Source organism: Haemaphysalis longicornis, unplaced genomic scaffold (genome assembly GCF_048455015.1).
Source record: "Haemaphysalis longicornis isolate Haplotype H1 unplaced genomic scaffold, Haemaphysalis longicornis Haplotype H1 scaffold_2, whole genome shotgun sequence".
Taxonomy (NCBI): Eukaryota; Metazoa; Arthropoda; class Arachnida; order Ixodida; family Ixodidae; genus Haemaphysalis; species Haemaphysalis longicornis.
The window spans coordinates 167,535,850-167,657,745 of NW_027526295.1; the positions used below are offsets into that span (position 1 = coordinate 167,535,850).

General features: G+C 47.7%; 3 protein-coding genes and 1 long non-coding RNA gene across 7 annotated transcripts; 2 read left to right on the plus strand and 2 right to left on the minus strand.

Annotated features, from left to right (window-relative positions):
• The first annotated feature begins 5,255 nt into the window (after nucleotides 1-5,255).
• Nucleotides 5,256-14,637, plus strand: LOC144168405 (neprilysin-2-like). The gene is made up of 2 exons (XM_077697400.1): nucleotides 5,256-5,302; nucleotides 12,768-14,637. The coding sequence occupies exons 1-2, from the start codon at nucleotides 5,256-5,258 to the stop codon at nucleotides 14,635-14,637; spliced, it is 1,917 nt and encodes a 638-aa protein (XP_077553526.1).
• A 13,499-nt stretch (nucleotides 14,638-28,136) lies between these two features.
• LOC144169448 (uncharacterized) lies at nucleotides 28,137-31,741 on the plus strand. The gene is made up of 2 exons (XR_013322447.1): nucleotides 28,137-28,480; nucleotides 31,645-31,741. It is a non-coding gene; the product is annotated as an uncharacterized LOC144169448 (long non-coding RNA).
• A 26,796-nt stretch (nucleotides 31,742-58,537) lies between these two features.
• Imp (IGF-II mRNA-binding protein) lies at nucleotides 58,538-88,727 on the minus strand. 3 transcript variants are annotated; one of them, XM_077698622.1, is made up of 14 exons: nucleotides 88,650-88,727; nucleotides 86,216-86,279; nucleotides 84,371-84,477; nucleotides 79,386-79,455; nucleotides 77,462-77,659; nucleotides 77,289-77,375; nucleotides 75,065-75,107; nucleotides 74,389-74,483; nucleotides 72,752-72,868; nucleotides 71,291-71,774; nucleotides 70,407-70,490; nucleotides 65,587-65,715; nucleotides 64,854-64,967; nucleotides 58,538-64,345 (listed from the first exon to the last, which is right to left on the minus strand). In XM_077698622.1, the coding sequence occupies exons 2-14, from the start codon at nucleotides 86,266-86,268 to the stop codon at nucleotides 64,121-64,123; spliced, it is 1,806 nt and encodes a 601-aa protein (XP_077554748.1). In that variant the 5' UTR covers nucleotides 86,269-86,279; nucleotides 88,650-88,727; the 3' UTR covers nucleotides 58,538-64,120. The 3 variants fall into 3 exon arrangements, with proteins under 3 accessions (XP_077554748.1, XP_077554747.1, XP_077554746.1); XM_077698621.1 differs by having other exon boundaries at nucleotides 84,371-84,474; nucleotides 88,380-88,724; XM_077698620.1 differs by having other exon boundaries at nucleotides 88,380-88,724.
• A 2,642-nt stretch (nucleotides 88,728-91,369) lies between these two features.
• Nucleotides 91,370-119,164, minus strand: LOC144169450 (ATP-binding cassette sub-family F member 2). 2 transcript variants are annotated; one of them, XM_077698623.1, is made up of 14 exons: nucleotides 119,005-119,164; nucleotides 118,067-118,252; nucleotides 110,689-110,904; nucleotides 109,035-109,223; nucleotides 108,232-108,372; nucleotides 103,640-103,766; nucleotides 101,412-101,514; nucleotides 101,219-101,314; nucleotides 99,638-99,757; nucleotides 96,969-97,058; nucleotides 96,249-96,359; nucleotides 94,305-94,367; nucleotides 93,563-93,691; nucleotides 91,370-91,800 (listed from the first exon to the last, which is right to left on the minus strand). In XM_077698623.1, exons 2-14 carry the CDS (start codon nucleotides 118,245-118,247, stop codon nucleotides 91,474-91,476), a joined length of 1,893 nt encoding a protein of 630 aa, XP_077554749.1. In that variant the 5' UTR covers nucleotides 118,248-118,252; nucleotides 119,005-119,164; the 3' UTR covers nucleotides 91,370-91,473. The 2 variants fall into 2 exon arrangements, with proteins under 2 accessions (XP_077554749.1, XP_077554750.1); XM_077698624.1 differs by having other exon boundaries at nucleotides 118,067-118,249; nucleotides 119,005-119,156.
• Nucleotides 119,165-121,896: the final 2,732 nt, after the last annotated feature.

Here is a 121,896-nt window from a genome sequence, read left to right on the forward strand (position 1 = left end):
TGTAGTACTACAATAGCACGTCTGCTGGAATTTGTTGCAATGGGCAACAATATGAGGCGATTGGCGCTAGAGAATGCTTTGAAGCAAAGACGAAGATCAGCATCTAAATGTGGCCTGGTGTAGGATCTCCGCAAGGTGACTGCGTATACTAAATTATCACCGTCTTTCACGTGATTGAGCACAGCTTATAGTTCATTAGCGCAGTGACACCTGGACGAGTAGGGTTTTCATACTACGGAGCAAGCACGCTGCACCCTGAATCAGCTCATTTTCCAGCCGAACCTCGAAAGCGAAGATTGCTCTTTCTTTATTTCGCTCCAAAAATAAAAGCTAAAACTCTCCCGTCGGGGTGGACACGTGCAAAGTTATCAGTCTAAATCGTTGGCGAGATAGTATTCTGGCTTAGGGGCAATTTTACGTGAAACCTTGAAGGCTCGAAAAGAAACATAAAAACAGTTTTGCATGCGGCGAGACACATTTCGGGAACTTTGAATTTCTTTGGATTTGGAAGGTCCTGGCTAATCCACAGATTCATCATATTCCATCCCAGTATCGACATCCGGGGTCGCTGCCACAAAGCTCAACCCTACCGAGGCATCGTCAATGGTCTCGGAGCTGCTTGTTGACGACCATTCGGAGTCGTTGAGGTTTTGGAACGTCTTTGGCAGCGAATCCTCGATGTTGCGTCGCGCACGTGAGGCTGGGGTGGTGCCAATCTTGCGACGGTTTCGGGACGGGTGGACGGTGCTCGAAGTGGCGGGGTCTCCAGTAGTGGTCCCGCCGAACTGGCTGTACTTGTACAGGATGAAGAGGACGAGAACAGTGACGACGAAGATCACCGCCACGAATCCGCAGACGGTCCACAGCACCCACGAACGGTTGGTCTGTGGGTTTTCTTCGTCCATCTGGCTGTCCGACAGGAAGGCTAGGCCAGGTGCTGGCTTTTGCTCTCCAGCTGCGTTGAGGGCAGGGTCTTGCGAGGTCTTCTGCTGCGGAAAAATGGGGATCATTTCGGCATTCATTTCGCCTGCACCGCTAGTCGTGGAGGTAGGTATCGCGATGCCGGCGAAATCGCGATGATGATGACGGTGATGATGATGTTAATGATTTTTTGTGTGAAAATGAATACGTTTGCTTTTTTCTGGTGTTTATTTTAGAGCGCAATGAGTGCATTTGGCCCGCGTTTGCGGATGCAAGATCTGGCTGAGCCTATTGTGAGGTATGCGGCGGCTATCCGTATAATAAACATGCACGCTACTGGCGATCTGTCCGGGTCACCTCGTGTTCCAAATTTCGTGTCCCTAACCCTGCTCTCCTCACATTTCATTTTTGAGGTCCAGCAGGGCTCTCCCCGCAACTAATTTACATACCACCCTGTGGTCCCGGCTGCGTGTTTCCGGACGCTTCGCTGCACAGGGCAGCGTGTGATGTCACTGCGCGCGCTAGTCTTTTGAGCCCCTGTTAAAACGAGCCCACCGTTCGGGCTCTGCGGCCTCGATGTACAGTACTGAGCACACGCGCGGACAGCGTTGGTTCGGGCCTCATCAGGTGTATTTCTTATTTTTTTTAATTACTTAATTTTTTTTCTAAACTCAAATCTACACCTTGCTGTTGTTAATAATGGTGATTTGGTATGTTTTAAGTCGCTTTAGGTTTGGGGCGCAGCCAATAACGATGTTAAATTATCGTTCTCCATCGCGCGAACAGGCATGTCACGTGGGTTCTTTGTGCAGCGAAGCGTTTGGAAATACGCGTCCCGGCTGGCTGCCCACACCCTCCAAGCCCGCCACCATTGGAGGACAGTGAATATCTCTCCACTCCGAAGACGCGCAATAACGTCCCGGCTCGTACCTGTGTCACTAAAATAAAGTTTAATACCTCTCTTTAGCGTCCCATATTTTCAGTTTACGATCCATTTGAGCGAAAATTGATGCGCAACAGAGCAAGGAGGGCAGACGGGTATGCGCCATAGCTTGACGCTTGGCTTAGCGTTATGCTCCGAGGCAGGCCTAACATTGCCAACCGCTACGCGAAGCTCGACGTACAATGAAGTAGACGTTGCGGGACAGAACTCTTTCGACTATGGCGCATTTCTCGCGGTATGAATAGTTGTGCGAATACCCGCCTCCTCATACTGGACGTCAAGTGGAAGACACCCTTATCCACACATTTTTTTCGCACGCTGTGGATGATCCTTCCACTCTCCTGGCTATTCCTGTCATCGGCATCGACCACTCACTCCAAGAACAATTGATTCCCCTTTTACGATTGCGGGATTACAGATCGCCGTTTCGCAGGGAAGACCAAAGTCGGCCCAGGTCCATGATCTTATCAAGTGGCAGGACCTCCGCAATCTCCCCCCTCAAGGCCTAGATGTTCTACTGCAATTGGTTAACAAGCTATATGACTCTGGTGAGGTCCCTGTTTCTCTTCGGGTCACGATCATCCACCCTATTCCCAAACCCGGCAAGGATTCTGGAATTCCGCGGCGCGTCTGCCCTATTTCACTAACTCTCGTCATTTGTAAGCTTATTGAACGACTTATCAATAACAGGCTTGTTTATCATCTCATACGTACAGGCTGCTTTCATCGTGCACTCAAAGGCTTTCGTTATTAACAGGACGTCCCGCAAGGAATTGCCTGATTATGTCCTCGCACTAGATATTCATAAAGACTTTGACAACGTTAGTCAACCAGGCATTCTACAAGAACTCGCGCTTGCCTTTCCGAGTCAGAAGGCTCAAGCCTGGATTAGGAACTTCCTCCAGCACCGCCTGATTCGTCTCAACCCCCAAACACATCTTCCTACCACTTACTATCTTGATAGGGGTGTCCCTCAGGAATCAATCTTTGGGCCTCTACTTTTCAATCTGGCGATGAACCACTTAGCTCGTACTCTGGAGCAAGGCACTGCCGCCAGGTTTGCTTTCTACGCAGACTATGTTGTAGTATGGACCGAGGCCAGCGATTTCCCTTCCAAAGAGCCCATGCAGTCTGAACTGCAAGCTGCGATCTTCAGCCTGGAGAACAGCTTGTCCCGCTTCCAACTCCAGTTATCTCCGGCCAAAACGGAACTGCTCAGCGTCGACGGTAAACATGCGTCGAATAAGGACGAGATCATCTGTCTTTAAGTAGGAGACACTCTAATAGAATCTCATAATGGCACTATTCGTCTGCTGGGTCTTCTCATTGGCAGTTGCAATATCCCGAAACAATGGATAGCCCACCTTAGGAAAACCTGGCATCCTACTTCACACCTGCTCTCCCGGTTCTCCAATAAATGTGGTACGGCACACCAACACGCTTGTACCATGCTCGCTTGTGCAGTGGCACATGGACGACTAAGCTAGGGCTTCCCGGTGTATGATCTACGTCCATCCCATGTTAATGCCCTTCACAAGATAAATCGCCATCTTCTCCGTACGATAAGTGGCCTTCTAACTTCGCCCGAGCCATCCGTACAAAGTTGGGCGTGACGTAAGTCAAATGACGCATACCCACTTAAAAAGATTGTCCTACAGGAATTCGTTTTAGTCGCGAAAACTAATCAGTAAGACTAATCAGGTAAGAAATGGTTTAGTCTGTAAGTTCAAGACAGAGAAAAAATGAAGAAAACTCACACTAACGCGCAAGACTTGAAGGTAGCCAAGCTGTGCGCAACCTTCACAACTATCACGAATTTTTAAGTCCACGACTTCAGCCGATTTGCTATTTCTTCGCTGCCGCAACGACCTGTGCTCCTCACCTTGGACATCACCTTGGAGGGGCGTACGCTATGACCTGTCTTTCTCGTCCCGAGCAAATGTTGCCACGATTACAGCGAACGCTGGATTTCTTTTTTTTCGGGGGGGGGGGGGGCGAATTTTGGCAATTCTCCCCAAGTGCGTATGCTTGGCTTGACAAACGTGCGCCCGGGAGGCCGGGAGATCGCCGCGAGGCACACACACACACACGAGCGCTCGGCATTTTCTCGGGTGTTTTAACTGCCAGGCGGCGCCGCAATCTTGGCCAATATCCCTAAGTGGGTTTGCTTGGCTTGACAAACGTGCGCAGGGGACACTGGGCGGTCGTCGCGAGGCACGAACACACTAGCGCTAGGCATTTTCTTGGTTTTGTTAGCTACCGCACGGTCACCGCTAGGTCCACGTTCACGTGCTCACGCTCGGCAATTTCTTGGTATTTTTGAGTGCGAACATAAAAAATTACGATTTCCTAAACAGTTGCGCTGTTAAAACAGGAGTGGGAAAACAAAATAAAAGTCAACCTGATCCGAATCGTTCTAGCACGGGTGCCGTCTCTGCACCCGAAAGATAAAAGCTCTGGAAGTGGCAATGGCAGTCCTAGGCATCGCAGGCGAGACTCCGGCAGCCTTCTCCGATGATAGTTGTTGTTCCTGGCTTAGCGGTGCATGTCCATGCGGGAGACTGGCAAGAAATCAGGCAATTTGAGGTGTTATGGCGTCCGAGCTCATTTAAACAGATAAACAAAAGCAAAATACACAGAAAGAAGAGCAACGTACCCAAGAAGAAAAGCAAAATATTGGAAAAGAAAAGATAACCATAGAAAAACAAAGCAAGACACAAATAAACAGGGGATAAACACAAGGAACTCGCAACTATAACACAAAGGAAGCGCTGGCGAGTCACTGTTCCGCACTTCCGACAGCTTTTACGTTGAGTGTAACTGCATCCATCTTTTTGGTCGATCCCTGCTTTAAGTGCGAGCAAACTGACTTTCAGGGCTTGGTTTGGTTCAAGGAAGAATAAAATAATTCTGCACCAGGCGTTCGCGTATTTGAAGCGTACGTTTATCAGAAAACAAGCCATCATTGGCCTTCGAACAAAAGTTGAGAAAGCTACGAAACGCGGGATTCTTCAGTCAAAAGAAAAATATATTCAGGCATTAGCGTTCTTTGATTCAGCTTAATTTGAGAGGGCACACTTAAAACGTTGTCCTGTGGCGGCCTGCACACTGCACAACACTGTGCGTATATAGCCAACCACTTGCTTGGGCCAGGCGGTGGGCTTCCTCACCGACTCAGCGTTTCAGGTACGAGCCTATTTGTCATATATGAGCATATTAAACTCCAACCAAGCAAGGTGTGGGTTTCACGCGCATACACCTAGGCTTCTGTTTCATGCGCTTACAGACTTGCACCAGGGAATGGTAAATCCACACATGCTTGCGTGTCGATCATTTATGGCAAAGAGGAGGGAGAGTGAGTGCCCGCGACGTAGGTGAAGAAGAAGGCAACATGTCCGGAGACACCACCACCCGAACACCGTCTTCTTCCCAGCTAACGTCAGTCTACACGACATCTTCGGTGATTACGCCCCGGAGCAGGTCTTTACAATTTCGACTTTGCATCATCGGCTGCGCCTTAATATCGGTTTCAACAGCTATCATTTTATCACTCGTCATCCACTGGTTCTTAATCCACGGCACTCGCTGGTTTGCCTTGGGTCCCGGCAAGCGTTCCGGAACCAGAAGTGGCGCTGCCGCCTCGAAGCCTGAGCCTGGTCGTCCAGGTGCCCCAGACGGCTGCGTAGGCCGCGGCTGTCAAGAGCTGGCCAGGTACGCCTCTTGCTGCCACTATGAGTCCCCTCAAATACCTTTTTCAGCGAAGCAGCTATTGATGCGTAGCATTCTTTGCCTAGTACACCCCCTCCCCCCCAACCAGGACCGTGTAACGCCCTGCATTGCCTCTGAAATGCAGACATCGCGGAAGCTGCACCTGCAATCGTTATATAATAGCGTAAATAATTGGTCCAACACAATTTTGAAAAACAATAAAATAAGAAAGTGATTTAAAAAAACACGGAATAGGGCGAACAAGATTTCCACAATAGTGCAGATTTCGCAGAAGTTGCACCTATCGCTGTAATAGCGTAAATAGATATGATTGGTTGATGAAAATGAGGGATTAGAAAGACGGAAAATGGTGTAGCGCCCTCCATTTCCACAATAATGCAGATTTCGCTGAAGTTCAACCTGTAACCGTGATAATAGCGTAAATGGAGGTAATTTGTCGAACAGAATTTAGAGAAACTTTTAAAATAAATGTGGTTGATCCTTCTCTCATGGGAATCGGTAAAACACGAAAGTGAAATGTGCCTTCACAGGAGCACTTGAATGTTTCTTGTGCATCGATAGCAACTTGCACATCGCTATTTATATTTCGTCGGTATGGCAACGTTAGACGCATCAGCATTAGAGACTGGATTACACGCTTCGGAGCATTGCGTAAATCCGATTGAAACCCCAGGCGCTCGCAATCCGTGCGAACGAAACCGAACGGGTTGTCAGCGAATCGTTTGGTGGTCACAGTACGCTACACCGAAAAGAGCATGATTTGCGGGTCGGCGGCAGTCTTGTGGGTGTGCTTGGCGAGCGACATCCTGCTGGCGGTTCGATTAGGCAAAGGTGCGACCACATTGGTCCTGCTCCGTGGCGTGTACGCCATACGCTTGCGTTGCGACGAGCTCAGCTTGTGGAACGCGGCGGAGGCGTTCCACAAGCTGAGCGGCGTTCCACATAGGCGGCGGACGGGTAAACACAGCAGCTCCCGCTGCTACACGCTGCCCTATCAAGGCGCCAACTGTCGACGTAGCACCATGATGCACTAATTCGCTTCACCTCTCCTAGACGGCAGCACCATCTGAACGGACAAGTTAGAGGGAAGGACATCAGGAGCGCTCGTACAGCTACCCGGGAATGACTTCATGGCTCAGTCGGTAGGGCGTTTCACACGTCCCGTTCCGGCCAGAGTGATTGTGGGCTCGGAACCTAGCACCGCCGCACCAATGGAACTTTTTCGGGGGATGTCATTTCCGTGACGGATATCACGTTGGTGAGGTTTGTGTACCCCGAAATAAAACACTTTCGTTTTAAAAGAAAAATATTAACAATACAGAACATGGCGAACCGTGTAACGCCCATAATTTACAAAAAATGCAGATTCGGCGCAAGTAACACCTGTAATTGTTATAATAGCGTAAGTGGAGATAATTAGTCGGACAGGATTAAAAAGAACAAAAGATTCGCTGTAAAAAACACTCAAGACAAGCGGCGTAAGAATACTACGCATTGGTAAACAATTATTCGAACTTCCGCAGATTTGTAGGGCTAGGGTGCTGTGCATTTTCGTTCCGAGTCTGCATAAAACACCTTGCGGCAAAGCCAACTTTATCCACGTTCCTCTGAACCGTTAGGCGTTCCGTTCCGTAGAGCGAGGTCTTTGTTCGTTTGTTCGTTCGTTTGTTTGTTCATTCGTTTGTTTGTTTGTTTGTTTGTTTGTTTGTTTGTTTGTTTGTTTGTTTGCTTGCTTGCTTGTTTGTTTGTTTGTTTGTTTGTTTGTTTGTTTGTTTGTTTGTTTGTTTGTTTGTTTGTTTGTTTGTTTGTTTGTTTGTTTGTTTGTTTGTTTGTTTGTTTGTTTGTAGGCGGCGGCCTGAACAGCTTTTTTAACACTACCGGAAGAGCACGTGACAGAAAAGCAGAAAGACGCCGTTCTCCATTCCGAATTCCCTTCTTTTGTTTCGTCCTAATGGGGAGGCCGCTGTAGTCCAGACTCCCGGACGGTGGGTACATAGGAAAATTTCAAAGCGCGCGGGACGTGTAGAGAGTCTGCCTTAAAGGAGCCATGAAGAGAAAACACAAGTTTGGTTCATTCAAAAGATTGTCTCGTTAGAATCATACTGACACCACTTTTAACGTAAACTTCGCTCAAATAAGCTACATAATTAGGAAAAACGGGAATGGTCATGCGACCCACCAGCTCATTTCCCGCAACAGAACCTGTGATGTCACATGGGCTAAGCTCTGCGATTGGCGGAGGCTAGCAGAAGCAGACGCAAATTAGGTAGAGCTTACAAACTAGACGAACGAGCGATTTGCGCTAAAATTTAGGGCACATTCTTTACAAAGCAATAGGAATGATGGGACAAACAGTGGAAGTTACGAAAGCACATGTAAACATAGAAGTACTGATGCGTTCTGCTGTTCGTACTGCGCACAGCATGCTTTGGTTTAGCTGCACAGCACTATGGGGCTTGGGGTTGTCTTAGACGACACTGGCCGATTGACGCAAGCAACGGTGTCTTACGTGACCCCATTTGTCGAGCGAGCACTGTTTCAGGGAACGAATATTTTCTCCCAGAACAAAAACAAGCCAGGTTTAAATGCGGGCAAAAACAAACCAAACGCTTGCCACGGTATGGTGGCGCCATCTAGGTTACGGAACGTAAAGAAACGCGGGAACAAACCAACACCGCTACAGGGTGGAGACAACCTTTGAACGGTCCCGTGCCGCCGCAATTGGGCCAACGGGCTCAACGCGTTATTCTTTTCGTTTCCCACGAGACCTAGCAACGCGAAACAGACAATATGATTCAAACTTCTTCAGTAAACCGCGTTGCGGCGATAATTTTAGCGCGGTTTTGACACAATGACTTGCTTCGGCGGCGAGCGAGCAACCGAACATGGCGGCGCCAGCGTTACGTGTCTACCCTGTACGGCGGATGCGTGAATGAAGGTATTCTAGGCTGCAGAGCGGTCGGTTCCCGTGATGTCACTTGGGACCACGAAAACGCACGATTGAGCGGGAAAATCAAAATTTTAACCTAAATTGTTTAATTTCTCAGTGAATAAAGCACCGTTTGTATCCGGACAAGCGCTGGGGGCACTATAAAACACGAAATCTTTCGAATAAAACCAACTTGCATTTTCTCTTCATGGCTCCTTTAAGGTTGCCGTGCTCCGATTCTCCCCCACTAACGAACACGTCCACCCTCTGTTTCCCCACCATCCACCCAGATTGAATGTCTTCGAGAACGGCTAGTGGCAGCACGGTTTCAGTTAAGGCGTCGTGCCCTTGTTTAAGATTATGTGCGCCCTCAGCTTCAGAATGCCTCCTAATTATTGAATAAACTCTGTTTGGAACAAAGTGTGTGTCCACGTCTACACGCCATCACCTTCCAAATAATCCACTTGCACCGCAATGTAGGGATCCCGGCGGTCCTGCCACTGCTTGAATGTGTCTTCGGAGAATTCCTGGCGACGCGCGCCAAGAACCTGCGTTTGGCGCTTTTTCTCCGCCGTCGTGTAACAGGGTGAAGTACACAGGAGCAAAATCTGAAGTAGGGTGTCTGCGTAAGTGAAATTATGCTGTTTCGGGAGGCGAACTCATCTGGGAGGAAAGCTCGGTGACAAAGAGCACTTTCACCGTGAACAACAATCTTTTTTGAGAACCACAGATCCACTCACTTTTGCCTCATGCCCTTCTTAGGACAGCTTAAAACCAGGCGATTGAACTCGCTATTGGCGGTCTGGCCCCGTGAGACGAATTCCTGATGGACAATGCCAAGATTGTGGAAAATGGCAATAAGCCTGCACTTCGTCTAGCACTGGACGTGCCTCGCCCATTTCACTCGCTGAGATCGTGGGGTGTTCCACTGTCAAGACTTGCTTTGCCTATGGATAGTACCCCCAAACCCAAGTTTTATCACCAGTACTGATTCTTGGCATGAAGGACGGTTCACCACCAGCACGCTGACGAAGCGCTTGGCACACTTAGGCGTGGTGTTCCATCAACGTCCTTCTGCTCCTGGGCCTGCAGCCGAGGGCCGAACCTCGCGGCAACGCGGCCCATGTTCAAGTCACACATTGAGGGTAGCCTGGATTGTTCCGCATGTCACGTCTACCGTTGCAGCAATGTTGCGTACTGTTCGCCGACGAACCTCACACAAAATTGGTGAACGGCTTCCGCCTTTTTGGGGGGTTGAGCTTGTTGAAGGTCTTCCTGGGGCGGTATTCCCGTGTTTTGTCCCTTTTGTGTCCCTTTCAAAAGTGTCCCTTTTGAGCGAGCCCTGATTGGCTAAAAGCAAACACCCGGATGTGACGCCATGCAAGCACGACGGAGCTATGAGCCGTGGCTACTCGGAGCAGACGATTTGGAGCAGACGATTTTTCGTCGCAGTTCGCTCGCGGAACAATAAACACATAAAAGATACTCTGATACGGTTTCACTTCTTTAAAATGAGTTTGCAAGAACAGTTACGCTATTTGAACAAAAGGCCCACTGCTTAACCGGAAGTACGTCACGATGAAAGGGACGCAAAAGGGACGTTTTCGAAAGGGACAGTTACGAGAATACCGCCCCTGATCTCATCTTCCGGTTATGCTATGCCGATCTAAAGCCGTTCGGGCCACTCGAAACCCTTGCACGACTTATCATCATAAACTCGCTGAGTCATGCCATGAGTCTATGTGGCAGATTTGCCCAGTTTAACGCCCAGTTTCAGGCTCTCTCTTTGTTCTGTCTAGCTGTTCACTCGCCGCGGTGGCCCAGTGGCTAAGGCGTTGCGCTGGTGAGCACGAGGTCGCAGGTTCGATTCCCGGCCGCGGCCGCCGCTTTCTGACGGAGGCGAAAAGCAAGAACGCCCGTGTGTACGAGATTTCGGCGCATGTTAAAGATACCCAGGTGGTCAAAATTAATCCGGAGCCCGCCACTACGGCGCGCCTCATCGCCTCCGTTGCGTCGGCGCGTTAAACCCCACAATCAAAAATTACTCCCACCTCCCCTCGCGGGAAACCCTGTGTAGATGCGACGCATAGGGGGTTCCGTTGTTGTTTCCGTTAGGTTGATTCTCCCATCGCGTGAAACGTACCGTGAACCCCCCGCCGCGGCTATGACGCAACACAATCCACTTTAATCCAAGCCAAGCCAAGCCAAGCCAAGCCAATCGAATCCAATCCAATGCCCCTCGCGAGAGAGTGTTCGCTATCGGAGAGGAGAGGGTGTGAGCGGCGGAGAGCGCAACTCGCACGGCGAGGAGAATGGGGGAGGGGTGTGGACGGACAACAACGCCGTATGGAGGGACAAGGCGAGTGAATGAGATGCCGTCGCATCTAAAAAATCATATCTGTATTGCTGTTCATGATGAAATCGCAGACGTGGCAACACACGTGGTCAGAATAGCAACAGTGGCGCATCTCTTGATATACGCACGACGATGTCTATTGAAACGCTCATTTGTAAAGGTCGGCGCTCCCCGCGCTGCGTGTGCAGCTTTAATTTTATTTCATTTCATTTATTTACCCTCAAGTGGCCCGGGGGAATTACATAAGGGGGCTTCGACAAGGTGTGAATAGCGTACAATAACACACTGAACTCCTGTTGGCTTGTATCAAGATTTGTCTAGAAACTTAATGATACAACCTCGTATACTAGTTATTCCATTCTAACGACAAGGGGTCGCTTCTCCACTCTGGAGAGTAACTATTGGAGTCCTTCTCGCCCTCTGCTGTACTTTACTTTCCCGAATCGCACAGAAGATTGGGGCCGTCTTTAGCAGGCAAAGGGTAGGTTGCATAGAAAGTTATCAGACAGCAAAATGAGCGGAAGCACACTGTAAAACTTATCGCCGTATTCACGATACCATTTTAGATCAATGTCCATGGTGAGACAGAGACACGACGTCAGCACACATACGCTCAACATCGAGAATCCGGCACGGAGGTCCCTTCGTGCACATGCCAAGTTACAGGATCATATTTTACCGTCAATTTTTCTTACGCATGACTCGCGATACTTTTGTTTCTGACACTTATGAGGGCTGCTTGCAGGCTTCGCTGCGAAAATGCCGCTGAAATTTTTCGCTTGAAAGCTAGGTATGCGCCGCATGCTGCGGTAAAAACAAGGTGCTCCTTCTCAAGATACGTGTTTACTTGTGCGATGAACTAGATGCATAAGGAAGATGTGTAAACCTGAAGCTGGTCATCAGTTTTCTCGGAATTTTTTCCAGGCGGTACACCGTAACGGAATGTGGATCCGTTCGAAGAGAATAGGTTGGCAGACTTCAGGAGCGTTTCGTAGGAGCCAAGCACTCTCCCAATGTGTGGTTACAGAGGGACAGGTTTTTTTATCAGTTTGCTGCTGGGGATGACTATGCACGCATCGGTTTCCCTATCACCGTATTGATTAGAAGTTTGTGATCCTGTTACATAAAACGACACCATGAGCATGGGCCGTGCATATGTTTCGTTATTTATCTGCACAAAGCAGGCCACCAGAGGTGGCGGCGGGGCGGCGCTGAAGAGTGCATTTATTGTTTACACTTGTAGCTTAAAGGAACTCTGCAACACTTTCGATAAACACTTTCACACTTACCTTCGTGTCTGGAAGAATTGTGGGAGCTACACTTTTCCCCAGCACGGCGTGATTTTCTCGTCGCAGCAGATACGCCTTCAGTTCCTGCTTTGCCTCTGTGGCGATTTTTTTTTTAAGTGGCTACAGAACGTGCCTATTCCTACAACTGAAAGGAAGCCGACCAATAGCCGCTACGCTGCTCTAATGAAATCATTCGAGCACTAGAAGAACGCCAAGGCCATGAAAAAAAGAAAAATCTTTTGAGCAAGTTTTTAAGTTATCTCATGGGCATAGAGCAGCGATTTTTGGCTGAGGTAGTTTGCGACCCCCTATTCTAAGCAATGGATTTTTTTGTTGAGTACGTCCCGAAAGAATTTACGATTTCGAAAAAAGTTGAAAAAAAAAGAGTCGCGGGGTCTTTTTAAAGCGTGTAGTTAGGTTTTGTTTTACTGGCTAATATTTGTTTGGCCTCAAAAGCTATACAAAAGAGTGCTTCTGCTTTAGCAGGTTGGTCAAATAATTTCATTTTATGTTAAAAATATGTTCAACAGAGGTTATAAATTATTCTTGTTTAATAACCCCATGTCAGAGCTATACAGACCCTGATTCCTTGCCTTTCAGGTACGTTTCGGAATCTCTCCAAGACACGGACCCTTGCGACAATTTCTACGAGTACGTCTGTGGCAACTGGAGCTCCAAGTACCGTCTCCAGGGTGAAGCCGTGTATTCCGAGGCGGTCATGAGCACTCGCGAGCTAGAAACAGAGCTAACGTCCTTGTTCGCTATCGGGACGGAAGACATAAGCAGCCAGGCCATGTTCGACCTATACAACGCCTGCCTAAAAATGTCTTTCTTCGGAGGAGAACCACCGGGTCTTCGAGAGCTCCTCAAATCCGTCGGTCTTGCCGGATTTCCTTATACTTCGAGCGACGGCAGGGCGTCTGCGGCTGCTGGTAGGCTTCTCCGCGTCACAGGCGTCGCCCCTCTCTTGCAGGTGGGCCTCACGGACAAGGGAATCCAGTTCATCGTTCCGCGCACGCTGTTCCCAGACTTCACGCACTTGTCCAACGCACACCGAGGATGGTACAGTGATGCGGTGCGGCGAGTGGCCAGGATGCCGATACCGGAGTTGTTCGAATTCGAACAGGAATTAGTTGCGCTGCTGAGCTCGCCGCCCGAGCCATACGTCACGGTGGCACTTGCAGACCTCGCTTCGACTGCCGAGTGGAACTGGGGCGAGTTTCTGACGAACGCGGCATCCGGGGTTCACGAAGTCACGCCGGCAACCAGAGTGCGGTTGCAGCCCAACATATCTGGAGAGGCCCTGGTGAGCCTGTTGTCTTCCACGAAGCCCTCGGTGCTGCTCAATTACTTGGCCTTCCGATTGGTCTTGGCCTACGCGCCGCTGCTTCCCAGCAAGCGCTTCAAAAAGCTCAGCGACGTCATGGTCTCCTACAAGGCCGGCTGGGAAGACGGATGGAGCGAGCGCCGCGCACACACTTGCACCAAGATGGCCGCACGCGCCGAACCCGAACTCGCTGCTTTTCTGCTGGTGTCGCATTTGAAGCACGAAGACTTGGAAGCTGTTCTAAGGGGTATGGCCGCGCATGCCAAGCGAAGTATTCTCGACTTCCTCGGCGAGATGTCCTGGGTGACGTCGTCCTTCTTGAGCAAGGTGGAAGACCGCTTCAAGATGCTGGAACCGGTTCTGTTTATGCCGGCCGAATGGAAAAGGGTAGCTTTTCGCATGCAGCAGTGCCGCTCCTTCGGCTGCGCATCCGGAAAGTTGTCGGCAGCGGGCCTCTTTCACGAAATGGCAGCGCAACGCCAGCGGCGGCGAATGGAGTCGAGCATAGGGACGTTTCCGGTGGTTCCTGAGGACGCGTTTGAGACCGAGATCCGCGTAGTCGACGAAAACACTCTGTTCGTACCGCTGGGCGTCGTGCGCAACGTGTACAGCCGAGAAGCATTCTGGGAGTATCACCTGTCACGCATCCTCCTCCAGCTAAGCGCTGTCCTCGTTGACGTCTTCCGGGACGTGGCTTCCGACCTCCGTCAGAAGTACACAGATCTGTACGGTCGCTTCGCCGCCGCGGAGAAGTGCCTGCGCGAGGCTCGGGCAACCATGAACGAGGCAACGCTGCTGCCTTTCTCCTCGAACGGCACATCGCGCGAGGACTTGCGCGATCACCTCGCGGTGGCAGCGGCACACCGCATGTACCGGCAGCTGTCCGGCAAAGAAGATCCTCTGTCAGTGTCGGGGCTTCCTGGGCTTCCGTTTAGCCGCGAACAGCTCTTCTTCGTGCACCTGGCGCTGAGCCGCTGCGAGAAATACGACGCCGCCTACGAAGACCAGGTGCTGCGCCACGGGCGCCGGGCACATGCTGCCTACCGCATCAACGGGCCACTGCGCCAGACAGTAGGCTTCGCCAGGGCCTTCCAGTGTCAAAGAGGCTCCTACATGAACCCGCCCTTAAGGTGCGTCTTCTGAACTGCCAGTGACTCTGGGCGCCCACAGATCACGTAACTGGCACCTCTCGTGTTACTCCCCTTTCTCCCTCTGCTACTGGAAGCGGAAGGCAAAAGCAATATTTTGATGACAATGGAAGAGGGCTCCAACAAGTGCAAGCATTGTAAAACACTGTTGTGTTGCAATGACTATTGCATTCCAATTTGTAATTTTCATGCCTGTTTTTAAAGCAAGGCCTCACTCGTGTTGCCCTCGGGTTGGCATTCCGCTTTTTGAATCTATTAACCTTTTTAACCTTTTTGATCTATTAACCTTTTAACCTTTTTAATCTATTTGGTTGCATTCCCGCAACACAGTTGGTCATCAGTTATACCTTTAATCTTCAGAAAGAAATCTATGCAGCAATTAATGGTTCCGTTAATGTTTTACGTCGTAAGTTCACGTGCACTTCCTAGAATCAATAAACGCAAGCCTGACACTCGCGTCCTTGAACGAAAATAACTGACAATCGTAACTAGGCTTCCACTTGAAAACTGCTTCATACCGCCCGTTCTTGAAGGCACGAGCCGCCGTTCAATCTACAACAGTAACACGTACACCTGAAGTGCACTAAGCATTGAGCAGCGCCTAAAAAAGGGTAATACGAAGCTGAGTTCATCGTTCCTGTGAAGCCTGGAGATGAGAAACCCCGAACTCGTCAAAATTGACCATAACTCACCCAGGTTGCGATCTTCCGCGGGTAGGTTCCAAACTTCCTATAAAAGTTGTTCCAAAACAGAAGTATATCCCTCTTCTATGTTCTTCTTCCACTTCTAACTTCTATCGCTCCTCCTCCGCCTCCTCTCTCTCTCTCTCTCTCTCTCTCTCTCTCTCTCTCTCTCTCTCTCTCTCTCTCTCTCTCTCTCTCTCTCTCTCTCTCTCTCTCTCTCTCTCTGTCTGTCTCTCTCTCTCTCTCTCTCTCTCTCTCTATCTATCTATCTATCTATCTATCTATCTATCTATCTATCTATCTATCGCTCTATCTACCTATCTATCTATCTATCTATCGATCTATCTATCTTTCTCTTGCAGTATTTCTTCTAGTTTTATTATCCATCCCCCATACCATAAGCCGGTCGTATACCTATAACACTCCCAACCCTGCATCTTATCAAGGAACACTTTGTGAAGACGCCACTGAAAGTTGCCAAGCGCTGCTCTCCATTTGCACCCCTTGTCACACTGTCTGATTTCCCGTTGCCGCTGCCACAATGTAGCTCACAGCTCTGATTTCCGCGATTGCATTTGTTAGAAATTATTTCCGCTACAGGGGCGTTTGCAAAGGACGAACGCTCCCAAATGTGTAATTATCTCCATTGCGACGTCCGTCAAGTCGATTCCGGATCCATTTTGCTTCCTCCGATTGCTTTAGCCAATTCTAGTTCTTGAGTCAAAAATTCGTCCGTCAAGTTGATTACAGATCCATTTTGTTTAAGCCAATTGACGGGCATGTTTAAAGCTGGAGAAAAAGGTCTGATGAGAGAGAATGGAGGTGCAACTATGACAGTCGGCAGACAGCTCGCCATGGGTCAGCCGGCGCGAGCCAATGACACATTCTTAACGCGATAGCATGGCTAGGCTCTTTGAGCAATTTTAACACGAAAGTGTTTTATTCCGGGATACGCCAAGATTTCACTGACGTCATATCCGTCACGGAAATGACGCCAGTACAACGAAGCAAGCGGCCTGTAAATGGTGCACCCCTGCACACAGAGTCTTCTTGCGGAGAAGCAACCTGTAGTTTATAAAGGGTACGTTATACTTAGGGTTGTTCATTTTCGGGTTTCATATTTAAAATATGTTAAAAGATTCACTGACGTCATATCCTTCACGGAAATGACGCCAGTACACCTTTGCCGAAGCGACCCGCCAGCAGGACGACGCTCGCCAAGCACACCCACAAGACATCCGCTGGCCCGCAAATCATGCTCAGCTGCAGCTTTCGCTGCACATTTCGTTTTCGTAGTTTACCCATTCCTATGACAGAGGAATCACCCACAGTTTTTTCGTAAACTCTGGCCGCACGGCGTCCGCGGAAACGCCGGCGGCAACAAGAAGCGAGTGACCGAATGCAGTTGGAATCCATCGCAGCGACTACGGGAGCATGGAGAGGAGGAAGCTTGCTCGTGGCTCGCTGAGGATGATAGTACGACGGGAAATAAAAAAATCACGCCATATCCACGGAATGAATGATGATAAGTGGGGCGAAGCTCGAGAGGGGGATATCATCGGTAACCGTAACTCTCCCGTGAAAGTTCGCCCATTACATCATTAAGAAAGACGTAAGACTGTGTGCGTACATTGTACAAATCAACTTTTATTTTGTTCTTGTTCGTTTGTTGTTTCGTTTCTTCGTTTGTTCTTTTCATTTCGTCGTTGTCATGACTGGATTGCGAGGTCCCTTCATAACGACGGCTTTATGATCTGTGAAATGAAGCGAGAGAGGTTCTTGTACTGGCTGCAATGGGAAGTTTGCAAACACTAAGTCTATACACGTTCCTCGGATCGTGGTAGGGTTCATATGGATACATCTGAGTGCGTATTTGAAGAAAGAACTTTTATTTAGGGCGAACGTGTGCCCGAACAAGACGAGAGGAAAAGAGCAAAGGTCCTTGCGTCTCGTTCGATCTCCGAGAACGACTGCCTGCGTTCGTGGCGTGATCTCTTGCGTGATCTCCCCCTCGCAGTGCACGTGCGCTCGCGCCTCCGTTGGCGAACACAGACAAGCTCGCGCTCCCGGTGCCGAGTTTGCGCTGGCGGTTGCAGCCGGTTCTTGCGCGTGCAACGCGGCCCACTTTGCGACATCTCCGAAAGCATGCGGCGGTCACGTACCACGAGACACAAGGGATGGACAGACCCATGGCTTTAGGAGCTTCGCCCCTAAAAATTAGCAGTGGCTTAGCTCGGCTATGCCATGGTATACGTAGCGTGAGCTAAGGTGCAGCTGGTTATTCTTAGTTTTACTGGTTGTCTAGGATTAGCTGATTATGCTTACTGCTGCTAAAACTATTTCCAATCCAATTCAATTCAATCCAATCCAATCCAGTCCAGTCCGGTCCAATCCAGTCCAGTCGAGTCACTGCTCCTCGCGCATGCGCAGCACGGCTCTCAAGGAGCCACGCGAAAGGGCTATAAAGCGATTCCTTCGCAGCGTCAGACTTAGCTACTGCGCAACGGAGGCGCACAGCTAGGCACACGCCGGCGCCAGTGCGTCTGCCGCGGCTAGACGTCACTCCTCTGGAATGCGCATACCGGCGAATGTGCAGACCCAATTCTCTACACACCCGTACTCCAATTGGATTGGATTTCAATCCATCACAATTCAATTCAATCCAAGTCAAGCCAATCCAATCCAAGCCAATCCAATCCAAGCCAATCCGATGTGATCCAATCCGATCCGATCCAAACCAATCCAATGCTCCTCGCGCTTGCGCAGAACGGCCCTTCACGGTCCACGCGAAACTGCTCAACCTCGGCCAGTGTAGCTTAGGCTACAAAAAGAGAATACATGATTTCAGCATGCGCCCGTGCAGTGGGGTTCGTTCTCCCCAGTCGACGCTCGCGCCGACGAGTCGTTGTTTCCTTTGCTGCAGTGTGCAATACCGTTGCTGCTAGTCTCGCTGTCTGCTGTACTTTGGAGCTCAGAGAGCGTAAATGCTGAATGCAAAGCTCCATTCCGAAACGCTCCATCGATGACATAAGATGCAACCCTAGCATTTTACCACACGGCAGTCGGACGGGAAAGCAATTCGTGACAGGTAAGTAGTGACCAACACCAAAGAGGAGCTAAAATCATATACGGCCAAAAAGAACAAGATCATGGCCCGTCCTATCACTCTAGGGGAGTTTCGAGATACTATTAAATACCTCCAGACCTTATCTGCTCCGGGTCCAAACAGCAAATGAGATGCTGCGCAACCTGGAAGATAACTCTTTTGAGACCCTGACCAGGTACACAAACGTTTGCTTGGAACGAGGCCAAATCCAGAGGCAGTTGAAAACAGCGGAGGTGGACATGATCCAAAAACACCGCAAGAAATTGTAAATATAGAACCCAAAGACTTACATCACTTGCATAATGCGTATAACGTAAACGAACGCGTGATACTCGACAGGCTCAAAAGACACGCAGAAGAAAAAGGACCTTCCTCAAACAATGATAGGTTTTCGCCATTATGTGGACGTCATGTTGTAGACTTCAGCACAATATCATCGACAGGAAGAACTTTTCTCCGTTAGACACCAGAGCGATGATGGGTCTGTACTAAGGAAATCGACAACGTAAAGAACGTGGCGACCATAGAGCACATAGGCAACCTAGGAATTGGCCGCAAGACGTACGAATACCTCAAAAACGTCCTCGCGGATCGAACAGCGCTACTCTCGCCGTAAGGGAGGGCTGGGGAGCAGAGCGACTCGTCAGGGCTCGGTCCTCTCGCCCTTCTTCAGCATGGCCATGGTCATTCAAGAAATCGTAAACAACATAAAGGGGACGACATACACGCAGCTGAGTGGGTATGTTGTAGGCCTTTATTCAGCCTTAACGTAGTCAAAGATTTGACGAGAGTTTGTCTCGTCAAGTATTACTAGAAGAAACAGTAAAGCAGTCACTGACAAAGTGAAAATGTAAAAGATGTTTCGGAAAACAGGGGGGGAGGGGTTGCTGTCAGAACACCCTCCGAAATGAAATTTATGCATGCATTAAAATGGCATATATTGTTTTTTTATTATTATTTTCCCAGTAACGTATAACACACCCTCCCCTCCCCCCTCCCCCTTAAAATGTATTTATGGCTAAGCCACTGCTGCTCGGGTAACCAGTACACGTTAATGTAACACGTTGAGTCATACGACGTGTCTGGCAACTCCAAACTCATTGCAAGTCGAGTTGCGTGTACCGCGGGGCTAGAAAATCGTCAAAGTCCCAGGCCACAACGCATTCACTACGTCCGCCTTTAGTGAACGGGAGCCATGAAAGCGATGTTCCGTGTGAGCTCGTCTTTCTGATTGACCGTCGTAGTCTCTGGAAGGCTATGATAAACAGTTATGCTGAGGCTACGCGCTCGGGCACCAGTGGAGGGAGATAGAGAGAACAAAAACTTTTTTTTTATTGAACAATTGGAGAACAGTTGGTGCAAGTGCTCAGTGTATATGATCATTCAAGAGATACAACTAAACGGAGTGCTTCGATCGCAGCCTGTGAACGCCTGACTTTGTAGGCGACATGTTGACTTTTGTTGTAGCTTCGGTTTTGTTGGCTGCGTTTGTTTTGTGGTCGCTTTCGTTCAATATTCGGTTATGTTTGCTTCCCCCTTGCTGGGGTAATTTGAGTGGAATTTTCCTCCGTGTACTAAAAAATCGGGGATAGGAGCTCGACTCACATTATGGAACTCCTGAGTTCGATTCTCGTCCGGTCGCTAATTATCCCAATTTTCTTTTAAACTACTTACCTTACGTTTATTCTCTTAACGCTATCGGAGAACGGCTTCACTGCTGCAGGTGCCATACGGTGCGTTTTCTGCTGAATGAGCCATTTTTAAAGCGTAGGTTTCTCCGCCTCACTCACTGCCGCTCGATGGAAACAAGGTCCGGCCTGCCGAATCGCGCGTCGGCAAATGGGGGAGTGCGTGACTGCGGAGTTTCCTGTTGCGACCGCTACTGTCGGCTGGGGCGCCCCACATCGGGGACCTCTAAGGCCCCTAAAATAGGGACGACTAGGGGCCTTAGTGACGGCGCACCCGGCTCCCGCTTCGTAGCGCCTTCGGAGTTTCCGGGATCATCGCGCATGAAAGCGGCTTCAACTAACGTCCTGTCTCGCGTATATGGAAAGTAATACTACTATTATCAGTGACCGGAAAGATGACTCGCAATCTCTAAAAACGTGATCTCATGAAATGCCGCCAGTAAATGGTAATCGTGGTTTAAGACGGCTTCGATGACGCCGCCGCTTCAGCAGACGTTCAGCGACCACACGGTGTTTGGGAAAACGGCTGTGCAGCCTGTTGCAATGCGAATTTGGTTGAAAAATTATTTTACGTGTATAATCTGAAATGAAACTACGACTGCTGGAATTTATTACGCTAAATTATTCGAAGCTATCTTTAAGCGCAATTTAAAAACAGGCGCATTTTTTTAAGCTTGACCAGCGTAGTGTGGCACTTGAGTTGTCTAGGGGCTCAAGCTGTCTCGCCGGGCAGGTTAATATGGCGATATTGTGGCTCAACAATTTTATTTACAAAAAAAAAAACGCTGCCTTGTGGCCCGACCTTCCCGACGGAATGGAAAACCAGAGCGGGGTGGAAAACCAGACATTGTCTTGTTTAAAGTGACGACCAGAAGCTTGCGTGGTTAGACGTTGCAATTGAAAATATATATGAAACACAAAAACCAGGGCTCGGACGGAGTGTCCAACCAAAAAGACCCATGAAACAATCGTCATGACAATAAAGACGTCGGTCACATACATTCTCGGTAAAGTCAGTCGAGTGTAAAACTACCACATACTATTTCATTTGCTCACATATACAATTACCTGCCCCCCCCCCTCCCCCAACGCATACACACACAAATGAAATACCGAATTTAAAGAATTTAGCCCGCCGCGGTGGGTCAGTGGCTATGGCGTTGTGCTGCTGAGCCCAAAGACTTCGGGTTCGATTGCCGGCCGCAGCGGCCGCTTTTATGATAGAAGCTAAAAGCGAAAACGTCTGTGTTCGAGATTTCAGCGCACTTTAAAGATGCCCAGGGGGTCGCAATAAAACCGGAGCCGTCCCCTACGGCGCGCCTCATCGCCTTTGTAGCTTCAACGCATTAAACGTCACAATCAATCGAAATACAGGAGGTGGTGTTCCCCCTGGACATTTATTTATGATTTTTTAAATTAATGAGACTTCTCAACCGAGATACGACGGAGTTAGCCTTCAGCGGATTTCGGCATTTAATGGCCGAAACGAGCCTGTTGACCACAGAGTAGCAGTATTCAAAGCGCCAAATTTATCCGTGGCCGTAAAAACACTGAATTGAAGTTAATTAAGCGTGCAGCGCCTTCTTGAAACCTGGTGGTATGACTGACCACGTGTTCTCCAGGGGTACTGAGCTGTCGCTGAACGTCTCTAAATACGACTCTGGTCTGTCGACACCCTCGCGACTGCTTCGCTTTTCGTTGACTCCTATTAGCCAGGTCAATATCTGAACCAATTACTGTGACCGGCGATGATGAATAGCAGGAAGAATATTCGGTTAGAAAACGTACTTTTCTATCGACAATTGGCGGTGATGTGCACGAAATTCAAGATGCGGTTGAAAGCAAATATACATATACCATGACGGGGAGTGTCAGTTTCTGTGTCCTTCACAAAGGCAGGCTTTAGCTAGCCACATGCGCTAGCTGTCGGGCTGTGCAAACGAGTACGCACATCTGTGAAGAAATCTCTAGAATCCACAGCAGTGAGAGAAAATTTGCAGGATTTTTTTTTTTGTGACGCCGTGTTTTAACGTTTTGCAGACTACCAACTTAAGTAGAGTGCCAGAAGCAGGAACCCACACGACGCAGCCTTAAAATATGTAAGGTGTTCCTAAGAAAACTCCTGAGGTCACTGCTTGAAACTCGCCTGTTGGTGCCTTTAAAACGCCTTTCCGACCATCTCTCCGGTTAAGTGAAGTTTTTCCTCCACTTTTTCCTCCTCTGCTGCCTCCTCCTATGCTACCCCACGAAGTTCTACTGGTTGTACGATCCACTCATGAACCCTCTGGCAAATGGCTTTATAACTGCGCTACACGGAAACTTTCATTTGACGGTTGACTACTTTTTACAAGTGCGCTCAGTATAAACACAATGAATGCGCCACACGATAAACAATCCGTCCGAATGCCTCCGGAAATGGCTTTAAAGAGGTATTACTGTATAGAAAAATATACCAAGCATGAGGTCCTTTTAAATGTTGCCAAATTTTTACGCGTTAATAATTTGCAGCAATTTAACGCTAATAAAATGTCTTGCTTCTTAATTTTTGGTAATCAACCGGAGAAATCACAAAAAAAAAATCCCAGGGCCTATTAGCGATTGTTTTAAAAACGCGAATAAAGGAAGAAGGGGGGAAATGGGGCCATAGTTTTAAAACGCGCTGTAAAAAGTGGGCGGTATGTCACAGAATCCAACATTTCCTCTTTTTTTTTTTTTACATCTCGCAAGTAACAAAGAGGCTGTATTCCTCCCTGTTCGCTTTTTGATGGTCACGCAGTGTGTGAAATATCAACAGTCAAATGGTTCAACCCTATTGTAATCTAAAAAACACCATGACACGCCAAACATCACATGCGAAATCCTTGAAAAATGCTGAAGAAATGAGCCGCCTAGAGCGGGACGTTTTCAATACGCCGCATGCTGCTAAGTCGCGCAGCGAGGAAAAGAAATGAAGCACGCTGACCGCCAGCACTTAAAAGCTGACCCCGTGACTACTTTGGAAATGTCAATCATTTTGCAACGCTCACGAGCCACCGCATAATTTTAAAAAAAAATACGATGTAATCAATTACGGCCGTTTGTCTACGCGGGTACACTTTAAGAAAAAAGGGTGTGGTAGTCTCTCCCTTAAGGGTGAAACATGAATGTATCATATATTGCTCCCTAGGAGGTAGAAATATTCTCCCTTTAAGAGGGAGGGCCGCGTTTCTACCCCTAGAAGTGGAGGAAGATTTCCCCCTTTCGTGAGCTAATGGAGGAGCGCTCCTCCACTGGCAGCGTCACCCGAGCAAGGCGAGAAAGGCCTAGCGAGCTGATCGGTTTGAGGATCGAGGAAGTACAAATAAGTAGGTTACTGTGGTTGTGTGCGCTTAAAATGCGCTAAAATAACCAAGAAATTACCTGCCGAGCACCAGAACTGCGGTTAGCAAGCCATGACGCCAATCGTATATGCGCGAATTCTTGCATTCGTCTCGCTGCGCACCCCGTAAGCAGTAAAATATCTCAAAGAAGAAAAAACGTTTCACGAAACAGTACGGCAGGTATGTTTAGGTGATAACACACATTGCCTCGCCTTCGCTCTTTTAGCGTAGAGCGCACCGCTGGTCTGGCAAACATTCAGCCATGATGTTACGGAATGGGGGCCGTTTGTTGTTGGTAACTGATGCGTCAATATGCTGCGGTCCGTGCTCGTTGACGAAAAAAGGGGCAGTTTGCTGTCATCGCTGACCTCTTTTACCCTTGGGCGTCAGTATAAAACGTCCACAAATGCAGTGGTAACGTTGAAAAGGGCGCAGGTGAGTCACCCACAGCAAGCATGCAGTGGTGCCCACAGAATGGGCTTCAAACACACGGCTGGCGAGCCGTGCGTTAGCGTGGCGGGCACATGGTAATAATAAAAAGAAAGACAGCGAGAAAACAAGCAAGCAGCACACCGCATGGGAGGTGTTGCTAATAGTCGTCGTTTGCGCCCGATCGGCGAAAGCCACAGTGCAACGATGAACGGTTTTGTTTTCGGCGTCGGCGCCGACAGCAGTTTGCAGACAACCGGGGAGAACATCTCCTCCCCCGTTTCGGTGTTTCGTGGAGGCCGTACAGAGGGCGCTACGTGTAACGAGCTAAAGGGAGAATCTCGCTGGTCAGGGGGAGAAAACCCTCGATTTCCTCCCTTTTTCTACCCTTTTTTCTTAGAGTGTAGCAGCGCTTCGACGCAGCTTTCGCGGCCGGCCACCGCCCTCCCTTTGTATCAGGCGTCGGTTGTTACCAACCGACTTGCCTTATTTTACTTCTTTGCCCTGCCCTTCACTAAACCAGAGTCCTTCAATGTTTTACTGGGTTAGCCTCCCTCCCCCCCCGGTTTCAAACTCCAATCGCTCCCCCCCCCCCTCCCTGTCCTTGCGCACCTGTTTACCCCACTTCCCCCTCCTGTTATAAATTCTAATTCGCTATATTACTCTTCCTACGTCCCACTCTCTCCCTCACTTTTCTTACGCTACCACTCCAGCCGCCTCTTCGTCACCTCTATGGACCTGAAGTTGAGGCTCCCCCTCACACCAAATCCCAAAGCCTCCGTCGTCGTCGTTTCCCCATCGTCCCGCCGCGGTCTTATCTCTGCGCAGTTTATGACAATATGCTCTACGGTCTCCCGATCCCTGCCGCAGGATACACAAGTTTCGCCGTGTTGCCTGTAGTTAGCCGTGTATTCCCGTGTTCTCAGGCACCCCGCCCGTGCTTCAACACTGCCTCGCATGTTGCCATACAAACCTTCCTTCTTGATTTCTAGTTTCTCTGTTCTATAAGCCTCCAGGGTTTTTTCCCCCTTCCATTCTCTGTACCTAATTCGTAGTCTCTACTGCTTTTACCTGCTTTTTAACTGTTGTGTATACCCCACCTTCCCCTACCGAATTTTCATACCGCTTGGTCAGCTGTCTGGTCCTCCGTCTCCACCGCGGGTACATGCTCCTCATATACAGGCACCTAAACACTCTCGCAGCCCATTTTTCTTCCTTCATGTCCCGTTGTCTCTGCTCAAATTTTATCTTGCTCTGCGCCTCCCTTGACTCGAAGGACCACCAGCCCATATCCCCCTGTACCGTTTCATTCGTAGTTTTGCTATAGGCCCCTACGGCCAGCCAGCCTACCGCCCTCTGATTCACCTTTAAGCCCGCTTGGGTCTCTGACTTCAAGCATATAACCGCATCTCCGAAAGTCAATCCTGGTACCATGACCCCCTTCCAGACTCCCCTTACCACCTCATATTTGTTGTAGCCCCACAGTGCTCTATGTTTCACTATAGCCGCGTTCCGTCTTCATTTTGCTTTAAAGGGACCCAGAAGATCCTCCTGTAAAAGTTACAAAAGGCTTGTACCCTTACAAAAATGGATTTTGAGTTTCAATTCTTTTCCTGTTGAGTTTTAATTGAATCAACAGAAACTTAATTCAAACTCAATTGGATATTGAGATGTGTCAGTAGAAACTCAAAAGGATTTGTATTGAGAAAACGCAATACAAAAGCAATTGACACCAGTCTATTGAAACTCTTTGGAGAACCAATTGACAAAACTCATCAGGCTGAAACATACACTTTGAAGGGCTATTTTTTTCAGCGCTGCCCACTGTGTCTGCTGAATTAAGACTACTAGGTTACTTTTATGTTTTTTTATTATACATTGACATTTCTATTGAGTGCAGTCAATAAAAAGTCAACAAGGTTTCAATGGACAAAACTCAACGGAATATCAAATGACTTCGTTTAATTGAAACTCAATAGAGTTTCTACTGACAAAAGTCAAGTAAAATTGAGAGTCGAGCTAGTTGGTGCTACGTTGTTTAAATATATACCAGTGTCCTTCTTTTTTGTCCATGTTTTATGGTTCGAGCTTAATTTTCAAAGCTGATAAAACTCCTTAGGCCAGTAGCCTTTACCAGCAGCATCTTCGATTGATTGATTGATTGTAGGGTTTAACGCGCCGACGCAACGCAGACGATGAGGCGCGCCGTAGTGGAGGGCTCCGGAATAATTTTGACCACCTGGGGATCTTTAACGTGCGCCGAAATCTCGCACACACGGGCGTTTTTGCTTTTCGCCTCCACCAGAAAAGCGGCCGCCGCGGCCGGGAATAGAACCCGCGACCTCGTGCTCAGCAGCGCAACGCCTGGCAGCATCTTCGCCCAAATAATAATTATACCTGCTAAGTGGGGAAATCAATTATATTGGACAATTTTTGACTGCATTTCCTCAAATACTGCCGCAACATGCTTTGCACAAAACAATGGAAATAAACATTGACAAAACTCTAGTGACTCATCTCTTCTGGCACGTGACTCCCGCGGAATCGTTTCCTTGCTATAGCAGCGCATTTTCTTCTTTATACCTTAGCACGCATTGACATAATGAGTGAGCAATCTCCACTACTGCTGCTAAGCTTCCGCTTTAGCGGCAGTGGACATATTCGAAGTCAGTCTTCCGGGAAAGTTGGAGCGGAATCATGAAGCATGCATATCTCGCCGGGAAAAAACGGAAAGGCGGGGGGAGGGGGTGGGGGGAGGCTACACATCTCGGGTCCCAGTTCTGGGGACAAAAAAAAGTCGTCACTCCCCCTACCTCTTTTCACACATACAATGCTGTGATACCTTGTGTTCCGGGAAGGTAGGTGGGGAGGAGGTACATTTAAAACGCGATTCAATCTGCTACATCTACAAAAGGCATATGTGACATTGCATCCTAGTGCGATGATTCAGTGTTTTTCTGTGGAGGCACGATACTAACAGCGCTGTTTTGCAGAAATGAATACTTATCTCACAAACCCAAACGCACAAGAATATTCCAGTGACGAAATTGTGCCTATAAATACTCAGAAAAAAAAAACAGCAAAACTTTGGTGTAAATCTCTAAACTTCGAAAAAAGAACAATTAAATTTTTGTACACAGTGAACTTTTAAAACAAGCGAACGCAGGCTTGGCCTCATCGTCGTTCACTCGTGAACTTCATTACTCCAGTTATCACTCGCGCACCCCGCCGTGGTCTGAGCCCAAGGACGCGAGTTCTATTCCCCGTCATACATAACTTTCCTTGAGGATACCGTGAACTGTCTATGATAACAACAGTAAAACAGCAATGTGGAATGCAGAGAATTCCACAAGGAGCAAACGCGCATCTACGCTCTATTAAAACAGGTGAAAACAGCTCTTTCACTGCAAAAGAACTCCGTACGCCAGTCCAAGGCGCCGCCGCTCACACGAACTGAACGAACGAACAAACGAAGAAAACAATGAAGAAAGACAAACTGAAGCGCTGATTAACAACTCATCTTTACTGCACAGGGTCACAAAAAGAAAGAACGAGCCTGACACTGCTTCACGCCACTACAAAAAAAAAAAAAAGAGAGAAACCGAACAAATTAGTGGGCTGGCGTGCCGCTTGTTACACTCCGAACCGCTCTCTCGCTAACGATGTCAACACGTCCGCGGACTACGTTTCTCAAACACAAGCGCCTCGCAAATATCCTGCGCCCGCAAGCAGATCAAGAACTTTGAAGCTGTTTTCAAGGACTGGACTTTCCATAATTCTTCCGTCCTCTCTCCTGCTGCAGTTCGCCGAAGCGGGCGCCCGGACACAAAAGACGTGCCATCCACCTCCACACCCGGCGATAACCAGTTCTTTTGGTTCCTCTGGCACCCTCCCACGCTAAGCTGAAGTGACCGCGCTGTCACGAATGTCTAGTACGCGGTGTTGCCACTGCCGCCAGTGGCGCTGACAGCCAACATTGCGACCTCGGCGGAGTTCGGTTATCTGCAATATAATATTATTACTGCTGCTAGAGGGGTTGGTAATAATTCTATAAAAGATTATTGTAAATATTAACATAGGACTCACAAGCCGCCGTAGGTTTTTTTGATATCTCGTGTCAATGTTTTCACGCTCAGTTTTCACAAGAATGCGTAGCTGTGGCATAGCCATCGCAAACCGACTTCAAACCAAGCCAATGTCGCTTGGTCGCAATCCCGGATGTGGGGGTCCGGCGTGGTGCGGTCGTGCGGTCGTTCTCGCTGTTCTGTGCAAATTTATAGCTTTCCTCGTGTTGTTGGCGATTTATGTGCCGTGTGCGAATCTTTTCAACCAGCATCGAAGGTCAGACATTGCAGTGCAGCTGGCGATACATCGAATTTATTGAAGGAAAAGCCATCGTATGCGCTCTTCTACCGCCGGTGAACATCCTTTGTGTGTCGTGTTGTGTTTGTGCGCTGTGATCGTACGGTGAAGAAGCTTGCGAAGTGAGGTGTTACCATCCCTGTTAGCCACGCTTTGGAATCCGTCAATTTCACCACGCTGGGAGCCCCGCTGGGAGCGACGTTGTTATAAGGTAAGTTCATTCTTTCCGAGCGCTCCCGTGCAGTGCGCGTCAGGCTTGTCAAGGGCAAGCGAGCACGCGGCTTCGGAGCATGCTGGCGACATCTGCTGATAGCTGCTGGGTTAGAGATAGCTTGCCATTGCGCGTGCGTGGATCTCGGACAGGCCCTGGCCGGTCGTCGTTCAGCTTTGGCCTCTAAAATTTGGAGACACCACCACCCGCAACGGGTGCTTCTTTTCTTCGTGCCAGCCGTGAGCGGTGACGCCGGAGATCAGTGCGTAATTTGACGCGGTGCATTATCACCCCAGGGACTTACGTAATCGCACAACAGGTTCGACCGAAATCCCTGCAGTGAATTCTTGTTGCGTGCTTTCCGTTTGGTGCGCTTGAGATGCAGAAGATTGGCGCTCGTTGCTTTATGCGATTACGTAACTGCCTGCGATAAACGCGTCAAACGGCGCGTCTATCTGGCCTGTCACCGCTCATGGCTGGCACTGGGGAAGACCAGTGCCCCTCGTGGGTGGTGGCGTCTGCAAATAACAGTGGCCCATGCGAAATGACGACCGGCCCGACCCTGTCCGAGATCCGCGCACGCGCAATGGCAAGCTATCTCTAACCCAGCAGTTATCAGCAGATGTCGCCAGCACGCTCCGGAGCCGTGCGCTCGCTTGCCCTAGACAAGCCTGACGCACACTGTACATTCCATCATGACAAATGTTGTGCAGACCTTCCTGAATGGCGATACTCACGACTTGGTTATTTGTCGGTATATGAACAGTCAGTGTTTTTATTCCCGCTGTCTCCAGATCGACCTAAAGGGTATGATTTCACTTCAGCCTTGCAAAAATACTGTACGTAAGTGTAACAAATTGAAGGGGGAGGCTATTGTACCGGCACACAACATTTTGACATCAATCAGTGTTTTATTGTCTTCCGTGCTGCTGTATTGCTTTCGCGTGTTCTATATTTGTATGTATCTTAAGCTAAAGATCTAACAAAACCTTTGAAGGCAATTGACGAATGAATAAAATCCCAGATGCAGTGCCGCTACAGAACGGAGCAGCAGCCATGAATTACCTAGTACGAAGTGTCATAAAAAAAGAAAGAACACCATGATGAAGATAAATAAAATGTTTGACGAACGAAGTTAACGAAAATGAAAAAAAAAATGAAAGAGGTTGAATCGAACAAGTGCCTGGCGGATCAATAACAAACGCACGAATACTGTGCCATGCAAGCACACCTGACAGCGCTAGGCTGAGAGGCAGATCTACCAGTCACAAACAGGATAGTGTGTTCAACCAGTTAGGAGACATGGCGGTAAAATATACTTGCAAGCTAAAGTGCTGGCAGCCAGCAATATATTTGCGTATTAATTTGAACAATTGCTTGGAGAAAGAGCGTTCCCTGAGTGCAGAGCAGTGACAAATGTGGCCTAAACCGTACTTCATCCCAGCTAAAAAAATAATGCCCAAGAATATAACAAATTAATTGATTGCTTTTGGAAAATAGAGACTATGTATCCGCAGAAGGTAGGGTTTAAACCCAAAACATCTTTACACAAGTCTGATGTGTTACCTCGGCACCCTAAAGGCAAGCAGACACTTTGGCTTTAAAACCAATGCAGAAAAAAACCCGCTGCGTTAGTAGTAGTTGGAAACAGACTGCACACTGTTGTCATATATTAGTCTTTTACCACTAAGTGCCAATTCTCTCCATGTATCTTTCCGTGAATTTCTCATTTGCCAATTTTTGTCACAGGTGCTAGGCAGCTTGCGCTAGAACATGCACAGGCGTCAAACTTTCAAACTGATGAATACCAGTTTTGACTTAAGCACTTGCTCGACTTGCTAGCGTAAATTGAAATTTGCCATTGCTTCTAATCACAACCTGCTGACTGCCTTTCTCGGAGCAGTTTTGAATAAGTTGGGCTGAATGTGGTGTGAGTAATAGCAAAATCACTGAATAACATTTTGGCTGAATGTGGCATCAGACGTGCCACTGACTGATGCTACACCGGCATCGCGCGAGGGCTTAGTCAATCTGTTTTGACAGATGTTTTGCCTCTAGGAATTACCCAAATGATTGGTCGGCATGGTATCACTATACTGTTTTAGTGCTGCTAGTGTATAGAAAATCTCGCCAAGCAAAGGGATACAAGCTTTTAAATTATTTCTCATTTACAGAAACTGATGTTTTTCCCCTCACCAAACAAAACTGTTTTGTGTTCTCCTTGTGTGTAAACTGGCATTAGACGGCCTTGTTATACTGGTATACCCCTCTGGCATTGTTATGATGAAGGCAAAAATGTGGATATACCCATGTCTCATATGATCCCTTTAAGCTGCTGCTTAGTGCTACTTGTTTGGTAAACGTACTGCAAGGCACACACCATACTTCAGCGTTACAAGAGTGTAAAAGACTGCGAAATTCAAGTTATGTATTTTTCCTGTCACGTTCTTTTTGCCACGTTTTTTTTCCATCACGGTTCATGTATTTTTTTCCACTAGTCGGTAAGCACAAAGTATTACGTGCTCATCCATTCATAAAGCCATTTGCGATGATTGCCTGATGTAGTAACTTTAGATTACAGTACCATCTGATCCTAGTTTTTTTTAATCAAGGCTTGTTTTGTAAACAAGTTCATGCAAGTTGACAATTTTCTAATTTTGTTTTACAAGATTTCAAGCATTAAAATTTCAAAAAACAAAATCCACAGGTTCACAGGTATGCTTTTGCACAGGTTTGGGGTTTCTCCTGTCAGGTAGTGGCTCTACCAGTCTTTATAGGCCTATTTGGATTTCTTTTGGGCCTGAAAGATGTGGAAGACACGATTACGGACCCATGCGGGTGATTTTTTGGCTCCCTGCTGCCTTGAAACATAGTTGTTCCTGTAGATTTCAGGCGCCTTAATGCGGAAGGCATTCAACTAAAGGCATTCCACTCCCTACCAATTGTAGAATTAATTGATGCGGCTAGCTTGGCTTACGGCATTAAAATCTGAGGAAAGCTTATACATTTGTTGAACTGCTATCTCCCTGCTTTCCAAACATACAAGCCAGGTAACTTTTAAAATAGCCAGGTACTTAAACCAGCATGCTTAATGAGAAGGGATGCAATCATCATTTCGTACTTGACTGGTGCAAACAAACAAGTCTGTTTCTTGTATTTTGCAGGCTACACAGTCAAGTAGGCAAGTGGACCCTGCGAGGCTCCAGCCCTCCCGTGATGCTTTCGTGAGCAATAAAGCAAGCTTTGCCATGCAACACCTCACTATTTCGCCTGCTCATTGGACACCTTGATGACAGTTTTTAGAATGTTTTTGCAATGTTGAAGCAGACTTAGTATATATTTAGTACAGTTAACTGAACTTTACTATGCAATTGTTGAAATAACTTGACAAAAAACTAACAGGAAATCAAACGGGCTGTCTTGAATATGCTCAGTAGGTTTTCATTTGACATTTCTCAACAGGAACTCAACAGGAGAATGAATAGAGAGTCAACACAGACTCAACTGGAACTCAACAGACTTTTCTCAATAGACTTTCAATTGACACGTCACAACAGGAACTCAACAGGAAAAGTGTATTGAGACTCAACAGAAAGTCAATTGAAAATCAACAGAAATGTTGACTATAGTCAATAGACTTTCAATTGAAACTCAGCGTTGAGTTTCAATTGAAACGCGGCGGCCAATTTTCAACGAGAACTCAATACAAAATTTCTATTCAAAGTCAATTGACTGTCAACACAATGTACTGAGTAAAGTCAATTGACTTTCAATTCAATCTCAATAACCATTTTTGTAAGGGTATTGTCGCGTAGCACCAATATAGCGACGCAATGCCGTTGGAATTATTGATCTACATCCAGTATTAGCTGCGCCAGAAGCAGTTAAATGCACCTCTCTCCACTTGCCGATCGACTCATCCTCCCTCTCTGCTTCCTTCAAAGCAGCTGGAAACACTGGGAATAGCCATGTGACATCGCGACGCCCGACTTCCGTTCTGCGCTAGCTACATTCCTGCGCCTAGGCACGCGTCAATCGCTGCGGACCCGCCTTTGGCTTTGCCTCGGGATCGCGCAGGAAGGAGGAAGAGCAGCCGAAAGCCAATCGCAGTGACGTCGCCGGTGGCCGACCTCGCCGGCCATTGGGCGAATCAGGGGGCGTCTTCGCCGTTGCGTCAGCCGCGATCGCCGTCGCGTCAGCCGCGGTCGCCGTTGCGTCAGCCGCGGTCGGCTCGCTGCGGCGTCGCGCTCATCGAGAAAGGCGATCTTCAAAAATTGTTTACAAATTATCCGTACAACGTATGGGGCTCCCACTTGCCTCAAAAATCCCCCGTTATGTGTTCTACCACCTGAATGCATTTGATTGCCACCTTCACAAAGCTTTTCGGGGTCCCTTTAAGGTGGGCCTCTTTCACCGATGATCAGCCACAGGGCCGGTGCTGTGGCGGAAAAGGAAACTAGCGCCGTCACCGACGGAGAGCCGCATTCGGCTGGCCTGACCTTGTTTACATCGAGCGGCCGTGCCTGACTGATGGAGACCGTGCGCGAAAACGCACTGCAGAAAAGCCAACTTTCTCTGCCGATGATGATGAACGTGGGTAAAGTGAAAGATAGTTCAAGCGCGAAGCTTTCCATTTTCTTCAAAGGCCAAAGATAAAGTCCGAAATCCAGATTGTTACACCCAAAACACACAGCAAGAAAGCCAATTTACACAACGGGGTTTCACAAAGGCCCATCAAGAGCCGTGGAAAAGTCAACATTTATCACTGGCCAATCCCCCCGAGTGGGTATGTGCCAAACACGTCAATGGCATAATCATAACCAAAGTTATAACTTAGACGGCAACGAACGAATCCCTCACGAGATTGGAGTTTGTTTCGTTTCGGCTGGCGGTGGAAGAAAGCTTCGTGTTTCAACCATCTTTGTCGCTGGACGAAGAGGCTTTTAATTTTCGCTTTCGCATTGACAGAAAGCATTGCCATTTCTGGCTCAACGGATGGTTGCGCTCGAGTAGTAAGCCATTTCGTCGGCAACAATGGTCAATCCTCAACATGAGGGAACGGTTAACACAGCTTGCGACTGAGGAAGCACGCTGCCCATTTTCATTTTAAAAACTCATCGTGAGCAATCCTCCTAAGTGGGCATGCGACAATTTTCTGGGCCACCACCATACCATTACGACACCCCTATCCCTGCCTCCACGCCTAGCGATGCGGGCACATACGTCTGCCGAAACGAATCGTTCTTTGCCAAAACAGAAGGCCGCGACAGGCCCTGACCAGCATGGAGCCGGTACGAGAAAAGGTTCATGTGGCCTGGCCTTCCTGTCGGACTCCCAGTTAGCGCGCCACCAGTCACCTGCAAAAACCCGCTCAGGGGTTATGTGCACTGCTTGCTGCTTCATCGGACTGTTCTTCACCGTCGGCGCCTCCCTCGTCTTGGTCCTCTTCTTGATCACCCAGTCACAAGTGAACACGTCTGAAGGCACAGCCATTGTGCCAGAACGCCATCTGCCCCCAAGCAGCTACATGGCCCGTACGAGCGAAGCCTCAGATCGGGGACATAACCACGAGGAGACTCTGCCAACAACGTTCCAGAACTACGATGCCTTTGAATGGTCAACAAACTACACGGGGACCCGTGACGGTAACTCAGAAGGGCAAAGCTTTACGAAGGCGACTAAGGATGTCGACACCGAGCAGAGGGAAACCGTGCTCCTGGAGCGGCGGGAACTTGCGGAATCCTCAAAAGTTCTGGATTCACAAAATGCCTCTCGTCGCACGTAACAGTGCGTTATTTAATTTTATGAAGCTCCAGTATGGCACGTGTAAATGTCCCTAGGCCAAGACTATCGTGCATACGATCTTGAATAAACGCCTCGTATATACGTGCCCGCGGGAAATTGCGTAGATTCTCCTTCTTCGACCATAATTAGCGAGACGACATCTCCATTTGGCTAACTTGTGGCGGCCGCAGGGGTTGCACAAAGAGTAGCAATGTACAGTTCCTAAAACAAGCTACAACATGTTCGCTCGGTAGTGAAACAATGTGATTCGTCGAAGCCTCATTATGTTATTTAAAAGTACGCTGAACCGCAACTTCAAACCAATAGCAATTTTGTATCCCTCGCCCGTTATGTTGCTAATAATATTGCTCCGCGGCGGTCATCTTGCCGACGGTATTTATCACTCTAACGCTCTCGTCGACCGGCTTTGCCTTGTGTGTGTGTGTGCATACATACATACATACATACATACATACATACATACATACATACATACATACATACATACATACATACATACATACATACATACATACAGGTTGTATACAGCTACAAAAGAGCACACGCAAGTCTTGCAGTGTGTCTGAAAATGGGTCACCATTTGAATAAAATCGTGCTCTTTGGTTCTGGGCTACGTCAGGGTTGTGTCAATTTTCAGCCACCAGGAGCTTCCGCGCAGACCGAGGCGGAGCGCCAGAGCATTTTGCTTCGCTTCAAGTGTCCTGTGTCGCCGCTCTGGCCATTCAGTTACTAACTGCAACATACTCCCGCAAACGTGCTTTATGTAATGCACGTATGCGAGAATTTAATGAAGAGGCAAATAATAATAATAATAATATAATAATAATAATAATATTTATTAGTCAAACAAAAGTCATGTACATAATCAGGCCTACCTAAGCCGCAACGGGCTTGTCTGGCAGAGCCTGGCAGCCGACAAGCGTTAAAAAAAGTATATATATATAACAGCACAGAGTACCAACCAAGAACAGATAACCATGCGGAATTCACATCTCTGGAAAGCTCTAACGCATGCGCCGTAAAACCTTTTTCAGTTTATATTTCGAAGCATGCGCAAAAAAAGTCAGATGGCAAAGTGTTAAATATAGCTGGCACATAATAACGACGTGTTATTTTCCCGTACCTTCTGGAACAACGAGGAATTGCGTAACGTTGCTTCGGTCTCAGGGACCGAGCAGGAGTGTAACAAGTTTTGAATGTGTTAGTCCAAAAATATTTTAAAATCACAGTTTCGTTTAGGAGCGAGGTAAAATCCGGCAACATCCAGGTTTTGAATACATTGTCATCTTTCTCAATACACAAGTCATATGCAATGGTACGCAGCAAAAAGCGAAAAATGGAATTGACTCGCTCTATCCAACGTAAAGCACAGTGACCATATACTATAATACCGTACCTAAGCCCACTGTAACAAAGGGAATGTACAATAACTTGTCGCAGCGGAAATGGAATAAATGTTCTTAATTTGTACAACAAAGATGATACAGCACGAATTTTTTTACACACATAAGCTAAGTGGGAATTCTAAGAAAGGTCGCTATCGAAATACAGACCTAAATACTTCACAGTGTTTCAATACTTCACAGGCAAAGCTTTCCAGATGGAAGAGGGGGCGAGAGGGGGGAAGTTTAAATGAAGGTATCACTTGAGATCTCGTTGAAAACCAGTGATCAGCTACTCAAGTTGGGCAGGTGTATATTGGGGTTTAATATTAACCTCTTTTTTTGGTACGAGGCCTATAAAGCGGGCGCAAAGGAACTGGATGCTATGACAATAAAGTTTTTCCTGTCACCAGTTGGCTGGAACGCTTTTGCGCCCTTAAAGCTGCGTGCATCCTCACCCATCAGCGGCCATTAAATCAAGGCTAGGTCAGCTGTATGCCCCCCAGGTAACCGATAATTGCGTCACAAGCGCCAATTTGTCCCCTGGTGCTTGGTAGGCCAAACTGTCAAAACAAAAAAACAACAGCAAAATCACTGATGCTGATATGGCAACGCTTTCGTTGATGCGCGAGGAGGAAACGCTGTGCGCTTATCGTCTGCGATGGGCTGAACGAGCGCGACTGTCTTTGCGTGCCGCAAGCGTGAATAAACACCGCTTGCATTTTTTTCTTTTTAGATCGTGTTGCTGCTGCACATCTTGTTTTCCAAAGCTTTCAGTTGCTAATTTGCTTGGACTCTCAGCCCGTGCACACAACATTCGTTTGGAAATCTTCCTTAGTTCAATACGCTTTCACCGCCGCTTTCACTGCGGGTATACACTGGGATCAGACGGACGGGGTGGCAGAAGAAGAGATAAGAGCGAAAGCACCGCCCCTCGGCGCAACGGATGAAGCAACTACACATAATAGCATCATTTCACTTTATTGCTGCGTATGCTTGAAAGATAAAGCCACGTGTGTAAACGTTGCTGAATTTTCGCTTGGCTACCAGAGTCATGGCGGCACTTTATTTTCAATTCCGAAACTAGCCGAAGTGTCCGACCCCTGATTAAATGCTTTCGAGCTCAGCGTTGCGAGGTCACTGATCACTACCTGAATTTATCGACCTGATGGCTGATGTTATGCTCCTGCAGTCGCTATGCCCAAGCGTTGACAGACTTCACCAACGTGCATGTTATATTTGGACAACTCTCTCTTTTGCTGTCATTGTAATGTGTTCTGAGACTCGCGAGTCTCGTTCCTTTCGAGCACCCCGAAGGACCTGCTGGACGTCCCAGTGTTGATGCTCGTAGGTGTAGCTCCTTGCGGCTTCTGCAAGCCGCGACGGGATGGTTCTTGACGACGCTTGTACGGGGTTCATGACGCAGTCCCACAAGATGTGCTTCTGGTCTGCAGTCTCCCTGCTGCAGAGCTGGCACTTGTCGGTCGGGTACGCCTCCGGATACATTTGGTGCATCAGAGCCGGGGTGGATATAGGACCCGGTATGAAGCGTTCTTAGTAGCACTGCCTCCGCCCTGCTCAACCGCGGGTCCGGAGGTGGGAAGGTCCTACGAGCCAGACGAGAGACTTTGGTGATTTCGCCATAATCCGTCATTCGGTCAGTAGCACCCAACCACGTTGGACGGTCAGTTGCGGGGGCATGGTTGGTTAGTGCTCGCGCCTCCGCGTGTGCCGTCTCGTTGTGGTTTGCGTTCTTACTCGACGCTTCCTTGCCCGCATTCGCCCGGATCCACTTGACTCGAAAAGTTCTTGGGCATTCTAGACGTGCATTGCGCAGCACCTACTAAGCTTCTTTCCGAATGCGTCCCTTGGTGTAGTTCCGAAGCGCCGTTCTTGAGTCGCTGATCAACGACTGGCAGCCTGCAGCCTGCGTCGGTAATGACGAGGGCGAAGGCCACCTCCTCTGCGCGTTCTGCCTCGATGCACTTGACGCTTGCCGCCATAACAGTGTCTCCGGTGGCTGTCTCTATGACAACGGCAGTGAAGGCTTCATATTGATATTCCGCCGCATCCACATAGCGAGGGTGCTTATCCTGGGCGTGTAAGCCGACGAGGGCTTTAGCCCTTGCCGCCCTCCTACCCTTGTTGTAGTCGGGGCTCATGTTTTTCGGTAGAAGATCTACCCTGATCCGGCGACGTATCTCTTCCTGGATGGGGAGTTTTTTTGTCACCTCTGCTGTGGCGTACATATCCTACGCCCTCTAAGATCTTTCTTCCAGTCTTCGTTGTAGATAGACGTTCGAGCTGGGCCGTACGTTGTGCTTTCACTATCTCCTCGAGCGTATTATGGACTCCTAACTTGAGGAAGAGCGGTGTGCTTGTGGATTCAAACAGGCCTAGCGCGAACTTTAGGCCCTCCTAATGATGGCGTTGATCTTATTACACTTGTGCTGTAACCACTTGTGGTATGCCGCGACATACGTGATGTGGCTGATCACAAAGGAGTGAACTAGTCTGATCAGACTGTCCTTGTTGCATTAATGCCATTAGCATTCCGGCCGTGTTTGAAAAAAACCTTCGCTACAAATTTGCAATTAACAACGCAACTTAGCCCAAATCAGTGTAATGTTGCAACATCTAAGCGTATAACCAAAGAAATGGATATATAAAGAACTTCGCAAATTCCTTTAATTCTTTGAGGGAATTGCAATTGCATATATTGTACTGTGGACAATCTTTGATAAAAGAATGAGGCAATAAGGGTAGCCCGTCGGCAAAACGGACGCATAAAGGACAAGCAAGACATGCTTTTTGAAGACGTGGTGTAATAATTGCAGTGCACATTCTGACACGTATTTCTGGGTGTCTTTGAGAGCCCCATTGTTTCAATCTGCGTGCTGTTGTTTTATTTTTTTAGCACGCAATTTGTTTATTTTAACGCGAAACCTCTGTCCAATCAAGCCTGAATAGTTAAAGATTTTAAAAACAGCGAACCAGTTGCCGCTACCTGTGTGAAAAAAAAAAAAAAAGAAACGGCGCCAGCGAACTCGTTGCATTACCGAGATGTGTTAAAAAAATAAATGTAGAAAGAAAGAAAACGCACGCCTTCCCTCTAGCCTGGCCCTTCGGAAGAAGTTCGGGGAAGCATCGTCACCACTGAAGGCGTGTCGCGGCGCGACAGCACTCGCGGGACGGGGAGACCACAATACGAAGAATCGAGAGGGGTGCGGAGGGGTCGCGAAACAACTTCTCGTGATCGGCCGGTTCCCTCCTTACCCTTCCCGTCAGTGCGCCTCTCATCCAGCGGCCGTGCCCTTCCTTTGTTCCCTCCTCTTTGTTCATTCCTGCTTTTCGTCTTTCGGTCAAAATTTGGCGGTGGCAGCGTGGCCGAGTGGCTCGTTCACATTTAACATCCGCGCTTTGCCTAGCTGAAGTTACGGGTAACTTTTTCTAAAAACGTGCATATGATGCCTCCGCGAAGTATCAGCAGCAACATTTGAAGCTTCGGAAGCTGTGGTAAAAGCAAGATCAGTGGTCCGGATTTCAAGCATCTCGAAGTGAGGACTCCTCTAGCCACGACTAACCGTGGTGCTTGGGATTATTGGCACACTGATGCGAGTGAATACGACGAATTTCGCAGGCAGTGTGATCTCGAATACGTGCGATGTGCTTCGACAATCGACTAAACTTGCAATGACCCCTGCGTGACTTCGGCAGGTATCGGGCGTGCATACTCATCGAGATAGTGCAGCCCCACAGAAACGTGCGCTTTTCGCCACAGGATATCCCTCCACGTTTTGCTGTGCGAATGCATTGTCAACGGATCAAGGTTCACCAAGGCAAGCATTCCAGCTAAATATTGACTTTCCATTTTAATTCTCTCACGTTCTCTCGCGTTTTGCTGTTTAAATAAATCTAGTTGAAGAAATATTTGTTTGCTTGTGTTTTAATAGTCCTAACTAGTAAAGGAACGAATTTTCGAACGGTTATTGTCCATGCTCGTGTAATAGTTTTTTTTTTCTATCCGGGTGAATAAACTTGCTTTCATGAACAGATTGAGCGTCATTGATGTAACGCGATGATGGGACGCGATTTGGCCCTGCTTCAGAAGCACGGCCAAATCAGCTGAAAAGTGCCCAAATGACTCTAGCTAAATTTTGTAGCGCTACTTAGGTGTCCCTGAAGGAAATACTTCTGTATTTCTTCTTAAAAGCTACGCGGGTTTGTAATTACACGGCTAATAAAGAAAAAAGGCCTAGCGCGAGCATCTGGAGACCACGTTGTCTCCGGCGTGTTCCAGCGTTACGTTCTGCGGCTGCCGGATCCACGAGTTTCCGCGTGTGCACTGTGCGTGTGCACGAGTTTCCGCGACTGCACATGCATCAGGCATGTGCAATCTGCGTAAGATCAAACTTTTGTATTGCATGCATGAATGTAACACTTGTTGCATTGCTTACATTGCCTTTTGGTACAGCTTTCTGAAATCAATTATTCAGTGAAAACAATTTTAAGCTTGTTCCAGAAAGGCAAAAATTCCCCCAAATGATTATGTTTGTTGGTCATATTTTTATTGAAATTGTTATGCATATCCTGCATACTTCCGGTACCTAATAGAAAAAACATCACGGGCAGTAAATTTCTTATGCAAAACAAGTTGAAATTCGAGACATGACAGGATTTACTACGAAAACAGACATGACAGGATTTACTACAGACTACAGAACAGGATTTACTACAGACTACAGGACAGGATTTACTACAGACTACATGACAGGATTTACGACAAACTACAGGACAGGATTTACTACAGACTACAGGACAGGATTTACTACAGACTACAGGACAGGATTTACTACAGACTACAGGACAGGATTTACTACAGACTACAGGACAGGATTTACTACAGACTACAGGACAGTGTTTACTACAGACTACAGGACAGGATTTACTACAGACTACAGAATGTCCCATTACCTCACAGGATCATTCTGTCGTATTTCTCTGTTGTGTTTTTCGACTGGGCTAGCTAGGCCTAGGCCTTCATGCCAGTTTCCGTGATGCGACTCGTCGGGTGAGCCTCATTGCGTCCGCGGTCTTGGCTGTGATGCGTGCGATAGTCTTGCCATTTCTTCGGTGCCGTGCGGTGATCATGCCGAGTACTCTGATCTTGCTGACTTCGGGGAACAACTTGACCAGACCGCGTAGTGATCCTGATCGTGCCTTGTTGTCTGTCCGTGAAGCGACATGGTGGTATAACTAGGATCGTTCCTATTTTCTTGGAAAGCAAACAAGTCCTGACCCATCCAGATGTTCTTCAATGGCGACGACTGCTTCTTGTAGTTTGGTCTCAATGTGGCCGTCGCCACCCCTGTTTATCCACAGCGTAATATCATCGGCATAGATTGTGTGCCGGATACCTACTCTGATGAGTCTGTTGGTTACTCCAATCATTACCAGATTGAATAGTAATGGCGATATCACAGACTCTTGCGGAGGGCTAGTGCTGTCAAGCTTCTTATCCTCGACTTATAAATTACCTGCTCTTAGCTCAGCGGGTCTACCCGTTAGGAAGTCCTGGATGTAGTTATAGCTCCGTTCACCCATGTTGAGCTTAGAAACTTGCGACAATATCGCAGAGTGCTTGACGTTATCGAAAGCACTCTGGAGACCAAGCTCTAGGATCGCCTTATTGTCTTTTGAGGCACCCGGAGAGAGAGAGAGAAGTAAACTTTATTGAGACCCGGAGTCATCAATGATTTCGTGCTCCAACTGAAGCATCGCATCTCGGGTACTTAATCTCTTTCGGAATTCGATAACTGCGGTTAGGTGTAGTTCCTCGCTTTCCAGGTAATCCTGCCATCGATTCATGAGGACATGCTCTAGCACCTTGCCTACACTAGACGTGAGTGATATAAGTCTAAGATTGCCGGTGTCCGGCGGTTTACCTGGCTTAGGGATGGGAATGGTCTTGGCTGTTTTCCACTGTCGCGGCAGTGATCCTGTTTTCCAACAGTTGTAGAATTTCGTTAGGATTTCAACTGAATAGTCATCTAGGTTCCTGAGAGTCTTATTTGTTACTAAGTGTGGGCCTTCGGCAGATTTGCTGTTTAGGTCGCGTAGTACTCCTCGAACCTCTACAACATCGATTTCCCGATCGAGCCTTTCGTTTGGTAGTCCTTGGTATTGACCATGTTGCACTATTGAAGTAGGCAGCAAGTATTTGTCGTTTATTTTCTTGTTTCTGTATGACGCGATGAATAAGCTTGGTTTCTATCACGTTGATGCGACTTGGATTTAGTTTCATCCAAGAGATGGCGTAAGAGGTTCCAGTACCTGCCGCAATGTAACTGCCCATCCGCTGCATTGCAGATCTCATTCCACTGCTGCAAGCAGAGCGCTCGGTAGTGTCCTTCGATCGCCCTGTTGAGCTCAGCCACCTTCTTTCTCGAGACCCCTAGTTGCCGTTGCTTCTTCCAGCGTTCCAGCAAGGACAGTTTAGATTGGATGAGCTGTGCTAGTCTGCTGTCGATTTTCTCAATTCCTGCATCTGTCTCAATGGTTTCTGTCGCTTCTCGTACATCTTCGTAAAGCTCCCTGGTCCAGACGACCAGGGTTCCGGACTTCTATATCCTCGATTTCGCAGTGTTCATTGGCCCTACGGTCTCTGAAGGCGTTCCGGTCGGCCAGTTTGTGCGTCCTGATGCTTGTGTTGTTGTATTCTGGGATGTTGATTTCAATTAGAGTATTGTTGCTGCCAAGGTCGGCTCCTGTGTTGGCCCAGGTGATTACTCCTTTGTCATATCGTTCTTCGCAAACGTGAGGTCAGGTGTGGTATCACTGGAAACCGAGTTTCCGATCCTGGTTGGCTGTCGGGTCCGTAATGAGCGTGTAGCCAATGTCCCTGGTGTTTTGGTGTAGGTCTTTTCCCTTAGCTGCGTGTTTTTTGTACCCTCAAGCAGGGTGCATCGCACTGAAGTCTCCGCATACTACGAGTGTGTTTCGACCCGCTGCCGTGCTAGCCCTCAGTAGCAGCGTCTTGAACTTCTGCTTCCTTTCTGATGGGTTGCTGTATACGTTGAGAAGGTATAGGGTTCCCTTCTTCCTCTTGCCGGGTATTATCTGGGAAAGTGTGTGCTCAATTTTTGCTTGTCCTTGTTGTAATTCATGTTCTACGAGTCCCTTTCTGACCAGTGTGAAGATGCCCTTGCCATCAGTGGGGCCCTTGTGCACTCTATAACCGGGAAGGGATGAGGCGTCGGTGGGTGTTTCTTGAAGTAACAATACATCTGGCTTCCTTGTGGGGTGTGCGATATGTTGCTGGAGGACCGCCTTCTTGTTCTTGAAGCCACGACCGTTCTACTGCCAGATCGTTAAGCCTGTGGTTGTATTGAACATGCCGCGTTTTTAATTATGCTACGCTAGCCACCGCAGCGATAGCGGTTTTACACTTGTTGTTGATGCCTTTTTGTTGATGTCTAAATCCGGCAATAAAGAAACAAAAAACGGTCGTGGCAGAGTGGGTAACATGACTCTACCAGACACAGATGCGACTACTTCCGGTGCCGGTGATTGCTTTTCTTTGCACTGTTATACTGATTTTTGTGAAACGCCGGAATCAACGAATTGCTAAACAGCTTCGCTGTCAAAACGAACCTGAAAACGAACAAAACACATGGCAATGACGCGAAAGAGAGAGTTGCCCAAATATAAAATGCACATTCGTGAAGTCTGTCAACGCTCGGCCATAGCGACTCAAGGAGCATAACATATCAGCGAGCACCTCGAACACCGTTCAAGAAATTCAGGTAGTGATCAGTTTCCTCGCAACGCTGAGCTCGAAAGCTTTTAATCAGGGGACGGACACTTCGGCTACTTTCGGTATAGGAAATAAAGTGCCGCCATAACGCTGGTAGCCAAGCGAAAATTCAGCAATGTTTGCATACGTGGCTTTATCTTTCCAAGACACGCAGCAATAAAGTGAAGTGATGCTATTATGGGTATAAATAAAATGTGTTCTTGGCGATTTCTTTTTTTTGATACCCCGCTTATTTGTTTAGTCGCTTCATTCGCTGCGCAGACGGGCGGCGCTTTCGCTTTATGTCTTCTGCTGCCATCCTGGCCGTCTGCTCCCGCCTCTTTCATTGTGTGCACGTGTAGAAGTTTTGTAGTATGCCTTGAAGGAGAAGGAGGACTACCTTTATTATCAGAGGGGGCATGAATGCTCTTGAAGGAGAAAATTTTGGTGTCTATGAGTCCCATGGAGGAAAGAAATGCTTTCTTTCCTCCATAGTAGTTCGAACGGGCTCAAAATGCCAGAGAAACTGAGAAAAAGACACAACGCGTGCTTAAGAATTCGCTGGGAATGCTGAGTGCTCAGCCCGGCGTGATCAGAAGGCTATTTTTAAGCTCAAGTCTGCTAACAACACTGACTACAAGTCAGCAAAATCGGCTTTTATGCAAGGGCGTGGCACAGGGCGCAAGGACCAAGCAAACTGCGGGTCCAATTTTCAAGAACGCCGAGGAGGACTTTCCGGCCTTACCGGTTCTTCAACACGGGTCAAAGCACTGCCCCCTGCTGCACCAGCACTGGCAGAGCGCTCTCCAGCAGCTCAGCATGATCCTACTCCCAGGCACGCGGAACCACCTGCATCTACAGGGGTGCCTGTGATAGCTCCGGCTACGACTCCAACTACGCGGTCTTCAACCTCTGCTCGCCGAGCTTCACTGCAACATCAGCGTGAACCAAAAGACGAGCGAAACACTGGGGGCCTGTGTTCGGTGCTGTCCTCCCTCATTGAGGCTGTGCGCATCCTCCTCGCTCCCCTTTCATCTCCGATAGCCGCGGCTGTTTTTACGCTCCTGGACTTTGTATCGCCCCTCCTCGCACAATGGCGGTAGCAGTCCCTAGAGAGCAGCAATACGGTAAGCTACGGATATGGGCACTGCTCATAATGCATTGCACCCACTACCTGGCTTTTTGGGGTATCATTTCCCTCCCATACCACATGGGCGCAAGAATGCCACGGATGCCCATCCCGGCATGGCTGCCGTGTATGTATCTGCTCAATACCCACATACGCAGATAGACCTTAATGCTTGGTGTAACACCAATCAGGAAGTAGTTGCTGTCCACGTACATCTTCCGCGCGGTACGGTTATACTCGTCTCGATCTATAGTATACGCCCTGCACCATAGGCCCGTATACGTCTTGGCTGCTCATTTACGAAGAGCGTACCCGGGCGTCCAAATCCTGGTCGGTGGTGACTTTAATGCACCACACATGGAATGGGGATACGCAATGACCTCCCGCCGTGGCACAAAAATTTACGAGACATTTTTTGACGCGGCGTGTCAGCTTCTCAACGCTCCTTTCACGCCTACCTGCACGACTACTGCAAATTGTCCCGATCTAACGTGGTGGATGGGAAATCGGACGCCCTGCTGGCAGGTACAGCCAGACGCCTGGGGCAGTGATCACCTCCCCATACTTATTGATCTACGCCCGCACACTACCTCCAAAGTCAAGCGGAAGGCCTGTATTACCAACTGGGACAAATTCCGTTCACTTACTGCGGACGTGCCGCTCTCGGGATCTACATTACGCAGTACGCTGACTGAAAAGCTAAAGGAGGCTACGATCAAAACGTGGGTAGAGGAGGCCAAACCGAACCCTCACATGCAACTTCTTAATTTGTGGGCGGCACGGAAAAGAGCAGATATCGCTGCTCGGAGAAATCCGGACTCCCTCCCGGACAGGATCAGGGTTAACCGCCTTACAGCCAAATCCCGACAATACCAAAAGGTTCTTTCCCGTGAAAGGTGGCTACGGTGGTGCGACGGTATGAATGGCCGTACATCAAATCGCACACTTTGGAGCACATTCCGAGCAATGGAAAACGGTCGTCGAACACCCGATCCCGTGGCAAGCTCCCGCCTTGTAGCTCAGGAGACTCCAGAAGAATGTGCCGAACGGGCAGCTCGACAATTCTTCCCTCTACACGACTATATCCTACAGGACTATATCCGGGAGGCCAATCTAGTTTCCTGGATATAGATCGGACCCGCTTAGTGTGCACTAAGCCTCGGGGCTATTAAATAAACGAACAAACAACAAGAATTCGCTGCTGTGCGGTGCGACAACTCGGGGAGGAGCACAGCGAAATTTTTCCGCTTCCCAGCGGACGGCAGCTCAGCACCCTATGTATTCAGTAAAAGTTATGAAGAAGCAAGCGCTATCCTTATCAAAAAAGCTGCAGGGTGAACCGAAGAATCTTCTGCTGTTGCTTTAGAGTAAATTTATTTTTCTTTGGCAAAGGCATTTGTCAGTAATGTTGTAAGCATGTGAAGCTACTTGCCGAGAGTTTCTCATGAGCCGATTCATGGAAGCGGACACGCGGATGGATATTTCGCTTCGGTATCGATTTGGTGAGCGGTTGCTCTTCATTTTCTCTCCACCAGAGAAGAGCTCGGAAATTATGTTCGCCGAATGTGCTTAAATGCTTCTTTAACGAACTGGTTTGGCTTTAGAGCGTTCCGAGGGTCAGTTTCTTATAGTTGCATTACCATCTTTGAATGTTTAATAACAGAAGACCGCAAAATTATTTACGTGGCAGCTGACCGCTTGCATTGAGTGTTAGGAGAAGTTCGAGTTAACTGCGCGGCGGCCGAGCAGCGCTTCGCTTTTCAACCTGTGCTAGGACACATTTTTTGTACCTTGTTTGCACTCTGAATATTTATTTCGCTTTTACGTGTTGTTTATTGATATCCATGGTGGTATTTCTTCAATTTTTTTAGGTTTGACGTATGGCTAAATTACGCAGGAAATTCGCTAGCTATGAAATTATTTGGGGTTAGCAAGTTTACAAAAATAAGATTTAGAGCGGTTTTTAATGGTGGGGAACTGTGCTGGTCATCTCACTTCATAATCATTTTATTAATCACGAACGGGTGTTTTTATGAAACATCGTTTGTGGAAATACATTGTATTCACCAAATGAACGTGGTAACCTCTGCAGAAATTTTCTGTATACGATGAATTGTACGAAGATGTCTCATGTTTTGTAACCGACACAGAATGCGGACATTTGTACTTACTATACGAGATACGTAGCTCTGTGCTATTGTGGCATGTATTGAACTTCGCTTGCGATACGTTGCTAATAAAATCAGTGAATAAAGTACATTTCACGCCTACTCCTTTTTCTTGCCCAAACAAACCACGCTTCAGGGCGTGCTGGCTCGCGTGTATTGAACTCAGAAATATTTCCAAACGAATGTTTTGTGCACGTGCTGAGAGTCCAGGCAAATTAGCAACTGAAAGCTGAGGAAAACAAGTTGTGCAGCAGCAATACAATCTAAAAAGAAAAATGCAAGCGATGTTTATTCGCACTTGCGGCACGCAAAGACAGTTGCGCTCGTTCAGCCCATCGCAGATGATAAGCGGCCCAGGGTTTCCTCCTCGCGCATCAACGAAAGCGCTGCCACAGCTGGATCAGTGATTTTTTGTTGTTTTTTGTTTTGACAGTTTGGTCTACCAAGCACCAGGGGACAAATTGAAAATAGGTCCGCCGGTGGCGTAGTGGTCATCACACAAGACGCGCATTCTGGAGATCGTGGGTTCAGATCCCACCCGGCGGGCACTTTTTCTCCACTTTCCCTCTCTCTTCCCAAATTGTTTATCTGTTTCAATGACCTACCACATTATCCCTTTTTCTTTCCGATATATATATATATATATATATATATATATATATATATATATATATATATATATATATATATATATATATATATATATATATAAAGAGGCAAAGGCGGTCCAGAGCGTTACGACTGCTAAAAATGACCGCCGCGGAGCAATATTATTAGCAACATAACGGGCGAGGGATACAAAATTGCTACCAGTTTGAAGTTGCGGTTCAGCGTACTTTTAAATAACATAATGAGGCTTCGACGAATCACATTGTTTCACTACCGAGCGAACATGTTGTAGCTTGTTTTAGAAACTGTACATTGCTACTCTTTGTGCAACCCCTGCGGCCGCCACAAGTTAGCCAAATGAAGATGTCGTCTCGCTAATTATGGTCGAAGAAGGAAAATCTACGCAATTTCCCGCGGACACGTATATACGAGGCGTTTATTCAAGATCGTATGCAAGATAGTCTTGGCCTAGGGACATTTACACATGCCATACTGGAGCTTCATAAAATTAAATAACGCAGTGTTACGTGCGACGAGAGGCATTTTGTGAATCCAGAACTTTTGAGGATTCCGCAAGTTCCCGCCGCTCCAGGAGCACGGTTTCCCTCTGCTCGGTGTCGACATCCTTAGTCGCCGTCGTAAAGCTCTGCCCTTCTGAGTTACCGCCGCTGGTCCCCGTGTAGTTTCTTGACCATTCAAAAGCATCGTAGTTCTGGAACGTTGTTGGCAGAGTCTCCTCGTGGTTATGTCCCCGATCTGAGGCTTCGCTCTTACGGGCCATGTAGCTGCTTGGGGGCGGATGGCGTCCGGCCACAATGGCTGTCTCTCTAGTCGTGGTCACTTGTGACTGGGTGATCAAGAAGAGGACGAAGACGAGGGAGGCGCAGACGGTGAAGAACATTCCGATGAGGCAGCAAGCAGCGTACATAATCCCCGAGCGTTTTCTTGCAGGTGACTGGTGGAGCGCTAACTGGGAGTCCGACAGGAAGGCTAGGCCACATGAACCTCTTCTCGTACCGGCTCCATGCTGGTCAGGGCCTGTCGCGGTCTTCTGTTCTGGCCAAGAAGGATTCGTTTCGGCATACGTATGTACCCGCATCGTTAGGCGTGGAGGCAGAGATCGGGGTGCCGTAATGAAATGGTGGTGGCCCAGAAAATTGTCGCATGCCCACTTATATGGATTGGCCAAGATGAGGTTTTTTTTTCATGAAAATGAATCAGATGAAAGCGGGCAGCGTGCTTCCTCAGTCGCAAGCTGTGTTAACCGTTCCCTCGTGTTGAGGATTGCCCATTGTTGCTGACGAAACGCCTTACTACTCGAGCGCAACCATCCGTTGTGCCAGAAGTGGCAATGCTTTCTGTCAATGCGAAATCGAGAATTCAAAGCCTCTTCGTCCAGCGACAAATATGGTTGAAACACGAAGCTTTCTTCCACCTCCAACCGAATCGAAAGAAGATACAATCTCGTGCGGGATTCTTTCGTTGCCGTCTGAGTTTGGACTTTGATTATGATGATGCCCTTGAAGTATTGGCACGTGCACAGTCGGGGGATTAGCAGTGATAAAGCGTTGACTTTCCCCTGCTCTTGATGGGCCTTTGTGAAAACCCATTGTGTAAATTGGCTTTCTTGCAGTGTGTTTTAGGCGTAACAATCTGGATTTCGGACTTTGTCTTCGGACTTTGGCTCCACTATAGAAGGCTTCGCGCTTTAACTATATTTCGCTTTACCAACGGTCATCATCATCGGCAGAGAAAGTTGGCTTTTCTGCAGTGCGGTTTCGCGCACGGTCGCCATCAGTGAGGCGAAGAAAGCTACGCTTTAAAAATGGCTCATTCAGCAGAAAAGGCACCGTATGGCGTCTGTAGCAGCCAAGCCGTTCACTGATAGCGTTAAGGGAATAAATGTAAGGTAAGTGAGTTTAAAATGAAATTGGTATTATTAGCGACCGGATGAGAACCGAACTCAGGACTTCCATAACGCGAGTCGAGCTCGCATCCCCGACGCTACTCAGGCTTTTTTTAGTACGCGGAGAAAAACTCCACTCAAATTACCCCAGCAAGGGGAAGCAAACCTAACCTAATATTGAACGAAAGCGACCACAAAGCAAACGCAGCCAACAAAACCGAAGCTACAACAAAAGTCAACATGTCGCCTCCAAAGTCAGGTGTTGACAGGCTGCGATCGAAGCACTCCGTTTAGTTGTATCTCTTGAATGATCGCATACACTGAGCACTTGCACACACTGTTCTCCAATTTCTCAATAAAAAAAAAAAAAGTTGTCTCTCTTTTTTCCTCCACTACATGTGCCTGAGTACGTAGGCTCAGCATAACGGTCTATCATCCTAGCCTTCCAGAGACTACGACGGCCAATCAGAGAGAGAGAGAGACAAAACTTTATTAAAATCACAAAGACGAGCACACAAGGAGCACCGCTTTCATGGCTCCCGTTGACTAAATGCGGACGTAGTGAATGCGTTGTGGCCTGGGACTTTGACGATTTTCTACCCCCGCGGTACACGCAACTCGACTTGCAATGAGTTTGGAGTTGCCAGACACGTCGTATGACTCAACGTGTTACATCAACATGTACACGTTACGCGTGCGGCGGTGGCTTAGCCAGAAATAGATTTCGGGGGTTGTTATACGTCACCGGGAAAATAAAACAGATTAAAAGAAAGAGAGAGCGCCGGGATGCTTCACCAATATATGCCATTTTAGTGCATGCATACATTCCGGAGGGTTTTCTGACAGTGACCCCCCCACCCCCCTGGCTACGCCCATGCCGTACGGTTTCCAAAACATCTTTTACATTTTTGACTTGGTCAGGGACTGCTTTACTGCTTCTTCTACTAATACCTGACGAGACAAACTCTTGTCAAACCTTTGACTACGTTAAGGCTGAATAAAGGCCTACAACATACCCACTCAGCTGCTGCTATGTCGTCCCCTTTATGTTGTTTACGATTTCTGGCACGACCATGGCCATGCTGAAGAAGGGCGAGAGGACCGATCCCTGACGAGTCGCTCTGCTCCCCAGCCCTCCCGTACGGCGAGTGTTGCGCCGTTCGATCCGGAAGGAAGTTTTTGAGGTATTCGTATGTCCTTCAGCCAATTCCTAGTTTGCCTATGTTCTCTAGAATCCCCACGTTCTTTACGTTGCCGATTTCTTTAGTGAAGTCCAGTCCCATCATCGCTCTGGTGTATAACGGGGAAAAGTTCTGAAGTCTACAACATCACGTCCACAACATGGCGAAAACTTTGCATTGTTTGAGGAAGGTCCTTTCTCTTCTGCGTGTCTTTTGAACCTGTTGAGTATCACACGTTCGTTTACGTTGTGCGCATTATGTAAGTGATGTAAGTGGTTAGGTTCTATATTTACAACTGCTTGCAGTGTTTCGGGGTCATGGATACGTCCTCTGGATTTGGCCTCGTTACCAGCACACGTTTGTGTACCTAATCAGGATCTCAACAGAGTTATCATCCAGGTTGCGCAGCATCTTGCTTATTTGCTGTTTGGACCCGGGGCCGAAAAGGCCTGGAGGCATTTAATAGCATATCGCAACTCCCCTACGGTGATGGGACGGGCAATGATTTTGTTTTGTTTTTTTGCCCGTATATGATTTTAGCTCCTCATTGGGGTTGGTCACTATATATACCTGTCCCGCATTGCTTCTCCGTACGACTGCCGTGTGGTAAAATGTTCGGGTTACGTCTTATGTCGTCGATGGAGCGTTTCATAATGGAGCTTTGCATTCAGCATTTATGCTCTCCGAGCTTCGAAATTCAGCAGGCGGCGACACTAGCAGCAACGGTATTGCACAATGCAGCAAACGAAACAAAGACTCATTGAAGTCGAGACAGTGATGGAATCCCGTCTGGACGGGAGAATACATTTCAAACACACGAGACGCCGACCAGTCAAAAAAATCGTTCTTGACGTTTCGGCTTCCAACACGGAAGCCTTGTTCACAATGAATGCATCACCAGAAGTGGGTCGTTTAAGTGGGTTTGAGTAATCGCTGCAAAGAGCATGCGTAGATCGGGTTTAGATTTCCGTAGTTACGATTGACTGTGTTAGATGTGGTCTGAATGATTAGTTATTCCAGATGTAGCCGTGATGCTGTCACTTTTCCTGTTGCGACGATTCTTGCATCGTCCCAATCAATTGTGTGGTCATTCACGACGGCGTGTTCGGCTAAAGCATTGTTGCGGACGCTCTTATTCTTTACGTCACGTGCATGCTGCTGCAGACGATTCTTATAATTCCCTGATTCCCCGATATACACGCCGCTGCAGTCTGCACAAGGTATCTCGTATACCACACCGGGGAAGCGCTCCATGGGCAAGCGGTCTTTGACTCTTACGAGCTCATGGCGCATCTTTTTGGCTGGAACGTGGGCCACTTGAACGTCATAATCCCGTAGGACACGTGCCAAACATTCACTTGTTCCTGGAAGGTAGGGCACAGAAGTTCGCTTCATCGGGGCAGGAGACGCGTTCAGTTGTCCCCGTCGGGTCAGTTGGCGTTCCGTTGCGCTTATAAAGTGCCTCGGGTAACCGCAGCTAGCCAGTCCATCCCGTACCTTTGCCGTGTCCACCGCCGCATTCTCGGGCTTCGGGCACAAAGCGTGCTAACAACAGCCCTCTTGTGGGAAGCGGGGTGCACGGAGCTGAAGTTCAGGTAGCGGCCTGTGTGCGTTTCCTTGCGGTACACGCTGAAACTTTAGCCTCTGGCCCTGCCGAGACACGAGGACGTCCAGGAAGGGAAGTTTGCCATCGGCCTCCTCTTCTAACGTGAACTGAATGGCACGTTCCATACTGTTGAGGTGGGCCAGTAAGCTGTTCGCCACGTCTTTCTGAACTACGCAAAAAAAGCGCGTCATCCCTATTTCATATTTGCCGCGCTTTCGAGGCGCTTTTTCAAAGAAAGTGCTACGAGTTGTGCCGCGCCTCCGCCAGATGGCGCCACGGGTCCCGCGACCGAGAGAAGACGCAGTGAAACATCCCCCTCGCGAGGGGCACGATCAAATGCAGAGCATTTCCGGGGGCGCACGACGTTAAGTAGTTTGCGTTACGTTAATGTTGTTGCACTTGTGGCAACTGCTGACGAGAGAGCGCTCGTCAGCAGTAATTTGAATGAGTCAACGATATAAGGCGCGTTCGTAGCGTCCAGATCTGTGTCGGCTTTGTGGCGCAGTGGCTAGAGCACCATGTACATTGCGTTCCGCCCGCAGGGTCGAGGGATCGAAACTGGGCGCCGGATAGTATTTTTTTTTTATATATAGTAGTGAGGGGTGCGGTGCGGACTACGGACGTCAACGGGGGTGACATCGTGAGTTACTGAAATGCTCTGCATTTAAAACAATCGTCGACGTAACGCAAGAACACTTTTGGGTGAGGGGCAAAGGAGGCTAGCGCGCGTGCTTCCAGCGCTTCCATGGTCAGGTTGGCCGCCGTGACCGAAATAGAAGCGCTGGAAGCACGCGCGCTAGCCTCCTTTGCCCCTCACCCAAAAGTGTTCTTGCGTTACGTCAACGATTGTTTTTGCGTAGTTCAGAAAGACGCGGCGAACAGCTTGCTGGCCCACCTCAACAGTATGGAACGTGCCATTCAGTTCACGTTAGAAGAGGAGGCCGATGGCAAACTTCTTTTCCTGGACGTCCTCGTGTCTCGGCAGGGCCAGAGGCTAAGTGTCAGCGTGTACCGCAAGGAAACGCACACAGGCCGCTACCTGAACTTCAGCTCCGTGCACCCCGCTTCCCACAAGATGGCTGTTGTTAGCACGCTACTGCAGCGTGCGAAAAGATTGTGCTCGAAGCCCGAGGATGCGGCGCTGGACACGGCAAAGGTACGGGACGGCCTGGCTAGCTGCGGTTACCCGAGGCACTTTATAAGCGCAACGGAACGCCAACTGACCCGACGGGGACAACTGGACGCGCCTCCTGCCCCGATGAAGCGAGCTTCTGTGCCCTACCTTCCAGGAACAAGTGAATGTTTGGCACGTGCCCTACAGGAATATGACGTGCAAGTGGCCCACGTTCCAGCCAAAAAGATGCGCCATGAGCTCGTGAGAGTCAAGGACCGCTTGCCCAAGGAGCGCTTCCCCGGTGTGGTATACGAGATACCTTGTGCAGACTGCAGCGGCGTGTATATCGGGAAATCAGGAAATTATGTCTGCAGCAGCATGCACGTGACGTAAAGAATAAGAGCGTCCGCAACAATGCTTTAGCCGAACACGCCGTCGTGAATGACCACACGATTGATTGGGACAATGCAAGAATCGTCGCAACAGAAAAAGTGACAGCATCACGGCTACATCTGGAATCACTAATCATTCAGACCACATCTAACACAGTCAATCGTAACGACGGAAATCTAAACCCGATCTACGCATGCTCTTTGCAGCGATTACTCAAGCCCACTTAAAACGACCCACTTCTGGTGATGCATTCATTGTGAACAAGGCTTCCGTGCTGGAAGCCGAAACGTCAAGAACGATTTTTTTGACTGGTCGGCGTCTCGTGTGTTTGAAAAGACTCATTGGCGCGAACTTTCGACTGGGGAGAACGAACCCCACTGCACGGGCGCATGCTGAAATCATGTATTTTCTTTTAAGTGCGAATGCACTTCTTAAGCGAGCCTGAAGCGTCCGCCGCCGTCCGCATAGCAACAGCTGCGGGTGCGCGCGCTCCTCGTCTTCCTTGGCAACGGGGGGAGATGGGCGCGCGCTGCCTGGCCGCTGACATGGCACATACCCACGTGGGGGTGGCCAGGAATCTCCTCGTCTTCCTTGGCAACGGGGGGAGATGGGCGCGCGCTGCCTGGCCGCTGACATGGCACATACCCACGTGGGGGATTGGCCAAGAATCGGGCGTGAGAAGGGCTAATGCACCCGCTTAAAGGAGTACTGACACGAAATTTCAAAGCTGAGATCCGCTCTAGCAATCAAGTACAACGACAACACAAATAGGTGTCTGTGAATAAATGCATCTTTCTTTCTTTGTAGTTGTGTGTGTGTGTGTGTGATCTCTCTTTCGCGAACATTACCGAACCGCGCAAATTCAACTCGTGCATTCGCACTTTCACATTCTTCCCCTCGGGGAAATGCGGGGAATTTTTTTTTTCCCCGCCGTACTATCATCGCCAGAGACCCACAGCAAGCTTCCTCCTCTACATGCTTCCGTAGTCGCTGCGGTGGATTCCAACTGCATTCGGTCACTCGCTTCTCGTTACCCACAGCACGGGCGCATGCTGAAATCATGTATTTTCTTTTTTCCCCGCCGTACTATCATCGCCAGAGAGCCACAGCAAGCTTCCTCCTCTACATGCTTCCGTAGTCGCTGCGGTGGATTCCAACTGCATTCGGTCACTCGCTTCTCGTTGCAGCCGGCGTTTCCGCGGACGCCAAGCGGCCAAAGTTTACGAAAAAACTGTGGTCGATTCCTCTGTCATAGGAATCGGTAAAACACGAAAGTGAAATGTGCAGTGAAATCTGCAGGTGAGCAAGATTTGCGGGTCGGCGGCTGTCTTGTGGGTGTGCTTGGCGAGCGACATCCTGCTGGCGGGCCGTTTCGGCAAAGGTGACTGGCGTCATTTCCGTGATGGATATGACGTCAGTCACTCTTGGTGCATGCCGGCATAAAACAATTTTGTTCAACACGTAAAACCCAAAAACGAAATACCGTAAGTATAACGTACTCTTTATAATGAAAGGTTGCTCCTCCGCAAGAATACCCTGTGTGGAGGGGTGCACCCTTTACAGGCCGCTTGCTCGTTGTACTGGCGTCATTTCCGTGACGGATATGACGTCAGTGAAATCTTGATGTATTTCGGAATAAAACACTTTCGTGCTAAAATTGCTCAAAGAACCTAGTCATGCTATCGCGTCAAGAATGTGTCGTTGGCACGCTCCGGCTGACGCATGGCGAGCTGTCTGCCGACTGTCAGGAGTTGCACCTCCATTCTCTCTCATGAGACCTTCCTCCAGCTTTAAACATGCCCGTCATTTGGCTGAAAAAAAATGAAACTGCAGCTGAAAAAAAATGAAACTGCAATCAACTTGGCGGACGCGTTTTTGACTCAACTACAATTGGTTGGAGCAACTGGATGAAACAAAATGGACTTGACGGTGCCGGTCAGTAGGCACCATCGCCCCCTTTCAGAACGGTCTCATCCTCGCAATAAAAACCACTTGGACGACACCGTTTAGGACTATTTTATGCGCGCAAAAGAAAATAGCCGACAATCACCATACTCCCTAATGCTAAATTTGAGCGCAGCGCCAACTGCAGTCCTCGGTTAAGGCACATAGCTGGTGATTCTCATCTGATCGCATCATTACAGAACGCGCGGCGGCGCGCGCTACTCTGCCGTTCTCTTGCGCGCGTCGCCGTCGCCGAGCATGGTGTTGTAAATCGTGTTTGAACCTCCGCGCTAATGTCACGTGGTTCGGATGAGTCACGCAACGAGGAAGGAAACGACGCCAAAGGACCGATATACGTGCAGCACGCCGCGCGTGCTGGGCTTCTGTGGCGCAGCCTCGGCATTATTCCCTTCCCGTCACACTTACTCCAGACTTTCATTTTCGCTTTCCTGCGGGCTCATATTCGGTGGCCTCTTTGTTTTCTGTTATCTCGTAGCGCCTCGCCGCTGGGAAGCGTCTCGCGCCGCCTCGGCATACCGCCCTGCCTTTCACACTTTTCTCCTGTTTTCTGTCTTCGGTGTCTCCTTAGTTCGCTCGGTAACGAGGCCGGCGACGCCATCAAACCACAGTAGCCGACGCTTAAGTGCTGCACACTAAAAAGTGTGCAACAAGAGTGGCTTCAGAACAGTCCAGAAAGTATGCTGCTGTGTATGAAAAGGTCTTCGTCATAGTCGCCGCCGTCGAAGTCGAAACACTTGACACAACCCGTGTGTTGGGACTCGCACGAGGCACTACACCAACAGCGCTCGACACGCCACGCCTCCTGACACCACCGAAACCCTTTACTGCGCCGATGACGACGCTGGAAAAAATGCGTCGCTACGCTAACACGAGCGGCGATGCCCGAGCACACACGCTCACCCGAGAACTCTCCCTAGGTCCGCCGATGCTCTGGCCAACCTAGCACTCAAGTTTTAGATAGTCAGGCCGGCTAGCACCTCCACACACTAGGTACGTGCCAGTACACGGCATTTTCTAGTCTATCTTCCCGTGTGAAGCCGTTCTTCTCACCCCACTCTGCATAGCCATTTCACATATGAAAACACCACGCTTCCCACTTGTCCCACACGTAACTGCCCTAACCACTCACCAGCACGGCACAACTACAGGCAGTCCGGCACACCATACCTACTGCACAACCTCAGCTCACCCATCCCTTTCTGGAAGAGCGGGCTGAATCTGGTCTTGAGCTGGCGCAATAAATCCTGGAAGCGCAGTCTACGGGTTCGTGACAGCCTGGGCGAGCTACCAACGGGTCGTATTCTAACGAAGAGGCTGTGGCTGAACAGCGTAATTTTTTTTTTTTTTTCATCTTGCATTATTTTCTTCGAGCTTGCCTTGGTTCCAGGGCACACCTTACTTGTGTTTTCTAGATGCAGTGAAATGCCAATGCTCAGATGATGTCTGGTATAGATTCAGTGTTCTGAATAGTTGTAGTCATCTCTTCTCGCCACAAGTTGCCACGCTGATCTTCAGCACGAGCAGTCGACACTATAGCGTTTGATCTTGAGCAGGGCCAACATCTTGTCGCCACTGGCGACAATCCTCTTCATCTACTGCTGCCTTCTTACATCCGACAGACATAGCACTCTTCAGTCAGCTTACCAGTGCTTGTTTAAAAGCAGCACATGAAGCAGTTTACTGACCTGCCCGACATACAGCTTTTACAGCGCTGGTCACTCCAAAATAACCAGAAAATGCAGTCGCCACCGTTTTCCCTCCTGGCGGAATTTTGAGTGTATGAAGCACACAAATTTCACTAGTGGCACTTTACCCTATTTATTTTCCTGCGCGCGTCAAGGTGGCGATAGCTGCACTGGACAGTGCTAAAGGTCTGAGATGGCATTGATCTTAAGGTGACCCATCACCACCAAACTAAATGTGCTGCAACAAAAGCGGTTGTTTGTTACGAAGTGGCAGACTTGTCCACTTGCACTGTTATTCTTTAAACCTTAACCCAGCTACTCTTTAATGCGGACTCATTGGCGTCCTAATATACCTTTTCTCTCAATATCCTGTTCTTTATGAATAATATCCTGTTCTCTCAATATCCTGCTCTTTATGAACAGGATATCAGATCCTGTTCTTTAATAACATTGATTCAATGGCCTGATCGTCCTGTCTATATGGCCACTAGAGAAAGCTCAACACATGGAGGAAAGAATACTCTGGAGAAGTCCCTAGCATCTTAATGCAATGCTAAAAGTGTGGAGGAAGTGACGTCATTATTGTTGAGCCCATAGACAGCGTTTAGTTTTTTTACGGCTGCGGTGGCTAAATCTGGCCAAATGACACGGACAATTTTTTATGGCGCTTTCACTCTGGCTGCCACGCCACGCTTGCAACACAGCGTAGTCGCTACGGCAAACGTTTTTAGGTTAAGTCAGTTTGAAAACTCCGCCGTTGGAGGCGGCCCCAACGGCGCTGGCGTCACCTCGAGATCATAGAGTTCTCGAGATCGGCGGAGCAACAGGCTCTGGCTGCTGCTGACAAAAGCCTCCCCGCTCAGCTTAGGCGAGAGCCACAGTCGGTGCTTTGCTTGCTGTGCGTTTCTTTGTTGCAAAGCGAAGCGAAATTCTTCGCAGCCGAGACGTAGCGCACAAAGACCGCCGTGCTGTACGGACCCAAACACTGCTCCCGTCTGCGTTCGCTTTCGCGAGCCGCCCATACCGTGGAGCTGTCATCATACCGGAAACAGCAGAGGAGAATGGGGAAGAGTGCTGGGCTCGTCGACATGGCGGGCGCGGCTTCACAAATGTGACATCAGGGCCTCTCCTAACCTTTTCTTTCCTTCATGGCTCAACATCACAAGTCGCCCCCCCATAGTCCCCAGCTTATGAGAAGTAGGCAGACAATACAGTCTGCCAATACTGCACTTTGCAACACATGAGCCAAATGTGTGCTAAGCAGCAACTTCGAAATTCACCAAGCTCCTGTGCAAAGAATAACACAGACGCCTAAAAAATATGTATAAAAAGACCTGTATTGCATCCAGACTCTCATACAAATCACTTCGAGAGAGGGAAAATAAACACTGTTGCACAGATACATAAGCCAATTCTCTAATGCCGACAGACACAAAACCTTTCTACCGTCACATTTTAGGCACACACTGAAAGGACAAACCAAACAAAGGGCTAGATGTAAAGGTAAAAAAAAAGTCAGCAATTTTCTTCGAAAGCCAAGCGGCCAGCCACAATCGCGCAGCTGTAAGCCTGAATTCTGGCACTGGCAGCGCTGAAACTTCCCAGAACGGTGCATTGTGTTCTCAAGGGAACAGGTTTGCGGTGGTTCCTTCACAGTACATGGGTGTTCACGTCAACGGCTCCAGTTGACACATCGATACTGCATCGCTGCCTGCGGTACACCAAACACGACTGACAGGTGCCAAGAGAAAAACCAGCGACCAGGGATCAGTGCGCCAATACCCATGCGGGGGGGAAAAAGCGCCCAGAAAGGTTCAAGCATACGTGCTCGCGCATTGTTCAGCGGTTTGACATGCATCCAATGGCTACAGCAGTGACCCGTAGGTTCAAACATCGAAGAAAACTGCGCTGGCGTGGCTACACGTTTGCGCGCAACAGATGAAGGCGGCAAAGTGAAGAGCTATTACATTACGCAAGATAGTCACAATGCACGGCACACCTAATACGAACAACATGCAATTTTAGTGCACAAGAAAGTAAACACGGTTATTGCAAAAATTTCAAACAGGATGCAGACTTTCCGTACGGCTTGCACTGTCGGTTGAATGAAAGCGCATTCAAGCATACAGTTTGCGCTAAGTCAAGCGTTGTAATCCTAACTTTGTGTTGAGTGGAGCAAACCACACAGAGCAGGAGAAGGGCCTGGCAAGTGCACGATTCAAGGCAACCCTGCCGTAGAAACAATACCAGGTTGAAACCCCAGATACAGTACTGCATTTGCCCTGCCTTTAGGGAAAAAAAGAAAAAAAAGTGGTGGCAAGTTTTAATTGGCTCCTCAAGACAACCCCCTGTCTCAGTTCAACTAACTGACCTGAAGGTATATAAGTGGGCAAACAGATGCTTGAAATTTCAGAAGCCAGTCAAAACTTGAAACGTGTTTCAGAGAATACATTGCAAACAGAATGAAGTAAGTTATTGAAATACATGCATAGAAAAGAACGGGTGGGACATAATTGCAGGTCTTCAATTCATTTTCAGCACCAAAAAGCAGGTTGCTGGGCAAAAAGGCATCTCCAAGATGACCTCCAGATAACCAAGGGCAAATCAAAGGCTAAATAAACACAAGACACACGGCCTTGGGCCACGTGCTAACAGGCAGCAACCAGAAGTAGCTGAATGCTCTGCAATGAGGACACGTCAACAAGAAGCAACTGCTGTAAGTCATTAATCGAACTACTGCAACCAACAAAGTGCCTTGCAAGGTGCCGAAGCAAAACCGAAATGTATAAAACAAACAAGAAAGAACATGCCAGGCAGGAACAGTCTGCACACAATCCAAACTTAGGGGCCTGGCAATTAAGCAACAAAGATTAGGCCAACAAGAGTTTAGGAACAAGCTGTGTACCCCAAGAACCAAGAGCCCAAGAAAAGGACAGGCATTACCTATACAGCAGAAGACGACATGCAGAGAGAAGAAATGTAAGCCACAGCATCCCGACGCAGGCACGCTGCGATGGTGGGCGCGGCAAAAGCAACGACGGAGGGGGAATTCTGTTGCCTGGCCAGAAAACCCATCAGAGATACAGCAAGGCGTCCCTTGGCCAACGCAAAGGGAACTGTCAATCTGCCACAAGTTTTCGTGTTCAGAGTGGCTGCTTTTTTGGCTGCGCCCCATTTGAGGGGGGGCACAACAGTCGTTACCTACAAAAACAGGCAAAGTGAGAGGACAGGCAAACTGCGCAGGCACGCACTCCGTAACACCCCCGCCCCGAAAGGCACAAGGGTGCGGGAGAGCGGCCAAAGTCAGTCGGGCAAAATGTCTTCTCAAGAGTAAATCAGTCACTAGAAAGTAGTCCTTTTTTTCGTCTCGTTGCAGACATCAGGCTTTGCACATCCTCATTCTTTCTGCCAACAAGTTTCACACCGCTTGCCATCAGGCGAGCGGAATCTGTCAAAAAATGGTGGTCGCTCCGGTACTTCCAAAGATTGCCAGAAAGCTTTTTGACACGGTCGCCAGGCTTCAAACGTCTGTCGCATCAGTTCTCACCGCGAGAAAATCTCCCATCGCAATGATGAGAAAATGCAACTTCAGAGAGTTACGAGAAACTCTGTCCACCAGGAACTGTGTTCCTAGCCAGCTATTCTGTCAACGCATATTCCAAGCAAGGCAGTTTTCAGGACACAGGGTATAGAAGTAAAAAACAAAAAAAATGTTACGGCAGGTTTTGCGCCATAAGGTGGCCTGTCCCCTTCAGCGTGTAGTTGCCATTGCGTCACTGTCAGTCTGCTTTGCAGTCGTGGTAGTAGTTTGTGGTATACTTGGTCACATCTGTTAAGAGCACAGGGCTCTGCCAAGTTTGAGGGAATCCAGGTGTATCGCACACGTGAGGTAGCAGTAAAAATGCGCGTTGTCACCAAATCCAGACAGGTGAGTGAACAAACTGCGCCTTCTACCAGTGGATCAAAGAAACGCAAGTGCTATGGGGCGGCTCGGAGCGAACTCGCCAAAAGAGAGAGAGCGCGGCACAATAAAGTCTCGTCTTCAATATCCTGAGGGAGGGGCGTCGGAATACGGCTGCTGCTGGGTGCAAGTCTTAAAAAATGGCAACGCCTAACTGTTTTAAGGCCCCCAACCCTACCAAAATCAGCGGAGTACGACCGGTTTCAAGAAACCTGAAGCTGCTGCTTCACCAGAGTAGCACTGGTCTGCCAACTTCCACGGCCAGTTGCAGTTGCACGGAAACATTTTTGAAGTTTAAAGTTGCTGAATATATTGGAAAGTTAAATGCCGTATTAAAACAAGTCTTGCAAAAAAAAATTAACACATATTTTCAAATCAAACTGGTAATCACTTTCAGACAGGGCATTTGAGCTAAAGCATAGCCCAACTCACCTTCGGTAAATATTTCAAAAAGAGAAATCCGTCTGCATTCAAATTTTCAATGCAGCAAAATAAAATTACACTCTGTCCACACCCAAAACCAGGATTAGTGATTTGTTTGTTTTTTTCTTTTCACTATTACAAGAAACGGCAAAAGCAAAAGGGAACGAGAGCTTTTCTTTCCCCGTTCCAAGCACTTTTTTTTTTTTTTTGCTCCCTTCATTTAGTGTCCCTGCGTGTACAGCGTGCGGTCATACTAGCTATTAAACAACAGCCATTCGCAACTGAAGAAAGGGCCTTAGGAAAAGGGAATAAAACTGAACTTATTGGAGAAACTCGGCACAAAGTTATGGTTTCTTTGGGCACGCTGCAAGAACCGCGCGATATAGGCCTGTCAGCCTTGTTCCCCGCTAACCATGTAACTGCACATGCTTCGGGCAACAGAAGCGCGGGAAAGGCTGCTGGCATTCAAGTGCGAGCGGGTATCGATCAGGTCGGGATTTAGAGATCAACCCAATGATTACCTTCAAAAAATTTCCTTTGTTTTCACCCCTCTGACAAACCTTTTCCCATCCTTTTTTTTTTTTCCATTCCACGCATAAAATCCAGCCTTGCATCAATCAGGTCATCAAGCATCAAATAGAAAAAAAAAAAAAGTGCGCGCAACATGGCAGAAGACGGCACCTCGTCACAAGACGCGCGTAAGAACAAGTTTCTCCAACAAGTATCAAAAATAAAAGCTCTCGTTCATCATGTAACATTTATACAATACAAAAAAAGAAAATAAACACGAGGAGAGCGGGGAAACGCAAAGAAGAAATGTTTCCCGCTGTCAAAATGCCTCTGTCCATGCAACAAGGCGCGGCTTACAAGTGTTGCACACATTTCAGCCGAGTTTGTTAAAGTCCCACGCGCGCACTCTCTCTCAGTCCATGCGCGCGACACGCAGTCCCAAGCCACTGCGGGTGCATAAAAACGCGGTGTCCGTGCTGACCAGGCAGCCGGGCACCCGAGCCACGCCTTTCTTCCACGCCGTCGTGAACAGGAGCGGAAACACATCACAAACGGGAGGACAACCGACAGTCTCCATACACCGGAGGCACCCAAGTGCGGCACACCCCTTGCACTGCAAAATTCCGCAAACACAACGGGCCTCCAGCAACTGCTTTTCACGGCCCAACTGTAAAGTCCGCCGTAGTTCTCTTCAGCTCGAGAGAACACGATTCAGTACAGCAGGGCTGCAATCCGAGCCAATCCTTCGTTAGAGCCCTTCGCCGGGATGGCCGTAAACGAACAAAAACACTGATATGGGTGTGCAAAAGGGCACAGGCTTGAAGACTATCGCCCCTTTCAACTAAAAAAGTTTGACTCTTCAGTGCAGTAGACACAGCCCGCTTGCTGCTTTTCAGCCAGCCACGAGAGGTGTTAAAAATGCCTCCCCTATGTGTATAGTACAATGCATATACTCCTCACACTCCCTCCCTCGTCGTCGTCATCATCATCATCCCTCCCTGAAGGAGCACTCTCTCTCTCTTTCACACTCAACTTTGTTTCGCTCAAGCGTCCACTTGTCCCACAATTGTTTTCCTAAAAAAAAAAAATACCTTAGAAAATGGCATGTTGATGAAGAACAAGATCGACAACAACATCATCAACAAGCACCCTCTTTTCCTCTAGGCCAACACACTACTAAAAACAAAAGGGAAAAAGAAAACAGGAAGAAAGCTACTCAATGTAGGCAACTCCCGAGCAAATTTGGAGTAGTCGAAAAAAAAAAAGAAAATTCTGGAAGAGCGGCTCGGGCAAGTGCACACGGTATGTACAATGCTGAAATTAGACCTCTTTGGTGATGCCCGAGTCGCTCTTCCAGAAAGCTAACCAAGGCTCGTGCAAAGAAAGTATGACTGAGCACGCCAACTCTGTGCCCCACTTTACAGTAGTTTAGAAGAGATTTTTGATGCTGAAACCTTCGCCAAATGCTCCCCCAGGTGCACAAACACGACCGGTAGAGCATGGAAGCATTCGTGAAGGTTTGGCGAGCCAATCAATGCAGGCGACTCATCCCTTTCAGATTCCGTCAGGACGCTAGGCATCCTCCAACAGTGCGTAAAAACAAATAAGAGCGACCGTTTCGCTTGGCCAATCCGGAGGCGCTGTGTACCATAATAACAATAAAAAAAAAAAAAAAGGCTAAATACGCTCGTGGGTGACACTGAACGGCGAGCCTGCTTGCAGGTAGCACGCACACACACAAGCCGCCTTGCATTGACAAGAATCCATTCAAGTGTCGCCATCATAACGCAGCCCTGACGGCCAGTAGAAACCACCCAAGCCCCTTTGTCGCTCCCGCTGCAGCACTACGAACTACTGCCAAGAACCGCAGGGGTACGTAGTCATCCTCGCAACAAAAACAACAAAACAAGAAACAGAAAAAAGAGACGGTGCTGCTTCAGGGGAGAGGGGGAAGAGTGTGGCCTGGAGGAAGGAAGGGGTTCTGCTGCCCGGGAAGGGAAGCAGCAGCTCAGTTGCTGGGCGGGGATCCCGACTGTGGTGGCTGGGAGTCCGGGGGCGACTGGGACGGGGGCGGGGGCTGCTGCTGCCTCTGGCCTCCGCCCTGCTGGGGTCCTCCTCCTCCTCCTCCCCTCCGGGGCCCTCCTCCCATTCGGGGGTGCATCGGGTACGGACCCGGGCCGCCACCCACCATCTGGTTCCGGTTCACAAGGGCCCGGATTTGGCGCTGCGCCGCCTGCAACGCAGCCCCCGGGGGCATGATTAGGAAAGAGATTGGGGAACGAAAACGTCGGCTTCAATCACAGAGTCCCGCTTTCTGCAGTCTAGGAGGGTCGCAGCCCGAGAGGAAGCTGCTGCATTTCCAAGCTGACAGGCAGTTTCCAACAATGTGATGCATGTTGCGATATAACAGCAGCCTTTACCTGCCGCTGCTTCAGCCTGCTGCATTGCACCTTTCTGACTGCTCTTCAAGGCAGATCCCCCTATTGTAATGCAATGTCGACTTTCTTCTGACACACTGCGCACTTCACTCCACACGGACCACTAGTTTCCAGCCTCACACAGTGGCCACACTCTCTTAATGTTTCAGACACACAGGCTCAAATTTGCACTTCCCGCTTTACATCTTGTCCAAGTGAAAACAGAGCATTTACTCTGTTCTAATGCGCACCTTTTTCTTCGCGACCCGAAAAAAAGAAAAAGGGCGACAAAAGTTCCCTTCCCAGGAGAGACGCCTCACTCACGTGGGTGCTGAAGAAGTCGCCGAGGATGTGCACGGGTGTCTCCTCGGTGTTGGCATTCTGGCTCTCCTCGGGCAGCTTGATCAGCGCACGGGTCAGCCGCTGCAGCTCCCGCACCTGCCACACGGGGGAAGAAAGGGGGGGGGGGGGGGGGGGGGGGACTCAGCAGGGTCCACCACCATCGGGCAGCCCAGGGGCCTCTCGCAATGACTTCCCCATCTTTGTCTCTTTCTTACCTCATCCCCTCCACATCCACTGTCTGCACAACAGTTAACAAAAAAACACTTGCTTTGCTTTATTGAAGCCCAAATCCCAACTTTGGCTGCCCACCCCTCAGTTACGACAGCCATCACCTTCTTCTCCATGGCTGAACAGGTGGATCCAAGCTTTCTACGCTTATTCTTTGCACAACCGTTCTCTGTTATCAGCCAATCTATCTTCTGTGGGCCAAATGGCCACTCCAGGACTGGCCAGTGCATGACCCTTTGTATGGCTATGTAAATACTGGCGGAAGAATAAGCACTGCCTGCACATTTGTTTACAGTGACGAAGCTGAGCCACTGTTCATAACATAATAGCGGTTTTCAGGTTTACTCCCCCCCCACGCTTCACACAGGTTCTAGTGCTGTGGTCTGCCGCTGACACTGCCACCAGCTAAACTGCACTCAGATATCACGGTAAGTACGCTAGCTAGCTAGCAGTCAGCTGCAGTTGCTAGATCCGCAAGGAGGCTCACCGTCTGACCACCCTTGCCGATGATGCGGCCCACTTGGTTGGAAGGCACGAAGATCTCCACCCTCAGGGTGCCGTCCTGGTTGCCCACGACGTTCTCGTAGCACACCTTGCTGAAGATCATGCTCTGCGCCTGCAACAAGACGGCAAGTGGAGCGTGAAAAACGGAGCTTGCAACTGAAGGCCACCTGCTCAAAGAGTCAATCAATGCCCTAGCACGCACTAGCGGGCACTGCACAAGTTTGCGAGTTTTTGCGCACAATGTCTTTGCTTAGAGTTATTATTTAACTGTCGCAATACAGGCTCAAGTTACACACTCTTGCAAGCTCATAATTTATGGAACTTTTGCGCACATTGTTTTGTAAGCACTCTAATTTTCCAGTAGAATCAACTAACTCACTCAACAGCATGTTTTATACCCAGGCTGAGAAAATATTTTTTAATGCATCAATACTAACTACTTGAGCAGCTTAATTTGCAAATCAAATACTCACTATTCTGCTTAGTGAATATTAGGTACGACCAGCAGATATGCTTTGTGAATACAGTAAAACCTCATTACAAGAGACACTCAAGGAACCCAAGAAACATGCCTCTTGTACACAATGCTGCTAGCATGGCAAACATAGGAAAGCCAACCAAACCGTCTTCCTTCAAATGTCTCTTATAACCAAGTGTCTCTTGCAAAAGTGTCTCTTGTAGAGGTTTTACTATAGCTAAATTTGCAAATCAAGTACTAACTATTCTGTTTTATGAATATTAGGTACGAACGGCAGATATGTTTTGTAGAGAATGAGATTTCCAAGTGCTGTAAACAAGATTTCCAAGATTTACATATTATTGCTGTTTTCTTTTCTTTTTTTTTACATAGAGTAATGAAATTTGGCAGGCACATGGGAAGACACTCCACATGGTGAAATTTAAAATTTGAAACCAGCCAGCCACGCTTCTGTAAAGCAGCTAGCCACGTGGCAACCCTGAACACATGCGGCCGCCGCATCTCTCGTGCAGTGAAGGGGGGACACTGGTCTTAAAACAACTTTTAATTTTCAAGTGAACTCTGTGAAATTTGTCAGTCTTGCTGCTTTTTTCCCACTGATTTCCAATATGCCAGGATTTTTTCAGTTGGTCAATTAGTTCCCAAGATAATTAGAGATAATTAGCCATTTTTGCCCCCACAATTAACAAAACAGTGTTGGTCACAAAACTGTAATCTTTATATTTTCCGTTACTATGAACCCTGCTGAATGCAATAATGGAAATAGTTTTTTGATGCATCGCTTGGAACTAATTTTACAGCTCATTAAACTTCGGTGTTTGAAATGGGTACTGAAAATGGTTCCTTGCCACTGGTGCTACCGAAGGTGAAAAAACCAGCGAAAAAGACAGAAGACGTAGAAGAGACGAGACAACACACACGCTGGACTAGCAACTGAAAATTTAATTAAATTTTCAGTTGCTAGTCCAGCGTGTGTGTTGTCTCGTCTCTTCTACGTCTTCCGTCTTTTTCGCTGGTTTTTTCACCTTCAAAATGTACCAACTGGCCCAGCAAGCTGCACTTCTTCAGTGCTACCGAAGTTTGATTGTAGGGTTTAACGCGCCGACGCAACGCAGGCGATGAGGCGCGCCGTAGTGGAGGGCTCCGGATTAATTTTGACCACCTGGGGATCTTTATCGTGCGTCGAAATCTCGTACCCACGGGCGTTTTTGCTTTTCGCCTCCATCAGAAAAGCGGCCGCCGCGGCCGGGAATCGAACCCGCGACCTCGTGCTCAGCAGCGCAACGCCTTAGCCACTGAGCCACCGCGGCGGGTCGCTACCGAAGTTTAATGAGCCGTAAAATTAGTGCCAAGCGGTGCATCAAAAAACTGCTTCCATTATTGCATTCAGCAGGGTTCATAGTATTGGAAAATATAAAGATTACAGTTTTGTGACCAACACTGTTTTGTTAATTGTTGGGGCAAAATGGCTAATTATCTCTAATTATCTTGGGAACTAATTGACCAACTGAAAAAATACTGGCATTTTTGAAATCAGTGGGAAAAAAGCAGCAAGACTGACAAGTTTCACAGAGTTTACTTGAAAATAAAAGAAGTTGTTTTAAGACCAGTGTCCTCCCTGAAGTAGACTTGCAGCCTGCCAACTGTGGACACTCCATATTAAAAATATTCTCTCACTTATAACAAGAAGTCTCCGATCAAACTTTCAGAAATAAATTCCCTTTCTACGCCCTTTCACATGAGCCCTAGTCTGTATTTTCCCATGGACGACCGCACACTGTTCAACACCTGAACATGAGCAATACTGCAGAATTTTCAAAGTTAATGTGTTAAGCTCTCTGAAGCTACTCACTTCCCGACTTCGACATTTTTTTCCCTGCACTCATTGGCGACAATACAAACAAACTATGCAGCTGCATTGTCACCGAAAAAGTTGCAACAGCTGCGAAAAGTGACTAAATATGGCCCGGAAACACTTCATTGCTTCCCTGCAAAGCACCCCTTGAGACACACTAGCAGCTGTGAATGCTTTTTCTACCAACTGGAATTTTTTTTCCGTGCTCTGTATAACATTTTATTCTCGTGACTGTTTTTGCAAACTAGGTTTTGGTCACAGCCACGATATTCAAATTGCTAGGAAGGAGAAATTTTTCGCCTCCAAAAATTTATTACGAAAACAAATACTGTACAGTGCACGCCCGTTACAACGGACCCTCTGAATCCGGAAAAAAATGCCCGCTGTATCCGAAGTATGCAGTATCTGACGGGGGGGGGGGGGGGGGGGGGGGGGGGGGTATGAGACTTCAAGTGGGTACTTTGACGATATTGCATGCATAGTACATACACTTTGTTCTTTCTACACGCCTGCAGCAGCTCTGCACAGTGTTTGAGCAAGGGCAAAGAATCGCGTAAACACCGTTTCCAAAGCTTAGCACCGGCACTTGGAATAGGCCTAGCGCATGCGGTCAAGCGCGTAAAGACGCATGATAAGCTTGAGAAAATAAAGCAAGAATATAACTAGGCGCAATTATTACCCAGCTATAAAACATCAGTCGTGGCCATCAGAATTAGCTAGGCTCTTTTAAATCCCTTCACGACGAGGCAGGTTTTCTTGAAACCGTTCGTCAAACAAATCGGATCGCTGCCTGACGTTCCCCCAAGGCAGCTTCCACATTTTTAGCGATTTTATTCTGGTCATTGAAACAGCTGTAATGAAATAATCTGATGACAGTCAGCTGTGAAATCGAAAGTTACCAGTTGGACTGCGCACGGTTACTGGCAGATTGCACACAATGGATGGCATGACAACTTGAGGCATTTCTTACCTCTCTCACCGAACGGAACGGGAACGATGCATGCGTGGGAATAATAAAGAACGAACTTCACTGAACCCGAGTTTTTATTACATAAAAAAAACTGACGAGGGTGGGCTCGCTCTGGGTGCGCGACTTTGAGTATTCCATAGCTGTTTTCAATCTCACCAGAGTCGCGTTTATCGGCAGCGGCCTTGTTCTTGACGGTAGAGCGAACCGTCTGCTCAGACAAGCCTGTACTTCTGGCGATATCGACCTGTTTTTCCCCATGTTCGACAGCACTAATTACGCTTAATTTATCCAGCAGTGAAATCAGCTACCCTGCCACTCATGCCGCTGGTCGCAAAAAAAAAAAGAAAAAGAAAAAAAGCCACTGGCACTGGCTTGGCTTGGCTGTGCCAACGACCCAGCTGCCCACAATATTGCCAGGCATAACACTTTTCTTGCCAAAATAAACCCAGAAAAAAATATCGGGTGCCTGCCCCGCGGAAGTCTGCTATAAACATTCAGTCAAGGCAATTTTTGCCTAAAATTTAGTCTGTTGTAGCCGATAGTCTGCTCTAGTTATGAGCGGAGTGGACTCCATTTAAAATGCATGGGGACCAGACAAACCAACAGAAATGGTCTGTTGTAACCGAAAGTCCGTTGTTGCCGGATCCGCTGCAACGAGCGTAGACTGTAGTACAGTAAAACCTCGTTACAAGAGACCTTCAAGGGGCCCAAGAAACGTGTTTTTTGTAACCAAGGTCTCTTGTATGCAATGTTGCCAACATGGCGAACATATAAAACCAACCAAACCATGCGCCTTTTGTAACAGTGTCTCTTGTAATGAGGTTTTACTGTAAATTGATTGATCACAATTTTTTATAGTGTAATTGGAGATGGTCGAGTGCACTGCCTGGGACGTTTGGCGTGGAATGACCCCTACCTAGCATGGCTACTACAATTGGCCGTTAAACTGAGCGGACCAAAATCAAGACAGAAAATTTACTAGTACCCAAGTGGTGGGAGCGAAGGGGGTAACACATAAATATGCCACAAGGGCACTCTGCTTGCTCGCATGCTGTTAGCTGATAGTGCAATGTTATTTGGTGCATGGCATCTACCAGACTGCCATAAGATGTGGGATTCTTGAAATTGTGGGACTTGTTATCCTGACTTACAGTACGTTGCTTCTACCAAGTACACCATGCCTGCAACAACTCTTCGCAAACTCTTGTAAGACGTGATAGAGATAGTAAGCCACCTAGAGGTTCTTCCTCAAACGAGTCAACACTAGTCGCAGCAGTGCAGCAAACATCGTATCTAGGACTGAAGGTAATAATTTGGGCATGTTGCAAGCGTCTTCCTTTGCCCTGCGTTAGCAGTTTAATCATGAAAGGCTTTCGAGACTTTTTGTTCAGCACGCTTATTTGCTTCAGTCTATAAAAAACGGTCAGACAAAATCAACGAGGCGGAAAATCAGCTTGAAGCCCTCCTACAGCGGTGCGCAACAAAAGCAGTTGCGCTCACCCTCCATTGAGACTCTGGAGTGCCCACAATGGTGACCTTCCTCTCGTGGGCATCAGCAGGGTCATCCTTGTTTGGCTGGGCAACCTTTATGGGGGAAAGAAGAAAAGTTGCTGCAGTTCATAAGCAGTACCAGCTATGGCAAATCTCGAGCAATGCTGCTAGTTGTCGTTTGTTTAGGCACATGAAGTAATGGAAGCAACATAACTGAAACCGCAATGGGGAGCAAATTAATAATATTCATGTAAGTTAGGAGCAATTGCAGTTCTTGCAGCAGAAAAAAGTTACGCCCATTTTATGCACCCCAAACTTGTTATCAGACAATATCTAATTCCCCTCCCCATCCCCTCAAAAGGCCACAGCTTCAAATTCTCTGAAAGCACATTTTGCAGTGAACACTGAAGATGTCACCAAAGTGAATGATTTGGCACAAAAAAAAAAAGCCATCAGTGACAGCGAAGGCTACTTGCAGGCACGTGGGAGAGAATCACCACAGCGCATAACTGACAACACCACAGAAAATTTGTGGACCCGTTCCCACAGAAGTGCTTTCGGGGTCTTTTTGTCGCTTGGCAGAACCTGCCCTTGGTAGTGCGAATAAGCATCGTGCTCTGCCAACCGACATGGATTCTCTCTTTCACATTTCTTTCAACCAGAGTATATGCTCCACTTATTGTGGGGTTAACGTGCTGAAGCTACAGCGGGCTATGAGGCGCGACATAGTGGAGGGCTCCGGACTAATTTTGACCCCCTGGGGATCTTTGGTGCGCGCCAAAACCTCGACACACGTGCACAACTACACCTTAGCCCCTGAGCCACTGTGGCAGGTTCAACCAGCACCTATGCAACTCCTTCCAATTCCCCTGCACCCCCTTCTGTACACGCACCTTGATGGAGGCCCCCGAGAGCATGATCATGTCGCGGATGCTGCTGCCGCCCGTGCCGATGATGGCGCCCACGGCTGAGTTGGGAATGTACAGGCAGACCAGCTCGCGGCCCTCGCCATTGGGGCCCATCGAAGGGTAGCCCATGTGGCCCCCGCCGCCTCCGTGGTGCGGGTGGTGGGGTCCTCCCCCACCCATGTACCCTCCCCCGTGCATGGCCGACGGGTGGTGCGGTCCGCCTCCGTAGTGGCCCCCCCGGTGGTGGTGGGGCGGGCGTCCCCCGGGGCCGTGCATGGGCGAGTAGGCCATCATGGCCAGTGGGTGCAGGCCCGGGAACATCATGCTCTGGGGCGCCATGGCCGCCAGGTCGCTCTCGTACGACTGGCGCAGCTTGGAGCTCACCAGCTGCTCTGCCCGGCACACCCCCTCCGGCTTGCCCTTGATGCTGATCACGCGCTCCATGTGCAGGGCACTGCCGTCGTGCAGGCTACAAACAGGGGGGGGGGGGGGAGATGGGCCATCAGCAACCAGAATGGCTAAAAGGACGCTCTCCGGACACCTGTATGAAAGGCTTGGGCAAGACAGCCAAAGAGCGAACACCTGCACAGCCTCACAAAGGTATGCTGTAATGAAACTTGTTCATCCTCTTGATTAAACACTCACTCGGCTCAAAATACACTTCAGGATCCACACAGCCCAACCCTGTCAGCCTAAAGCCACTCTCTTTCTATCAAACGTCGTCATTTTTTTGGAGGTTTGCTGTACGTTCACCCCTGATGAACATCACACGAGCACTTTCAATCCGGATTGAAGAGAAGCGCAGTTGAATTTCCGAGCGCACTCGACGCACTGCCACTGCTACACAACACGGTTCAATCGCGATTGAGAAGTTGCACCGGTTGCACTCGCGTACACCAGACAGCGCCAAAAATGTACTTTACAATTGGCGTCTGGTAACTTTGCGCAGTCGTAGGTATACAGAACTAATAACTGTTACTGCACGCTTATTTGGGTCAAGTTATTTGATACAATTTGTGGCGTTAGTTGAAGTTGCCAACTTCTGTGGCATTACTGAGCGGGGACGAAAGTATCGTCGTTTTCGTCCAATCCTGCTTGGAATACTGAATCGTGCTTGGGGAACCAGGATTGAGTTCGAGTGAGACCAGGCTCGATCGCGATTGAAACTGCCGCGTAGCACCCGATCCGGATTGAGCTCGATCCAGATTGACTCAATCGCGATTGAAACTGCCCGTGTGACAGAGGTATAAGAAACCGCCCCAACACCCCTTTCGAGCCTTTACAAGGGACAAGACGCGACAAATGCCACCTAGTTATGAACACCGTGCTGACAAGCATCACTTTTTATAAACTAGACTCTGAATAACGTGGTGTGGCAGTACCACTGGCAGGTCCCTCCTCTCACACTACACCAGCGCGACACACCTCTCACCAACAGTGGCTCACCTGGACACGGTGATCTTGGTGTCAGTCTGCTCCATGATGCGCTTGATGGTGTTGCCACTCTTGCCAATGATGCGGCCAATCAGGTTGTTGTGGGCCAAAATCTTCAGGGGCACCTCCCTGCACACCACAGGAAGCGGCCTTGGTTCAACACTTGCATCCCACCACCCCCCAATTGTCCCGCCAGTCCACGAAAGAATGTTCTCACAAAAGGCTGAATTCGGCCAACTGGACTTTTGATGTGAATCCCAAATTTACACATGCTAAACATGGTACCAAAAAATGGCAGCTGGCTTTGCACCAAGAAATCTGGGGAGAGCATTATAGGCAAATATGGATCACAGCTCTGTGGGCAAAGAAAGCAAGCTAACAAGCTGACATCACACAGCAAGTGGCTTGCAGCTCCCGTCCATTTTCACAGTACCTCCTGTGTGGGCATGTGAAGTGGGCCAGCATGTTCGAGTGGGCCCATGGCACAAATCAATTTGGCAACAGAATGGCTCGTCCACTTTCTGCAAATCTCCCACAGGGGTATGGGTCTGACAGTTTGCTTTCTTGACACCACAGGTAAGTCTTTCTCATGACAACCCCAGATGTGGAGAAATCAACAAGCAATGACAAGATATTTCTCCACCTCTTGAACCTTGTTCTAACGAGCTATAAAAATTTGCATCAGCAACAAATTTAACTGGCCATTCAGTTATGATTCTTGCTTTCGAAGAAGTGAGGCATCAGTTTGATCCCTGCAACTGATCAAGGGCCAATACCTTTTAGAAACAAAGAACTGAAAATGTGTTGGACAGAGCTAAAGGCACTTCATGTCTAAAACCCTTTGTTTTAGCAGAAGTACATCTACCCAAATCTGCCAACCTGGTGACATAGAAATTCGTAATATCTGCGGACTGGGAGAAGTGGTGGGCAGCACACTTTAATTTTTAAGTCTTTTTTACAAGTCTTTTGTAAATTTTTAAAATTTAAAATTTAAATTTTAAATTTTAAAATGATTCACGTTTTCTTCACGCGTTCTCATGTTTTCAGAACCATACATGAAAACCGTCAGTGTTGAAGAGTAATGAGCAGCAACTTCATTGGGAAGGGCAGCAAATTCGGATATCTACGATTTCTAGAACACTTGGTAGTGCTTTCGCGGCTTCGAGCCCGCTTTTGCACTGCGAAGCAACTATCGCAGTCGTACCACGCACAGGACGCGGCAGTCATACAGAGTGCCACGAACACGGAAGTCGTAACCGGCCCGTGAACAACATGCTATAAGCAGGCTTGCCGAGGTAGCAGCGAGTTCACCCCGCTGCGTAGCCCACCCCGAGAAGACGACAGAAATCGCAGCTTCGCAGATGGTGATAACAAGACTACGTATTGCTTTCTCGTGGCGGCGCAGGTTCCACAGTGTCGTTTAAATAGATGGTCCCAGTTTTTTCGAAAATTCGTAAAATTTCAGGCAGGATTCGTAAAATCATAAGACGCGTCAAAATTCGTACATTTTATGGAAAATTCGGAAGAGTTGGCAGGTATGTCTACCTGACACTGATTACTGCCTAGACAGAGCTCGTCTCGACCAGCCGGGGATTGAAAACTGGTTCCCCAAGGGTGGAAAGCACGCTTCACGCGGAAGCAAGACTTACCCCCTGTTCGTGTTACTGGCCTCTTGCTGCATCACCTCCAGGATTTTCTGGCAGGCTGTGGAGCAGTTGTCAGGGTTCCCGTAGATGGTGATCACCTGCAAAAGAAACAAGGGCCAATTTGAAGGCCAATCTCTTTCCCTTTTGACCACACCAGTACACCACCCTCAACCAACAGCTATACTACACCAGTCAATCTCCCGTACTTCCCACGTCTGACATAGACCCTCCCTGCATGTAGCCGAGGAACAAGCACAAGGGTTCTGCCGGTTGCCATGCTCTTTGCAAAGAAGCGCACAACTGTCTACAAGATGTGTTATCACGCAGCCAAACTCAGCAGCCGTGACAAATCAAGCTGCCGCATTTTGTTCTTTCTTTGGTTAAATAACAAGATCGAATGTTGCTTGTGAAATCTTGGAACACGCAGGTTGAGCTTGTGTAGTTCTTGGCATGCGCAGAAACCTGCAAGTTGGTCAGTGCTGAATTAACAATAAAGAATACTTTTGCTCAAAAGTATAGCTTATTTCGCGCAAAGTGTAGTGGATTTCAGTTCAAATAATTCTAGTAGAACATGACCATCACTCTTACGCGCAACCTTCACGACATGTCCACTCACCCCACGGGCCACCTGAAGCCAACTCCACCAATTAAATAAAAGGCAAGCCGCTAGTGAGCTTACCTTTTCAAGGGAGCCTGCATTCTCTTTCCGGTGGACATCCACTCTGTAAAGGAACAGCCCCATGAACAACACACAAACGGGCAGGAACAGAGCACATCACCAAAGCCGCATGCTGATGGATGTCTTTTGGAACAGGCAGGCTGTTCACCCTCCTTGTTTCACTGAAAGGCCCAACATCCAAGTAAGGGCAGCTGCACGTTCCTTAAAATGTGATTAGCAAATCTGAGGTTACTGAAAGGAGCCATGAAGAGAAAACACAAGTTTGGTTCATTAAAAAGATTGCCTCGTTAGAATTATACTGACACCACTTTTAACGTAAACTTCGCTCAAATAAGCTACATAATTAGGAAAAAAGGGAATGGTCATGCGACCCACTAGCTCATTTCCCGCAACAGAACCTATGATGTCACGAGACAGCTCTGCGATTGGCGGAGGAACCTATGATGTCACATGAGACAGCTCTGCGATTGGCGGAGGGCGGCAAAAGCAAATGCAAATTAGGCAGAGTTTATAAGCTTGCTGAACGAGCTATTTGCGCTTAAATTTAGGGCACATTCTTTTTTAAGCCGTAAGAATGGTGGGACAAACAGTGTAAGTTACGAAAGCACATGTAAACATAGAAGTACCGATGCGTACTGCTGTTGGTACTGCGCGCACTATGCTCGTTTAGCTGCAGAGAACTGCGGAGCTTTGGGGTCGTCTCAGACGATACTGGCCGATTTGACTGACGCTACGGTGTCTTACGTGAACATATTTGTCGAGCGAGCACTATGTTTCAGGCAACGATTTTCTCCCAGAACAAAAACAAGTCAGGTTAAAGAAGGTCAAAAAAATTCTCCCGCATTTCCCCGAGGGGGAGAATGTGAAAGTGCGAATGCACGGTTGTCGGCCCGCTTGCGGCGCTTGCGCTCGGCCCCCGCAGCCCACCGCCTCGCCGCCTTCTCTCTTCCATCTCTTCCATCGGGTTTGTAGTATCACGTGTACACCACGCAGTTATCAAGCCGCTATAACGCCGCTGAGTCGCCAACGCACGCCGCTGACGACGTAGTTTGAATGCGTTAAAGATATAAGGCGCGTCACTAACACTGATATCAGCGTCGTGTCCGTGGCTTGGTCGGTAGAGCGTCGCGCTGCGGCCGCAAAGTCCTCGGATCGAAACCTGGCGCCGGATGCTGTTTTTTTTTTTAAATATAGAGGAGCACTGCGGACGCCGCCGCCGCCGGCGGTGGATGGTTTGGGGTCGCTTATAAAGTGCATTCGCACTTAAAACAAACTAAAGGCACAAAACGGCATGCCACGGTATGGTGGCGCCATCTAGGTTTAACGTAAACAAACGCGTGAACACCTCGATGTCAACGCTGCGTACAGGGTGGAGACACCCTTTGAACGGTACCGTGCCGCTGCAATTGGTCAACGTGCTCAACGAGTCGTTCTTTTCGTTTCCCACGCGACCCAGCAACGCGAAACAGATAATATGATTCAAACTTCGCCAGTTAACCGCGTTGCGGCGATAATTGTAGCGCGGTTTTGATACAATGACTTGCTTCGGCGGCGAGCGAGCAACCCAAAATGGCGGCGCCAGCGTATACGTGTCTCCGCCCTGTACGGCGGACGCGTGAATCAAGGCACTCTAGGCTGCAGGGCGGTCTGTGATGTCATTGCGGACCACAAAAACACACGATTTAGCGGGAAAATCAAACTTTTAACTTAAATTGATTAATTTCTCAGTGAACAAAGCGTCGTTTGCATTCGGACAAGCGCTGGGGGGCACTTTAAAACACGAAATCTTTCGAAAAACACAAACTTGTATTTTCTATTCATGGCTCCTTGACGTGCTCATTAATCCTTACGCCCACCTGTTCCCAATCCAATGTTCTGAATATCTCCAGTAAGCATGCTATTGGAGAGATTGCGCCTCCTTGCCTGACGCTCTTCCTTATAGGTATTTTACTGCTCTCCTTTCAAGGTCACATAAATGTTTAAATTCAGTCACTATAGCCGATCAAAAGAGGGTGATTGATTGTGGGGTCTTACATGCCATAGCTACACGCGGGCTATGAGGTGTGCTGTAGTGGGGGGCTCCTGATTAATTTTGACCCCCTGGGGATCTCTCATGTGCGCTGAAATCTCAAGATATAAGTGCCTTCGCTTTCCAATCAAAACTGGCACGCCAAAGCCCCTCCAACTGGCAGTCAAGCCTGACGAGATCGGAAGAGAGACCCACCGTGCCCTTGACTGCTGGGTGATCTGCCTAATGGTACCACCGGCTCGGCCGATGATCGCACCAACCATGTCACTCAGCACAAGGATCCTGCAGCAGCAAACAGAAAAGGCGTTCTCATCGGGCAGTGCGACAGAGGTGCGGAAGAAAACAACCCGGGCCAGAGTGGCACCCACCTGAGCGGGAAGTCCGAGGGCCTGAGCGAGGAGCCCTGGTTGCCAGCGTAGGAGAAAGGTCGGTACATCGGCCGGTTGCCGCCGCCGGGCCGCATGTGGTTGCGACCCCCGCCACCATTGCGGCCGTTGGCGTCCATGGAGTACTCTGTCTTCAGCACACTGCCCTCGTACTCGTAGTCCCTCAGCTGTGCCACAGCCCTGCGCAACAACACGCACACCACAGAGAACATTTTACAGGGGTTTGTGCGCTTCAGTAGAGGCACAGGCATTAACGAGGGCCTTAACGCGGGGTGAGAAAGCATATCGGAAGATGTCAGGTGAGCTTTAAACGAGGGTCCTCAAAGCAGATGACAACAAGCTTCGGGAGACCGTCACAGACGGCTTGGCGCACTGTTTGCTTCTGAAACGGTAATTTCCTAGTGACGAAAAATTTTAATCCTTGCTTTAAATGTCGGCAGTATTCGGGAGCACTTCAAGTGAGTCACGGTATAATGAGACCCTGTAAATGTAACATTTATCTGAAAAGATATAATGCACTCTGCGGTTACATAGTAACGATGCTAGTACTTTACAAAGTGAAATTTCATATGGTCACAACCACTGCGATGGCCAATCTAACGTTACCGCCCTGCCACAGTTGCGCTCTGGTCCTAGGAGGGCACAAAAATAACCCATTACACAACTGAACACTTACACCGCACTGACAAAAGCTAACTGCACGTTTGCTTGCATAACATGAAAAGTCATTGCGTGTAAAATGAGCGAGTTAAGGTGAAACATGATAATTTAACGAGAGTTTCCAAGAACATAGTGGTACCACGAGCGTAAAGTTCACCGTAACGGTAGTCATCTGCATTTAGCGCTACATATGCCCTGCCCCACAGTAAGAAACTCCAATTGGCAATGCAATGCAGAACAAGAACATTGTAAAGAACATTGGAACCGAGTCCACACTACTTCCACAACTCAGGGCAATTGCAAACGCGCCAAGCACCATGCCACCCACATGCTGCGGTAATCCTTACTTTAAGGGGCCCTACTGCACGCTACAACAGTAGGGCCCACCGATCTTCTTGGGATACGCACATCATCAATCTGCAACACAAAACAACAGTGCGGAGAGATAGACAGTGAGGTTGGAACACCGTATCAAAGCAAAAAAGGGAACCTGTTTGGGATTAGACCAGCCTTCTATCCCCCACCCCCACACACACACAAAAAAAAAGAGCAATTAGAACAGTGCGATCAATGTGTGGAGGATTGAGATTTTAAGTCAACACTCTGCTTTGAGGCAATAATACCCTGCAACAAGTTTATGGCTGAGAGACCAAATACATCTAAATTTAATTGATATTAATAACAATTAATATATCTACAATTTGGACAAAAAAAGAAAAGACGGAGAGCCCAGCAAAATTTGTTTGCTTAGTGGTTTGCTTCAAACTGAGCTTCCCCAATTAATTTTCCTTTGACTGCCATTACCTGGCCGAATATATTAGTCTAGTCTGTAATAGGATTGATGTCCTTTGACAAACAGCAGTTTCTCAAAAAAAGTTTGGCCTTGGTTGGAAAGAAAAGCTTAACTTGACAAAAATACTCGAGCAGGTAAATATGTCTGCCGTGTGAATCATTACTCCTTGCTGGGGAATCCTCTAAGCTGACCCTCGAGTATAAAGTATAATCAAGTATAAAGCAAACTTATCCTCACTAGAAAACATTTCTGGTGCCCATACCCTGGTGTTCTGTCACTGACTGCCACACATAACGCCACTACACTACAAAAGTTCTTTCCGTCCATCAGGTCAAAACGCACGCAACTTTTAGGTAACCACAATCTACCACAGTCACCCCTACCAACTGAAAAAAAAAAAAAAAAAAAAAAAAAAAAGAGCGAAATTAAAACAAAACAGGAAGGCATACATACTGCTGCGCCTGATCAGGAGTTTCATAAGTTACTTGTACTCGATAGGTTGAGTTCTCGGGCTTGGAAGGAACTGAAGGCAAGGAAAGAAAACAAGAAAAAGGCAGGATAGAACAAAATTTTCTAAATGTAAACAAGCGAGGGTCAGCTGCAGAAAACACAGATAAAAACAAGCATAACAACAGTCACAAGCAGCTCAAAGTGGTATGGACACCAATTTTGGGGGTTACTAATGTTATTACACACTTGCTTCTTCCTGCTCAACAGAATACCCTGGCTGAAAAACGAACTGCCTGCAACGCGTGGCATACACTTTAAATTTAATCTCGTCCATTGCGTCAACGAAGCAGCACGGGAAGTGGCATACAGAAAATGGACATCGGCGAGACATCACTCCATTGTGGGGAAAAGACGGTGACGCAGCCGTGTGCCTCCAACGTCTAGCGAAAACTCGTGACATCACTTGACATGCATGGCCTGGCGAGCAGAGACTAGGTGCTGGCGTGTTCCAACTGATGCACGTAGCCAGAACTACAGGCGTAACCGCTCCCCAGAAAGGCACTTCTGCCATAAACACATGAAGGAAACGAGCCAATACCATAGCCTACAATCTCAATAGATGTCGCCACCAGGACTTTCAATGAAAGCAGTGATCACATATCCGCCGCAATGGTAGGCCTAAATGCCTCCAGGCGGCTGAGCTGCTCAGCTTTCGGGGGTGGGGCAGTCAAAACAATGCCTCCACCAGCCTCCACAGTGTTTTGGCATCTACACAAAACGATGAGTTCGTGGCGTCGATCTGTCGGAAACGCCCTCCGGGTCAGAGGCAATGGAAGCCGAAACGGATGATTTTCAAGCCACTCTACGTAATTACCGCGCGCTTAAAGGCCAACTGCACCCAAATTTTCGAGAACGTAACAATAATGTCATCAAATAGTACATATAAAAAGGGTGCGAAATGCAAAATACTGCGCTTCAAACATCAACGCGCGCGATACAAACGTCTCGTGACATTGACGTTTTCGGAACCGAAACTGAATAGAAAAGGCGGCCATTACCGGCGACCGGACGTGACGTACGTGGCGGAACGGAAGCGGCCGCGCCAGGACCGGCGGCCGCTGAGAGCCGCCTTCAAATGCGCTTGGTAGCGCCGCGTTTCGCTCTGTAATTTCCACCGAAGAACTTCCACTAACGTATGCCCATGATAATGGAGTTAGGCGCTATTCCGGCATCCCGTTGCTATCAGTCGAGATGAAGTAGACCGCCCGACAGTAATTTTTTTACATCATATTAACTGCCCGAGTAGCAGTTTTTGGCATTGCAAGTAAAAGAGCGGACCCTGATTTACAAAGCTACTTGCCCGTACGATTTCGAAAAGCAGCTTCCGTTATAGCCGACGCCTCGGCTATCACGTCGCTCTCTTTGAAGGGAACAAACCGCACGCGGGCGGCGATCAATCACTATTTCTACTATATATACATTACGTACAAACAGTTTCGTGAATATCGGCCCAGTATTTTTCGCCGTGCTGCACAACGAGAATCGAATTATAAAAGTGGTCTGAAACTATAAGCTACTTCCACAGCCAAATGATGCACTAAAACACGAAAACATTTCCTATCTACCGCTGTGTTATACTTTAACCACAGAGACAGGTGCTGGTGAAAACATTTTACTTTCAAATAAACTAAATCTAACGCTTCACTCGGGAATTGAACAAAAATCTAGTCTATTATTTAGGAGAGGAGCAGTTTCGTTAGTATTCGCGCTTCGCAAAGACGACAGCCGATATTTGCGCGGATGTATTTGTTACTACCAGAAAGGCTGATATTAAGTGGTTCACTTAGCGAGTGAGGCAAAAGTCGCACAATTGTTTATAGCCGCGTGCACAACTCTATTTAGGTCGTCAAACTTTTGGAAAGGTCTACAGGATGAAGGTGACTTGGGCCAGCCCAAATATGGCCAATATCGGACGCGGAAGTGCAAGTGGTCAAGAACTTATAAAATATCTTTTGTTTTTCTGTGTTATAAATGCAATAGGAATGACAAATGTAAGGCAAGTGCTCGTTTCGAGCTTCTTTTTTTTTTTTTACTAAAATTAATATTGTCAAGTCAAAAGAGTTTTTCTGACACCAAGACGTTCGCAAGCGCGTGAAAGTTTGAAGGCTTCTAATCTCTTTTTTTTTTCATTGAATAAAATGGCGGATATTACTGCCTATGCGTTTAGTTTAAACGTGATGGCGACGGCGGTACAGCGCGTTGGTATGGCAGAGAAACCCCGGGCGAACGCATCCCTGCGCCCGACGGAGCGCCCTGCGAGTCGCCGGAGAAGCGCGGTCTTCGCGGGACAGGTTCCCCAACCTCCGTCACAGGCCGCTCGGAACTTGTTTCGGCGACTCTCCGCCAGGTGCAAACGTCGTCTGCTCGGAGGTACTTTGAACGGCGGTACCTTGAACGGCGGTACCAAGCTAGGGATTTCGCCATGGTGATTTTAAGAGCACAGACTACTTATTTCGACAAAGAAAAAATTTGAGTGCAGTTGGCCTTTAAGCATTTAAAGTGCTGTTTCATCATTTCCAGGCCATTAGGCATCAATAAAAGCAACAAGGAACAAAAATTTGGTGTCAGTACTTCCTTGATGCGCAGCACGGCGGTAAAAATATGAACCCGAAATTAATTTTCAACAAAACAGAATGAATGCAATTCACATTCACACTTCAGAGGGTTTTTTTTTTTTTTTTTTTGCGACATTCTGCGTCACACAGCCTCCCAGGGTTCGTACAGGCTTCAAAAGCAAAAATTCAAGGGTTTTCAAGGACTTTCAAGGACCAGAAAACACATTTTCAAGGTCGCCATCTAACGCTTTATCTGGGATTATTTATAACATCTCGAACACAAGTTTTTTATTGCACAATGCCTAAGCACATTAGTGCACATTTAGATAGGTGCTAACGGGTTCGCAAAGGCTCCCCAGCTTTATTTTTTATTTTATGGCTGGTATTTATAAGTTTTTTCCCTTTGTGTTTGCTGAGGCTGTTTGATTTCAAAACTTCGTCAATGTTGCCTGCATCTCCTGCTTTGTCAGCAAGAGTATCAGCTGAAATTCAATCAGCAAGTGTTGCTGCACGGCAGTATGAACAATGTACACGTCCACCATTTGCACGTAAAAGCAATTAAACGCAGATGGAGCGTATGAGGTACAGCAAACATGCAATGAGCAAGCGTCCACAGACTTGATGGCAGATGCTAGAGAACAGATGCTAGATTTCCCTGGATTGTATCATGACATGGATTGGATTGACAAGTGCCTGCTCCCAATGTTGCCTTGTTGAAAATCCACCAAACTTGTAATTTCACACAATACACTCAAACTTGATTGTTACAATGTTTCTTTGCATTTGTTAACATCGAAAATTCGCGACAAACACTTTAAATTCTTGTGAAAAAACAGGGCCATTGATTCTCTCTGGAAAAATCAAGGGTTTTCAAGGACCATTTAAAAATTCCAGGACTTTCCAGGCCTTGAAATTGACACTTCTAAATTCAAGGGTTTTCCAGGTTTTCAAGGACCTGTGCGAACCCTGCCTCCTCGGGCACTAAGCACAAGCCATACAGGGCACAAAATGCACAGCGACTGCTTTAAAACAAGTGCAGAAATGAAACTATTGAAGAACTGACCTTTTCCTTATCCATGGAGGAAATGGAATCCACTGTGCCTGTTCGTTTTTACTCTACCAGAGCAGATCATGTTGTAGAGCAACTAACTGCATTGACTGCCTTTCAAGGCCATGACACAGACTCCAGAGGCATCACATATGGCTGGGGATTTCCTGCGCACCTCCGCGCCTGCTGCGTCTAAGGATTTAAAGGGACCTCGCAGCACTTACATTGGACTACTCGGAATGTGTTTTGGGGTAAATTCTATTGTCCCAGCAATCTCCTCCCGCAAGAATTACGAAAATCCATTCGCTCCGAAATTACACGCGAAGAGAAATCGCGCATAATTGTTCCCTCTCAACTCAACCACGGGCAGCGCGACGAAAGCTGCGCGCTCTCTCCCAAAGAGGGGGCAACTCGCGGCGTTCTCTTCAGTGGTCTTTGATATATCACAGGCCAAGGAGTTTCCTCCTTTTCTCAGCAACACACACAGGGGTCTATTTCCGGTCTGGTGCCACAAAAAAGCAGGCATGGCTGTCTGCTCGCAAGCGTGCGCTCAGGCTGGCAAGACATTTTTGAAGCAATGAACATTTTTCGTCGAGTGGTCTCGTTGAAAGGGGAGTGTTAACTTCGTCACTGAAACTCCACACACACTCAAAACACAAAAGAAACGTCAAAACTGTGCGTACAGGTCCAGGCATAGAAGAGGTAGGTACACAGCGCCGACGACGGCGGATCATCACAGGAAATGCGAGAAACAAGCCACGAAATTGACCAGCAACAGCCAATAGGACAGCCATGGCCAGAATGACGTCGTTTAGGCCAAGGCAGAGGTGCATAATGAGGAAAATTGATGAGAGCACGGTTGGTTTTTCCGAGTTGTTCACAGCAATTTGTCCACTCACCGCTTCACATGCGATATTTGGCTCAGGTATTTCTGCAGTGTAATCTAAACGTCGCGCAGATTTACTTGCACTGCTCAAAGAGTGTTGCAGGGTCCCTTTAAGTTAAAAAAGGTCCACCTAGTCAATAAAACCGACTCAGTTGCATCCATCATACTTCCAAAGCACCACAGCCCATTGTTCTTACTGCTTCAAGTACAACAGAGAGCAAAATTCATACTTATGATTGGTCAACGACATAGGAAGTGACACGAAGGACACTATTCCACCAAGCTCTCTTCCCCTCCAGAACACTAACGCGGAGCTCGCTTAGACCGCAGTGGCCCTCTGTTCGTACACAGCCTGCCCTGTACTTGCCCGCCGTCCCTTGCACAAGGAGAAAAAGCAAGGCAGCAAAGCGTGCGTGCTGCTTTTGCCTGGCATACCCACCTAGCTCGAGGTTTTGCACTGTGCCGAAGGTTGACAAGAGCTGGTGAATCTCTTCGCGCTGAACATGGCTGGGAATGTTGCCCACTTGAACCCGGTTGCCACGACTTCTGGAAAAAGACGGGCATTCACAAACAGGGTTGTGTACACGAAGCCTCCCAAAGCAAGCTTAGGTTTTGGCAAAGAAAAATTTGACATCCTCCTTAAATGCAGCCATACAGCTACAATACAACGGTACACAGCTCTGATGGAAAAATGGAAAACTGTACAGCTTTCTTTGTAGTCACATGGCCACATGTCAAAAGGGTATTAAAATTTTGCAGCTATTTCTAGTGGTTGAAATCAAAGTGGTGTCCAAACAGCTTTGCTAAACCATCACATGGGCAGAAATCAACGCGCATGGCTTTTTTTTTGTTTGTTTAGCTGTATAGTAAAGTGCCCAGCATCCCCCCCTCACCCCCCCCCCCCTCCAGACACCCTAAAAGGTCATTTTAAGATTGATCTGAACAATTGAAATGTTTGAAATTTTTCAGAAAGCAAGAACATTTTTGCATGCAGAGACTCCATTTTTGTACCATTTACTTATGACTTAAGTGTCCGTGTACCCGCATTTATCCAGCATAGTGTTCATGTACCTGAGCTTGCAAAACGATCGTTTGAGCATCTCTACTTAAACTAAACTAAGTGAACAGGCATAGAGTCCCCCCCCCCATCTTTTTGTTGCAACTTGCATCAGGGAACTTATAATCAACAGCAATGATAGACTGAAATGAACAAAAATTCGGTCCCATGCCTGAGAGACAGTCATTGACATACAAGAAAAAAAAAGATCATAGAGTCTAAAAATAGCATCCACTGATTTCTTGTGCTCTCTCTCCATGGTGTTGAGACTCCCATTCCCTCGGCCCCTGTAGCAGATGACGCCAACCATCATCGTTTCCTCTTCATGCACTGTCGCATGCTCCCGCAGCTACGCCGGCTCGCACCACCTTTTGTAGCACGTTCCCTTCAGCCTCGTCCTAGGAGGATGCATCTCTCCGCTCTCTGAGCATCGCAACACAGTTGGATGACCCAGCAGTCCAACACATAGGAAAGACGCATGGGGTTTCGCTGCACGCTCAGGGTGTGATGTGTGCAACGGGATTCGTGGATTGTGTGCGCCGGGAAGAATACAGATATATGTTGACTGCGACGGTACACCCACACCCAGAAAGAGTGCACACTAATAAAACTTGTTTTCCTTTACGACCAACATTCTCCATAGACGCATGAAAATCTCTGCACTAGTTTGATTTGAGTGTTAAAAGGAAAACTGCATTCATCCATGATGTTATAAGGTTGTGCTTAAACTATTTTCCACAGTTATTTTGCCCGCTACTTTATCGCATATGGCCTTTAAAAATGAACAACTAATCTGAACGTCTGCAAACAACGCATGTATTGACCGCCGCATGTGAATGTGTACGTATGTTGAATGTGCAGCAGCATATACAAGCACATGTACGCACATTTTTTTTCCCCTCCTAAGCCCCCTTCCCCTTATTAGGCATAAGAGCCATCCCACTATGAATAAAATAGTTTCATTCATTCATTTTTTTTTCCAGTTACTTAACCACCACTACCTTATATGACTAACTATTCTCTCCGGTTACTTGCCCACTGATTTATCTTATAACAGCCTTCAGCAATGACCGACTATCTTCCTCAGTTACCTGCCCACTACTTTATCTCATAACAACCTTTAGCGAAGAACGACAGGGGCTAGGCCTCACAAAACAGCAGCAAAACAAGCAAACCTTAAAAAAAAAAAAACTCTTGGCAAGAATAAGTTGGCGACAATTTTACTACCTTCTGTTTTGCGGTGCCGACTGCTGTGGCTCCACTAGCAGCTGTGATCCCATGAACAAGTGTCCTATGGCACAAGAGAGTTCAAAGAAGAGGCAAGACCTCCTTTCAGACACAGCCACCAAGACGTACAAGAGGAACATAAACAATAAAAACAAAATTGTGGTGGTCACTCAACAATTTTGGATTACTGATTTGATAGAAAGCACTTGTCAACACAATATTTTGTAACGCAAAAAATTTTTAACGGAGGCAAAAATGTCCGATAAGCATGATCGGTGTTCAGTTCATACAGTTTGCATTAATTAGACCATTCTAACTTCAATGGCAGAGGAACTTCGCAAGCCAGAGCTCGGCAAATCACAGGCATGGTTAAAGGAGCCATGAAGACAAAATACAAGTTGGGTTTATTAGAAAGACTGCTTAGTCCCGATAACAATGATACCAATATCATCGCAATCTTCGAAAAAATAACGGAGATATTAAAGAAAACGTGTGAAGCAGTCGCGACCCCCTAGCCAATTTCCCGCAACTTTTCTATGACGTCACGGAACCTTGTTTGTGCGATTCGCGGCCACCTAACTGACCTGTCGCGATGACATATGACTGGACGTCTGTAATGGGGCCTCTAGTTCCATTTGACCGCATCACTTGAATGCTAACGGGCAGTTAACGCACTGAAAATTATATTTTATTGTTGGCCCGTATGACGTCATTCTTGCTCATAACACGTCACTGTGGCGCAAAATTTGAAAGTTTTTAAATACTTCTTGCTTTTTTTTCGTTAAAAAACATCTTTAGTGGCTCTAATGGAGCTGAGTGAGATACTGAATCCTAGTTCTTTCAAACTAAACGAAGTTGTATTTTCTCTTCATGGCTCCTTTAAGTTCTCATGTATTAAGCTTACATGCTGCAACTATACAGAACTTGGTTTAAGTTGATTCTCTTATTGACTGATAACCCAACTTAGCACGAACTTTGACGTAAAGGCGAAGTAACAGACATTGCGACCAATCTGTACTCACAAAGACACACCCACATGCGCAAACATAGAACTTAGCTGACCGTAGGCGTTTCCCCTTCAAAAGCAGGCTCGATGCTCACGGCAGACAACCGTAATGGCTAACAATCTCGCTTCCGACGACTAGTCGACCCGATTTCAGGCCAGCACAATCTTCAATCTCAGCCAACGTCGAGCTTAACAGATTTCGTCAATCGGCAAACGCGCTATCAGTATTCCCAAGCACGCCCACGTGTGTGTCAGCAGACGAAATCAAGTCCAAGGGCTCCCATGCGTGCCATCTTATCGCACTTGCATTTAACTCACGCGTTTAAAGCGAAAGTTTACTGCGGCGTGAATCACCACGCTATTACTCAGAACGTTGTCCGAGTGCTCCGTTTTCTTCCCACAGCCGCAGCAATCAATGCAGCCGTGATGACTTGAGCGCGTTATTTACAACACCCCCGGGGCGGCCGTGTCAAAATACAGTGGCCCGATTAAGACGGTCCCCGACATCAGAACTCCCGGGTAAATAAAACTAAAAACGGAGGCACGTCTCGAGCCAAGCTCGAGAATAAAACCGCGAGCCGTAAGGTCGTTGCCTCTAAAATAGGGAGCGAAGACTCAGCGCCGCGCGGTGACCGGCGTTTCAACCAGGAACTACACACACCACGAAAATTGCAACAGTAAATGCTCAATCGAGTGTTTAATGATGCCAACGGCGTGCGCTGAAGCGAATCCTTCCTCCTAACAGCCCCAGCCACGTTGTCACGAGCTCGTATTACATTTATTTCCCTAGTTCTGTTTAAGCCTAACCAAGAGGTAACCATGTGAGCGACTGCGTTCTTGCAACAAGCCACTTCCCACAAGGCCAACGCCGGCATGCCCCGGCAACTCCTTCAGGCACGCCGTGGCAGTTGGCCGCTGGCGGCCAGCATTACCAGCTCAAGCCCCATGCCACATTATCAACAAAAACGGCACAACGTGCCACCTTCAGGCCACGCCGGCCGGAGAATTTAGATTAGGCGCCATTTTGAAGTGAGGAACCTCGCCGAGGGAGTCCATGCGACCTGCGTTTAGCGGCCCAGAACGGCGCTAGTAAGCTGTGGCAGCGAGAAATGCCCATCACACGCGGTTGTCCACGCGCACTGGTGTTTGCCGTCTCACCGTTCAGCGTCTCGATGGCCTTGCTAATCGTCTCATCGTCGGCACACTCGACGAACGCATATCCCCCCTTCTTCACGAGCACAGATTTAGGAACAGCGCCGGTATGCTCATGAAACAGTTCTCGGATAGATCCTTCGTTCACGTCCGCTGGTAGGTTCCCGATGTAGAGCTTGTTCATGGTGAAGACACTTATCTATTGATGCAATTTTGGAGCAGCTTAGGGTGAAGAAAGGAGAAGGGAAAGAATATTAAAAGAAAAAAAAAACTAACAGGCCGATGGTGCACTGTGAAATGCCAGCGTGAGTGCCGCCTCGCGTCGATCGCCTCCCTCTTGGAGTGATCTAAAACGTGACATGTACTAAACCACGTGGCCCTAAACTGTCACGTGGTTGTTTAAAATCAATTCGCTACTCGCAAAAAAGCGTAAAAAATCTGCATATTAGTATAATACTACAAGATTAAAAAAACATTTGCTCCTAAGGTAACGTTAACAGCTTATAAAAACAACCATGACGTCAAAGTGAGCAGGCGTCTGCTCATGGAGGAAAGAAAAGGTTCATGCGTCTGCTAGACTATAAACGACGACGTGCTTGAAACTCTGATACTTTCCAAGCACGTTTTTCCGCTAAATGAAATATGTGTGGTTCAAAAACTTTTGCACGAATCATAAACGAACGTGTCCACGCTCTAGTAATGAAGCGAATTCTTCTGATAGGAGGTGATTTTGGGGCGGCGTGCAACGTATCCATTTACCTTGGCGTAGTTTGCACGTGCACGTAGCGCCTATGGTTGCGCGTAGGGTGACAAAGGCTTAAACAGCAGAGCTGTGTAAGCTTTTAGTTCAGCCGTATAGCGTTACCAGAAAAAAATACAAAGAAAAAAGACCGAGCACCCACTCACGTGCGCCTATAAGGAGCGCCCGGCGTCGGCCAGGCGTGCGCCACGTGAGGAGCTCGCAAAAAAATAGGAAGAAAAAATACTGAGCGCACGTCAGCGTGCGCTTTGTGAAAAGCGTCCGGTGTCGGCCAGCTCGACCTTCGAAAACACACTGCCCAGCTTTGATGGCGTGATATCTCGCGGGCTCTTCTACTCGCCAGTTCACGTGCGTTCGCACCTGAAGTGGGGAGCACAGACGCCGAGTTCGCGAAGCCGGTTGCCGCGGGCTCTAACGCGGTCCGCTTTTACGATCCGGGCCTGCCAGTCATAGAGAACTTTCAGCGGCAAAATCGGAAATTCCTGTGAGGTGCAAAAGCCGGGCCTCCGACGAGGGGCCGCCAGCTCCGCGGTTTCTCCAGCCTTGCACCCCTAGTGCATGCTGCGCCGTTTTGCGTGTGCGTGTCTATTTTGCTCGTCAAGTGCACGTTGAATGCCCCTCGCCCATATAATTGTACACCATATTTTGTGTGTGTGTGTGGTTGGGATCAGCACTGACTTGTCCGTGATAGTTACATTCATCTTCGTACAACTTTGGCAAATGCCCTCAATCGACAAAGACACTGAAAATAAAGTACTGCCAGTGATACGTGCAGCAGAAACTTCATGTCTTACTAAGCGCCTTGCAGGAAAGGTTAGGTAAGCCCAGTTTTTACGAGTCAGCCCAAGGATCGTAGGAGTAACGCATAGAAAACGAACATTCCATATCAAAGAACAAACCATAGAGTTTCATTCTAATATTCATAGTTAATAGGAAGACAATGGAAGACAGTTAACTCAATGAAGCAATGAGGCCAGAAAATTTGGGGGCAAATAATGGACTGGGAAATTGCAAGAGAGGAACTGCTGGAGAAACGTGGGAGAGGCCTTCGTCCTGCAATAGATACTACTTGCAGGCTGATGATGGTGATGAATTTAGCGCAAGCACAATTGTTTGTTGGCTAGCATTCGAAAGTACAAAAAAAAAAAAAATCAGATCAGTGGCAGCCAGGTTTGGCAATTGTCAGACGTGTAAAAGTGCACCCCAGAGATTAAAATGTTTTTAGAACGATCATATGAAATTACCATTTTAGCAACAAATACGCACTTCTAGCACTTACCATTTCGTCCCCAGTGACCACTGCGCAGACCAAATCGGTCTGGCTCAGTGGGTACGCAAGCAGCAGAGGCCGTTGAAGCTTTGGACCAAGGGTGCCACCAGCTCTGCTGAACCCCATCAGGAGCGGTAGCACACAGCACAAGACCCCGGTGGAGTGCCTCCCAGCTCTGCTGTGGCAATTCTAAGCCCATAACTAAATGCTCCACACTACACCATACGACAGCCTCCACTGTTAATGAATTGGTCGCCACCTAGGAGGCAATTCTTTTGACCTTTCATGAACTACCCAAATATATGGAATGTGTCCTGTGAAGCAAAGACAGCACTCCAGTTCCTCAATAATGTTACAAGAAAAGGGCCATTCAATGCACTTGCCATGAAAGTAACAGTGCAATGACCTTTGCGCTGCAACAAGGTCACGTTCTTACCATTGAGTGGGTGCCAGGCTGTGGGCTGATTGATAATGATTTGGCTGACCCGGAGGCAAAAGCTTCAGTATGCAGTTGTACACTTGCCCTTAACAAAACTGGACATGGCAGCTCTTCCCTCTATTCTCTGCTGTGGCACGATGAGTTACTTGACCCACCTTGATTACTGCCACAGAAGGTGCCATCACTTTTGATTCCTATGGTAGGTTTTGGTTGCTCTCCAATACACAGCGAAGCCACACGACGCACTTTCAGTGACTGTGTCTCAGTGCAGCCTTATCAATCACCACCAGCACCCTACAGTGGTGCAGGAAGTGAACAGGACTGCAAATTATCCCATGTTCCAGAGAACATTCAACATATTCTCTGCAAGCATCCGAGCTATGCGAATCCATGAGAGAAGTTAGCCGCATCACTTGCCAGTTAGGGCTTTAACGTCCGACATGTTCTGTTGGCTCCCTGGCCAGACACGATGCTTACACACGTCATTCAAGGCTGTGCCAACGTTTTTTCATAGACAAACACGCAAACCCAAGAGCCAAGCGCGTTTCCTTTTATTTTCTTTGTTGAGAAAAGTGGCAGCACTAGAAGAAGACAGGGGGAGGGAGGGGGACCGTGCAATAGGGGGGGGAGGTCACTTGGGCTTGTTCTGCGCGTCGGCCATGACGCGCTTGCGCAGGTGCTCCTTGTAGGAGAGGATGTTGCCCTTCCACTTGGTCACCGTCTGGTTTTCGCACACCCAGATCTCCTCGGCCACCTGGCTGATGAGCCGGAAGTCGTGGCTCACCAGCACCATGCCCCCGTCAAACTCGGCTATGGCTTCAGCCAGGGCGTCGATGGTCTCCATGTCCAGATGGTTGGTCGGTTCGTCCAGCAGGAGCAGGTGGGGCACCTGCCATGCCAGCCACGCAAACACCACGCGACAGCGCTGGCCGTCCGACAGCTGCCGGATCGGACAGATCTGAAACAGTCCACGGTCAAGCGTCACTCGTGCTGCATACGCCCATCTAGTGCCACTAGATAAGGTATAAGAGTAGCGGCACTCAGGCACGCAAGTCAGCAACGGCGGCCATTTATGTGTTTATCACTGTTGCCAGATTGCCGCTTCTAGGGCCTCGCTGCAAACTTCGATCACGTCGTTTCTTAACACTGCCGAAGATGCAGCAAAACGGCATCTTCGTATGCCCTTCTGCTGCTGAAACGCTGCTACATGCGTTATCTTTGATTCGTGTTTGGAATGATGTTCGTCGCGCGCAGCCGCAGAGCAGGGAAGACAAGCCAAGTCTACCACAGTTTACAGACTCAAAATGCACAAGCAACAAAATGGTGGCGCCCATGGACTGTCGCAGTGTCAACAAGTGCCACGGGATGCGAACTGACCAATGATTATGGTAGCGGTATGGACCAACAGGAGAAAAGAGTGCAGATACTCTGTAACCTTATCCAGTGACACTACGTCCATATAAAATTGCTAAAAAACTGCACCCCATATTTTACACACAATACACACAAAAGATCCTCAACAGCACTCATGGTCAAATACAACAGAATATTTTAAACAGGGCCATGCTTTTTCTGCATTCTCGTCACTTATCTCTCCTCCTCATCTTCAAATGAGGGAGTCGCACGCACTTCTCTCTGCCTCCTTCGCCAGTTCTGAGTTCACCTGTCTGACACTGCTGCAAAACTCCTTTACTGATGGATTGTGTGGGTTAACGTGTCGAAGCTACACCTGGGAATCCTTTAATGCACGCCAAAATATCGACACACAGGCATTTTCGTCTTTCACCATTGCTGCGAAACTACATGCCATTGCACACACTGCCGAAAGATCCGCAAACAAGCTTGTGGTCAAATATGATCAATGTTTTAGAACGGGGCTATATTCTAAACTCTACTCACTTTTATTACTTTATCTCCTAACTGCTTTTTTTGTTGTTGCTTGCTTGTGTACTGAAAATGTCGCCAGTACTGTATAACTGCCTCTCCTGCTTGCGCCTCTTGCCAGCAGCTTTGTTAACTAGTAAAACTAATCTTCAGCCCTTTTAACCGTAACCTTGCACATACCAGCTGTGGAACTCTTACTGCATCTCAGTGCAATATATTTCGCAGCTGGCCTCACCAGATGTCCCCCTTTATTTTTGGCTTCACTTTATAAAATGTGTACTACATTACTTTAAAAAAAAAATGTGCAAAGCATGAATTCCTATTAGAGAAACTCCACACGTAGGGTATTTTTCTTAAATATGCAAGATCCCTATTAGTTAGTAATGAAGGTTTAGGGCCAACAAAGGGTGCAAAGATTTTAAATTATTTGCTAACAGCTATCACAATTAAAAATTTTAAGCCCCTCCTCCCACACACCTTTCTCATGCCTAATAACACTGAGATGTTTACTTTTGGATAAAAAAGTGTATTTGCCGTGTGTACAGCACATAATGCACTCGGGCAAATTGAATAAATAAATTTCAAGCAACCAGAATTGGTCCTTCTAAATTCACAATTTTTACAAGAGGAAGCAAAATTCATTGTGATGTGCTTGGTTCTGCAAGTGTGTCAGCAGTAATAGGTGCAGTGCTGTTCACACCTTCTTCACACCTAAAAAAGCAGCCAATGTTGAGCACTTCTAGCACCATGCTGACTACACCACTGGGTCAGTAGTACGCAAAGCTGACACACACCCTGGCAAGGATATGGCTGTTATATCATGCCCTGCTCCTCACCTGTTGCCTTCCCGTGAGTCCGTAGCGGCCGATGATCTTGCGCATCTCCTCTTTCTCCTTCACCTCGGGGAAGCTGGTCATCATGTACTCCAGGGCAGACATGTTCAGGTTCAGCTGCTCCGACAAGTGCTGCACCACACAGAAAAGAGGGGAAGCTTGAACAACGGTTCCACACAAACACCCAAGACGCAGGAGAAGGACACTGACGCACCCCGACAATTAACAAAGTCCCTGAAACCTGCACAAAACAAGATGGGGTTCAACGCACAACTGATGCACGGCGCGACTTAGCCCAGGCACACCGAACGCCACTTTTGTCTCCCGAATTGAGAAAAATTTACCTCACCCTAAATGATTGCAAGGCTGTCTGCAAGGAACATTTCGATGTCTTCCTCAAGAAGGTACACATCGCGATGCTGTGACTTGTGGGATACAAAAGGGAGAGAAAAAAAGCCCTCCTGAAATGCCTGCAATGACGGTGATCATTTTGGCAGCCAACAGTAGATGCATTGACTAAAACTGATGGCAATGATAATGCTGATTTACGCAGCTCTTTTGGGCAATCCACTGCATTATTGCAAACAACTGCAATGACAATGACTATTTCATGCAGAAAACGTAATCGGTGCAATAAAAAAGGGATCCTGCCTCTTATCCACGTAAAATGAGCCTGCTCTCTTCGCAAGGAACATCTAGAAAAAGTGGGAATGCCAACTCCACTCATGCAGCCGTGCATTCTTACCTGATGGTATCGGGCAATCTTCAGGTGGGAGTGAGTTCGGATCAGCCCATCGTTCGGCACAAGCTGCACAGGGAGGGAGCAGAAGAACGCATCACATGATGTCCACACATCCGACTGCAAACCCTGCTTCGAGTTCATTCGATGTGGCAGCACAAAGGCACAATTCGGTTTCAGACTCAAGCCGAGGCCAGCTGCAAAAAACTTTTTTTTTTCCCTTCCACATTTCTCGGTCTTGCCTTCAACAATGAAGTCACCAAGGAAATTGGTGAGCATGCGCTGCGATTGCTATCATCAAATACCCATCTATCTTGCCTCCACTCCTTCAGCATGTGTACCTATACACCAGGGTTCTCGCCAGAAATTTTTGAGGGGCAGACATTTTGAGAAAGATGGCGTTAAATTCAAGAATTTTTTATTTTCGTCACAAAAATTGAACAACTCTGGTAAAATACTGGGTACTGTGGTGTAGCCACATGGTGAAAAGCGGAAGCTCTTAATTAAACAAAATAGGAAAGTGATAAGCACAAGCATTAACTCCTAGATATGCGTGCAGCTGGCAATCTTCGACAATTCAAAGCCACTTTATCAGACTCTTTTTCACGTAACCAGGTGGCAGGAGGTGTGGCCAGCTGCAGTGGTTATGTTTAGTTCCTCAGGCGCGCATTTCAATTGGGTCAGTTGGAGCGGTGGCTGGTCTACCGAAAGCAGTGGGCAGTGAATCAGAAAAGTGGATGGCATTTTCACCGCTGCCCACCATGAGGAAAACCCGGCTATACAGTTTACACCTGTTTTCTGGCCACACTAGTCATTTTTAACTCTTTCGGGACCGCCGGAAAAAGTGATGAAAAAGGAAGGTCTCGGTAAAAAATTTTTATTACATGAGGCAAAGATACCATCCTGCTTTAGCATATACCAAAATACAGCTAATTATATGTTCTTTGACATACAATACCGTGTTTTACTTCAACACTGATGATAGCACCATGAAAAAATCAGAAAGTAAGAACTTCCTAAAAAAACTACTGAAAAAGATAGAAAAAAGCCTAAATCTAAGAATAATTAAAAAGAATAAAATTATTTCAGGATATACAAAATCTAACACAATGCTTTGTTTTTTATTCATCACGAAAGTTTGATGCGGCTAGGTGTAACTGGTTTTTTGTTTTGTGTGTGATTTCTTTGGCACTAGGGCCATGGCTACGTCGTCGCCCAGGTTCACGCCGGGCTCTCGGCTCGGCGAAAACTTGATCCGTTTCTGCGCTGGTGGCAGGAGATCACCACAATAGGTAGTTAACACCCTAGCGAACAGATATAAACTAGCCAGAACAGATTTTGAGCGCACATACCTACTCCAGAGCCAATTGAAACCGAAACCAACACCCACCTTTGAGCGCGATTCATGTTCCAGGCTGATCGACACCCGAATCCTCACTTGAGCTGAAATGCGATCTCTAAAGTCGCATTTCGACTCTTCACTGCCACTCCCATCGTCAAAATCCACAGTAGAAGGTGAAGATATGCGAGACGAGACGACGCGGATCTCTTATCGCGCTCGCGCGTGAGTATGTTTACATTCGGAACCACCGCCCGCCCGTCAGAATAAAATATCTGATGCGTTGCCGCCTGGCGATAAAAAAAGAAACTTCACAAAAGAGAAAACTCTAGTTTTCAAACTATCTACTAGATGTCGCTAGGTGTTCCATCGAGCGAAAATTTTTATTCTGCAGGCTTGCGAAACAATCGATCATATGTGATCGATGGCCTATAGGAGCGGTCCCGAAAGAGTTAAAATTACATCCGTCACTTCAAATACAGTGCGACATGTCCCGTACTTCTCACTCGTGTGTTACGGTGGCTCACACGTGCAGCAGATTTGAGCGATCGTACATCAGCGGCTAGAGCGCCTTGCGAACCAGCCTGGGGACCAGAGGAAACGGGACTCACTTCACCGCAGAGCAGCTTGAGTAGGGTGCTTTTGCCAGCCCCATTGGGTCCCACCAGGGCCACCCTGGTGTCCAGATCAATGCCAAACTCCAGGTCCTTGTAAATCCAGGGCTGCAAAACATTCAGCATTTCTTCGGTAAGTAAAGGATCGCAAGACTCTTTTTAAAATAAAGCGTGAACAGAGATAAAATGGCTAAGACAAGCTAAAATGCAAAACATTACACCATCTAGCTAGCACACAGGTACGACATTTTGAAGGTGTGACCTTAGAAAAGTCAAGCATAGAATTTTTTTTTTACTAGAAATACCGAGTGTCCGTACTGCTTTTACAGCTTTAGAGCATGTGGCAGTTCCCAAGGCCCAAGACCAATTTTGTTACAGTGAAAAACTCGTAACTGTTGAGGGTGGCAAAGCGAGTGCGCCGAGGGACCACCCAGGCAGAGCCCACAGCCCTTAGAAATGCACACAAACGGTAGGCTTCCAGTGGGAAAACAGCCACCCAGTTCAACCCGGGAGCTTGCTTTGTTAGGGCCCTAATACAGCGGTAATGATGGTCGTATGTTGAACGCGACACACTACAATAAGCAATGTCGCATGAGCACTGAATTAGATAAAGACTTTCTGCTACCAACAGGTTGGCTAAGTGAGTGAGGCCAGCCCTAAACAGTACGAAATGGAGTTAGTACCTGTGACTGCCTGCACTGCTGCGAGAGAACTCACCCCGTCGTCGCTGTAGCGGAAGGACATGTTCTGGACCATGATCACCGGAGGAGGGATGGGACCGCACGACGGGAAATAAAACTGTACTGTCTGCAAATGTGCACGAGAAAAGAGAGCAAGTTAGGCCTGCACACTGCCAAGATGCGCGCAACACAGTACAAGGGCACCATTTGTACGCATCACGAGGACCAGGTTTTAAAAGATGTAGCTTTTTGACAAGCGTTGTACGCAAACAATGAAAAACGCAAGCTCGATAAAACGCGCTGCTTTATAAAATGTGCTCAATCAAACTTCACACACTTCAACCTCTGCTTCCTTGCCAGAATAGCTTTGGGCATTCCATTCCGACAGTGAACTGCAATGAGGCCTACCTTGGAAATGCGAAACAGTGCTGCCAGCTCATTACCACCAGCCTCGAAATTGGTGAAACAAACTTGTGCTGGTCTCCCGACGGCGCAAGCGACGCTACATGGGTACTACAGTCGAACACGGATATATCGAACACGGATATATCGAATTTTCGGCTATATCGAACTCGTAAATTATCCCCTTGAAAATCCTTTGTAAAAGTATAGAAATTCGCACGTTTATATCGAACGGTATTTTTACCCGCCATCGGATATATCGAACACCGCGCGAGCTGGAAGGTGCGCTTCGGCACTCGCTGCGCCCCGCGACCTTCGCCACCTACGCGGCACAGCGCCTCCGCCGACACCCGAAACGCTTGAAAAACGTGAGGGCTCGGGGGCTCGGACTGCACTGTTGGGCGCCGGCGGCCTCGTCCTTTCGCCTTTTCTTTCTTTTTTGTTGTTGATGTTTTGTGAGTTTTGATCAGCGTGGGACGTCGAGCTGGGCAAGTCGGCGCGTCGCGCTTGCCTTCTTGTGGACAACTGCTCGGCCCACCACACCACTTGCGAGCTCAAAAACATCGGGCTGAAGTTTCTGCCGGCCAACAAGACAGCGAAGCTGCAACCGCTTGACCAGGACATCATCAAGTCTTTCAAGGTGGGCTACAGGAGGCGACTCCTTGATAGACTGCTGGTCAACCTCCGCATGGGCACCGAGTTGAAGGTTGACCTGCTTGGTACCATTCAAATGCTGACGGGCGCCTGGCGAGACGTGAAGACGGACACAGTGGCCAACTGCTTCCAGAAGGCAGGCTTCGGGACGGCGGAACTTGCGGAAACGGGTGAAGACGGCGACGAAGAGCGCATAGACGACGCGTTTAGCGAGTTGTCGAAACTCTTCCCGGCTGCCGTTCCACCCGAAGTGTCTGCGGACGATTTCGTGGAAGTGGACTGCAATGTTCAGGCTGTTGCGAGCCTCGCTGACGAGGACATTGTAGCTGCGGTCGCAGGGACCCAGGATGCCCAGGCCGACAGCTCAAGTGGCGACGAAGATCGTCCGGCCACCTCCCTCGCTTAGAGGACTTCTTTAATAAAGTGCTTCTCTCTCTCTCTCTCTCCGAACGAGGCGGCGGCTACACGCGCGTACTCCGCCGCCGAAGTAGCGGCAGCGTTCGGCTTGATTCGCCGTTGTTGTGGCGACATGGAGGGAACCGGGCTGTCGCACCTGGACAGCCTCGATAAGATCGAGGCCAGCGCGTCTTCAACTTCATTTCGAAGACGAAGAAGCAGGCCAAGATAAACGATTTTTTTTCACGGAAATAAAACATTCCGTTGCATCGTGTGTGCGGAATTAGTTGTCATTCTTGAATGCGTCGATTGTAGGTGATCGTCCGCCACAGGTAAGGTCTCGGGGCCTTGATTTTTTTATATCGAATTTTTCATATATCGAACTAATTCGCGATCCCCTTCGAGTTCGATATATCCGTGTTCGACTGTAGTAATTAAATCCCAAATCATTTATTTTATTTATTGATACTGCAATCCCCACTACAGGGATATCAGCAGGGTGGTTACAGACAGTTGTTTTACAATGCTGGCACTCTAGAATAGATACAACAAAACAAACAAAAACAAATACAACAGCAAAAGATGAATAATCAGGTAAAACTTGCTGCAAAGAACCGCAAGGACAGCTCCAAGACTTGGTTATTTGTTAGTTCATTCAGATGAGTTACGGTACGCGGGAAAAAGGAATATTTGGAGCAGTTATTTCGAGACTGAAAAGGGGTTATTGTCAGTTGATGCCTTTGGCAGGTGGTGTACCCAGATGAAAATGAACTGATATCGGAAACATCAAGCTTGTAATGCCCTTTAATTTACTAGTAAAGAAATTTTAGTCTTATTTAACGATTTCTTTTGGTAATTGAAGGTTCATTGGCACGTTCTAAGAGTTCAGTTACAGAGGAGCGTCCAACGCTGTTAAAGATAAAGCAAACTGCCTTTTTCTGTACGTTTTCTAATTTTTCTAACGTTTTCTAAGTGAAGGGGTCCCAAACAATAACCCCTTATTCTAACATGAGGCTAATGACAGTTTTGTACGCTAGACTTCGGCACCGCAGAATTGGAATGTTACGCTCTTCGAAGAAAAAATAGCCTTTGGTTAGCGCTTGTAATTACGGAGTCAATGTGTTTAGTCCGGTTAAGGTCATTTGTAATTCAGAGGCCAAGAAATCCAAAGGCCAAGATAAGAATTGCCGCTGACTGAGGCAGAAGACCACTCAGCTGCACGTAGGGGTAACGGGTCCGGCAGCACGGACATACCTTGTCAGAGATGACCTTTTCAGTGAGCCCCGCTGCCACCATCTTGCCAAGCGTCTTCTCCTTGCTCTGGGCTTGCCGAGCCAACTTGGCGCTGCCGTGGCCGAACCGGGCTATGTAGTTCTGCAAGGGGGGCACACAAAGGGCCGTCAGCAGGAGGCGTTGCGCGATTGAAACACTAGTTTTTCTCGTAACCCATCAACTCGTACAAGTAGTAATCGTATTACACTCCTCCCCAACAACACACCACTCGTTCCCTAAAAGTAGAAAATGGCGCTAGATAAAGCTTTACCTCCCACCATCAGCCACAAACTAGAGTTAGCCGACAAGGAATGCAGCAAAACTTTGTGATGGGATTTTAGGTGTCTGTTCAAAGTGAGGGGGATTTTTCTACCTACAAGAACACAATTTTTGTAATTCAGTGAACATGGGTATGTAGTGTGAAACAACTATAAAACGATTCCAGAGAGCCTGAAAACAGTGGAAGTTTTAAACAATGAAACCAATACACATCACTGCCAGTAAATCTACCTGACACTGGTTTAGGGCGCCATTAACCTTTTCAGGGTCAATGACTTACATGTATGTCAACACTTGTATGTTTATAAAGCACGCCCTTCTTGGTCATTTCTCTCACTTGGCAGTGGCATGTACCGCCACACTGTGTAAACAAGTAAAATTTCTTTCTTGTGTGGATGGCTCTTTTCTCTACTGATGCTTTCCTACAGTGGTGTGCTGGCTATTGCCTCCACATCTGGTCATGCGCGGGAATGCAGCGGCTGGTTTCAGTTTCGTCCTCCAAGCACTTCCCGCACCTCTCCCCCTTTTTGAATTTTTCTTGTGTTACCCACGGATAAACCACGTGTATGTAAAAAACAATTTTATGTCACTTTATAGTCACCCTAAGAAAATTACGACAATTTTTCTCTCAAAATAGATTCATCCGAAGAATGTAAAAGTCGGCCCTGAAAGGTCACATGTGGCAAAAACATTTGACGCTGAAAGGGTTAGAACCACACCTTCGTTACTGTCATGCCAGGCACTCCTATACATACTTCCAGGACTCCGTAAAAAAAAACACCCACGATTATTTTTACTTTTTAAATATCAGCAAAGACAGAATAAAAACCAAGTTCATAAGCTGAGGATTTCAACCTGGAAAAGTATATGTGAATTGAGTATCTTGCCAAGGAAGGCACTTTTCAGGCCAGCGATCGCAACAAGAGGTGCGCGTTGTGCTGCTGAGCGCAAGGACGCGGGTTCGATTCCCAGCCGTGGCGGATGCTTTTCTGATGGAGGTGAAAAGCAAGAACGCCGGCGTGTTTGAGACTTCGGCGCACATTAAAGATCCCCAGGTGGTGAAAATTAATCCGGAGCCCTCCCCTACAGCGCGCCTCATCGCCTATGAAGCACTGGCACACTAAACTTTACAATCAATCAATCAGCAACGCGAGGTGCCCCTCCTTACACACACAATCTTTATACCGGAACGCCCAAAATTTGACTGACAGAATCTTTGCGAGCCAATCTAAGCCCAAGTTGCACCACTACAAGTAGCCCTAAGAGAAAAAGCTTTCCACTCACCTTCATGTGCGCAATCTGGCTTTGTTCCCAGTTGTAGCGTTTCATTTGGTTTTCTAGAAGCTCGATACGAGTCTTTACAAAAGCGTCATAGTTACCCTGGAGAAGAGACACAGTTGGCAGGTGAGAATCTCCTTTCGAGTGCACAAACTGGTGCAGGAGCAGCACCACCCAACGGAAACAAAAGGAATCTTACGCCGTAGTACTTGAGCTGCTTGTTGTCCAGGTGAATGATATTTGTGCAGACACCATTCAGGAAGTCCTGAGAATGCGAGATGATCACCAGGATTCGTTTGTACCTGCACAACACAAACAACTACGGTTGTACAGAGAGGTCATCCTTATCAGACACTGCAGCAAATGATTGAATATGCTTGTCCATAGGTCCTGTAAGGCATCCAAGAGTGCATCAACAAGCATCCAGTCAGGAAAAATTAAAGCCGTTCCACTCAATGTGAAAGCTGTCGGAAGTGCAGAGCAGTGGTTCGCCATAATGGGCTGCCGCGGCGTTATCCGCTCACTGCTGTCACCCAATGCATCTCAGATTTCCTGCCTTCGCAGTGCTCGCGCACCAGAAGGAGTTCTGTTCTTTTTGTGCTTGCTTAAATTTCGTATGCTGAAGCTCTTTTGGGTTGCTTCGAATGCGCAATTTTTTTTTCTTGTGCGGCTGAAGCCTTTCTGCGGCATTTCAAACGCACCATTGTTTTTCTTGCGCGGCCGCTTTTTTCGCATCATAAAAACCAACCCAACGAGCATTCCTAACTAAATGAACGCAGGAGCTGCCGGTTGTACACACAGATTTTACCTGAAATGTACCTGCATTTTTCTTTGCGCTAAACAACGGGGAGATGTATGACAAGCGCCAGCGGTTCACGAGGTTTGAACGGTTATGACTATTTAAACCGCGTGGTTTTCGAAGCCTCAGCGCGACGCCCTGACAACGGTACATCAGGCTCTACTTGGGTCCATTATCTTGCTGCGCCGCCTGATTCCAGCAGTCGCATCAACCGTTACGTTAGCGAGCTACGACAACAAGGCGACCCCATAAAGTGCTCTGCACTTAAAAAAAGTTGGAGGGACGACACAACTGCAAATTTTGCAACGGGGGTCTTTTATTTGCAGCTTCTACTTTAACACAATTTGAACCTCACTTTTCATTGAACCTGCAACAAAGGGCAAGCCAAATGTTAATGCCGTTAAATAGTGCTGTAGGACAAGCAACTAGCCAGGTCAAATGAACTGCCAAATTTCAACTCATTTCCTGCATGTTAGTTGCTCAGAAAGAATGACCCAATTTTATCAATTTTTGTAAGCTACTTCGATTGCTAGAAATACAAAGCTTTCCGACACATGCATGTGCATTTCGATCCTGGACAAGGAGTAGCATTCCTATTGATTTTGCTTCTCAATACTTTGTCCTAATTACATTCTTGAAATCATTCGAAAAATACAAATTTTGTGGCTTTACGTGCTAAATCTGCATTGGGCTACAAGACAGGCTGTAGTGGAGTGCTGCGAGTTAATTTATGGCACCCGGGGATCTCTAAGTGCACCGGAATTTCGGCACACTGACGTTTTCGTTGCCCATGGCACGACGCACGTGGAAGGGGAGGAGCCTGACGGCTTGCGCTAATGGGGAGTCGCACGCCTCATTGCGGCAGTTTCAAAGCACTCAAGACAACCAGCTGGCTCCGCCGGAGATGTTTAGGCTTTACATGGCAGATTTTCATGGGCGCTTTCACTAGCGGTGCTGATGAAGTTCTATATTACCGTTTTCACCCATATTATCAGATCCTTTACTGCACAAGGAACTCCATGTGTGCCTTGTGTAGCACTTTAAAGAGCGGTTAGAAGCGGTCGCTCGAGTGCCCCGCACCACTTCATGGCCGAAGCCGCCACCAGCCGTGCCGCACGCAGCATGCGGGTGGTTCCGTGGCGGCGTCAGCACGCCTGTGGCTTGTGCAGTGTGTTTTTGCGAGCAGGAAACAACAGCCCGGCCATTCCTGGAGAAAGAGCGACGAAGAGGGGACAGAGAGCCCGTACATCGCCGTTGCTTGCTTGCTCGGCAGTCGGGCACCTCGTCGGCTTATTCATATCATCCGCCAGGCCGCGCAGGTCCGTTAGTAACAGCCGAAGTTTTTTCCATTGCAAACAATGATATTTAGCCAAGACTTCTCAGAAATTCGTATCATCCCGAAATTCGTATCACTCAGAATCATATCACAGGAGATTCCACTGTAATTGGAATCCCGTGTTTTTTGTTCTGTTTTCCTTGTGAAAAATGTATTTGCTTGCATGCCGCAATAAATATGCTCAGCTGTTCGGCAGCGCTTCTCACTGTTAGTCCTCGTTTTTTTGCGTTCTTTTCCTGTTCAGGAAGGCGGGGAACAGCAAAGGGCCCAAAGGGGGAGGAGGCAGACGCACGTTTTGAGCTCTTCCTCCAGCCAGACGCAGGCGTCGAGGTCGAGGTGGTTGGTCGGCTCGTCCAGCAGCAGCACGTGCGGCCGCACATACAAGGCACGAGCCAGCGCAATGCGCATGCGCCAGCCTCCTGCAGGAACAACAGAGTCCAGAACGTCAGCACTCCCCAGCACATCGCAAGAGATACAGCACACAATAGATGGAGAAACTACCCTGACAAAACCCCTCTTCAGGGTTTTTTCTTTTTGCCAGGCACAGACTTGAGACTCGATCTGAAAAGGGAACGCAAGTAGCTCAGAAGCCAGAGTTGCTGCTGCAGAGCTGCTGCATGAATAAGCTATGCCTCCTCAGAAGCCAAGCAAAGAAACAAGATGGTGGCACAAGTCAGGCTGTTCCCATGCCTTGCCCCTAACTAGAACACAGGCTTTGTATAGCACCTAAACTAAGATGCCCGGATGACATTGCTCACCCAGGCACAGGGGAAAGTTCTGATATTAAACCTCTATTCTCGGTAGCAGTTAGCTTTGAGGCCAAGCGAAAAACAATGGCTACAATAGGCAAACATGGACTGCTTGCATGACAGGGAGGATATAAAGCCCCTTTGCCAACCTAATGAAACATACCGTATACTGGGTTCATTGAACCCACTTTTTCTTTCAGAAAATTCGGCATGAGTTGGGAGGGGGGGGGGTCTTTATGCGGGAAAAAGTTGCAACAGAATTTTAAAAGTTGAAATTTCATACAATAAAAAGTAGCACTGTCAAAGCTTTACCTTTCCAGTAAATACGCATACGTAATTATGTAATCGAATTTCTTTTTTATTCAGAACATTCTAGTGATCCCCTACTCGCAAGCATCCCCTTACTCTCATTGGAGCTGCCCTCCTCACAGAAGTTGCTTGCCACTTCACGTTTGCCATCAGCCCCCAGCACATCATCTTTCGTGCCATCAAGGCACTCTAAAACTCCTTTTCCCACACTGGTAAACTTTCCTTCTTTGGGCCCACGAAACTTGGCGATCCCTGCTCATAGATCAAAACCTCTTGTTTTTTCCAGTAGTGTACACACACTGGGTCGAAACTGAAGTGCCGCCCAGCTGCGCGGTTTCCGTGCGCATCTACGCATGCTCCACCACCTTCAGTTTAAAACTGGCTGTGTAGCTCATATACTGGCCCATCGTACGCTGCGCACCAGGAGCACAAAGAAAGGTCCCACACAGCTAAGCAAAACCATGGAGCATAACGGCGATGTCGCGGAACAGCACGGAGCAGGGAAGGAGTGCGGAGTACGTTTTGTGCTCTGTTCGCACGCCGCAGCGTTTAGGTTTTGCGTTCAGCAGGTAGTGCTTCGCAAAATTTAAATTGTGAGTCACAGCATTCGCGCTCACGTCTCAGGCTACGGTTGAGATTTCTTTGTTAGAATGTGCGTTTAGTGTTTCTGCACATACTGTGACGTGATATCAAATTACTGCAATTGTCTACGGCATCAGAAACCTTGCCAAGACAAAAACATATTCCCACGGCATTTTTTATTCAGTGACAAAAAGTAAATTCTCAAGAAAAGTGGGGGTGGGGGGTTCATTACGCGATTAAATGCGGTATTTGCCATAAAAGTGAATGAAGACTCAGTGAATGAATGAATGAACGACTTTATTTAGAAATAGGCCTGAGGCCCTCAGTCATTCCAAAAAGCTGATCCCTCCAATATTCAATTCACTTCAAAGGAATAATCGCCCAGATTAAGGGGAAATCCCCAAGGTGGAGTAAGATTCTGCGAAGGAAAGCTATGCAGCTTTCTCAGAAACTTCGCAGTTGAAGAAAAATTCGTCCTGGATGAGGATTCGAACCCGGAACCACCGCTTAACCGGAGCAGTCGCTCTACCAACTGAGCTAACCAGGAGGCTAGTCGTTTTGTAGCACGAGAGCGAATTGATCAACAACTCGAAGCGAAGGACAGGTGTAACCGACCACATTAAGGGGAAATCCCCAAGGTGGAGTAAGATTCTGCAAAAGAAAGTTTGACATCCACCTGAATGCAGCCCTACGGCTACAAAGGAAAGCTATGCAGCTTCCTCGGAAACTTCACAGTTAAAGAAAAAGGACGAATTTTTCTTCCACTGCGAAGTTTCCGAGATGGCTGCATAGCTTTCCTTTGTAGCTGCACGGCTGCATTCAGGTGGATGTCAAACTTTCTTTCGCACTTCAAAGGAAGAAGGGGGAAGGATGTATTTCAAAATATGAATGCAATACATGTTCACGTAGTGGAGGAGAGGGGCCTCACTGAAGGAGGGGGCAAGCAAGGGCAGTTGTAGATATCACTTGAGTGCAAATGGAACTTGCGAACGAAAGGGCGCCTTTTTATTTCACTTTTTTTTCCTATGTCAGTTAGAGGAGAGCAGGGAGCGTGCAAGTGCCGGATTGCTGCTTTCGTCGTCTTTTTCTTTCTTGCGACCCTAAAATGATGTCCCAACTATTAACAATATTGTGCTTTGGGCAACCGCATTGTAAGTGGTATGCTCGTGCATTGGGTTCTATGGGAGGCAAACCGGCTGCCACAGAAACTTGCGTTACATCCTGTCTCACACTATAAGCAGTTACATTATAAATGGTCTACACTGTACTACAGTCAAACCCGTCTATAGCGAACTGTAATATGCACCGCGATTAGTTCGATATATCCAATAGTTCGATATAGCCGAATTCGCCTATAACGATCTTATTGTTACGAGTTCGCCATCCGCGGGAGCCCCCCGCCCCCTCCCCAATTCTGCCATCCGCGTATGCAGAAACGAACACAGTACAGTAGCCATTACCAAACAAAAATAATCCATTTATTGCAAGTATATCAAAGCTACTTTCCGCCTTTACTGCCCACGTTGCAAAAAAAAAAAAAAAAAACGGTGATTTTTGTTTTCAGTTTCGTTTTGGCGGCTTCAACTAGCATAGCATTCTCTACACGAAACATTGTTAGCACCAGTGCGAGTCCACGTCCTCAAAAATCTAAGAAGCATTGGCGGAGCACATCGACTGCCAAAAGCGCTTCATTATAAGCGTCGGACGGACTTCACTGGCAACATCATCAGGAACGTTGGCGAGCTCTTCCCACAGTTCACCGATGCTGCTGTCTTGGTCCGCACTCACTGACTGGGCGGGTTCCATCGCGAGTCCCGCGCACCGTAAACAGTTCCAGAAAGTATTGGGCGTCACGTCGCTCCGTGCGAGGCGCAATGTCTCAGTCGCGGCTCTTGCTCCGTGGTTGCGGCCAATCCACATCTTAATCTCCGCTCCGAGATCATGCATTTCGGCGGCCATTCTAGGCGCCCAGAGTTCGATATATCGGATGTGAACTTCGTTATAAAAAATATGTTTCCCATGCATTTCCGTAACTGAATTATTTTTGTTCGATATATAGCATAATTCGGGTTCGTTATAGCCGGGTTTGACTGTAGTTATGTTCTTTTTGTTTTGCCTCAACTATGCCTAATGTCTTCATTTCCTGAAGAATGCTGACAGGTATGAAGTGTGCTACCAGACATGGCAGTTTGGAAATGTTTTGCCCTATACACACCTTATTCAATAATACTTTTAACGTTCGGCCGGGTGGCTAAATCGAGGGACAGAGACAATGACAAACCAATATATTTGCGTTTAAGTAGCCAAAAAAAAAAAAAAAAACTACTATCATGTTTAAAAGGGAAATAGAATGAGAGCCAAGAATAGCATGGTGTACATTTATGAAAAAATTAAAGCCATTCCACTCAATGCGAAAGCTATCAAAAGTGCAGAGCAGTGATTCACCATAATGGGCTGTAGCTCCGTTATCCGCTCACTGCTACCACCCAACGCAATTCAAATTTCCCGCCTTCGCAGTGCTCGCGCGCCCCCTGCCCGAAACTGCACCAGCGGAAGTTCTGTTCTTTTTGTGCTTGCTTTTCCTCCCGCCCGTGCCGCCGTTGCATTGCCACTTTTTTTCGCTTACTATAGTAAAAACCAACCCAACAAACGTTCCCAACTAAACAAAAGAGGGTGCTGCCAGTTATATACGCATATATTTCCTTTAAATGTACAGTCCTCGTTAAAATTTTAAAAGCCAAGCCGGAAATGCGCAGGATGCAAAAAATTCAAAGTAGAAGCTTACGTTCCGAGCGAGCCTGAAACTTTTTATGCACGAAAGCTAGAGAAAACACATTTCTTTCTTACTGCCTTAAAACATTTTTGCCACATTTCAAGGTAAAGCCGATTATTTTAATTCACTGTTGTCCAGAAGGCTTAGGATTGGCCCACAAAAGTTTGAGAAAGGGCGTACCTTCAGTTTTCTTTGCACTAAACAACGGGGTAATGTATGACACGCGCCAGCGGTTCACGAGTTTCGAACGTTTCCGACTATATAAACAGCTTGGCTTTCAAAGCCTCTGGGTTACACCGCGATGACAGCGGCTACAACGGAAGAACTTGGGTCCAGCAAGTGAGCTACGACGACAAGGCAAGCCCTTACAGTCCAAACCTGGGGATGAATAAATAGGTTTTCAAGTGCCCGTTCCCCAAATGGAATTACGCTTCCGTAAGATGCGGGAGCACATGCCAGCCGCGGACTCACCGGAGAAGTCTTTGCACTTCTTTTGCTGCATGGCGCTGGTGAAGCCCAGGCCGTGCAGGATGTAGGCGGCCTTCATCTCAGCCATGTCGGCACAGATGTCGTCCAGCCGCTCGTACACGTCCAGCAGCTGCTCCTGAGCGTCTGCAACCGACTACACATCAGACATTTGCCCAAACTTCCTCACGCACACACACAAAGGGCGACCTTTGAATCTCACCCAGAAGTCTTCCCAAAGACATTGCGTGCCTGTAGCGTTTTTGGGGAGTCGCACTGGTAACCTGATTTATATACAGCGTGCACTTTGCAGAGAAGCCACGTAAAAGTACGACTCTCCAGCAATTTCACGACCTCACAAAAGCTCATCTCGGTCCCTGGCGAGATACACCTGCAAGAGTCGTAACCTCTACTGAACCAATTTCCAGTTTCATGTCATAATTATGCCAGCTACAAAATAAAATTACGCCTTACTGCACTCTCCGCTAATTCAGAAAAAGGCACCACCACATCTGTGCGATGCTACATTTTGATGTGTGTCTATGAGAAGAACCGTGTAGGTGGCTCTGCTGATGCCGCTGCACAGAACGAGGGAAACAACAGCAGCAGTGGAAGCAGGAGGGGGGGAGAGAGAGAGAGAGAGAGAGAGAGAGAGAGAGAGAGAGAGAGAGAGAGAGAGAGAGAGAGAGAGAGAGAGAGAGAGAGAGAGAGAGAGAGAGAGAGAGAGAGAGAGAGAGAGAGAGAGAGAGAGAGAGAGAGAGAGAGAGAGAGAGAGAGAGAGAGAGAGAGAGAGAGAGAGAGAGACGCACCCTCATCCTCAACGTGCGCCAGCTCCTCGGCGAGCTTCTCGAGGCGGGCACGCTCCGAGTCTACCTCGAGCACCGCCTGCAGGGCAGTCTTCTCGCTAGGTGCAATCTCCCGGGTCAGGTGGTAGATGTCCAGCTGGGACTGGATCGGCACCTCCCGACGGCCCAGAGCTGCCAGCAGCGTTGATTTGCCTGCAGGGAGGAGAGAGGCGGGGGGCATCAGCCGCTGCGGTGCCTCACACAGGGCTCCAATCGCACAAACAAGATTCTGCGATGTAATAGATACCTTGTGCAAGAAAGCGGCCAGGTAATCGCCACTGCTTTACCTGTTTTCTGCAATATATCTATCTGAAGTGTGTGATAAAATTGGTACCATTGTCACGAAGACAAAGCAGTCTTTTTAATGAACAAAAACTTGTACTTCATCTTCCCAGCCACTTCAAGCCTACCTTGAACATGAAAATGAACTCTGGCGTACCTTTAGTAACACATTGCAGTAAGAAATGTGGAGTTCTCAGGAGCAACACGTGCCCTTCAAATGTCAAACTGAGGACTCGTCGGGTGTCCCCCCAGCTGACATACCCAAAATTGGCAAAAAGGGCAATGCGAGGAAACAGGCATGTTGGAGTTCCTCGCAGAAAATGAGAAGCGTAACCTTGAATAAAGTCACCAAGTCACTAAGGAATGTTATAACTCCAGATTCAGTGTCCGCTTAAAAGGGGACACTGGTCTTTTAAAACAACTTCTTTTATTTTCAAGTAAACTCTGTGAAACTTGTCAGTCTTGCTGCTTTTTTCCCACTGATGTCAAATATGCCAGTATTTTTTCAGTTGGTCAATTAGTTCCCAAGATAATTAGAGATAATTAGCCATTTTTGTCCTCAATTAACAAAACAGTGTTGGTCACAAAACTCTAATCTTTATATTTTCCAATACTATGAACCCTGCTGAATGCAATAATGGAAGCAGTTTTTTGATGCACCGCTTGGAACTAATTTTACGGCTCATTAAACTTCGGTGGCACCAGTGGCAAGGAACCATTTTGAGTGCCCATTTCAAACACCGAAGTTTAATGAGCCGTAAAATTAGTTCCAAGCGGTGCGTCAAAAAACTGCTTCCATTATTGCATTCAGCAGGGTTCATAGTATTGGAAAATATAAAGATTAAAGTTTTGTGACCAACACTGTTTTGTTAATTGGGGCCAAAAATGGCTAATTATCTCTAATTATCTTGGGAACTAATTGACCAACTGAAAAAATACTGGCATATTTGAAATCAGTGGGAAAAAAGCAGCAAGACTGACAAGTTTCACAGAGTTCACCTGAAAATTAAAAGAAGTTGTTTTAAGACCAGTGTCCCCCCTTAAAGCCTGTTCCCACTTGCGACGAAAGCGAGCGAAAGCAACGAGAAGTCTGCCGCCTTGTCGCGTGGCAATCGTTTTTGTCGTTTGGTCTGGACAAATTTTTGCCGCCGTGACAGAAATCATGTCACTTTGCCGCAAGTGCGAACGGGCCTTTAAACACAACATACTGCAATCAGATCAGCCGAGCACGAATGACACGGATCTCCACGGCTGCAACACTTGTCTTCTCCAGGGGTGCAGCACAAACACACAGGAGGCGTACTAGAAGGGAGAGAGAGAGAGAGAGACGACCCACCACTGCCGTTGAGGCCGATGAGGCCGTAGCGGCGGCCACAGTTGAGCTCGAGGCGCGTGTCGACAAGGATCTCCACCCCGTGGAAGGTGATGGCTAGGTTGTCGATCTTGACATCCCGTGAGCGTGGATGCACCCCTAGCACCCCCGTGCAGGCCCGGGCCTCCGCGTTCAGCCGCATGTCTTCCTCCAGCCGCCGCACAAGCTCCCGCTCTGCCTCTGCAAAGGTAGAATTACATGAGAAGTCGTCATCCATGCCTTTATTGACAGCGGCCATCAAATACCCACCGCCATGGTAGGCCTAAACACCTTGGGGCAGCACAGCTGCTCAGCATTGGCAGCAGGTGGGAGAAACAATGCCACCACCAACCTCCACAGTGTTGCGATGTCCACACAAAACAGTGAGCTAGTGGCTGGGTTCTGTGGTACGCGTCCTTGAGAATCGAAGCAATAGAAAACGAAATTGGCGCCCTTGAGAATCGAAGCAATAGAAAACGAAATTGGCCATTTTCAGGGCGTTTGATGTAATGAGTTATTGCACACTCAAAGATCCGAAGTGCTGTTTCGGGATATCTAGGCCTTTTAAAAGGCATCGACGAAAGCAATAAAAAGAATGTAAAAATTTGGTGTCAGCGCTCGTTTGGAGTTTCAACCAGCAGCAAGCACGTATTTTCCAGTAAATACCAAATGTACAGTTGAAGCTGGTGCTGCATTATACAGTAAAAGCTCGTTAATGCGGATTTCTAAGGACCGGAAAAAATGTCCGAATTAACCGAATGTCCGTATTATCGAATGGTCAAAATAAACACAATAAATGCAAGTTTTTTTTCTACATACCTTTATTTTACGAAGTAATCGCGTATGCTTGTCTGCTTTCGTGCAGAAATTCGCGCGGACACAATTTTTCTGAGCCCTTCAAGGTGCTCAGCAATGGGAACAAAGCCACAAAATGGCACCGATGGCACCGCCAAACCTACACTCGAAGAAAAGATGTTCAACCAGTCTCAAGTCAAGCCAAGTCGATAATTGATGTCCATGGCGATGCTGCGTTTGAGCTTCACTTTTGTTCCGAATTGTTCTTTTTTCGTTTTTGAGCCTCGCCAGCAGCCTGAAAGTCGCCAAATTATCCGGTTTGCGGTCAAATCTGTCCGAAATAACGAGCGCCCTGTCTCATAGAGTGATGCGTATATTTACAGGGACAAGATGACGTGTCCGAATTAACCAATTTTCCGAATTACCGAGAGTCGAATTAACGCGCTTTTACTGTAATCAAGTTGCCCCGAGATGAGACTTGGACTATGTCAGCTTGAAAAGTTCTGTTGGTGAGGATGTTAACTTCCTGCCATATTACGAGGGCATGTGAAAGTGACTGATAGCAGCATCCTAAGCATTCCGATAGCAAATCTTAAAATTTGCATTTTTCAGTGATTTATGGAGTGTTGGTGCAACGTGCCTTCTCGTGAATAAAGGCGGCGAGTGGGCGAAGTAGTGCGATAAGTGAAGGAAAGAATTCGGGGCTGCGTCCAGCTCCTGGAAGACCCCAGCAGACAAGGGCCGCCACACCCAGTGCTTAGTGCACACGCGGCGACTCTCGTCGTGTTTGGCGTGTCATACGGCAGTGATTAAAGGGACACTGAAGTGAATTTGTCAAGCTCCCGTTTTTGCTTGCACTGCGTAGACTGGCTCAAATTAGCACACTTTTCATCGTTTATCCGGTTGACAAATCAGTAATTATTTTACAAAGCGCGAAAGAAGAAAAACTACCATGTGCGGTTTGCGGCGGCCGCACCAACTAAGGCTGTGACGTTGGGAGGAGGGGGCACCGTGATTGGACGATGCCCAAGGTTAGCAATCAAACAAGTTTCGGTTTCAGTTCTGTAAAACAACATGTTTGACATCCGATGGCGTCGTTGGATGGGCATTCTCAATATCCCAGTAATCGTAGTACCGCGCTTCTGCCATGTTGTCGGCTGTAAAATGCATAAGATAAGCCTCCCAGGACGGCTTGGAATCGTAGCATTCACTAGCCGAGGCCTACGCAGTGCATGAACGCCTTCCGCGTCCCCGCAGACGCACAAATGCATGCGCTTTTCCCCCATATTTGGAGCTTGCCTCACTCATGCCTGTATCGTAAAAAGCGTGTTCGCACCAGGCCAAGGGTCTCTTGATTCTAGCCTGTGCCCACTGCCCGCAATCCGTCGGTGCTTATGGCAACAGCACGTCAACGAGAACTCGCTAGCGCACCAGTGCCAGCCTGCGCGCGTTCTGTGTACTAGTTCGTGGAGCAATGAACGTTGCGGCCCAAAAAAAGGTAACTCAGTATAGAAAACATCGGCGGAAAACGAAAAAGTTACTTATAAAAAAAGAAAGCACGTACCCGCGGGGATTCAAACTAGTGACTTGCAAAACACTTGCGCCGACATACCTAGCGCTCCAGCCCACTCGGCCACGGTGCGGGCTCTGCTGGCCTTGGTAATATAAGGTATATATTGTATAATTAGTTTACACTTTTATTTAGTTTCGGCATTTCAAGCAGCTTAGGTGACTATTTGTTGTATTGCGCTCGTGCAGTAAGCGTCCCCGGAGTTTCCACAATGGCTCACGTCTAGCAATTGCATTTCTTAGACGGAAAAGCGTTCGCAGATGCGTAGTCGTGCTGCTGACCGCTGTGCTTGTTCGCCCAGCGCAAAAAAGTGCTTCCCGCACCCCAGTTTACGCTGTATGGTAAAAATATCAGTTGATTTTATTTCCTTAGTACCTATATTGACTTCGCTGACTCTTCTACCCCTTCAAGAGGCCATATATTTTCCTACTGGCGTACCAGTCAGCGAAGCGTCACATGTGCGCTTGTGCAGCGCTTGTGTGAAGCGACCTTGACTTGGAGCTAGATACAGAGTACAAACTAACGAAGTAAAGAAAGGCACATTCTTCCATTCACCAACGCGTTGTGGCTTAGTTTCAACTGATCGAGCGAATTGCCATGACCCGTCGGCGGCCGGCGGACTAAACGTTGGGCCGACTGACTCGGTCGCGGAAGGTCGGCGAGCCGTGCAGTAGCGCAGCCAATTGCCAGCTCCTCTCCTGCTGACGTCACACGAAAACGCCAAAGAAAATGGGCGAGAGTGCAGAGAGGATGACAGCATTTTCGAATTGATTTTTCCACTAAATAACTCAGAGTGGTCGAAACAGGGCCTAGGGACTCCGGACTACAATTTGCGCTCGTAATCCCGCATTGTTTACAAATCACTTCAGTGTCCCTTTAACAGAACGGTTGACACTCCTGTGATAGACGAAAAATTGGGCGGGTGTACCTACCACATTTACACAATTTCACATGATTATGAACCTGCACCCTTCATTGCTTAGAGAATTCAAGATTTCACCCATAAACACTCAAGATAGCACCTTATACCACATATATATTACTGCAGCTATGTGATTTAAAGTGGAAAGCTAGACACTTAGGCGATCATTAATAAAAAGCAAGTTGGGTACTTTGCAAGTACGGTGTTCGTGAATGCACACACCACAACCCTACCTGGACCGGAAACTCTAGTGATGCTGCATTATCTGTATTTGTGAAATTTGGGCAGATTATTAAAGGTACCTGAAAAGTCAAATGCCAAAGGACCTATGTCCTTAGACATCAAACAAATAAATATAAGTGTGAACTATCCAGCTGTTTTCTAATACAAGTAATTATTACTAAATGAATGACAGGGTGAGAGCGTGGCCACATAACAGTGTGAAACTTTTAACAATGTAAGTCAACAGAATAAATTCATTTATTCCACATACCACCAGATTTCATTTTTTACTCAACATGCAATAGTTGCTTTATCCTGAATAGCTGCACATGCAGCGAGGAAAATACAGTACAAAGAAAAGAGAGACCTGTTTTTCATACCTAGTAACGCTTTTCTTGCCTTAGAAAGGAAAGCATTCCTTTTGTTTCAAACTCGCGAAACAAACGATGACGCTGAGTAAAACATGTCTCGACATTGCAACACAGGCAGACATCTGTCACTTTCCTCAATCTTCTTCTGTACAAGGAGCCCTCTTTTATCAACTACATCCATCAAATCATTGCCAAGCGGTAGGCCTTGTACATCCACAGTGCTGGAACACTGGCGTTTTTCTTAGATTTAGTGTTCAGATTTAATGCTTACATGACGGATCAATATTTTTGACGAGAAAAAGAAATGGAAGAAAAATCGTGCAAAGTGTCGTATTACAATATTTTCAGGTGGACTGCACTGCACCACTTCAAAATCGAACTGAAAGCTGATGACAAAACCATGGCAGCCCACAGCATTGGTTCAAAAACAAAACTTCAGGCTACAAACACCTGTTGGTTGAAAAATTAAACTTGGTACACTGAAATTTTACTGCACTAACTCTAATTACCACGCCTATTAAAACCAATAACCGGTGGTTGATGCTATATACTGCCTATTTTGACATGTTGTAGTAGTTTCTCGTACACACAACGCGCGCGTCGTGGTTAGTCTAGACACTACACTTTTAGAGTAAGCTTAAATTTTCCTGCTCTGGCGACACTACGATTTTTGACGCCGTTTTTTGCGAGCCGTGGTGGCCGTGTTTTTCAGAAAGGAGGCGTGGTTGCTGCCCTTGACAAAAAAGCATGCCGCTTAAGGTTAGGCTGCATTACCATAATTTTTTTTTATCAAAGGGCTGCTAGCAAGTCAAATACCAAATTATGTTGTCAGCTCTGTAATCCGACAATGTTGAGATGTGATAACTACCTGAAAATTACACCAGCTATTCACTAGTGATATTTGAGTTAAAGAAAGGGCAGCTTTAATATGCCAAAGCTATTTCTGAAGGTCCCCTGCATGTCTAACATGTGGACCTGAAATTCTCGGCCACTTTACAGCAGTTCCGGTTTTGTTTTTGCGTGGCGAAATTCATATTTGGCGTTACTACGCAGTTACCCAACTGCAAGTTTATTTGCCATGGCACCTCTGCAGTCCTCTAATGTTCCCCCATACAAGCACGCCGCTCGTGCTTCCACTTCACCCACGCCTTACTTCTGCGATAATAGCTTCAGCTGAAAGTCGAAAGGTAACACCAGGTCATCGGATATGAGTGCAGACGAGGAGTGTGCTTCCAATAGGCCTTGAACACCGCCAGCTGTTCAACGGCCAGTTTCGTTTCAGTATGAGGGTATTGCTGGAGGTCTAGTGTCGCTTCTTGGTGGAACTGTCTGTTCTGACAAAGTCTCAAGTAGGCTTGATATTGTTTCTTTACGAAACTGTTAGGTGGCGCTGCAATGTAGTAGGCTTGTAGTGCTGAACTCTCTTCGTAGAGCGACAGCTACTTGGTGAAAACTTGCTGGGCACGGTTCTAGCGCATCGCACCTTATTCCTGCAAGTAGGACTACCATGGCGAGTCAGAAGATGATAATAAACTGCAAATGAAAGTTCTGACTGATAAGTGATGATTAGGACGTCAGATCCAACACCGAGTTTGGTTTTCAACTGCAAGGGGATTCCTTTGCGTCACTTGCTTGCCTTGAATATTGTGCTGGTCATAATCATTGACAAGGTGTTTTAACATAACGTGGGGACACTCTGGTGCCCTTAATAATGTCAAACCACCAGATTTATTCCAGAAAACTATCCAAAATTGCAAAGAGGTTGGGTTTCACCACAAGACACGAGCACCACGCGTGCTAAATTTTCTTTTATATCTGACAAATTGTTCCGCGCAACACAATTTTTTTTCTAGGACGGGTTTTTGAAATGTTTACCTACAAAATGTGTATTCCAAATTTTTTACACCTCTTGGTGGTTTATTATACACAACTTCCTATTTATTTGCTTCGACGCCTGGACAAAAATTTTTCAATTTTTTAATGTTTTTTACAATCAGTATTTAAAAATACATTATCAAAGCTGGTTTTGTTGGAAAGCACACGGAATAATCTGCATTGTATGACACTGCAATGTATGCCTGACCAATACGTATGAAACTGAAAAAATGTTCTGTTAGACACCTCAAAAATTGGTCAATTTCCCACGGTAACGAAAGAGTTAATATATGCTACTCTTAATGGGCATGAATAAGTGGGGAGTACTTCTGGCAATTGCTGTTGTCTAGCATTTTTATTTTCAGGTTCTGACCTGCTTTACAAGTACTTCCTCTTTTTCTTCATCAGCCTTCTTCAAGCAGTTTTGATTGATTGTAGGGTTTAACGCGCCGACGCAACGCAGGCGATGAGGCGCGCCGTAGTGGAGGGCTCCGGATTAATTTTGACCACCTGGGGATCTTTAATGTGCACCGAAATCTCGTACACACGGGCATTTTTGCTTTTCGCCTCCATCAGAAAAGCGGCCGCCGCGGCCGGGAATCGAAACCGCGACCTTGTGCTCAGTAGCCTTCAAGCAAATCATCAGCCTTCAAGGTACTATGAAGACTGAATACAACCTTGTTTTATATGAATGAACTAGCATTTAGAAACTAACTCGGTTCCCCTCTGACCTTGGAAATTGTTTTCCCCTTAAAAGATTTTTAAATATGTAGAAATCTTTCAAATTTCACACTAACCAACGTGGGCTGTGACAACAGGGGGAATAATAAAATCAGTTATCAGTGTGTTTAAACTCATTGTTAGCCTTCAGGTGGTATGACCAAACGGAACTAGAGGTGCCCCTACAATTGCAGCCACATTTCCTGGTTCGTGGCTTAATTTGTAGGTTGTTAAACAGCTCATACAAATCTCTGTGACATCATGAGGACTAGGCAAGAAAATGGCTGGCAAGTTTCCACTGCTTTCCTCAATATCAAACTTAACAGTTGGAAGTTGCTGTTAAAAATGGCACCATTGTTATTGGGATGATGCAGTCGTTTGAATAAACCAAAGATGCATTTTTGTTTTTACGGTTCTGTAGAGCTCATTGAATTATCACCGCGTTCGCTGTAATTTAACCTACAAGACTTATATACGCCACGAAAGTAGGCCTCACGAGTACACTGAGAATCAGAGTTTTCGTTAATTTTCTTTAATTAATGTCCGTCGTCTTCAGTGCGAGAACCAGAAAAATGAAGAAGCAGCGCGCATCATGCACGATCACATCAGCAGCCCAAGAAAACGGCTCACATTTTAAACGCTAGATAGCGTGGACGCCAACGCGTGTACCCATCGGAATCCCTTATTTTTCTTCGAAAAAAAAAAAAACCGAAACACAAGTAGACGATGAGAAACGAGACCTATAACAATGCAGTTGGACGGAGATGCAGCTGGTATTTTTGGCTTTAAAAAGAAACCCAATATCGAGGAGGCTCATCCCCGGTGTTTTCTTAAGCCGGCATCGAGCTGCCTGGTAGCTACTGCGAAGTACTACGGGAAGCCACTCACCGCTAATCTCGTTTCCATTGAGCAGGTTGTCGCCCTGGGCATCGCCGTTTTCAATGATGTCGGCGGCGGCATCGCCGTTGGCCGCATTCTTGGTCGTCTTCTTCTGCTGCTGCTGCTGGTTCCTGCTCTTGACTGCCTCTTTCTTCTTGGCTTCGCGCTTCTTTTTGGCGTCGGACGGCATGTCTTCTGGAAACGCGCGCCGCCAGTGCGCACCTTTTAGTCACGGCCGGAGAGCCGGTTTCGAGGCGCGAGCGAGGCCTAAATTGGGTTAGCGTGCTAGCACCGCCGAAAAACGCGACTGAACAGCACGACATGCTCAAGTTCCTTTATAGTGCGGGAATTCCGTTTGAGTGTACGACAGCGAATCTTCGGTGAATCGGAAGCAAATATCGAAGCCACGGAGGCCATATCAGCTGTGACGCAACCGCATGCGTAGTTTTGGCGGCCTCAGCAGCTTGCGCAAACGTGAGCAAAGATAGTTTTTCGTGGATCACCAATAAATGTTTATTCTCTCTCGTTTGTTAAGCAACACTCCCGTTCAATTGGGTAAATAAACAGGGCGAATAGTTTTAGTGAACAGAAATGAGAATCGCGCTCCTGTCTAGTTACGAACGAAAACCAACGTTAGTTTCATGCGGTCACCACCTACCAAATTACAGCTGCCGTCCCGTTGACGCAAACGAGCCTGCACATCGAGCAGAATACCCGACGGAAAACAAAAACAAAGCTTCTGCTTCGCAGTTCCTCGGCATACACTGGAAAATTTATTTAGTAAAAGTCAAAGTTGACAGGCGTCCGACGGGTGACAAAGGGCTCTGCTAGGCCACTCATTCATTCATTCCTCCCCACCCGGTGAAGAACACGAACGATATCACGTAGTGTTTAGGCGATCACTGGTTAAAACGGCAAGCAAGAACGTGGAAAATAACTTCCCTCACCTTTGGTTCCTTCAAATTTGTATGTGAAGTTTGCTTGTTTCTTGAAATGTGTGAAATTGAGAGACCTGTCTTATAACCAAATCTGTATTCAAGAGACAGAAGAGCAGAGAGCGGCGCGGAGCTGAAAACAGCACCGCAGCAAAAATAATCAAATCACAATATTTAGAGCAAAAATAGATTCCTTATTACGAAAAGTCATTATAAAATAAATTACCGAGCAAATGTTGTTTAATAGCATAGTATAAACTGTTATAAAAGTTTATAAAGATTTTTGACGTCATGGAAAAGTTAGACAAGTAATGACTTCATTCGTGATGTTACAGGTAGAAGCGAGGAAGCCATCTTACCTTACTTCCTCCCTCGCACCCTTTTAGTCATAAACACTGCATTCATAATTTTTTAGAAGATTTTGTTTAGCTTGGATAAGATTATTCAACGTCTAAGGCATCCCTGAAAAAAATCTTAACATCTTAGTTTTTAACGAAAACTCCGAGGACGCCTTGACCTAAGCACAATTGCGAGTTCAGAACGTTCTGAATGCGAGGTCCCCGAAGCGGCCGAAGTGGTCGAAGTGGTCTCACTCTCACACGTGCAGCGCAGCTCGCTGCTAGAAAACTGTACGGGCCCACAGAACAAACGGGTCTGACTTTAAGCAGCCTTACGGCACACCGAGCAACGCCATTCTTCTCGTGACGGATTTTTTGGTTGTCATCTGTTTTACAATTTAAAATACAGGAATAATCAGGATTTAATGGCATTAATAACAGAAATTTGTTAGATTCCGTCTCGAAACTGGTTTCAAACGCCAGGTTTTCTCCTGTAAAGCATACTTCTTAGCATGCTGCGGCGTATGACACGAAGACAACTTACGGCCAGTCTGTCTCATTTATTTGCTTGTGAGTGCTCGGGGCCCGCAGCAGGGAGAAGAGCCCATCTTCAGCCGTACATCAAGACCCTCCAGGAGTGGGCATCGCCTCCTCTGGGCCGGGCTCACCCACAACAGACTGTTATGTCCCTGTGGACTTTCGCTAGTACCACGGGGATACACAAGAGGATGTAGACGCTCTCACCTCCTTTACCGCCTTCCCCATCCCTGACTAGGCCTAGAGTCCCCCCTTCCGAATAAAGTATAATAATAATAATAATTGCTTCAATCCGGTTCAACGCAAGAGAGTGCGCCACCGCCTCAACAAGCGCACGATTGTTCCTCTTACCGGCGCTTCTCCGGCGCCCAGTCAGCGCGGGCTCTGTGGCACGAGAGAGACTTACAATAACACACTTATACACTGCATGCTTTGCCCCTACCCAGGTTTCCCGTCAGTGGAGATGGCTCGGGTTTTTTTTGTAGCGTGAGCTACACTGGCCGAAGTTGAGCAGTTTCGCGTGGCTCCTGGAGAGCCGTGCTGAGCATGAGCGAGAAGCAGTGACATCACACGGCGCACAGAACGTTGCTCGCTGCCTGGCGTCTCTCACACACCACGCACCCAGCGTCTTCGCCGACCTCCGTTCTGCACGTGGCAGCCCGGTCCACTTGATGATCATGCGAGGGGTGGCGGGGTGTGGAACCGATGGCTTGTGCATCGCAGCAACACCGGCGTGCGCCTGTGGAACCAGCTTAACTGTGGGGCGATTGGTGGTGTTTGATAAATATATACATATATAGTATAGCATATAGTATAAATATATAGCCGCTTGATAAATATATACATGTCACATAATGCGTATACCGTGTGTGTGTGTCATTGAAGCAGCAGTAAGCATGATAATCAAGCTAATCCTAGACAACCAGGAAAGCTAACAACAACCAGCTGAACCTTAGCTCACCCTACGTATATCCTGGCATAGCCAAACTAAGCCACTGCGAATTTTTAAAACGAAAGTGTTGTATTCCCGGATACATGTAGATTTCGCTGACGTCATATCCGTCACGGAAGTGACGCCAGTACAAGCAGCCTGTAAAGGATGCACCCCTGCACACAAGGTCTTCTTGCGGGGAAGCGACCTTTAGTACTAAAGAGTATGTTATACTTAGGCCGGGTTGTTCGTTTTCAGGTTTTATGGTTTAACACGAAATTGTTTTATGCCGGGATACCCCAAGATTTCACTGACTTCATATCCATCACGGAAATGGCGCCAGTACACCTTTGCCGAAGCGACCCGCCAGCCGGACGTCGCTCGCCAAGCACACCCACAAGACAGCCGCCAGCCTGCAAACCATGCTCAGCTGCAGATATCACTGCACATTTCACTTTCGTGTTTTACTGATACCTAGGACAGAGGAATCAACCACAGTTTTTCGAAATGAGCCAGATCCAGAAACGAACTGGAGCGGATTAAACTGCTGTGACAATAAAAACTCGGCAACTTTCCCCTAAAAAAGGGGTGGCTAGAAAATATTTGAGATTACATACTGAAATCGTGCACGCAGATCGTAGTTCGTATCGAAAATGAGCCAAATGCATTTGCCCAATGGGAGTTTGCTTTTGGCTTGAGTGTTCAGACTATTTCGTGGGTGTTTTCAGGAGTTTTTTTTACTTCACCCACAATCATCCATCATTATTGTCAGAGAAAGTTGGCTTTCCTGCTGGGCATATTGGCGTACACCAGTATCGGTGGGGACACTAAAGCTTCACTTTAGAAGTGAGAGAATTAAAAACAACTGAATGCTGCTGTGTACTTTCGAGTGGGTGTGTCGACGCCGCAGCCAATGGAAGTTTGTGAATTGGCCTTGAGTATCTGATGGCAGCTGTCATCGTCATTCGTCCATTCGGTGCGCTTATGACGTCGAAGGAAAATCGGCAGTGAAATTCTGTCAACTGTCTTTGTCATTGGCCAATCCCCTTGAGTGGTATGCGAGAATTGTGGGTGGATATTTGTCAACGTTGCAGCCCA

Bases quoted from the DNA above. Each gene is read 5' to 3' on its own strand.
- Imp (XM_077698620.1), bottom strand. From the start codon at position 88,557: ATGAACAAGCTCTACATCGGGAACCTACCAGCGGACGTGAACGAAGGA. The intron at 84,478-86,215 runs GTAGTAAAATTG...GTCTTTTTCCAG, and splicing joins TCGGCACCGCAAAACAGAAG to AAGTCGTGGCAACCGGGTTC. The intron at 77,660-79,385 runs GTATGTATGCCT...GTTGTTGCGCAG, and splicing joins ACTCCTGATCAGGCGCAGCA to GGCTGTGGCACAGCTGAGGG.
- LOC144169450 (XM_077698623.1), bottom strand. From the start codon at position 118,247: ATGCCGTCCGACGCCAAAAAGAAGCGCGAAGCCAAGAAGAAAGAGGCA. The intron at 96,360-96,968 runs GTGAGTTCTCTC...AATGTTTTGCAG, and splicing joins TCCGCTACAGCGACGACGGG to CCCTGGATTTACAAGGACCT. The intron at 94,368-96,248 runs GTGAGTCCCGTT...CTCCCTGTGCAG, and splicing joins TCAAGCTGCTCTGCGGTGAA to CTTGTGCCGAACGATGGGCT.
- LOC144168405 (XM_077697400.1), top strand. From the start codon at position 5,256: ATGTCCGGAGACACCACCACCCGAACACCGTCTTCTTCCCAGCTAAC. The intron at 5,303-12,767 runs GTCAGTCTACAC...CTTGCCTTTCAG, and splicing joins CCGTCTTCTTCCCAGCTAAC to GTACGTTTCGGAATCTCTCC.